The sequence below is a fragment of the Acinonyx jubatus genome, chromosome D1, assembly GCF_027475565.1.
Source record: "Acinonyx jubatus isolate Ajub_Pintada_27869175 chromosome D1, VMU_Ajub_asm_v1.0, whole genome shotgun sequence".
NCBI lineage: Eukaryota > Metazoa > Chordata > Mammalia > Carnivora > Felidae > Acinonyx > Acinonyx jubatus.
Window position 1 is genome coordinate 73,680,174 of NC_069390.1, and position 143,006 is coordinate 73,823,179.

A 143,006-nucleotide genomic window follows, 5' to 3' on the forward strand; every position below is an offset into this window, starting at 1 on the left:
GCTTCTTTCACTTAGCATAACGCCTGTCTGATTTTGAACTGTATATAAGCAGAATCGTAATAGATGTTATGATTCTTTTGAGTCTTGCTTTTTTGTTTAACATTACATTTATGAAACCCATGCATAAATTTGCATCTACCTATAATTCATTCATTTTAATTGCTGTATATAAACCATTGTAGAACTACAGCATAATTTATTTATCCTTTCAATTATTAGCAGGCAGTTGGGATATTCTATAGTTCCACTGCTGACATGTACTGATTCTGTAAATTGATTTTACATCCAGCTAGCTTGCTAGCCTTCTTATTAAAAATAACAACTCTATAGGTTCTTTTGGAGTTTCAGTGCACATATATATTCATATTATAGGTGAATAATGACAACTTCATCCATAAAATCTCTATTTTGTTTTCATTTTTCTTGTTTGTGTGGCTGCTCTCACAAGGACCTGCAATACAAAGTTAGATAGAAGTGCTGATAGCATATTCTTGTGTTGTTCCTGATCTCCAAGGAAAAGGTTTTCATTTTTTTTTATTTTAATGCCAGTATAGCTATCATACAGTGTTATATTAGTTTCAGGTATATAGTATAGTAATTTAACACTTCCATATATCACCTAGTGCTCATCACAAATGCGCTCCTTCACCCATTCCCCTACCCACCTCCCTCTGGTAACCAGCAGTTTGTTCTCTGTAGTTAAGAGTGTTTCTTGGAGCAGCAGAAGGAGAAATCAAGGAATTTATCCCATTTACAGTTGCATCAAAAGCCATAAAATACCTGGGAATAAACCTAACCAAAGAGGTAAAAAATCTATACACTGAAAACTATAGAAATCTTATGAAATTGAAGAAGACACAAAAAAATGAAAAAACTTTCCACACTCATGAATTGGAAGAACAAATATTGTTAAAATGTCGATACTACCCAAAGCAATCTCTATCAAAATAACACCAGTATTCTTCACAGAACTAGAACAAACAATCCTAAAATTTGCATGGAACCAGAAAGGACCCCAAATAGCCAAAGCAATCCTGAAAAAGAAAACCAAAGCTGGAGGCATCACGATTCTGGACTTCCAAGCTGTATTACAAAGCTGTAATCATTAAAACAGTATGGTAATGGCACAAAAACAGACTCACAGATCAATGGAACAGAATTGAGAACCCAGAAATGGACCCACAAATGTATGGCCAACTAATCTTTGACAAAGCAGGAAAGAATATCCAATGGAATAAAGACAGTCTCTTCAGCAAGTGGTGCTGGGAAAACTGGACAGCGACATGCTGAAGAATGAACCTGGACCACTTTCTACACCATACACAAAAATAAACTCAAAATGGATGAAAGACCCAAATGTAAGACAGGAAGCCATCAAAATCCTCAAGGAGAAAGCAGGCAAAAACCTCTTTGATCTTGGCCGAAGCAACTTCTTACTCAACACGTTGCCAGAAGCAAGAGAAACAAAAGCAAAAATGAACTATTAGGACCTCATCAAAATAAAAAACTTCTGCATGGCAAAGGAAACAATCAGCAAAACTAAAAGGCAATCAATAGAATGGAAGACAATATTTGCGAATGACATAGCAGATAAAGGGTTAGTATTCAAAATACATAAGGAATTTACCAAACTCGACATCCAAAAAACAAATAATCCAGTGAAGAAATTGGCAGAAGACATGATTAGATACTTTTCCAAAGAAGACATCCAGATGGCTAACGGACGCATGAAAAGATGCTCAACATCACTCATCATCCAGGAAATACAAATCAAAACCACAATGAGACACCACCTCACACTTGTTAGAATGGCTAACATTAACAGCTCAGGAAACAACAGATGTTGGCAAGGATGCAGACAAAGAGGAACTCTTCTGCACTGCTGGTGGGAGTGCAAACTGGTGCAGCCACTCTGGAAAACAGTGTGGAGGTTCCTCAAAAAATTAAAAATAGAACTACCAGACGACCCAGCAATTGCACTACTAGGTATTTGTTCAAAGGATGAAGGAGTGCTGATTCAATGGGGCACACGCACCCCAATGTTTATAGCAGCACTATCAACAATAGCCAAAGTATGGAAGGAGCCCAAATGTCCATCAACTGATGAATAGATAAAGGATGTGTGGTATATATATAAAATGGAATGTTACTCAGCGATCAAAAAGAATGAAATCTTGGGGCACCTGGGTGGCTCAGTCGGTTAAGTGTCTGACTTCGGCCCAGGTCATGATATTTCATGGTTTCTGAATTCGAGCCCTGTGTGCGGGCTCTGTGCTGTTCTGACAGCTCAAATCCTGGAGCCTGCTTCAGATTCTGTGTCTCCCTCTCTCTCTGCCTGCTTGCACTCTGTCTCTCTCTCTCTCTCAAAAATAAATAAACATTAAAAAAATGTTTTAAAGAATGCAATCTTGCCATTTGCAATAACGTTGATGAACTACGTTATTATGCTAAGTGAAATAAGTCAGTCAGAGAAAGACAAATATATGACTTCACTCATATGTGGAATTTAAGATCCAAAATAGATGAACATAAGGGAAGAAAAAATAATATAAAACCAGAGAGGGAAACAAACCATAAGAGACTCTTAAATGCAGAGAACAAACTGAGGGTTGCTGGTGGGGTGTTTGGTGGGGGGTGGGCTAAATGGGTGAGGGGCATTAAGGAGGGCACTTGTTAGGATGATCACTGGGTGTTTTATGTAAGTAATGAATCGCTATATTTTATTCCTGAAAAATAAAATAAAATAAAATATTATAAAATAAAATAAAACAAAATAAAATAAAATAAAATAAAATAAAATAAAATAAAATAAAATAAGAGTCTATTTCTTGTTTAGCCCCCCTCTCTCCTTTTTACTTTTGCTCAATCATTTTGTTTCTTAAATTCCACATATGAGTGAGATCATATGCTATTTGTCTTTCCCTGACTGTCTTATTTCACTTAGAGTAATACTCTTTAGATTCATCCATGTTGTTGCAAATGGCCAAGATTTCATTCCCTTCTATGGTTAAGTATATATCATATCTTCTTTATCTATTCATCTATCAATGGACACTTGGGCTTCTTCCATATCTTGGGTACTATAAATAATGCTACTAAATGCACTAACTATAAGCATAGGGGTTTATATACCTTCGAATTAGTGTTTTCATCTTCTTTGGGGAAATACCTGTAGCCTACTGCCTCATAGGGTAGTTCTATTTTTAATCTTTTGAGGAACCTCCATACTGTTTTCCTCAGTGGCTGCACCAGTTTGCATTCCCACCAACAGTGCATGTGGTTTCTTTTTTCTCCACATCCTTGCCAACGTTTGTTGTTTTCTTGAGTCAAAAGAAAGGTTTTTTTAAAATTATATTAGGTATGACTATTAGGCCCAATGTTTACTGGAGATTGGGGGGGGGATATTATTTATCAGAATATTCTCTGCCAGAATGAAATTCTCTTTTAATCGCAGAAGTTTGGGGGATAAAATTCACAAATGATATAAACTTACTAATAGTTTAGACATAATTAGAAAATATGCTTTTCTGCAACTATTGAACAGATGATCATATGAACTGATATTCTATTATTAAATTGGTATTCTATAAACCAGTCTTCTATCCCTAACATAAACCAATTTGGTAATAGTGTATTATCCATTATATGATTTCTTTATTTTTGTTTATGTCCAACTTCATGAGTAAATTGGCTTGTAATTTTCTTTTCTCATACTCTCCTTGTCAGGTTTTGGTTTCAAAGCTTTGCTAAGCTCATGAAAGCATAGGAGAGTGTAGTTTTTCAAAAATTTCAACCTCGGGTGAGATTGGATTTATTTTTTCTTTGAATGTTTGGTAGAATTCACCAATGAAGCCATCCAGGTCAGCAACTTCCTTTGGGGAAAATGTTTGATCTGACATTGAAATTCAGGTTTTTTACATTATTCCTTTTTGAGTAGGTTTGGTAACATAATTTTTCTAGGAATTGCTTTTTTTTTCTAAATTTTTAAATTTATAGGTATGAAGTTCTTCATATAAATATCTGCATGATCATTTATTATCCACAGCATTTTTCGGTGTCCTATACAATTTGATTAAACCTAGTTTGCTCATTGTATTCTACAAATACTCTGGACTCTTGCTTTTTCCATTTGTTGGTTTATTTGCTTATTTACTGAGACAAGTGAATTAAACTTGTCTACTATGATTGTAGTTTTGTGTATTTCTCTTTGCAATGCTCCAATTTTAGCTTGCTTGTTTGCTTTTTTGGATGTGTTGATCAGTGTACATAAATTTATAATTTCTATTATGATTGAAAGTGAATACTTTTATCAATATGAAATCATCCTCTATCTTCAGTAGATGTTTTGCCATAATTTTTTTTTTCTGATGTTAACCTGGCTGTACTAGCTTCCTTTGGTAGGTAATCTACAAAGAGTATATTTTCAAAACCTTTTATCTTCAGATGTTCTGTACCCATAAGTTTTAGATGTATCCCCTTAAAACAACATATAAAAAAACTCACCTGAATATTTTGCCTTGTAACTGAATCCTTTTGTCCATTTATAGTTAATACAATGACTGATACACTTGAGTTTTAAATATATTTTAAAATTTTTTTAGAGAGAGTGTGAGCAGGGAAGAGAGGCAGAGGGAGAGGGAGAGCAAGAATCTTAAGCAGGTTCCACATTCAGCATGGAGCCCAACAAGAGGATTGATCCCACCACCCTGGGATCATGACTGAGCCAAAATCAAGACCTGAAATCAAGAGCCAGAGGCTCAACCAACTGAGCCGCATAGGTGTCCCTGGATTTTAAAATATTCTTTTTCATTTCATGTACATTCTTTATTAATTTTTTTCTCTCCTTTCTTTCTTACTTTTTGTTCATTGACAGAATATTTTTATTATTTCATTTTTCTCCTAGGAATTTTCAGCTTACACAGTTTGTTTTATTCTGTTCATGGTTAGCCTACAACTGTGTCCTCTAATCCAGTAATCTAATACTTCAAGTGTGCCTGTTTATATTTTAATGAATTAAAATTAAATAAAACAAAAAACTCAGTTCCTTAGTTACACAAGCTACATTCCTAGTACTCTAAAACTCTATGCATCTAGTGCCTACTATGTTGGACCGCATAATGGAACACTTTCATTATCTCAGAAAGTTCTTTAGGATGGAACTACCTTACAGACTGTAGCATATGTACTTATCAAGGGCTAAAGTAAATTGCTACCCTTATTTACGTCCTAGATAGTCCAAGGACTTTAGAACACCATATCTCAACACCCCAATTTGTTTATTATCGTTGCAGCATGTGTTAGTTCATTACAAAATTCTCACTAGGCAGTATTATTATAGTTTTATGCAGTCAGTATTCTTTACATATGCCCATTTTTTCGCTGTATCTAGTCTTCATTCTTTCTTATGCTGGTGGCCAACTCTATGTTTTTGTTTGCAAATATTCTTATTTTACCCTCATTCTTAAAAGATTGTTCTCCTAGATAACAGTGTTCTAGGTTTTCAGGTTATTAATCGCGAAACATATTTTGCTAACTTTCTATCATCCTGCTGGCATAGTTGCTCAAAATTTGCTGTTTTAAAATATTGAATGTTGAGATGCATAAAACGTAAAAGTCACAAGAAACATGTGAATCTGTGTGCATGCATCCCTAGTGTTTGGGTACTGCTAGAGCTTTAGGCTGCATCAACAACATGGCCCTCAAGGCCTCAACACAAGAGGAGATTTGACGGAAGAGGAGTAGGGCTGAGCCAGCAATCTTTTCTGCTCATAGTTAATATATCTTACTTTTGCAAATTTTACAAAAACATGTGATCACTTTATCAAAGGACGAAACCACCATTCAATATTTGAAAGAAGGGGCACGTGTGCACGCACGCACACACATGCACACACACACACACACACAGCTAAATGCCTTATTTACTATAGTCAGGCACAGCCTCTCTGAGTGGAGCGAACTGCTGATTTACATAGGGTTTGGGTAAGGGTAGGGTTCTAGTATTGATGATTCTCAGGGGACAAATGAATTGATGGCATCTGTAGAAGCTGTGACTGGGTGAGACTCTTGTTGACTGGTTAACATTCAGAGGCTGTTCATTGGAGTGAATCTCTAACTGATTTTCAGGAGTAACTGGCTGACTTTCAAAAGGGTATTCACTGAGGGCACCCGAGGGCTCAATTGGTTAAGCGACCGACTCTTGATGGACTCAGGTCATGATCTCAGGGTCCTGAGATTGAGCCCTCTGTGCTCTGCACTGGGCATGGAACCTGCTTAAGATTCTCTCTCTCTCTCTCTCTCTCTCTCTCTGTGTGTGTGTGTGTCTCTCCCTCTGCCCCCCCCCCCCCCCCCGCTCTCTCTCCTTCTCTGTCTCTAAAAAACTAAAGTTGTCCTTGATGTACTAAACAGGGGCTTAAAACCAGTTTGATGGCTAAGGCTACAGAACAACCTGTGGGGTTTTTTTGTTTTTGTTTTTTAGTGTTGGTTTTTAGGAATGTAGGAACCTTACTTTATTTTCAACCTGAAACATTTCTACATTTCTAAGGCCTTTCCTGGGCCTTAGAAAAGGTTGATATCAATGAGAGGCCTTAAAGCTTAAGTTTCACTAACTTCATAGTAAATCTACCTCTGAGGCCAGAATCATAACTATTTCACCTTTGCCCCAAGGGTGGGAATGTAAACTGGTGCAAGCTACTCTGGAAAACAGTACAAAGTTTCTCAAAAAGTCAAAACCAGAACTACCCTATGAGCCAGTAATTGCCCTGCTAGATATTTATCCAAAGAATATAAAGACTAATTCAAAGGGATACTTGCACCTCATGTTTATAGCAGCATTATCTACAATAGCCAAACTGTGGAAGCAGCCCAAGTGTCTGTGGACTGATGAATGGATAAAGAAGAAGGGGTACACACACACACACACACACACACACACACACACACTGGATACTATTCAGCCATAAAAAAAAAGAGTGAAGTCTTGCCATTTGCAATGGCACGGATGGAGCTGGAGAGTATAACACTAGGTGAAATAAGTCTGTCAGAGAAGAGGAGGAGCTGAGATGGAGAAGGACCCTAGGCTTGCCTAGACCCTTGAACACAACTTAAGAGACACCCCACCAAAGACCATATACAAATGGCAAATAGGCGTATGAAAAGATGCTCCCCATATGTCATCAAGGAAATGCAAATTAAAACAGTGAGAGGGGCACCTGAGTGGCTCAGTTGGTTAAGCATCTGACTTCGGCTCAGGTCATGATCTCACGGTTCATGAGTTCGAGCCCCGCATCCGGCTCTGTACTGACGGCTCAGAGCCTGGAGCCTGAATCCAGAACACTGACAACACTAAATGCTGACAAGGATGTGGGGCAACAGGATCTCGTATTCTTTGCTGGTGGGAATGCCATGCCAATTTGGAAGATTATTTGGAGATTTCTTACAAAACTAAACATACAATACAGCAATCATGTTCCATGGGTATTTACCCGAAGTATTGAAAACTTCTATCTGCACAAAAATGTGCAACGGATGTTTATGGCGACATTATTCATAATTGCTGACACTCGGAATGTCCTTCGGCAGATGAATGGCTAACCTGGTAATTCCAGGTATTGGGATATTATTCAGTACTAAAAAGAAATGATCTGTCAAGCCATAAAAAGACAAGGAGGAACGGTAATTGCATATTTCTTAGTGAAATTTAGTGAATTTCATATTTCTTAGTGAATTTAGGAAGGCCACATACTGTACGATTTCAACTGCATGCTATTCCAGAAAAGGTAAAATTATGGAGACAGTAAAAAGATCAGTGGTTGCCAGGGATGGGGAAGTAGAGATATATAGGCAGAGCACAGAGGATTTTTAGGATGCTGAAAATACTCTGTATGATATAATGATGAAATATGTCCTTATACATTTGTCCAAACCCATAGAGTATACAACACAAGCATGAACCCCAAAGTAAACTATGGACTTTGGGTGATTATGATGTGTCAATGTAGATTCATCCTTAGCAAAAAACGTACCAGTCTGGTTAGTGATGTTGATGATGGGAGAGACTATGTATGTGTGTGAACAGGATTTATGAGAAAGCTCTGTACCTTCCTATCAATGTTATTGCAAACCTCAAACTGCTCTAAAATGTAAAATCTTAAAATTAAAAGAAAGAGAGTTCTGGAAATGGATGGTGGTGATGATTGCAAAATAGTGTGAATGTACTTAATACCACTGAACTGTACACTTAAAAATGGGTAAGGGGCACCTGGGTGGTTCAGTTGGTTGAGCATCTGACCCTTGATTTCAGCTCAGGTCATGATCCCAGGGTTGTGGGATCGAGCCCCTCATTTGGCTGCACAGTGAGCATGGAGCCTGCTTAAGATTCTCTTTCCCTCTAAAAAAAAAAAGAAAGAAAAAAGATTCTCCCTCCCTCTCCTTCTGCCCCTCTCCCCCACGTTCAATCTCTCCCTTTCTAACATTAAAAAAATGGGTAAGGTGGTATATTTTATATGTATTTTACCACATTAAAAAAAAATTCTAGAGAGCACCTGTGTAGCTCAGTCAGTTAAGAGTCCGACTTCTGCTCAGGTCATGATCTCACAGTTCGCGAGTCTGAACATCAGGCTCTGTGCTGACAGCTCGGAACCTGAAGCCTGCTTCATGATATCTTTCTCTCTCTCTCTCTCTCTTTCTCTCTGTCTCTCAAAATTAAATAAGGAGGGTTGGTTCAAATAACCTAGTTACCTAGTTGACTATTACTACAAATGGAAGCTGGAAACTCACATTTCTATTGAATAACTACTCTGCCAAGGGTGATGCCATGTGCTTAACCTTATTACTTCATATAATTAGTAATCGTTTAAGTAAGAGTTACTTGTTCCTTTGGCAAGCAGCCAGTGCACAGTTACATACTTAGGGTGTAGGCAGGCCTTGTGCTAGGTGCCAGACATCAGCACCAATCAGGTGAACTGATTCAACAGTAAACATCAGCAGCTCAGTTCATGCCTGAGAAAGGCTAACACTCAATGTTCTAGCGCAGAATGCAGATGCCATTACAGAACCACGTGGTAAGAACAGAAGAGGAGGACTTCCCCCTGGCTCCTACGTTCTAGGCTTCCTGCTCAACATTTACATTCCTTATCTCATTTCATTCACCCAACAACTCTGAGTTAGGAATTACAGTCTCCATTTTACAAAAGATGACCTTAAATCTCAGATTGAATTTGCCTGTGATCGTACAACTGCCGAGAGTCGAGTCGTAGAGCTAAAACGCAAAGACCAAACCCCAAGTCCTCTCCACACGTGGGTTCCCAGAGCAGTTCTGGGAACCAAGCTGTTGCAAGGCAGCGTTTCACCATGAATACAGAAACAAAAGCAGTGAAGACAATACGGTGAGTTTTCTGTTTAAAAAAAAACAAACGCTATATTCCATTAATAGACTGTCCAATATACTACAACTTGCCCCCTTTCATAGTTTGGTACTAAATGTTTTCTTTCTGGGGCACCTGGATGGCTCAGTCTTAATCATCTGACTTGAACTCAGGTCGTGATCTCACAGTTCATGAGTTTGGGTCCCACATCCAGTGAGCTCAAGGTGAGCCGAAGCCCTGCTTTGGGTGAGCCCCGCTTCTCTCTCCCCCTCTCTCTTTCTCTCTGCCCCTCATGAGATTCTCTCCTCCGCTCTGCCCTGTCTCTCTCTACCCCTCACTCACTTGCACCTTCTCTCTCTCAAAAAAAAAAATGCTTTTTTTCTCTATTCAGAACTGATCCCCATCATAATAGATAGTAGTTGTCGCTCTTTTTCAGGATCCCAGTATCTAAACTCTCTTCTTATGTTTGGGAAATTCTGCACTTCATAAATCTTTATGGGAAGCACAGACTTCCTCCAAACCTAGAAGCTCACTTTCCCACCTACCTTGCAGGGAGGACATGAGCCCCTGAGCTAGGCTCCACTGATGATAAATTCACCCCAGAATTTGACTTTGAAACCAGTGTTAGGAAGAGGCAAGGACTGCCCAGGCAAGGAAATTCCTTCCCAAATTTCCCCAGGATCCACTCTGGGGATGAATGGCGGCAGTGGTAACGTATACCTGGTTCCAAGGGCCGTGTGTCAGTGGAGACATCCAGCGGCCCCATTGCTGATATGAGCAGTTAACCTACAGCATCTACTGTTTAAAGGCACTGGCAGTGGTGTGTTTATTGTATCAGAGGTCTGGGCAGTGTTCTTGTTGGCTTGGCCCAAAGCCTTCAGCCCTGCTGGCCGTTCTGTGAGCCACACAAAATCCTCACCATAAATTCTTTCTTCTTGAAAGCAGCAGGATTAGTTTCTGTGGCTTGCAGCTAAGAAACCCTGTGAGAATAGTTGGGTGTTTGTTTTAATATTCATTCTTGACAATCTAAAAGGTGTCAGTATTATTAAGCAGTTCCCACCATTTTGGAAAAAAATATTGTTTGATGAAATTAAAAAATATTTGGGAACCACTGCTGTGTATTATAATACTCTAGGTTGTGCACTCAAAGCTCTACCTAATGAACAATTAAACTGACCTAAATAGAATTGATTTTCTCTTAGACTGGTGCGGTGACTAAACATAACTCTGGATAACCATGTAGTCTGTTTTATTTAGTTGTTAATGTGGCCGGACAGGCAACAAGTCTGTCTTCTTAGCAAACAAACCAGATTGACTATGTGTCTTTCTAATTGCTTTCTCAGCTGCTGTGAAATGTTTGATCTGGTTAACAATACAGATCAGCTCCTCTTTTTAAAAGATTAAAACGGCCTGTAATTAATTAACTAATTACTGTATTGATTCATTATATTTACTTACTGAGCAAGATGCCCGGCATGCACAAGAGACACAAAGCTTATGATCTCAATTACAAGCCATTCTTTCCATCTCCCCTGAAACCACCAGTAGTGGGCCGACCACAGTGACTTCTGGTCTGGGCTTTTGTAATTGTTCCCTAGCTGGTTTCTTTTCTTCTACCCTTGCTCTTCTGCAATCCATTTTCCATTGAGGAACTAGGGCATTCTTTTAAAACATTAATTGGGTCATAGTACTGCTGTGCTATAAATCCTTCCAAAATCTTCCAATATCCTTACCTTTAAACCCAAAGTTGTTAATCCAACCTGTTAGGCCCCATGCAATCTGCCTATATTTCTAACCGTGTCTCACCTGCCCCCTGCCACATGTCCCAAACATACCGTCCTCTCAGTTGCTGAAAGGCTTTGATCTCTTTCCTGACTCCAGGCCTTTAAACATATGATCCCTTCTGCCTGCAATGTTTTTCTTCCCACTGTTCACCTGGCTCACCCCTACTTTACTTCCTGTTTTAGTTTTTACTTGCTCAGAAGCACCTTCTCCGACCACCCCATTTAAGATAGACCCCTGACTTACTCTTTCAACACATCTGATATTTTATAGCTGACATTTTCTCTCACGGCTCTTATTGCAATCTGTGATTCTATATTCACATGTTTGCTTCTGTTTACTGTTTGTCTCCTCCATCCTCGTCTGTAAGCTTTAGAAAGACAGGGACAACTGTCTTGTTTACCACCTGGCACCCAGCATACCTCCTTGTACGGACTCCTTAGACATTGGTTGAATGGATGAAGGAAGAAATTAGCAAACAAAGCCAACGCTTATACAGTTCCATGGAAAAATAGCGTTCTGGACAGGAAATGCTAGAGATTGCAGAGAAGAGGGAACTCGGAGGAAAGCTACAGAAAGGCTCCTTGGGGAGGCAGCACTGGAGGGAGGCCCCAAAGTTTGAGTAAGATATGAACAGGCTCTGGTGAGGGCGAGACCTCTGGGAGAAGCTTCATTGCTTAAAGAAAGGGGAGGTGGCCGGGGGGGAAATGGCCGCTTAGCAGGAGACAGAGGGATCTCACTCCTGGGAGATAACTGAGTAGTTGGATTTCAATGTTTGGTGAGGCCATGAATCGATTTTTTATGAATCCTATCTCTGGAATAAACACATTTATGGAGTGAATCTACTCAGGATATAAGCTGCCAGGTGTGTGGTGTAGGGACGGTGGCAGACATTGGGCGCTGGCTTGCTCGATTCCACGCCAACTCCTGAAAGGATGGTGCCTGCTACATGCTTGAGCCTGGGGAGCTGAGACTACACACCCAGACCCCATAGATTCCATCAGGCAGACGGCCCCAGGCCAGATTCAGGAGGAAGCTGAACTTCACGCACAAGAGTGCACATTTGGCAAGCACAGTTGCCAAAGCATGTGTGTTTTTGTCGTCGTTGTTTTGGGTTGGTTTTTTGTTTTTTGTTTTTTTGGTCTTCGTTTCTTTTGTTGTTGTTGTTTTGTTTGGGGTTTTTTTGTTTTGTTTTGTTTTTGTTGTTTGAGTCAGCCGTAGCACAGCTCCCAGCGTCTGGTTACTTACTCGCGCCCTGGTTATTGAAAGACAAGGCACGGTATACTCCTTGCGCTCATGCAGATCATGGCCAAGTTTCCAGGATGAATACTCCTGGAGAGCCCATGATTTGGGGGTCTCTCTTAACTATTACAAAGTTCAAATGTCACTTTAGAAGGCAAACACAGTGTGAATTCAACATTTTAAATGCTCTCTAAACTTGACTGCTGAAGTCTCATCGTCCCTTCAATGTCCCTAACAGTAAAGATCGAAAAACAGTTCCCCCACTGACTCAAGTTCACACTTAGGGCCCACATCCCTGCCACGGGAAACATTCACAGGCCCTTAGGACGGGGTGCTCAAGATTCACAGCACACCAGCATCTTTCTTCCAAATCCTTCCCACCAAACCCTCTCTTAATCTCCACCCTCTACCATTTTAAGTCCTCGGTAGGAGTGATTCACCTCATCAGTTCCCGGACATCACTGCCACCTACTTTGACATTTCTACAGATTTATCTGTTTTACATCTCGCTGATCACTTCAGCGGACACATGCATTTCAACATCTTTTTGCACCAGCATTTATGCCTCCCCACCTCTAACTTCTGCCTTCCTCAGAAAACCTTCTTTTGAATGATATCCATCCCATTTTTAGCTCCTTGTGTGGATTCCAACCAGCCCTAAGCCAACTAGAAAAATATTCTCCTGGTCTATTAGTGCTTCAGCATGAATATATATACTGAATTAGTCCCCTGTTACATCACAGGGCAAGATGCTTTCATCTCTATTTCACCTGGGAAGGGTGTCATCCTAGTGGTTGCTGGCAGCCTTCTTGTGGTCATGAGAAAAACATCCTAAGAACAATACCCAGCCATTGAGGAAGCAAAGCTGAGACCTGGAGCCCTTAGAGTGCATGGCTTGGATTGCTCTACCTTTAAACTTCTTGCTGTAAGAGACAATAAGGGTCCTTATTATTTTAGCTGATTGGAGTCAGAGTTTCTGTTATTAGCAAGCAAAAGATAGTGATCATCTATAAATTCCCTACGTCAGGTTATAAGTCTTGAACCACTCACTGTGGAAATATTTGATAATGGAAAACATTTGATAGTTGAAAACATTTGGAGATGGAAAACAAATGGAAACATGGGGGTGATGGGGAACATTAACTGGCATAGTACAGTCATTTGTTTCTTCCTTAGAACGAGGGGTAGAAGTCATTTTCCGGGAACCAAAGGGCTCCTCTAAATTTGGGGAGAAGGGGAAAAGGTAAAGGAATTCCAAAGAGGCAAAACATCCCACTGAGGAGTGCCTGGGTGGCTCAGTGGGTTAAGCATCTGACTTTGGCTCAGGTCATGAATTCACAACTCATGAGTTCAAGCCCCACATCAGGCTCTGTGCTGACAGCTCAGAGCCTGGAACCTGCTTCAGATTCTGTGTCTCCCTCTCTCTCTGCCCCTCCCCTGCTCGTGCTCTGTCTCTCTCTCTCTCAAAAATAAATAAATATTAAAAATTTTTTAATTTAAAAATAAAACACCCCACTGAGACTATAGGCAAAGCTTTTTTAAAAAAATTTTTTTTAACATTTATTTATTTTTGAGACAGAGGGAGAGCATGAACAGGGGAGGGTCAGAGAAAGAGGGAGACACAGAATCTGAAACAGGCTCCAGGCTCTGAGCTGTCAGCACAGAGTCCCACGCGGGGCTTGAACCCATGGACCACGAGATCATGACCTGAGCCGAAGTCGGATGCTTAACCGACTGAGCCACCACCCAGGCACCCCTTATAAGCAAAGCTTTTTAAAGTAATTTTTGAAACCATTCTCTTTGTGACTGCATTTTTAAAAAATGTTTATTCATTTTTGAGAGACAGAGTGTGAGCAGGGGAGGGGCAGAGAGGGAGGGAGACACAGAATCTGAAGCAGGCTCCAGACTCCAAGCTGTCAGCCCAGAGCCAATGCGGGGCTCGAACTCACGAACCGTGAGATCATGACCTGAGCTGAAATCGGACGCTTAACCAACTGGGCCACCCAGGTGCCCCATGACTGCAGTTTTAATGTTGCAGTTACCTGGGCACTTTTAGCAGCATCTGGGCAATTACTATTAATTCAAGATAATTGCTTCACATACATTGAAAAAGTCCAGTATGCTTATTTCCTTTTCAATGAAATTTTTTAACTTATTACCTTATGAGACTAATGGGTATTTTGGAAAAAAATGCAATCTATTTTATAGAAAGATACCAAATCAACACATGAACTTACGAACTTCATTCTTAATTAAATAAGTGTCTTTAAGGGAAGTAGCTGTTTCCAGCCAATAAAGGCTCTTTAGTTAACTGTTTTGTTTTTATTCTATTCGAGCATTTAATTCTATCAGTTTGGTAAATCTCCTATGCATGCTGTGTATTTCTGGGAAGCTCAGGATCTCTGTGTGAGTATTTTGATGTGTTCTGTGTGAAGAAGTATGATGATGCTATAATCAAGGCCACTTTGCTTCTAGCTACCTATAACATCAATGATAAAAATAGACAGGAATGAGATACTTAGGTTGGCATCGTCTGTATTGTGGTTGGAGAAATGATCAATATCCTCTGAATGTCTCTGGCATCTTCCCTTCCACGACTTTCGTTCAGACTTTCATTATCTTGCTGGATTACTGCAAAGCCCCTGAAGTGGTATCTTTTTAATCTCCTGTCTTTCCTTTCTTCAGCCCAGACCTCACGCTATTTCCAGATAAATCTTACAGGCACACAACTCCCATAGCATCGCTGTCTCACTCAAGAGCCTTCAGGGACCCCCCATTGTCAACCAAAATTAATAGCATTCGGGGCCCAGGTGTTCAAGAGCCTTCTAAATGTGACCCAAACACACTTTTCAAACTTTTCTCTCAATCTTTGCCTGGATGTATTGTATGATTTCAATCAACCGGACTGTTCGCTGTTCCTTGGGGATCCCTCATGCTCCCACTTCTCCAAGCCATGGCTGTGATCTTTTTTCTATGATGACTATTGTCTTAGTCTGTTCTATGGTGACCATTGTCTGCTGTAACAAAAATGCCATAGGTGGGTGGCTTAAACCACAAACATTTATTTCTCACAGTACTGAAGTCTAAGAAGTCCAAGATCGGGGCACGGGAAGATTTGGTGTCTGGTAAGAGCCTGCTGCCTGGTTCACAGACAGTATCTTCTTGCTGTGTCCTCACATGGACAGTGCTTGGACAGGGCTGCACAAGAAGAGAAGTCCCTCACTGCAAGAGAACGTCCGGAGGTTACAGTGGGGAGGCAACCATCCAGAAGGGGAGGAGGGCAAGGGGACTCCCAGGGAAGGAGAGGATTGGAGAGGGGCCTTATGTGACCAGGTGATATGTCTTTGGGTCAGAGACCTCTGAAGGGCCATAGCAACTTACAACCAGAAGGTTCTACCTTATCAATGGCCAGCAGATGTGGGGGTCAGATTTCACCAGGTATGCAAAGCAGTTAAGGCTCTAAATGGTTAAAAATCTGCTTGTCTGGACTATTTTTTTAAATAACTGGATGTGTAAAATTTTGATGGGATGCAAGTAAGTTTTTGAACTGATAGATCTCAATCTACAGAGAAGTAATAAACAACCTAGGGGTCAATACCCACAGACCATCTTTGGCTCATTTATATAACATTTTGGGCAATAAGTAGCAGTCAGTGCCAAAGCAACCGTTTACAAATTAAGTATTAAACACTTAAAATTTAGGAGGTGCTCCAGCAAAGGACTTGACATATCCTTTGGAATTATAAACTGGGAAGAATGAAACCGATTTGATTGGTGATGGCAGTACTTACCATCACTCACTCTCCCCACTCTTTCCCAAATAAATCCATGGGAACTCCAATCAGAGTTCAACTTAAGGTGCCCAAACCACAGTATTACCCAATATGATAGAAAACAGAGACCCCTCCCAGTGCTATGATCGCACTAATGGTGCCCCCTAGTGGTTACTGTGTAGCTTAGTTTCATGAAGCGACTTCCTTCCAAATGGAGATGAAAATGTTGGGTAAAATGTATTATTCTTCCATGAAGTGGTACACCATTAGACTTGTTTATGTAATCACAATTTAAAACGACACACAATTTTTTCCGTCCAACATAAAATGTCCCACAATTTATATTATTCCCCCACAGAGTCCATCTTCTTTGTTTTAATACTGAAGCTCCTACAATTTGGACTCATTTTCTACTGTCCAGGGTTGATAAATACCTCAATTATTTGTCTGCATATAAGTCCAGAAACACAAGCAGAGATTCTTTTTTAAAAAAATGAAACTTAGCATTTTAGAAATTCACAAGTCCCTTAAGAAGTTTCTGGGACATGGGGCGTAATAAAATACAAGATTTTGATTACTGCTTAATAGTCCTGGGGATGTTTTCTAAGTTAATTTGAAGAGGTAGTTTTAAGTATGTGACTCTTGATATTTATTTTTTGTCCAACAAATATTTACTGAGAACCCTTTCTATGTGCAGGCACTGGACCAGAAAATGGGGACATGGCCCTAAGCAAGTTCGATGTGATTGCTGCCCTAATGATACCGGGAATGTCGCAGTGGTCATGAAGCTGCCCCAAACCTTTGCTTCCAAATTGAAGATTCTGACAAGGTAAGGCAAAAATAAGTCATTTTACTATTTTATTTTCTTCTGGTCTGGGCTTCCCTGAGGCTGGAACTGATTGACTTCAGTTGCAAATCCTGCCAGAGAGAAAGTGCTTTTTTTTTTTTTTTCTTTTTTTGGGAAGGCAATTGATAGCTGTGTAAGATATCACTGGTCTGAGGACTCGAGTTTAAGCTCCAATTTGCTTCACCCAAGTCCTTGATCAGCCTCGAGGAGGCTGGTTCGTGGAATCCCACAGTCTGACTTATCAAAATATCCATTTGACCTTGAAAACATTCTTGCTGATGCCATGCAGCTAGAACACAAATGAGGTATTTGAACAAAGTGTTTGCATCAGTGACTCTAAATTGACACAAACTCTGTAGGTTGCCTAGGATGAGAAACGTCTCTAAGGCTCATTTTATTTGGTGCCTGCAGGGTTTTGTTATTCTCTGGGCTAGAAGATGACAAACAGCATGTTAATTAAAGAACTGACATCCTTCAATTTACTCTTTTCTCACGACTCAGAATATTCCTCCTCCCCCAGCTCTCATCCCCACTCCTACTATTCCCAAAGAAATGTAAATGAAATGTTTCGTAGTTTTTACATGAATAATTTTGGGACAGATCCTGTTCTTCTCATCAACCACTTTACAGCAAAGTCCAATTGGGTGCCCTGTTATGTTAAATTTTGATCTTTTTAACATAAGAAAAATCATTGTGATAAAGGTTAATGCCTCCTTAATATTTATACACTTGAGTCATATTGAAAGTGTATTTTGAAACTCTGAAATCTTGAATTAATATGACAACGTGCGCAGACTGTGTGACACCATTTGTAATTCATTAGCACATACTTTACAATATATTAGCATCAAATGTGGAATGCTCCGTCGTGATCCTGGCAAGCCTGTGAGTTTCAACCTCGTGGATCCTCTAGCACTTTAAGGTTTTGACATAGATGTCCAGAGACAATTCCAAATGATTCTTGCAGATCAGGAATACGTTAATTTACCCAGCAACCTGCTAGGTATAATATATTACCCTGAGAAACACGCTTACCTAGCAGTCATCCAGCATATGTTTGTCTAGGTTCGAGCAGATTTTGAACACCAGACTGCCATAATGTAAATGAATTGTGACATGATCCTGGTAAATTGGGAACTGCATCTGCTGTACTGCACCTGGCGTGTGTCCCCCTTGCACAGTGAGTCCGCAGATGATTAACAGTCACTACAACTCACATCATTTTGAAATAGTGCCTGGATAGCCCCACATGTATCGTCAGGGGCTCCTGCAACAGATGGAAATCTAACAGTGTCATAGATTTCATAAGTTTGTTCTTTGCTGATGCTAAAACCCCCTGGAATATTTATTTTAATGACCTGTTCTCCTGGGCATCTGAAAACCAGTCTCTGACTGACAGATCCACACACCATGTCCAAAACAGTGATTTAATGGCTATACTTAGCTTGACTATCACCTCAAAACACTTAAATCTTAGCTCTTAAAAATTCCCAAATCTCCAAACATCCTTTGGCATCATAGAATATTCAGAGTTCCCCTGAGCTTAAAAACTTTTGTGGGAGCATAGCTCAGGAGTTCATGTTTAAAAATATTTATAAGGAGGAGCGCCTGGAGGGCCTCAGTCGGTTAAGCATCCAACTCTTGATTTTTGCCCAGGTCACGATGTCACATATTTGTGGGTTTGAGCCCCACACAGGGCTCCTTGCGGAGCCTGCTTCGGATTCTCTCTCTCTCTCTCTCTCTCTGTCTCTCCCCCCCCACCCCTCTCCCCCCACCCCACCCCCGTGCTCAGTCTCTCTTTCCCAAAATAAATTAACAAACTTAAAAAAATAAAAATAAAATAAAAATATTTATAAGGATGTTTCTGGTTTTATAATTATTAAAGAGAAAGCTGAGTCATCTGAATTTTAGAACTGACAGGGCTGCTTCATATTTATTATTATTGATCTCTGTGACCTAACTCTTTAGAACTGTAGTACAGTATTTATGATCCATTGTGCGGTGTGTGTGCATAAGCGTATGTGTGTGCATGTGCACATCTGTATATGCACACAGGTCTTCATGCAACACAGAAAATACGCCATTGGATGCGTGAGTGTGGTCTTGTCTTTGTGATTGTTGTTGCCTGTACATGTCAAGTTGTTCTCGCTTCCTCCCTTTGAGCAATGACAGACAGCTTTGTCCTCAGCTCATCCCTGCCCTGCTGCTTCGTCTCTCCAGCAGTGCGTCCAGGACTGCTAATTTCTTCTCAATATCCAGTTTATCTCCTCTTTGGTAATATAATGCTGGGTTCTAGCTAGACAGATTACACATTGCTGCCCACCAAAATACACAGTTTCCAATCTTCCTTGCAGCTAGGTGTGAACAAATGACTGCATTTTTGACAACAAGACATAAAAGAACCCTCCTTAGACTCCTTCCATCAACCTGCTGCCTGGAACACCAACTCAATGGTTTGAGCTCCACAGCCATCTTGTGCAAATATCAATGAGATCTATATAGTGAGTGACCTGGAAGGAGACTTGTGCTCCGAAAGCCAGGGATCCTCACCAGTCTCTGGCTGCCTATCTTCAGGGTATGTTATGTAAGAGAGAAGTAAACCGCGATCTTGTTCAAGGCATTGGTTTTTCTGCTGTCGTGTGTGCAGGCAAATTGAATACCAACTGATGGCACTTTCTTCCATTTCTTCCACACCTGCCCTTCATGCCATCTGTCTTCCGCTCTGTGCCCAACCATCCACATTACTGTTGTGCTCCTGGGAGCCATTTCTTACCTGTCTAGTACCCTTGACTGGTCACATGAAGCCTGCCAAGATCTGATGATGGCCTCTATATCCCATCCTTATCCCTACCTCTGTGTCTCTGGAAGTTTCTCTTCATACAGCTATTATGGTGGACATCAACAGACCCAAACTTGTATTGTGCCATTAGCAACCCAAACAGCAAGGGAGCATCTGCCCTACATCTCTGGAGGTGAAATCTCAGACAATTGTCTGATTGGCTGCTTTGGGTCATCTGCTTATCCCTGAAGTTGCTATTGATTAGGGAGAAGGGTAATGTGGTTAGCCAGGTTCAAGTTATACCCAGCCATGTGGATAGGACAGAATGCGTTCAGCCTCTACATGAACTAACCACATGGAATGAGGGTCCCTACAAAAAAGAGGAGTTCCAAAAGAAGGTGAAAAACTGCTAAGAAGGCAAAAGAAGGGAAGACTTCTATCACTGCATGATCTCTTCTCACAGATGAGGAAACTGAGCACAGAGAATTTTATTTTCCCAAGGACACACAGGAAGTAGGTCATGGAGCTGGGATTCAAATCCAGTTCTGTCTGACTCTAGAGTCTTTGTGCCCTAACCATTCTGCTGAATTATGTTCTTTTATACAGTACTAAAAAGTAATCATTAAGACTCCAAAATTTAATTGATGGGGGCACCTGTGTTTCTCAGTCGGTTGAGCAACCAACTCTTAATTTCAGCTCAGGTCATGATCCCAGGGTTGTGGAACCGAGCCCCATGATGGGTTCCATGCTCAGTCCGTGGAGCCTGCCTGGGATTCTTTCTCTCTCTCCCCCTGCCTCTCTCTCCAGGTTATGCTTCCTCTCTCTCTCTCTCTCCAAAATAAAAAACAAAAAGCAAAACAAGAAACAAAACAAAACAAAATTTAACCGATGAACCAAAAAAAAAAAAGAAAAAGAAAAAGAATTAATTTGTCTAAATTTGTGACATGGGCCTAAGACTATGATGTGAATTGCCACCTATATCCAACCTAAACAAGATAAGTCTCCTTACCACAGAAGTATATTATTCCTTTTTATACATTGTCCATAAACAAACAAATAAAAACATACATAGGTCACTTTGTGCCTTCAGGGGTTTTACTGTTTCCTTTTGGGGGGGAACTTTATTCATTACACAGGTAGTCCACACAGAGCTATTTTCTGAATGATGCTCAGCTTTTTAATACCTTTTCCCAATTAAACATAATCATACCAACCTTAAACTACCCAAATGAATCCCTATGTACCTACACTATACTTGTCTTCGTGTTCTTTTTCATTTATTTTGTTTTAATTTAGTATCTTTTCTTTTTTTTTTTTACTTTTTAAATTTATTTATTTATTTGTAGAGAGAGACAAAGCACACGAGCAGGGGAGGGACAGAGAGAGAGGGAAAGAGAGAATCCCAAGCAGGCTCCACATTGCCAGCACAGAACCTGATATGGGGCTCAAACCCGCACACTGTGAGATCATGACCCAAGCCGAAGTCAAAAGCTGGATGCTTAACCGACTAAGCCACCTCGGTGCCCCTAGTAACTTTTTTTTTTTCTAATTTGAGCACAGTTGACACACAATGTTACACTAGTTTCAGGTGTATAACTTAATGATTCAAAACCATAATGAGATATCATCATAAGTCAGAATGGCTAAAATCAAAATGACAAGAAATAACAAGTGTTGGTGAGGATGTGGAGAAAAAGGAACCCTCATGCATCGTTGGTGGGAACGTAAATTGGTAAAGCCACTACAGAAAACAGTATGGAGGTTCCTCAAAAAATTAAAAATAGAAATACCATATGATTCAGTAAATAATTCTACTACTGGGTATTTACCCAGAGACATACAAAAACACTAATTCAAAAAGATATATGCATCCCTGTTTATGGCTGTTTATTGCAGCATTATTTACAATAGTCTAGACATGGAAGCAACCTAAGCATCCAGCAATAGATGAATGGATGAGGAAAATATGGTGTGTGTGTGTGTGTGTGTGTGTGTGTGTGTGTGTGTAATATTACACAGCCATAAAAAAGATAAGATTGTGTTATTTGAGACAACATAGATTGACCTATAGGGTACTGTGCTAAGTGAAATAAGTCAGTCTTAGCATTGTTCTTAATACTGGTCATGCTTTTTTGTTTCCCTAAGACAATACAGACTACCCTACCTACATAACTACATAAACATTGAAAGCTATGTTTAAATGCTCATCCACAGGAATCCTAAAGATGTAAACCATGGATGTCATCACTAAGGGATTTGTGTGCAGGGAATCACCCTAGAGATCATTAAACCCAATCATTGCATTTCACAGATGAGAGAAATAAGATTCAGAAGTTAAGTGCCTTGCCCAAAATCACTCCACTGGTTTGACAGATTCTGGGGACTAGGTAACATTAAACCATTATGCATATTATTCCATATCTCATTTACCATGTACCGTTAGGTCTTCCTCTTCAGAGATACAACCTTCTCTGAGACTTTGTTGGCCACAGAATTCAAGTTTGCCCTGGCATACTAGCCATGTGATTAATATAAAGATAAAGCAAATACAGCCAAATTCCAAGTAATATAAAGGTGCCACTGAAAAATGCCTGGAGATTTTTAATGATGGATTTAAGTATGCTTCTTGAATCTTGTACAGAATCTCATTTTCATCATAGGCAAATAATACAACCACTGTAGTAGTAAAAATGAAATTAAAGAAAGAGAGGAAGGAAGGAAGGGAGGGAGGGAGGAAGGAAGGAAATTATGATAAAAGAAGGGAAAAACAAATCCTTGCAAATGACTGTTAAAAATTGTCCAGATAATTCTGGTGTGCTGTTTTTCTACCACAAAACACTTCTTTTCTTTTTCTTTTAATAATCCCCTTTCTAAAGCTGTTCAAAATTCGTTAAATTGTCATGTTGTCACGGTATTCTTATCTCCAAATGTGAATTAACTACATGTTGACTTGAAGAAACATTTTTTTCTTCTATAGTGTTATGCCAGTATTGTTAGTGAGGAGATTTGCACCACCCTGAAAACTCTGAAGTAATAAAATTCTATTAATCATAGTGCTGTAAAGTTTCCAAGTTTATCTTCATGTTCATGGTCAGAAACCTAAATGGGTTTTTTTTTCAACTGTAGCAATTTCACTGGAATAATAGAGTTCTATAGTGGTGACATACATCTCTTAATTAAGGTTATTTGTCAGAATTAGGTATAGTATACCAAGATATACGTTCTGATTTAGTATACCATAAAACATATTCTGGTCTTGTTTTCACTTAAGTTCAGGAATGCAAGTCCTGAGATTGAGTATTTCCTCTTAGGCCAAGAGTGGCAAATAGTTTTCATCCGAAGACCCAGCTTCATTATACCTAGAAATAGATATCGGGAAGGTTTGTGAGTCTGTTTCCAGGCCCTGGAGGGAAATAGAGCTGTTATCAACAAGTAACGTCTCCCACAGACTAACAAGAGAGAGGTAACATTGTGTAGCGCATTTACACTCTCCAAAAGATAGTTCTTATTGTCTGTTTCCTTTCTTGTTGTTTCGATTTTAATGCTTATCAAACTCACCCCTGTACGTGGTTAGAAATTGTAATAGTCATGGTTAGAAAGCCCAACAGGAAAACAAAGGCTTATAATAAAAAACAATAGTCTCCTGGTCCACCTCTTCCCACTCTTGATTTACCACTCCAGAAGGCAACCATTCCAAGTTCTTGGGCTTTTCTTTTCTATTTGCTTCTGCAGTTCCCAGGGTTGTTACTCACAGAGGACAGACGGACTCAGTCAGTTGGGTAGCTCATGGGGGTGCCAAGCTTCTAGGAACAATGGTTAAAGGCATGTGACAGGCTGCCCTAAGAAACGAAAATGTTCAACACTGCTTGCCCCACTGGTGCAGGTGCCGCTCTGAAATACAACCTTGTGGCCGCCCTCCAGAGCTGCATGATTCTGCCATGCCCTCACCAGCCACATGGTTTCCACATGGGGCCCCTTCCTCGAGGTGTCCACTTCCAAGTCAGACTCTCACGGGAGCAAGCCTGGTAATGGAGGCCAGGTCACATAATAGCTGTGCCAGCCGCCAAGGACACTGGAACAGAATTTGGGGTTCATTTTGGGGATACAGGGCTCAAATGACAATAAATTTCCCAAAGATAGTAAGATGTCATTCAAACGGAGCTGGACAGCGCAAGAAATGACAAATATCTACCATAGCTTTCTAATGAACGAGTTGATTATACTGTTTTTCAAATTTGTATTTTATTTTATTAAAGTTTATTCATTTATTTTGAGAGCAACAGAGACAGCACAAGTGGGGAAGGTGCAGAGAGAGAGGGAGACAGAAAATCCCAAGCAGGCTCCGCACTGTCGGCACAGAGCCTGATGTGGGGCTTGAACCCATGAAACTGTGAGATCATGACTTCAGCAGAAGCCAGGTCAGATGCTTAACAGACTGAGCTGCCCAGGAACCCCTAATTTTGTGTTTTACATATTACCTGGGCTATCCTCACTGTTGAAGATGATCATAACTTCCCCAGATACAGACTTCTCTTTCATCCACCCATATATATAAACATATAATATTGTTTTGATAGATCAGTATTTGAGTTTACACGATTTTATCCACATAAACATTTTCCCTGAAATTAATTATTTCTTTTTTTTTCATTTGATAGGTTTCTCTATACCTGTCATGAGGGCATTCTAAATTTTTATTTCAGAATTGTAATTTCTGAATTTCTGGTATAGTATTTTAAAATTTCTAGGTGATCTAGTGTGTGTGTGTGTGTGGGTGGGTGATGTTTTTTCTTATTTCCCTGAAGAGAATTACTGTTTGTTTTTCTTCTGCTTCTTGTTTCTTTTGTCTGTGTTACCTTTTCTATTTATTTTGGTCTCTCTGATGTTAAAAGTTGCCCTCCCTCAAATCTCTCATCATTCTTATTTTGGCTCCTATTTAAGAAAGAGGCCTTAATAGTGTGAGACAGAGTAGGGCTTCTTAAAGACTGGGCTTCGCTGAAGGATAATTGAGAAGAACACAGGGACTCCCAAGTGTCAACATTTAATTTTTTTCCTCATTTTTCTCTTCAGCTGATCACCTTCCTCTGAGAGGACTCCTCTAATATCCTGTCCTTAAATGTGGCTGCCAGCATCCTAAGAGCTGAGCCATGGAAGAGGATGTTTAGAAAAGAGGCTTTCATTCAGTTCTGTGTTTGGTATGGTAGCCTTCATTCTTTCTGCTGAATGCCCTAAGTCCAGGGACCTCTGGTTTGACATCTCCAGAGAATAAACCTTGGATTTTCTGCCAGCTTCATGAAGAGGCAGTTGTCCAGCTGGGGAAAGGACCTGGGTTACCATCTACATCCTGTGTGGATTTTCAACCAACCCTCTTGTTTTCTTCCCTACCTGTTCTCCTATATTCTGAAGTACTTGTGGGAGTCAGTTCCTGAGCATTTTTTTTTTAAATCCTTGGCATGGGTTGATATGCTTCTTAGATTTAGCCCTAGTGGGCTTAGATTTCAGCTTCCTGTGATCTGTGGAGTTGGTCCCCATTTATCCATTAATCATCCAGCTGCTAAAATTATACCGCTGTCTTCTTTCCTATTGTCCCTGTGCTCTCTCTCCTCCTCCTCTCTCTCCAACTCTGTATGTGTCTCCTTCTCCCCTCTTCTTCTCTCTCACCACGTGTGTGTGTGTGTGTGTGTGTGTGTGTGTGTGTGCGCGCGCGCGCGCCTGTAATCCTTTACTGTCATTGTGGAGTTGTAGAAAGGAAGAATAGGTAAAGTATGTTCCAATCTTCCACATTTCTGTGTTAATTAGAAATCCTTTGCTAGGAGCCCCTGGGTGGCCCAGTTGGTTAAGCATCTCATTCTTGATTTCTGCTCAAGTTGGTTAAGCATCTGACTCTTGGTTTCCACTCAGGTCACGATCTCAAGATTCGTGAATTCAAGCCCCACGTCAGACTCTGCGCTGACAGTGAGGAGCCTGCTTTTGATTCTCTGTCTCCTTCTCTCTCTGCCCCTCCTCCTCTCACACACTCTCTCTTTCTCTCTCAAAAATAAATATACATTTAATAAAATTAAAAACAAAGAAATCCTTTGTTACATATTTTTTCTTGAAATCTTGTCAACATTTACCATATAGTACAACAAACAGAATTGAAATTATTTTTTTCACAATTTACAAGTCCGCTTTTATCAACTTTTAACAAATCAGATCTTCAGTAGGAATGAACTGGTTTTCCTCTTGGACATTTAATCATTATGTTGAGACTTGGGTGGGGCCTCAACTCCTTTCTCTTTCAATCTCAATTCAATGTTAAATGTAATTATATAAGCAACAAGTTTCAAAAAACATCAAAAAACACAAAGTAAAAAAAAATTGCTGTTCCTTTTTCAAAGTAATATGTAAAATTCACTTTTTTTCAGTCCCACTAGGCTCATTTGCAAGTATCTACCATATCTTTGTAAGCACTGTCAACATTTTGGTCTGTAGGCTTCTAGGAATTTTTAGGTTTATACTTACATATGCAAGTTTAGATTTGTTTCCCCCAAAGTATAGGATCATGCTATACATACCACTATTAAACTTGCTCTGTTCTTTTTTGTCATAGACTCTGGGTCTGGAGTTCTCTCTTGTCCAGCAAGACAGTGGATGCAGAATTAAACTGCAAGAGAGGCTAATGTCCAGGAGAAGACAAGAGCCCCAAGTAAGGGTTCTTGCTCCGTTTTTATTAGGATCAGAAGACTTATAAGTGTGATAGATGTGCACAAAGAGACAATGAAACCATGAACATCAACTCATGGGCGTGAGGGAAAGGGGGTTTCGAAGATATGTGGTGTTCGGGGTTTGGGTCAATACAAAATAAAATCCTGACACTGGGCAGATGGTTGTTTAAGGCAGACATGAGGTGCCACCTCTGTTTACCTAAACTTGCCCAGGGGACAAGAAAGACAGAACATGCTACCTCAGGGTCAACAAGGCACCTTTCTTTTGCTAATTATCTCTGCTCCTGGAAACTTTGCCCTGCTGTGATCTAAAGTCCTGTTTACCTGTTTACCTGTTTTGGTCATTCCTTCCTGTGAAAGTAGCTTTCTGCTATAGTACTAAGTTGGGGACGTTTCCACCCTGAATACCTAATCTTACTTACCTAATTTTGGATGCTTTCATCCTGAGATTTCCTATTCCTGTAGGCCTTGTTAACCCATGGGTGCAAGCTCAGGGAATTCCTAAGCTTGTTCCCCACACTTTTTTACTTATTGGTATATTGACAACATTTTTCTAAGTTAATATTTTTTATATACCTCATTATTTTGAATGGGTATTGAGGTAGTTTTAAGATACATTCATAAATAAAATAAGTCTACTAATTCTTGATACTCCTCTCCAAAAGGTGTAGCATAATTCCCCTCTTCTGAGTATGGGCTTTGTGACTAACTTCTAATGAACAGAATATGGCCGAAGTGACACTACGTGATGTCTGAGAATAGATCGTAGAAGGCATTGCAGCTTCCCCTTTGCACTCTCTCTCAGACCACTCATTTAAAGAGAAGCCAGTTCTGTGTCACCAGGACACTCAAGCAGCCCTAAAGAAAGGCCCATGTGGCAGGAAACTAAGGCCCTCTGCCAATATCCAATTGAGTGAGCCATCTTGGTAGTGGATCTGCCAGCCCCAGTCAAGCCTTCCAAAGAATGCAGCCCAATGCTCTGGTTTCTCTTCAGATTGCATAAATCTTTCGCCTTTTACCAAAGAATGCAGCCCTGACTGACATCTTGACTGTAATATCAGGAGACACCCTGAACCAAAACCACCCAGTTATCTTGCTTTCTGATTCCTGACCGACAGAAACTATGAGATACTACATGGTTATTATAAGCTTCTATGTTTTGAAGTAACTTGTTACACAGCAGTAGATAACTGATACAGTTTTGGTACCTGGAATTTGGGTGCTGTCATGTTAAAACCTAAATATGTGGAAGTGGCTTTAGAACTGGGCAGCGAGAAAAGGCTGTCAGGGCTTTGAGGAAGAGTGTTAGTAAAAGCCTAATGAAACTATTACTAGAGGCCTGATTGCCATTGGGAGGCTGTGGGTGAAGCTGCAAAGGAAAGTGAACAAAAGCTTTATGGAAACTGGAGAAAAGGGGATCCTTGAGATGTAATGGCAGAAAACTTAGTATACTGTTCCCTGTAGTAATCTGGAAAGTAGAAAATGTACCTAATGAACTGGGTAGTGTAGCTAGAGAGATTTTGAGGTAAAGTGCTGTAGGTGTCACCTGGTTTCTTCTTGCTGTTTACAATAAAATGTGAGAACAAAGAGAGAAACTAAAGAAAGCATTATTACACATGACAAAGCTAGACTGGATGGTTTTGGAGATGCCCAATGCTTCCAAATGGCAAACCAAGCTAAAATTAATAAATGGCTTCCCATCAAAGATCAAATCAAGGCCACTTCCAGGAAAAACATGGTCTAGAGATGAGGCTGAGGGGTAGCTATAGAATACCTTGTTTATGACCACAGAAAGATCGAACTAAGATGGCCCCTCAGAAAACTGTTCAAACAACAGAGCTTTAAAGATGCTTAGGGATGTTGTTCTTCCATAGTTCAGCGGAAGCCCAAGGTAGAGAGAATTTACCTTGAAGAGATTTGTGGGTGTGGCTTTTGTTGAATGAAGGGAACCTCAATACAATTCATAGGAGGCCAACAGTTTTCTAAAAAATAATTATAATTACAGAAATACTACCAGCTCAGACTGAAAGAGACAGAGATAGTACACAATGAAAAGAAGCATTTGGAACTCCAAAATTTTACTGAGAAAATTACACAGCTCCAATACAGCCTACCTTGTAAGGAAAAGGAAGGATTAATCCAAAGAGGTCATCAAGAACCCAGGTTGTGGAGCCAAGAGCCACAGAGGATCATTCCCGGGCAGGAATAAGATTGAATTTGAATCAAGACACTTTTAACATGTGGCTTCGAACAATGATTGCTTTGGGCTTCCCATTTTCCTTCTTTTTGAACAGGAATGTCTACAGTGCTTATCCTTTGTCCATCCTACATAATGTACATTGAGGGTGTATGTGAGCAGATACCTTGTCTCTTTAGTCCACAGTGCCTGAGATCAGAGGAAGTGTACTCAAGGAGCTGCACTTAAGGAATGACACCTGGGAAGCTTCAGCCATACCTGGACCAAATTAACATGATATCTTTCTGAAGCTGATACTGTAATGGGTTGAGACTTGGGGGTGAAGGGGAGTAAATTTGGAAGGGATGAGTATATTTTATTTTATTTTATTTAATCAATCAGTCAATCAATCAATCAATCAATCAATTGTTTGAGAGAGAGCAAGAACAATCAGGGGAGAGGGGCAGAGGAAGGAGAGATCTAGAATCTTAAACAGGTTCCATGCTCAATGATGAACCTGACACAGAGATTGATCCCACATCCCTGGGATCATGACCTGAGCCGAAACCAAGAGTTAGAAACTCAACCGAGTGAGCCACCCAGGTGCCCTGGGATGAGTATGTTTTCTATGTGAAAACAATTTTAATTTGTGGCCAGAGAACAAGTTGGAGTAGTTTTAAAATATGTCCCCAAATCACTCAACACTCTTCCCCCCAAAAAGTGGAGACAAAATCACTTTCTCTTGAGCTTAGACTGGACTTGATGACTTGGAATATTAGAGCATTGGTAGAATATTGATATTGTAGAATACTGCAGAAATGATAGTGTGCAAATTCTAATGCTAGGTCATAGAAGCCAGCTTCATTCTTGCTCTGTCTTAGATCACTCATTCTGGGAGAAGCAAGCCGCCATGTCACTCAGAATGCTCAAGTAGCTCTAGGGAGAGGTTCGTGTAGTCCATGTGGAGAGGGACTGTGGTCCTCTACCAACAGACATGTTGGGGGGCCATATTGGAAGCAGATTCCCCAATCCCAGTCAAGCATTCAAAGACTGCACTCCCGGCAAATATCTTGACTGTACTCTCATGATCGACCCTGAGTTAGAACCATCCAGCTAAGCCACTACCAATTCACCACCCTCAAAAACTCTGAGATAATAAGTATTTGTTGTTTTGAACTGCTAATCTGGGGGGGCGGTAACTTATTACCCAGAAATATGTAAAGAAATATATTGTCCTCCCTCCTTCTTTTTTTGCAAATATAAACAATGCTGCAACAAGCCTCTTTGCATATATATCTTTATGTTCTCAAGGTATTATTTCTGTAAGATAAATTCTTAAAATGGGAATCTCTGGCTATGCCCATTTTAAATTGATATAGATATTGTCAAATTTTCTCCCCCAAATAATTGTAACAATTTACACTCTCCCAAGCAGCAGATGAGAGTGTCTCTGTATCTTTGCTAATTTTAAATGTTATTAGTCTTTCTAATTTTTCTCAATCCTATGAGAGAAAGTATGATATTTTTTTAATTTATATTCCTTAACTTTTGCTGAGGGTGAGCTTCTTTTTGTTTTTATGGCTTGAAAAAACACCTTGCTTATTTCAGATGAAGTTTTCTTTGCACTCTTCTCTTCCTGGATCCTTCTTCTTCCACAGTGCCTTTCACATGGCATAAATGGGCAGTTTCTGAATGGATGAATAATGGAATAATTGAAATTCAGATATGCATAAAGTCTTCATTTAACCCCATGGGATTGACTTTTAATTGGGGAAAAAATACCTTAGCAACCAATTATTTTAATTAGCCTTTCCCTTCCTCTATATCACTATTTGATTATCATTCAAGTATTCTCTGACAAAGCTCTTTATTTTACAACCTGCTCAGGTCAATCTTTTTGTTTTTTTTTTTCTTTTTAAAAAAAATTTTTAAGCTCATTTATTTTGAGATAAAGAGGGTGTAGGCAGGGCAGAGAGAGAAGGAGAGAGACAGAATCCCAAGCAGGCTCTGCACTGTCAGCATGGAGCCCAAGGCAGAGCTCAGACTCACGAACCGCAAGATCATGACCTGAGCCAAAAGAGACACTTAACCAACTGAGCCACCCAGGCACTCCAGGCTAACCTGTTTCTAAAAGTGGCCATATACTTTTCCTTTCTAAATGTTTTAAATACAGCAGAATAGCTATATAACAAATACTAACACTAGTTAACAACAATAATGGTGCTAACTGCAGCTATTATTAAGCACCTACAATGTGACAAGTTCATTATATACATAACTGATCTAATTTAACATTTCTACATCCCTCTATTATTATTTCCTACTGTAGGAATGAGGAAACTAATACAGGATGAGGGCAAATAAATTAAGTGGTAGAGCTGAGATGCAGACTCTTACCCATATGAATTCAAAGCCCACATTCTCTCTATAATGCTCAGCTGACTTTCTTGGAAATAAACATTTATATAGTTGTTTTCACATATCATATGTTCAGAGAAAAAGGAGGGTTCAAGAAGAGAAAAATATTGCACAATTTTAAGTAATGAACACTGAAATTATATTTTTCTTGCCCAGAGGGCAACTGCTTACTGCTGTTGATTCCCCGCTCAGAAGAATGAACATTTTTTTTTCCTTCATGGTTTGCAAACTTAATTCAGCCATCAATGGGTAAGTGACTTACACCCAGTTAAAGCGAGGAAATGCAATTGAAACACTTAACTATGAAAAGAGAAAAAAAGAAAATGTGGCTTCCTTTCAGTGATCATCAGTCACTACCATCCAAGGATTTATGTCAAGCTGAGAAAATTCCCCCAGTCTGTTCAGAAATAAGACTGCATAATGAATTTCAACACAGCACTATGATAATGAGATTGATGCCTTCTTTACAAAGCAATTTACAAACTTTCAGAGGTAATTTGGGTTTCTGGATGTTGAGGTCACCGCAGACGGAAGGGGAGTATACTGTTCAGGTACACTCCAAAATGTTCCATCACAATAATGTGAATTTAATTTTTAGAAAAGATAACTCCCCTAAATTGTCAAAAGTTGTTTCTAACAAGCCTCGTATGGAATTACAGTGCCGTAGAATGAAACCATGGGGAAAGGAAATGGCACTGTATGTGAGAGTAATATGAACTAGATTCACGCTACATACTTCTCGGATTCTTTTTCTGGACATATCTAAGAGGCTTCATAATTTTAGTCTGGGGAAAAAAGGGAGAGGGAAATGTTTGGGTTTTTTTTTTCTTCCTGATTGAAAATGGCAAACTCACGTTCCCTCAATGCTGAACTCAGATACTTCCTAGAATGATGTTTTATTATGGGCATAACCACTCGTATTCAGTAGCAACAGCAACCGGGCTAACGCGTTTTCTACCTGCAACAAAAAGAGGCATAATGATGGCAACGCGATGAGGAGTCTCGAGACACAAAGTACCTAAGCAACGAGGGTTCTGGGAGTCATTTTTCTTCAACCTGTGTGTTGTTCCACGTGATCATTGAAGGGTGACACTAAAATGGATAAAACACTGGTATCTCTCTAATACAGGGGCTGCATACCCTCACAGTGATGACAGAAGGTTTATTCATTAATATTTGTTTGAAGTACTTTTTCATGTATCTCTAACTCAATTTTATTCAGCCAGCTGCGCGTTAACAATTGTTTATAGGATAACCAGAACACATGACACTCAGAGATACACAGAAAGTAATTCTCAATTCATAGAAGTCATTTCGGTAAAATTAAATAACAGCACAATAACAATAATTGAGTTTCCTAATATGAATTTCTGTGTTCTGAGTATATTTTAAAGCCCTATTGTCTTATTTTATAAATGGCTGTATTGTGTTCTTTGGTTTATATAGTGGGGACTCATGTTTAGCCTAATAAAGATATGAATGGTTACATATAGAAATAGTGATAGATATTTATATATACATGGGTTAGTATAGACATAAATATGTCCTTGCTTTGTCAGCTTAGAATCAATGACACTCGAGTAGCAATGAACATATCCATTGCTTGTATCTCGGTTTCTAATTGCACTTTAAATAAAAGGCAACATAGATCCTTGGAGAAATAGCAGATTCTAGCACAGAAGCAGAAAATATACATATACAGAATGAGCCTGGAGCATCGTGTAATGCCAGAAAGCAATGAGGTGCTCTCAAAATACAAAACTAAACTAAACCCCACACTACTGAAGGTATGTGTCAAAGGAACATAGAAATTAGCTGAAAGAACTCCCAATGGCCAAATCTAGAACAATTTGAGAAACAAAATAAAGTCGTTTTGGATTATAAGTCAAAATATACAATAAATATCCACAAGTTCATGCTGATATAAATAAATGGAAGAGATGAGACAAATCTGTGCAAAAGAATTTCAAATAATTTTTATACATATTCTACCCTTAAGGAGGTGATGGAGTAGATTCCCTATTCCTTAAGTGTCAGCCGCACATAATGACTTTCTTCTAAAGAGTACAGGATGTAGGGGTGCCTGGGTGGCTCAGTCGGTTAAGCGGCCGACTTCGGCTCAGGTCATGATCTTGCGGTCCGTGAGTTCGAGCTCCAGGTCATGATCTCGCGGTCCATGAGTTCGAGCCCCAGGTCATGATCTCGTGGTCCGTGAGTTCAGCCCCGCGTCTGGCTCCGTTCTGACAGCTCGGAGCCTGGAGCCTGTTTCAGATTCTGTGTCTCCCTTTCTCTGACCCTCCCCCGTTCACGCTCTGTCTCTCTCTGTCTCAAAAATAAATAAACGTTAAAAAAAAAAAAAAGTACAGGATGCAAAGGGTGGGGGGAGTAACTTTACAGTGGCGAGAACTAACGAACACCAGGGGACCAAGATCAACATCAACATAAATCATGTTGATAGCAGGTACTCTCAATACAGTGTGCTGAAAATAACGGTTTGTTTCTTTGATCTTCCTCCACCAAACCAAAACCCCAGTCTAATCAGTAGGAAAACACTAGACAAATTTCATTCAAGGGACATTCCACAAAATACCTAACCAGCACTTCTCAAAACTGTCAAGATCATTGAAAACAAGGAAATTCTTAGAAACCGTCACAGCCAAGAGATGCTCAAGGAGACATGATAACTAAATGTGTTATCCCGGATGGGGCCCTGCAACAGAAAAAATTAGGTAAAAACTAAGGAAATATGAGTAAAATATGGACTTTATTTAATAGTATTATATCTGTATTGGCTTATTAATTGTAACAAATGGACCATACTAATGTACGATGTTAATAATAAGGTCTACTGGATGTGGGGTATGTGGAAACTATATTATCTTCACTATTATCTTCACAATTTCTCTGTAAATCTAAAACTCCTAAAATAAAAGGCTTATTTTTGTACATATTTTTTTATTTTAGAGAAATAGAGAAAGAAAGAACAAAAGAAAGAAAGAACAAAAGAAAGAAAGAAAGAAAGCAAGCAAGCAAGCAAAGTAAGAAAAGAAAGAATCTTAGGCAGGCTCCATACTCAGTGCAGAGCCTGACAGGGGGCTTGATCCCATGACCCTGGGATCATGACCAGAGCCAAAATCAAGAGTTGGATGTTCATCCAACTGAGCCACCCAGGTGTCCCAAGGTTTATTTTTTTTTTAAGTCACAAAAATGGAACAGCAGAAAACATACCCATCTTGACTTTGGCCTGGGTGAAAGGAAATTCTTTCTCTGGAAATTTGTATCATAAGTTGTCCCTACACTTATTTTTCATTCATTCATATTACCCGTGTTGTGTGAAAAGTCTCCTGTGAAGAATTTAATGTAGAGTGGTTCGGGATTGAGTATGCCCCAAGGAACCTCCAAAAGCAGATGTAAATCCTCTCTGGAAGAATTTAACCTCAATGTGGTTTCAAAGATGTCTCAGAAATAAATTCCTCCCCCCAAATTATCTCATAGTCAAAAGTCATAAAACACACACACAAAACTAAGACAACGTGGTAAGAACTAGCAGTAATCTTGAAAATTTTGAGATTGGAATCATAAAACACAAAATAAAAAATGACTATGATTAATATGTTTAAAAATTAAGAGAACCTTGAACATTTGACACAGAAAAGGTAATTATAAAAATTATGAAAAGTGGCAAAGATGATTTGCAAATTAACCAAATTAAATTTATTTTATTTCAAATTAAACAAATACTTGTTGAGTACCCACTCTATGCTAGGGCATGTACTAGATGTGTTCATGTACATAATCTATCTTATTTTCAACAACAAGTAATTATATTAAAGTGCTAAACTTGTAAACTTTCATCTTAAAATATTTTTCATTATTTTGTTTTCTCTCTACTATCTGAAAACTCTTCTGATCTATTGTCTAGTTCACAAATTCTCTTTGTTGCTGTGTCAAACTACTATTACACACATCTGTTATGTTCTTAATTTTGGTTGTTAGTAATTTTTTTTTTTAATTTCTATTTGGTTCCTTTTCACATATGTCAAGTCAGTTTTTATACTTACTTCTCCCTAAAGATTTCTTCAATTTTGTCATTTGTTTCTTTAAACATGCTATTCATAGTTTTATAATTTTTGTCTGATTCCAGTATCTAAGGCTTCTGTGGTTCTGTTTCTGTGGTCTGTAGTTTCTCTTGTTTTTCCCTGATGGTATCTTGTTTACTGGCCCTGGATTACATTTAGGTATGTTCTGGTCATTTGATTTGAGAAATTATTCTTGGGAATAATTTGAGGCCTAGAATGATTTTAATCTTAACCAAAGAAAATTTTTGCTTGCTTCCTCCATGTGTCTTTTTTTTTTTTTTAACATTTATTTACTTTTGAGAGACAGAGAGGGAGACAGAGCACAAGCAGGGGAGGGGTAGAGAGAGAGGGACACAGAAACTGAAGGAGGCTCCAGGCTTTGAGCTGTCAGCACAGAGACCATCACAGGGCTCGAACCCATGAACCGTGAGATCATGACCTGAGCCACCCAGGTGTTCCCTCAATGTCTCTTGATCTACCAGTCCAATAATGCCTCATCCATACTCAGAGACTGAAGGTGCCCCGAATTACCCAGGTGATCCAAAGCTGGGCTGCAAGTCAGTGAGGGTACTCATTTATTTCCACTTGACCGTTTTCCTGAGGGCAAAGCCTGTGGGGTTCCATTTTAAGGTAGAACTCCCTACCTGGAGAGCGCCCAGGTTTTGTCTTTTGTCCCCTGTGCTTCCTTAGACCAATAAAACTGCTGCTCAGTTTTGTAGTTCCTCCTTCCAGAGCATCAGATGCCTTTCAGGCAAAAGCAGCATTGAGTGCCTGGCCGACTTCTCTAAGTTCTTGCCCTTTCCTAGACTTTGACCCAATAATTTCTCACTATCATATTAGCTCGGGACTTGAAAAGCTTCAACAGAGATGAGCTTCTGGAAAGAGTTGACCCCTGGCTGCAAATTTGTTCTCCCCACTGGGGACCCTTCACTTCAACATTGCCCCTGCCATGCCTGAGCCCAGGGAATAAGCTGTCTCCTCTATAAAACTTTAGCTCAAAACTGCACAAAATCTTCAGTTCCCCTTAACTTTTTGAAACCATAGTGCCAAAACACTAAGGGTCTACTATAAGAAAGCAAAGTACAAGAAAAAAATATGATTGGCATTTTCCAAAAAAAATTGGTTTTGCGTTCTACAGTGAGACCTGCTGTTTAGAACTCCCATCAGGATCAGGAAGACACATTCCTTTGGCACCTGGGCCCCCAAGAGCTGAAACTAAGAGGTAAGGCCCTCCCATTTAGTCTGAATTCTCTTCGGGGGAGCAGCCCTCACTAGGGCTAGAGAATGGATAGCACTGTGAACTGTAACGCGTTGAAAGGCCTCTCCCTGCCTGGCTAAGTGTCTGAGCTACACGCTTCCCTTGAGACGTCCGATCCCTCTTCGAACCCAGAGAAAATCAATGAGGATTTTGATAGGAGGAGACTTCCATAGTCCCTCTCAAATCACATGCGAATAATTTAGACTCTCTCACACTGCATGACCCTTTACACTCAATGAAGGGCTTTGGCACACTGACCAGTCACCTGTATTTTGGGACTGTGCTGTCCAGTATGGGAGCCACCAGTCATGTGTGGCAATCGAACACTCGAGTACAGCTCTACAAACTGGTTGGGCTGTAAGCATAAACACCAAGTTTTCAACACTTCATATGGTAAAAAAGAATGTACAACATCTCAGTAATTTTTTTAGTAACTAAATGTTGAAATGGTACTCTGGATATATTGAGTTAAATAAATATATGATTAAAATTAACTTCACCTGCTTTTTTAATTTGGCTACTACAATATTTAAAATTACATAAGTGGTTTGCATTATATTTCCACTGGATGGTGTTGTCCCGAGGGTGATCTTGGTTCTAAAGACTGAATTTCCTCTTCCTGAATAGTTATTTTCTCAACTAGGATATTTTTTTAAGTATCTCTAGAAAATTCCTTAGCTCCTTTCTGTTTTTGGAAGTAGAATGATATAATAAGAAAAAACACTTGGGTTCTAATCTCTATTTTTGTCATTAACTAGTAATGAAAGCAGTCAAATCATTTTATAGCTTTGGGTCTGAGTTTCTTTATGTAAAATAAAAGGGTTGGACGGGGGGGACCTATACGGTTTCTTCCAGTTGTATGATTATTTGATTTGATTATAAAATTTCTTCTAAAATATTTTCCAAGGATAATATAGACTTAGGTTTGATTATAAACTTTCTTCTAAAATATTTTCCTGGATAATATAAACTTAGCTTTTTATTACAAAAATATGTAATTTTTGAACCTTCTTTTAAAAATTTTTTTTAATGTTGATTTATTTTTGAGAAAGAGAGAGAGAGAGAGAGAAACAGAGTGTGAGCAGGGGCAGGGGCAGAGAGAGAGGGAGATACAGAATCCGAAGCAGGCTCCAGGCTCTGAGCTGTCACCATAGAGCCTAACACAAGGCTCAAACTCATGAACTGCAATATCAGGACCAGAGTGAAGACGGATGCTCAACTGACTGAGTCATCCAGGTGCCCCGAACCTTCTTTTGAAGAAGATAAAAAAAATAAATACTTCCCTTGTTAAAAGGACAGACATTAGGCTAATTTATACAACCTTGCATACGCTAAAGTGCGTGTTTATTTTCTGTGCTGCCATTTTAAGTTTTGCCATGAAAACTATTTTGTTAATTACAGTTTTTCCATTTTTCAGGTTCAATCTATGGCTATGATTATTGTCTATTGTATATAATTGATCCATTAGCTTCTCCTCCATCGGTCATTCTCATTCCTCAGACATACATGTCTTCTATATTCTCTTTTGACCATTTCTGGTTATATTTTATATCTTACTCTGACCTTGCTGTGTCCTCTAATTCTCTTTCAGGGTTGAGCTCTCTTGCCATCTCATACCAGCACTCTGGTCACACTCTTCCACTCCTTTAGACTCAGGAACTTCTCCTCCTTTAGACTCAGGATGCTCTCCTCATCCTTTCCAAAACAATTTCATCTGGAAAGATATAATAATAGGTACATTTCAGGTAAATTGCAATCTGCAGTTACTTCTGCAGAGTGTTGGGGGTGAGGTGGTGGGAAGGTAGGTCTTTGTATTTTAAGCCTTAATTTGCACCCTGAAATGAAAACCTTTATTCCTATTAAATTGAATGGACTGGGTTTTTTTTTTTAATGTTTATTTATTTTTGAGAGAGAGAGAGAGAGAGCACAAGCAGAGGAGGGGCAGAGAGACAGGGAAACAGAGAATCTCAAGTAGGCCCCGTGCTGTCAGTGCAGTGCAAAGGGGATTGAACCCACAAATCCCGAGATCATAACCTGAGTCGCAACCAAGAGTCAAACGCCTAACCAACTGAGCCACCCAGCCGCCCTTCAGAGTGTTTCTGTTCTATATTTAAATTGTCTTAAACTCCATCACAGTATGTGAATTCTCACACATTTATGCTTTGCAAGCCCTGCCCACACCTATTCTTTCTTGTGAAAATGTGGCTTTAGACGTATCTACAGTTACCTATGCAAGATTCCGACCGCTCAAGAAACCTACTCAACCTTAACTTTTGGACAGAGTTTGAGAAGCACTGAATTTGGCATAAGACAATCTAGGTTCATTATCTTAACCACACTTGAACTGGATGTATCACCTTGGACATATCCATGATTCTAAGGTAATCTGCTAAAAGGAGCCCTAATAACACCTGTTACACACATGTCACATGGTACTTCTGAGCATCTAAAGGAAATAACCAACATGAAAGCACTTACCAATGGTAAAGCACTACTCAGTGTGAGTGATATTGGGCATCCTGAAACTTCATGAAATTTTGTTCCTAGTTCCATTTTCCCTTCTTTGGGTCAGAATAAATACACTGACCCATTGAGTTTCAACAAGAACTAAGAATATGACTGAAGGTTTTCAGAATAATGGAAAGTTTCAAGTTAAGACGAAACGGTCACTGTCTTCAATCATAATGACAGCTATGAAACACATATTAGAACTAATAACCTAAGTTATTTTACACAATTCATCTGTGAAACTCAATTTGTCAAGAAATAGTAAATGTTTTTTTTGAAATTCAAATGGAACCTGGGTGGAGGGATTAGGGTCAACGTTAAATTGCTAGTCATTTTAAGTAACAAATTCATGTTAATGTTATGAAAGTGGAGTGTAAAGAAAAGACTTTAGAATTAGATGTTAATCAACTGGATTTTTGAAAAAGGCTCCTACTCCTAAAATTGATGCAAAAATATTTTCCAAATAAATTCAAGTGCTGAAAAATATTATTCAAAGCATCTATAGAATATACACATGTGTGTACATGTATGTATGCATATATTATTTCCTGTTATTTCTTTGAAATCAGAGCTACGAGACAGAGTTCTATCATCAATTATTCTTGGAATTTAGTGAAAAAAGAAAAGAATTTGGAATCAGTCACTCGGTTCCGTCCACCTTCCCTGGCTTAGGAGCTATTTCCTCCTCCCTAAAAAGGGAGGCAATCCTGTCTGCTCCGCCTAACTCGCAGAGCTGTGCTAAGAACCCAGTGCGCCTTATGGGAAAGGCAGGTACGGTTGCTGATAGGACGATTAGAGGAGCCGGGCACTCAGCAATGCAGTTTTAAAAACCCCAGCTTTTCGCAGCTGGCGAAGAGAAAGGCAGTTCTCTTTACCCCAAATCTATTCCATTTTTTATACCATTTCAAATGTAGGTAAGAGGAAGGAGGGCCAGGGGCATTTAAGAAACCCGGACGCAGAAATTTCCTCTCCCCTCAGCTGTGTATATATACTCTTTCCCTTCGTCCGTCCGTTCAACAATATTTCTCAGACCCCTGTCGGGTTTGGGACCCTGGGCTAGGCAGCGACAGCCCCGAAGGGGAAAGGACCCAGAATGCGGTCCTGAGGAGCCTTCGGTCTAGGGAGCACACACTGGACCGGTAACTGCGGGCCAGCGAGGACTCGGGCCCCACCGCCCCACCCCCCCACCCCCGGCCCCACCGCTGCCGAGCCCATCCCCCTACCCCTCCGCGGCGGCGGCTTGTTCCGGCCGCGTCCCCATGGCAACCAGTGGCGGCGCGGAGGGCCGGCTGCTGGCGGGGAGGGAGAGGCCCTAACGGCCTCGGCGGCCGCGGGGCGAGCGGACCCGGACGGCGGGAGCGCGGCGGCGGGTGGCGAGCGGCGGGCGGCGGGCGGCGGGGCCCCTCGGGGCGGGCCCGGTGGGCGGTGACCCCGGCGTTCCCGCTCCAGGGGCCTCAGACCTCGCGGGAGAGCGCGGCGTAGCGCAGGTAACTCGCTCCGGCCTCCAGGACCCGGTGTCCACCCCGACCCTCGCCCTCGCCGCTCTGCCGGGCCGGCCCCAGGGGCACCGGGGACCCCTACTGGCCGGCTGCTTCGCGGGGGGCTGGGCGTGAACCGTGCTCGGTCTGGCGGGGGCGCGCGCGGGCGGGGAGAGTCTGGGCTGTCGGGACGGTCTTGCAGAACCCAAAGCTGAACCTCCCTGAACAGGCAGGTGTAGATTCTAGCTGTGTGGTCTTGGGCAAGTCGCCTAGCTTGTCTGTGCCTCAGTTTCCCTGACGCTAAAGGGAGTGATTGGAAGAACCTGCACAATCAGTTTATCTGTCCGTTCTTGTTCAGTTTTCCTTCCCCATCCCTGCCCCTGGCCCCTCTGCTCCACACAATCCCAGAGCCTCTCTTCAATTCCTTTAATTTGGAAGTGACCTGAGCCCCGGGGTCTTCCTCGTCTTTCTACCATCTCAATGCTACTTAATTGACTTTAATTCAGTGATTCAGAGGAGTTGAAGTTCTTTTCAACACTTTGTCCAATTCTCCGCATATCTTATTTTTTAAATAAAACTTTGTTGCTGGGGGAAATTTTTTTTTTTTTAAATTTAGGCAAGTACTAACAGGGTAAGCAGGTGCCCACAAAGCCATTGAGGAATTATAAGATTTATATTTTTAGGCAACTCTTAGCCTTTTTGTCCTAAATCTCCTGGTATATTCATTCTAACAAAACCCAGAAAGGGCCAAAGAAAGAATTTACTCGAAGGCAAACTTTTAGGAGACAAGAAAGGAAAATTTGAGAACATTTAGCTGTAACACCTCCACAATGGGTATTGTTGACTCCTCTCCTCTTAAAGTGATAAGCACTTTGCACAGTAGCTGGTGCCAAGATGTTGCTCAGTAAATAGTGAATGAATGCTCCTTACAGTCAATGCCACATATTTCAACTCATCACTTAGGCAATGTCATAAATGCATGGGGGGATTTAAAAAGGGGGCAAATTTCCACATTTTGTAGAACCAAGACCTACTACACTGCGAAAAGTTCACAATGCATGGTTTGCCAACAGCAGAGTCTTCTTGTTTTATAGGTTAATAAATGTAAGCATTTTAGAAAGCTAGGTCATTTTTTTCCCCCTAACAGATTAAAAACCAAGAAACATAAGCCAGAAGCAGCAGTTTCTTGACATGGAGAACCAAGCCAATAATACAATGGGGTAAGTGCTGAAAATTATCTGTTTGTTAAGTTGGTACTTAACTATGCCCCAAACTCCCTGATGGTACATGAATTTTGAAATTTGGTATTAATAGAAGGATGTACCAATTACTTTTGGTGAGGAGGATGGAGGGAAACTCAAGTGATTCTAATTAAGAACCTATGGTATGAATCTTTCCAATTTTGACTATGGATCTGGACTCAAAAATCACCATTTCCCCACATTTAGTGAGTTTTTACAGTGTTTTGGGATGATGAGTGCCCACGCAGGCCTCTTGTGCTCTTGGGTTTCCATAGGGCAGTGGCTCCCACCCATACTGCCCCTATCTTGCTGCATTGAGTGTCCCAGGCTTCCCTCCACACTTGCCCTTAAGGCCGAACTCAACCCTTAGCCTCAAAACAGATCTGGCTCCTACAGACTCTTTTTTTTTTAAAACGTTTATTTATTATTGAGAGAGAGAGCATGAGCATGGGAAGGGCAGGCACAGAATCTGAAGCAAGCTCCAGGTTCTGAGCTGTCAGCACAGAGCCCGACGCGGGGCTCGAACTCACAAACTGTGAGATCGTGACCTGAACCGAAGTCGGACGCTTAACTGACTGAGCCACCCAGGTGCCCCATGGCTCCTACAGACCCTTAAGTCTAGAGAACAAACTGGTGGTTACCAGAGGGCACGTGGGTGGGGAGATGGCGAAATAGGTAAAGGGGATTGAGCGTCCACTAATCATTGTGAGCACTGAATAATGTGTAGAATTGTTGAATCACCACATTGTACACCTGAAACTATTATATCACTGTAAAGTGTACTGGGATTAAAATTAATTAATCAAAAATTAATAACGTTTTAAAAAACCGGATTTATCTCCTCAAACAACAGTAAGAACTGGATATTTTACCAAAGTCTCATAAAGCGATCAAGAATAGAATTTGTACAGCACTCACCATTGTAAATAATTAAATTCCCTTTCACAAATATCTGTCCCCACCCCTTCTGTGCCACCTGCACCACAAAGGTATCTCTTCCTATTGTTTCATTAGTCACCCGGCCACTGGCTGACTCCAGAGCTGGGGGACAGGGGAGGGGCCAGTGAAGGGGAGTGGTACTGGAGTGCCTAATCTGGACTGTGACTGACTTGCACTAGTCACACCACCCAGGTGGCTATTCTGCGCTGACCATGACTTTGACATCAGGCTAAAGGAGGGCTGCACAAGTCCAAGTAGTTACAGCTGTCAGTTTTGTAAATCCTACTCTATACTTCTTACAACAGCCCCGTTAGGCATTGTTCTCATTTTACATCTAAGAAAATTGAGTGTATTAGAGTATAGGCCGAGGTCTTGCAATGAAGAGGCCCCAAAATGCAGTGGTTGAAATAAGGCTGAAGTTTATTTCTGTCTCATGAATAGGTTTAGGGATAAGCAGACCAGGACTGGTGGGGCAGCTCTGCCATCCTCACTAGGTGATTTTTCATCTCTGGACCCAAAATGATTGCTTCAACTCCCACCACTGTGCTCCTGCCAGAGGGGAGGGGGAAGGGCAAGGGGAGAATTTGGTTCCTTTTCGGAATGTGCCCCCGAAAGAGCAGGCCTCACTTCTCATCATTTCCCACTGGCCAGAGCTACAGCTAGCTAAAAGGAAGGTTGGGAAGTGTGATCTCTAACTGAGCAGCTCTATGGCCAGCTAAAGCTTAGGTGAGAAAAGGAAGAAGAGTGGATATTGGTGGACAGTTAGCAGCTGCGGCCACATTTCTGAGCTCAGAAGGGTAAAAAGAAAGAGAAATAAAGCAGCAGCTTGCCCCAGAATATGCAGCTGGTTAGTGGAGAAGGCAGGATTTGAATTCAGATATGTCTGGTTCTAATCCCGGCATCCTTTGCTACATTGGAAATGGGGGCAGTGAGAATATCTGTAAGCAGAGCCAGGTTAGGATTCTGGATTGAGCAGGTGTTAGGTCCCTGATGTGATGATGGCACTGAGGGCCTAGGTGCAGATTGAAGGTCTCAGACCTAAGGTTGGGTGCCAGATCGGAGGCCATGGAGACTGCTATTTCTCTTCATTCATTCTTTTGGGGGAAAAGTGTGGAATATTGAATGTGTGGCAAGCACAACACTAAGTTTTCTGGTTCATACAAAGATCATTAAGAAACAGACCTTAAACAACTTAGAATTTAGTAGGGAGCTATAGCACTTGTACAATGTGATTGCAAGTGTATTAGAGTGTAGGCTAGAGTATAGACCAAATTCTCCCCTCGCCCCCCGCCCCAGAAGTGAATGAGAATTACTAGAAGTTTCCATGAGCAAGTACCCTACTGATCCCCGCAGACATGGGACCAGACATTGTCTACCATGGCCTACAAAGCATGAAGCGTCAGGTTGACTTTGCTTCTGTCCCTCATGCTGTTGAGAAATATGTAAAAATCTAGATCATAAAGACGGTAAAACTTCATCAGGGGCATGTTACAGAGCTTATCAAAGCATGTCACCTACATACGGTAATGTTTTGTGGTGCAACGTTCATTTAACAATACGTATCTAGAGTCTCCTATGAGCCATTGATTGTTGTAAGCACCAGGAAAAGAGCAGTGAACAAAACAGAGACCACTCCTCCAAGGGTCAGTGGGAGTCATTAACATGTTTTCTATGGTGATGTGAAGAAAAATAAAGCTGGCCAAGGATGAGAAGATGAACGGGATGGTCAAACCAGCATTCCCTGCTAAGGTGACATTTGAGCAAAGATGATATTAGGCAAAGAGAGTTCCAGACAGCAGGAACCGAAAGCGTGAAGGCGTAAGGTGGGCGTTTTTACACAGAATATTTGTTAGGTGAATTATTCTCCAACAGCTGGGTTGCAGCAGGGTTTGGTTTTCGTTTTAAATCCATGATTTCCCCCCAGTTATAGGTGTTTGTATTTGTGCCATCATAATCAACCTAAACTCCTTCTAATCAAAACAGCCATGTTTGAGTTTGTCCTTTTTATTTGTTTTTAGAGTGTGTGCCCAGAACATAATTATAAATGAGCAAATGATCTGTCTTGGCCTGCTTAAGAGAACCATGTCTACAGTTTGCTTTGTTTCAGCTTCCTTATTAATTTCTACTCTTATTAACTTGTCCTTCTTGGATTTATTTTACTTCTTTTGTTCTCTGGATTTTTTTAGTTAAAAAAATGTGGTTCGCTTATTTTTATGATTTCTGAATTTTATGATTTCTTTAAGTAATAAAAGCCTTTCAAGCTCAAGTTTCTCCTGAGCGCAGTTCTGCTGTGGGGCCATCCTATTAATGTTTCCACTCTAATTTTCTAAATAAATTGCCTGCGATTTCAGCTTTGATTTCTGTTTGACTAATTTGAGATACTGAAGACATGAAAGTTGTGAGGGAGGGATTAATTATATTTTTATTACTATTCCTTTCTAATCTCCCTGCCACCATGGTCACAGACTGTGGCCTATGTGACATTTCAGTCTCATTAAGAGTCTTCTTATAGTCCCTTGCATGATCAGCTACTATAAATGTCCTTTGGACATTTGAAAACAAATGTATATTCTGTATTGGTTAAGTAAAAAGGTTTACAAAGTTCTACATAAGTCATCAGACCTCTAATAAGATCTAATAATATTTAAATTATGTTTTTCAAATCCATTTTTACCTTGCTTTTTGTTTATTTGATCTATCAAATTTTATGGAAGATCTTCACCATAATTGTGGTTTTGTCCAATTCTTATAGTTCAAACAGTTTTTGTTTTACATATTTCAGTGTTCTGCTGCTTAATGTATTGAGGTTCATGGATGTTATATCTTGATATATTATATGATTTAGCTTTATAAAATATCTCACAAATATAAGTGAACGTGTTTTGTTGTTTTAAATTCTACTTTGCCTGATATTGATATTGCCATCTCTGTTCTGTTTTTAATTTATTTTGGTCTGTAATATCCTTGTTCATCCCCTTTGTAATAGAAGAAACTCCGTCTTTTCCTTTCTGTGTGGGAGAAACCCAGTTCTTGCCTACTACGTTTTTCTTCCCTGTGTGCCTCCTTTACCTTCACAGAGAACCCTTCACTTCTGATGCCCTTGTCACCAAATGCATGGAGGTTTTCCCTGCACCAAGCAATCGTCTGTAACACCAGCTGGGTGTCCTACAATTTAGCTCAATTCTGACACTATCTACCTGGAGATAGCATGCCATCACACAGGTTGAAGGCTCAGTACCACATGACTGCTCCTCCTGCCAGTAACAAGCCCAGGTTGTCACCTGTGCTTCTGACCAGATACTCCTATGGGGGGTTCCAACGCCCTCCACCTTGGGCGCAATGCATTTGCTGGAGCAGCTCGCAGAACTCAAGGGAACACGTTTACCAGGATAAAGGATAAACACGTTTGTCAGATGAACAGCCAAATGGAAGAGAGGCATAGGGCAAGCTACGTGGGAAGGGGTGCTGGGCTTCCATGCCCAGGTGTGCTGCCCTCCCAGCACTTCCTGTGTTACCAACCCAGACGATCTCTGGATCCCATACTTTTGGAATTTGTATGGCGCTTCGTCATGGAAGCATAATGGATCATTACGTCCATTTGCAGCCCTTCTCCCTTCTCAAGATCATGGAAGGTGGGCTGAAAATTCCAGGCTTCCAACCATGGCTGAGTCCTTCCGGTGACCAGCTCTCATTCTGGGAGCCCACACAAAATTTCCTCGTTAGAACGAAAGGTACTCCTATCACGCAAGAAATTACAAAGGTTTCGGAATCCCTGTCTCAGAAACCAGGGTCGAAGATTAAATATCAGAACAAAACATGCTCCTAGCACTCTTACCACTTAGGAAATGAAAGGGCTTTAGGAGCTGTGTGCCAGAAATCAGAAATAGACACCGATATATATTTTCTATTATCTCATTTCCTTGTTTTCATTTTTTTAATATTGTGTCTCTTGTAAATAGCATACGGTTAGATTTAAAAAATACCTCAGTTGGAGAGTCTTTGCCATTAAAAAGAGGATTTTATGATCACTAATATGCTAACGTTTGACCCATTTTGATTTCCCCACATGTGCTACTCTGAGCTAGTTTTCTTTTTCCTCATTTTCTGTTAAAAGTTTTACATCCTATTTTATAAGTTTTCAATGAACACTTTCTACAAACATTGTAAATTTGGGTTTCTCTTTTGGCATCTTGAATTTTAACTGTTATCTTTGACTTCCCCCATCCTTTTTTCTCTTTTAAGACTTAACTTTTAGGGGCGCCTGGGTGGCTCAGTCGGTTAAGCGTCCGACTTCAGCCAGGTCACGATCGCGCGGTCCGGTCCGGGAGTTCGAGCCCCGCGTCAGGCTCTGGGCTGATGGCTCGGAGCCTGGAGCCTGTTTCCGATTCTGTGTCTCCCTCTCTCTCTGCCCCTCCCCCGTTCATGCTCTGTCTCTCTCTGTCCCAAAAATAAGGAAACGTTGAAAGAAAAAAAAAAAAGACTTAACTTTTAGTAGCGCCTGTGCTTCCCCATTCCTTTATCTCACCTCCAAAAAGTTATCTGGATTTCTAGTTCCTGGTCGCTATTAATTTATATATAAATTATTACATATAGGATAATGTTAATTATTATTTTATTCCACTTATTTTAGAATCCTTTATTAATGGCTGTAAGTTTGCATTGCTTATTACTGTTGTTTGTATGCAAAATCATCCCTGTTCTTAATTTTTAAAACTATTTTTAATGTTTATTTTTGAGAGAAAGAGAGAGAGTGCAAGCGGGGAAGGGGCAGAGACAGAGGGAGACACAGAATCTGAAGCAGGCTCCAGGCTCTGAGCTGTCAGCATAGAGCCCGGCACAGATGCTTAACCATCTGAGCCACCCAGGCACCCATCCCTGTTCTTAATTTTTAAAAAATTTTGAATTCATTTTAATTTGACTTAAGTACTTCCTTAGGTAATCTTTTCATAAAAATGAACATGGGTGACATACTTCTTAACTTGTTACATGTTCAGATGTCTTACTCATACTCTTATACAGGAACTCTGTAACATTGCTCTTTGGAAGCACTGAGTATTGCAGAGGGAAAATCCAATACCAGTCTTTCAGGTCTGTCCTTTCTTCCTTTCCCCCCTCCCCCCCCCCATGTTGTGTGTGTCTGAAAGTCTATAGAATTCCTTTTTTTATATAGTATTTTTTTAAGTTTTTTTAAAATTTATTTTGAGAGAGAGAGAGTAAGTGGGGGAGAGGTAGAGAGAGACACACTCCCAAACGGGCTCCACACTGTCAGTGCAGAGCCTGATGCAGGGCTCAAACTCACTAACCCTGACATCATGACCTGAGCAGAAATCAAGAGTCAGACACTTAACCAACTGAGCCACCCACGTGCCCCTATAGGATTTCTTTTTATCCTTGGAATTTACAAATTTACTGGATTAACTTTCTATGTATGGAATCTTCTGCAATAACCCTTCACTGTATTTGGTGAACATTTTTACACTAAAGATTCAAATCTTTTGAACTCAGTGACATTTTCTTCTATTTCTTTGATTAGTAATTCTCCACTCTCTTGTTTCATTCTCATCTCCTAGAAGGATTATATCTTTCTTTGCTCTCATAATTTCCATTGTTGTCCATTGTGCTCTATGTCCTGGAGGAATTTCTTGACTTTTCTCTTTTCTTTCAGCACCGATTACATTATTTTTATTGCCTCTATTGAGATCTTTGGTACTGGCAACCATGTTTTATTTCCAAGAACTTCTTTTTTGCATGCCTCTTTCATTGTTCCTTTTACAGTTTTATCAATGCAATCTACCCTTGACTTTCATCAAAAATATGAATAAGTGGTGTCTGAAATGATCTCTTATATCAACTCCTTTATAATCAGTCATTCTGAGGGTGTGGCTCTGGTATAGTTCTCCACATCCTTCAATTCATGCCTCACCCCAGGCCCTAATAACTGCTCCACAGCCCCCCTTTCTCCTGGCCCCTGCTCCTCTACAAGAGAAACTAATTCAGTTTTTTTACAAAATCTGGACACCAACTACAGTGCAGCTGCAACTCCCTGAGGGCTCAGCACAGCTGCCAGCCAAGGTGTTCTACAGTCTAGTAGAACTGAAGACTACTAAAACTTATGCTTAGTAACCTTTGACGGGCATTTCTAAATAGGAATTACACAAATGCACTGAGCAAGCCTAAGGTCAACATAATACATATATAGAGTCCCTAAATGTATGAATTCTGCAACGTTGCTTTTACAAATGTTTCTTTCCTTGTATAAGTGGATTCACATATAATGGATTACTTCTTTAACATATCTTTTCTAGGGGCACCTGGGCGGCTCAGGTGGTTAAGTGTCTGACTCTTGACTTTGGCTCAGGTCATGCATGGTCTCTTCGTTCATGAAATCAAGGACCCTCATGGGGCTCTGCACTGACAGCCCTGGAGCCTGCTTACGATTCTCTGTCTCCCTCTCGCTCTCTGCCCCTCCTCCACTCTCGCTCTCAAAATAAGTAAATAAACTTAAAAAAATAAAAGAACATATCTTTAACTAAAAAAAGAACATTTATCCGGATCTTTCTTTACTTAGTCACACATGTATGTAATTTAAGAAGTCACTTGGTTCCTTATCGCTGTAATCAAAAAACAACAATCTCCTGTTCCCTCCTGAGGCAGTTCTTTTGGCTGAATCTTTTGGCATTTATCTCTATATCTCTAAATAGCATGGTTTTCTTGCTACTTCTTGATTTTTTTTCAGTTTTAGGCGTTATCTATTGACATCCACAGTGGTTATTTTTCCTGCCTCACTACCTCATCACCACCACACACATGGTCGCATACACGTATATGCCCACGGTCTCTCTCTCTCTCTCTTTCTCTCTTTCTCACACACACACACACTTCTCTTTCTTCCATCATCCTCTCAATGCACCATAATTTTGGTTGGATCAATATTCTGTTTGCCTAGTTATGTCTTTGTAAATGCTCTTCGCCTTTGAGCCATAGCATACTGGGATGATGATGCTTCCTTCCCTGTATAACATTTTGTTTTCTTCCGGAGTTAATAACTCTGGCGTCTTAACTATTACTTTTTGAAGTTTTCTTCTTTTCTGCCAAATTTTCTTCAAAAAATCACCTTCTGTTTGTATTTGAGCAAGTTGGTTGAAGTGCTTTTCTCAAACGTCCGTGATCCCTGACTGCTCGCTCCTGTGTAAGATGGCGGAGTGGAAGCTGATCGGAAGTTCCGCTGGACGTGGGCGGGGCTTGTTGACGGGGCTTCTCTACTTGTCATCGGGCTTGTCTCTTTCAGTGCCTGTCTCAGACTGATCAGATTCTAGAGAACACTCTTTTAAATTCTCCTACTTAGAGGGTGTAAGTTGGGCCACCAGCATTTACCCTCTACCTAGCTGGGTTGCTTCCTGGCTTTTTCTCTACTGCTAGCTCCCATTATTTTTGTGCTCGTAGCTTAAAAATATGCCTTTGCTTTATTTTAGTAGAATTTGGGAAGGGAGCAAAATGTTTATGTTCATCCGTCTTCAACCGAAAGCCTCATTTTTCTCTACTAAATCATTTACTCTACTTTTTATTCTGTGACTTATATCTTAGCCATTCATCTCGTTCATGGAATCTTATCAAATCCTTCCTAAAAATCTGCTGCATGATCTGCCGATTTTTTAAATCTGCCATGAAAGTCGTATTTTCAAAGAACCAAGACAGATGGATATTAAAGTATAGCTTCTCACGTCTAATTCAGAAAAACCCTTTAAAGCAGTACTCTATGTGTGCATCTTTTTTAACCTTTAAAGTGTTCTTTCCCTCTGAGATATATTAATTCCTAAACACAACCGTACTTCCCAGTTTCTTAGTTTAATACAGTTTTAATTACAATTTGTAAGAAAAAATTCTACTATAAGTCAATATTTTGGTAGTTTAATAAATTGTAGTAAAGTAGTCTTTTTGCGCACTGAAAATTCTTTTTAATTTGATTGATTCTCTTGCCTTCTGAATGGCCCAGACTCTACCCCCATTATTCTCCCTCCACCCTTTATCCCCAGCCACACATAATCTTTTCCAGAGTAATCAAATTTGACAATTTCTAGTTTCTAGTTTGTCTGCAGAAGAAGCAAAGTGAAGTAGACCTGGGGTAAATCCCAATATTATTTCATATTAACACACAGAACCATGGCATCATTCATAATAAGCTACATATGCACTAGTTTGGATTCTGTAAGCCAATCTCTAGGACAATTAAAATTCCCTCTTGCTAAAAGGTCTATCTGGGGAAAGACTGCAGTGTTAGTATGTGTGAGGATAGTCATTTAATCCTTTTCTATTTAAAACTAGAATAGAATAGTCATTATACAAAAAGTTTCAAGAAAAAATTTATCTGTAATACAGGTAATACAATAGTCATTGAAACTAGAATAAATAGTCATTATACAAAAAGTTTCAAGAAAAAATTTATCTGTAATACATGTGTTTAGAAGATCCTCCACTCTTTTTAGAATGTAAAAATATGAGACTTAAAGTTTGTATATACCTCGAATTCTGATGAAACATTGATAGGGAGTTGGAAGCTATCAACATTGCACATTTTATTTCTCTGAATGTCTTTGATGAGTATGATGGAGGCCTTTAAAAGTACTTCTAAGCATGCTTTTTAGGAATAGTGGGATTTATACCTCCTCTACATATCAACATTAAGCTTATTGCAGATGAGGGAGAAGAATGGACCGAATATGAGCCACCATCTCAAATGTGCAGTAAAAATAGGCATTGTAACACTGCTAAGTCAGCACACGCTAAGGATGACGGTAAATAGCATTTTTTGGACAACAAGAAAAGTGCTTGAGAAGAGCTATTTTTAGCTATAATTTAGTAACTAATTTTGAACAAGGGCAACTGTGAAATTCTGATCTAGGGGTCATAAAGTAGAAGCCTTTCACTTTACTGTTTTAGGAGGAACAATCGAGTGAAGAGCAGGCAGACATCTCAGACATGTCTATGGAAGTGGATTCTGGGACTTCTGGGAGCTCTCCCATTCCATACTATTTAAGTTTCTGGTGTGGTGCGGTATTTGACGTGCGGAATAAGAATAGGTCTGTGAGCCACCACAGAAAAGTTAAATTATACTGGTATCACCAAATATATAGCAATATAAGTAAGACAAATAATACATTACTACATTTTAGAATGTGTTTCATTACAATATTTTGGAAAAGTTAAGACCCAGTATGATTGCTCATATTGCTCGTCAACCTTTTGAAAACGCATTTCCTTAGACTATTCCATAGTCTCCTTTTTCTCTTCTGTCTATGCTTCCCTTCCTCATTCCCTCCCCTTCTTCCATGATGACTTCCATATTTATTTTTTAAGCCTGCCCTTCTCTCTTTCAAGCTGAAGATCCATTTCTATTCTGCTATCTATGTCCCAAAATGCCCTTCTCTCTCTCAAGCTGAAGATCCATTTCTATTCTGCTATCTATGTCCCAAAATGAACTCACTTTTTTTTTTAATGTTTATTTACTATTGAGAGAAAGAGAGAGAGAGACAGAGTACAAGTAGGGGAGGGAAAGAGAGAGGGAGACACAGAATCTGAAGCAGGCTCCAGGCTCTGAGCTGTCAGCACAGAGCCCGATGCGGGGCTCGAACTCACGAGCTGTGAGATCATGACCTGAGCCGAAGTCAGACATTTAACCAACCAAGCCACCCAGGTGCCCGAACTCACTTTTTTTTTGTGGACTTGTTTATCCATTTTTATTTTCCAGTTTGATGATGGGTAGGCTGACGCCGCATCCCAGTTTGCCCAGAATAATCACTGCTTTATACCTATTGTCCTGGCATAATTATCATTAGTGCCCCTTTCACTTTCAGAATTGTCCTAGTTTGCATAATTGATCATATGGTCACCGTGTAGCAGGATTCTCACACAGAGAGTCATGACACCGAGGCTTTTCTTTCCAGGAAGCAACTTTATTCCTGCTGGCACCCCTCCATTGGGTTCGTACCCAAAGAACTGAGCCCTGAATGCCACATGACCAAATTTTTTATATACTTTTTACTTCTTCGTCTCCCATATATGGTAACACACAAACATGCAGTCTGATTAAGTGGTCCCATGTTACAAGGTCATAGGGATGTTGTCACGTATGTGTATAGCCAGGTTGCCTTGAGTTGTTTTTTTTTTTCTTTCCTTAGGGTGGGGACCCTACCACAACCACAGCCATCTGATAAAGGTCTGCTCTTGTAAGAACCAGCATGTAAGCCTATATGTGAAAGGACTTTGGAGTAACATACATGTCCATGGAGACTGGGTGAATTGTATCTGATGGACATGTATGTTACTCCAGCTCTTTTTACTCTGCATGCCTCTCCACGTTCCCTTCCCCTGTCCCCTCCAACACACCGGCCACTACTACCTCCATTTATATCATCAGCTTTCTATTTTGCTTTCTTCATCTTTAAATTTGACATCCTGATATTTTGACTCTAGGCTCCTCAGACTGTTTTGTCACCCTGCAAGTCTCAGTGTGCCCCCTTCCTACTGGCTTAAGACTTCTGTCCTCTGGGCACCTAGGTGGCTCAGTCGGGTAAGCATCTGACCTCAGCTCAGGTCATGATTTCACAGTTCATGAGTTTGAGCCCGGCATCGGGGCTCTCCACTCTCAGTGCAGAGCCCGCTTCGAATCCTCTGTCTCCCTCTCTCTGCCCCTCCCCCACTCTCTCCTTTTCTCTCTCTCTCTCTCAGAAATAAATGAACATTAAAAACAACAACAACAAAAAGACTTCTGTTCTGACCCCAGAATCCTTCTCTCGTGAATTGCTCCCAAGGATAAACCCAACAGTAAGGCTCAGGGTTTGTATGTCTCAAGTAGTGTATCAGTTACAATCCACCCAGTCTCCAAAGCTAGAAGACTTGGAGTACTTTTTTTCTTTTTTAGTGCCTCATTCAACTTTTCTAAAATAGGAATAATAAGTCCTACTTTATGGGATGTTGTAAGGATCCGTGAGAGCAAGAACAGGAAAGCAATTAGCATAGCATCAGTCAGCATTTGACTAAAGGAAGAAATGAAAATATAAATAATGTTAGTGCTGAGCTCTGTGAAGAAGGCTAAACTAAGCCTTTTGTATTTTATTTTAAAGTTCTCTAGATTTAGGAGCAAATATTGATGCTGCTGAGACAGCTCAACTGCTCTTAATTATCTCTGAAAAACTGAAGAAAGGAAGACATCCTGGAAGATGAGACAATTGAATTTCAAAAGAGAATATTAAATTTGACAGAAAGCTGGGTTTAGCGTAAGCCTGAATGTGACTGGATCTTCGGTAGTACTCTGGAAGGAGTCGTGGGTGGCCTGCGAGCATCCGGAAGAAGCGGGGGTCACCAGGACTCCGCACGGACACGCCCTGACCGCTGCAGACTAGGTCAGCCTTGGCTCACAGGGCTCATATGCTGGTGCGTCTGCAAGCATATTGATAGAATTTTATTTGGACTTTGCCATGATATTTTACAGGGCTTTTCATGACATTTTTATGGGGAGAGGGAGAAAAAAATTGTAAGGTTAATTAAGTGGGTTAGAAACTGATTATAAGAAAAGAAATAATCAACGGATCCCTGTCACCCTGAAGGACTTCAGAATGTAGTAGAATGCCATAGAGCTCTGTCCTCCATCCTGTCTTTCATGATATTTTACAGTCACTTGTATGAAAAAAACATTTATATGTAAAACAAGTAATGCTTCTCAAATCCGCAGCTGACACAAAACAGGGAGGTAAAGTGAATATATTTTCTGTCAGAAACAGGATCCCATAAGCCCTTTTACGAAGGCTTCTGTGGTAACCCATCCTGGCCAAATCTGTATTCAGTACCCCTCCTTTCTAGTCCCAGAAGAGCTCCATGTATTCATCAGTCTCTTATTGTGCCTGTCTTGTAAGTATCTCTGCACAGGCAGTTGGTCTCGTGTCTCTGTCTTCCCAGCTCCTCGCACAGTGGGCAGCAGTCGCTGAATGAATGTTTGCTTCATTAAACAACCAGGGCTAGGGGTGCCTGGGTGGCTTAGTGAGTTGAGCAATTCTTGATTTCAGCTCAGGTCATGATCCCAGCCAGGGTTGTGGGATCGAGCCCCGTGCCAGTCTCTGCACTGAGCATGTACCCTGCTTAAGATTTTCTCTCTCCCTCAGCCCCTCTCCTCTGCTCGCATGCATGTGCGCTTTCTCTCTACCCCCCTCTCTCTCTTTCAGTTAAAAAAAAAAAAAAAAGGACCAGTGATAGCAATCTACATTGAGAGGCTGAAATTCTCACACTGAAATTTAATAAGGATACATATAAAGCCCTGCTCTTGGAGCACCCCCCAAAAATGAAACAAGCACAAGATAGTGGCTTTATTTTTAGCATGCATGAAAAAAGATGTTTGGGCAAAAACAAAAACAAACAAACAAGCTCACCTTGACATGGTATAATATCACTGCTTTGCCCTTCCCCCTCCCAGATTCAAAGCTAAGGTGATCCTCATCTGCTTGAATAAAAGTATAGATAGCACCTAAAACAAAGGATGTGAGAGTCCCCCTCTAAACTGATTAGACCATACCTGGGGGATTAAGTTAATGTTCTGAACGGTGTATTTCAAGGAGGAAATCAACACAGGAACTTGTTCAGTGGAGAGCCATCAGGCTTGTGAAGGAGAGCCACCAAATTATGAAAATCTTACCATAGTCATTCACTTTTTCATTCGTTCAACAAATGTATGTTAAGTGTCTAGTATTTGCTAGGCAGTACACTAGGTAGTGAGTGGTGGAAAAAAAAAGAAATCTCTATGAGAAATTGAAGGAAATAAAGATACTTGTGGAAATAAACAAAGACACCCAAATGAGAACAAATGAAGCCTACTTATTGAAAGCTTGATATAGCAGAGGCGTCAGCAGCCATCACTTGCATCTGGCAGTCTCGAAGGCGAGGTGGGAAAGCTTCACAGTGAACAAAAGAGAAGGCTTCACGTATGCTGTCTTGGATGGGGGCTGTTGGCACAGGGAAACTGGAGGCAGGATTAGTAGAAGCGGGGCATCCTATGTGATTGATTTGAGGAGCGTGTTTGGTTTTCTCTCATTGGTCCTGAGTTGGAAGTAGGGGAAAAAATTAAGGCAGCTCTCAGTCATTGACCACATCCTGACAATTCTAGGAGTACTGCTGTAGAGGTTGTGGGTGAGAGTCTGTTAACGTAGGTTCCAGCCATTCTCTGTCTGAATGTTCAATATCTACTCTTGAACGCTGAGAAAACTTGGCAGAAGCCAGAGGTACACTGATAGCTGTATTTGACATATTGATAACTGTATTAAGTACTCTTAGTCTACTGGGTTGAAAAGGCATTTGTTGTGCATGGTCCCAGTGGATCAAATTAGATAAGTGGATGAAAAAGCTCTTCAGTATAAGAAAGAACTTTAAGAAACTCATCGCTGTCTAGATGCAATCTCAGACAGTGGTTTCCTGGTAAAGGAAGCATTCAGACCTAGGCTGGATGGCCTGTTGGCAGTGATATTGTGAAACAGATCACAAACCCTGGTGTGCGCCAGAATCACTTGATATCTTTGTTAGTGATGCAGAATCTTGGACTCTGTTCTAAACCTCCTGAATCTGACCAGTAGGGCATCATAGATGATGCTATTAAGACTGTGAAAGGTATACAAACACTGGTTGGACAAGATGACTTGTAAAACTCCCTTCACCTTGAGTCTAATATCCTCATTTTTGCACAGCGTAGTCATAATCAGGAAAGAAACCATTCACTCATTTATTTAATAATACTGATGTCTCTACTTTCGGCCTGTATTTCAATTCCGTCCACGTGGTGCAGTCCTGCCTGTCAAGGAGATAGTGAAGAGAAGAGCTCACTTGTTCATTTTTCAAAAATTTATTGAGTATCTGCTATATGCTGGAGTGCTGTGCTGAGCTCCAGGAAGATGGTGATGAGAAGGGCTGATACAGTCCTTTTGCGTTCAGAGCTCACGATAGCAGAAAAAAACAATGTGTTTACAATAAAGGGTGATACATGTTGTTATGAAAAGAAAACGGTGTGAAAACTATTCTTTTCATTCTGTTGTTTTTCCCCCACATCATAACTCCAATTAAAATTCCATCAACTTATTTATAGAGGAATTAGTACTTCCTTTCCTCAGGTTTGTTTTAGGTTTTAAGTAAAAATGGGAAAGGCTTTGGGCTTTCGTCCAGGAATGCCAGAAGACTGTAGAATTGCACTTTGTACTTAAAAGCTCTCTGATGACAGAACTGGTGAGTCTGCTGTTGAATAAACCAATCACAGGAATATCCCATGTTCAGGCTGACTGGGCATTTTAGAAAGTGACTCTGGAAATTCTGAGTTCTTTGGGTTCTAATACCTGTTTCTGACCCTAATGCAATGGAACTAATTTATGCTGTATGTTTCAAGCAAGTTCTTATTCAGTGCATCATGTCTTTTGCTGTGTGGTGCGCAGAAGGGAGCTTACGATGGGAGACAGCTGCCTAGGAGCTAGATCTGGCTCCTCTACTAATTGATGTGTGACCTTGACCTCTCCGGGCCTGAGGTTTTTCAAAATGCTAAATGATCCTTAATCACCTCTGAAATTCTGACCTGGTGAAACCGAATGGAGAAAATATTATTCTTCACCTGGCTTTCCCTCCTGCCTTCCTCACGCCTACACAAATGTAGTAGAGGCCCCATCACCACCATTGAATGGATCCTGAAATAACTTGCTTTCTAATCTGGACATTTGTGTGTTCCTTAGGCTGAAACCTGAGGCTTGTCCAGTCTGACTAACTGGACTTATGCCAGGTCCCTGTGGAATGCGTCAGCTTCTTTGAAGGAGAACCCTACCCTAGAAACACAATAGGCATCTCCATAAATCTAGCTCTCACCAACAGTTTTGTTTCAAATATAAATAGACCCTCTAAGACCCAAGATATTGCCCCGCATCTGACTAATAATATCACCATTATCTAAAGACTTACATTACTCTGCCCACACCTGCCTGATCAGATTCCTTCCCAAGGGATACCAGCCAGATCACGCCAAGTTCCCCTCCTGGAGGAGTAACTCTGTAGCTCAGTTAGTATCCTTGAATCTGGTCCTACCTAGCCTGGGGTTGCCCTTCTAATCCTTGATAGGCACGACTGAAGTCCCACTTTGCCTGCATCAAATTTACTCAAGTTATGATAGACATAGGTACATGTGTATTTACATGTAAGAGCACTGAGCCATTTTTCATAATTAGAATTTGCCATCGAATCAGCCCACTCTAAAAATTTTATTTAATTTTATTTTTTTAGCTAACTTTCTTTATTGCGACCTTGTTTCTGACATAATCCGCATGATGTGTTTCCACTTTAGGACTCCCTTGTCTATGTCAAAACTTTTGGCTCTGGGAGACCCATACACTACCACCTACACTAAGAAGAAAATACAAGCAGTCACTTTAGCAATGTATTGCATTATATTATGACAGCACCTATACTTTAGAAAATGTCATTTTAAAAAATGTACTGTATATTCACTGAAATTAGCTTTCAGTTTTAATATAAAATTTATCCCCAGCTTTCAGACTTCTTCTTGTTTAAATAATTGAACAATTTGAAGAAATAATTGATCAAGCTGTTCAGAGCAATGGAATAATTTTTCCCGTCCTCACATTTCACTCTTTTAAAATGTGCTTTACTTTTTGACAATTGCCAGAGCTTCTCCTTGTGAGGCCGAACTTCAGGAATTAATGGAACAAATTGACATCATGGTAAGCAACAAAAAATTGGACTGGGAAAGGAAAATGCGGGCTTTGGAGACACGTTTAGATCTTCGGGATCAAGAGTTGGCAAATGCACAAACTTGTTTGGATCAGAAAGGTCAAGAGGTACTGAATATATGTGTTAATAACATGTTAATTCCTCAGACTGTTATAAGTAATATTTATTCCCTCAGAATATGTTTTTCATTATGTATCCTTTTTATCAGGCATCAGCAGTAGCATTTATTGCTAACAATTCTGTCATAGCATGCTGAATGTGTTCTATCAAATAAGTGACAATCAGAACCTAAACCCATCCAAATTTGCTGATGCAGACAAACATAAAATGTCAGTGCCGTCTAGAAAAGTAAATAGACATTCAGTATATATGTGAAATAAATATCGTTTGCGAGCAAAGATGTCAGTGCTTTTGCAGCTGTAGAAACAAAGTAGTTGTCCAAACTGTGTCTTTGGACATGGCCGAGTTCAAGAGCCTTTTCTAATCTACTAGAAGAATATTTCCTGAGAGAAGTGAAATGCCAAGACACAATTGCAGGACAAGGGAGAAAAGTGTTTGGTGAAGGGGGTGTATGTGTATATCTGGGCACCCTCTTAAGAGGGGTGCTTCCCAGCCCCTGTAAGGCTGCTTACAGTCCTGTTGGTGGTTGTAGAGTATCTGAGTGCTCTGGGGCCTCTGGAGGAGTTCAGGAAAACCATACACTTTACCTAATGTGGACTTTTGTGTCTGTGAATTTTTCTTTTGGGTGAGGCATAAGAGAAGGTGTTTACATTAATCCTATACTAAAACATCATCAGTCAACTTGTTCATCAGGCATTTCTCTACCTTTATTGGCCTCTCAATAGAACTTAGTTTTTAGGGGCGCCTGGGTGGCTCAGACGGTTAGGCATCCGACTTCAGCTCAGGTGACAATCTCACGGTTTTGGGTTTGAGCCCTGCATCCGGCTCTGTGCTGACAGCTCAGAGCCTGGAGCCTGCTTCGGATTCTGTCTCCCTCTCTCTCTGCCCCTCCCCCACTCACGCTCTGTCTCCCTCCATCTCTCAAAAATGAATAAACGTTAAAAAAAAAAGAAGAAAAAAGAACTTAGTTTTTCACATAGTTAACGGAGTTCTTGTTTGGTACAGTTAACTTAGTTATTGACACCTGGTTTCCCTCCGTAGTAAAGGCCGGCCATCAGACCTGGAATATGCAAGGGACTGTTTTCTTACTTTCATATCTGTGATGACACCAACGTGTCATCACAGCAGGTGCCTCTCCTGCTTTTTAAGCAGACAATTTCTGTCAGCCAAACCTCTAAGGACTCCTCTTAGATATTATTCCTTTCTTTCTTATAAAAATGTGATCATTGCTCCATGGTCCCACCAAAGCAGAGCTCACTGAAGGCAGTGGAGACAAAAATAAAAGCTGAGGTGTATCCGTAGAGGTTCTGCCTGGGTATGATGACATAGCCTCCTGAAAAGATAATGCAAAGTAAATTCTAAACCTTAATTTAAAGTGTGATGGTGATAAGGATCTTTTGTCAAACATCCATACTGTACTGTCCGAATGTGTGCCCAACGGAATAGTGCTAGCAATGTTTGGTTTTGTGACTTTAATTATTAATAGCTATTTTAAGAACTGTAGTACAAATATTTACTCTGGTTTTGGCACAGCAGTTTTATTTAAATTGTACTCCTTTTTTGCACATTTTCTGATTTTTGTCAGGCAAAATTTAGAAGAATCAAAATTAAATGTTTTTCTTGATGCAGGTGGGGTTACTTAGACAGAAATTGGACAGTCTGGAAAAATGTAACTTAGCAATGACTCAGAATTATGAAGGACAACTACAAACCCTGAAAGCTCAAGTAAGGAAAACTATTGTAATTTAATATCATATAATAATTTAACACATTTTGATATATGTTTTAACATATAAAATTATATTAGTTACTTTTTTATAAGTTGTAATAATTTTATTTAAATGGACTATTTTTAATACAAGTATAATTCTTATATTTTAACTACAGGTTATATGTTTGACCCTGTCTTTCATTGTGTTATTAGATTGCCTTTTTTATTGGACTCTCAGCCCTTTATCCCTTTAACTGTTAGTAGCATAGTGCAAGACTGATACCTTTCTATGATATGATAATAATTGGCTATGTGAACAAAAGAATAATTTTGCTATTATTAAATAGATAATTGAAAGGATAAAACTGGTCTTTATAACTTGCTAGTGGTGGAACTGTTGCATAAATGATAGGTCTTCTGCATTGGGATGCTAATTTCTTTCTTATTTATCCCTGTGTCACCTCACTGTGAAGGCAAGCAAAAAGTCTTCTCTCCCTTAGCACAGAAAACATAGGGCAGTAATCACCTGTCATCTCAGGTCTGGTAGATGCCATGTCTTGCTTTAAATGAATCAGTGGGAAATACTGTTTGATTAAGAAATTTTTGAAGTGCAAAGATTTCATAAGTGATAATATAATCAAATGAGCCTAAAGTAGTTAATTCTTTATTACATAGCTTCTTATGGAGGTCATCAGCCATTAAGACTGGAATATGAAACATGATGCCATTTAATAAGTACACTATAATCTTAGACTAGCTCCAAAGTCTAGACATTTTGCCTGCAATTTACATAGCGGCCACTAGATGGTAGCTTGAATTATGAAACTAAATGGTTTTTCCTTGCTAAGACTCTAAGCAATCAACCAACCTTCTTTTTTGTATAAAGATAAAGCTTTAAAATAGCAATATATATATTAAATCACTATAGTTCAATATAAATGGAGAGTCCACGATCTAAAATAAGTTTGAAAAAAATACAGTAATTGAGATACAAGTGAAGATATCTCTAAATTATATTTAGTTGGTTCAGTCACTGCTTACCAAATCTTTAATGTCTGAGTTTTTTCACATCTGTTATTAAAAAGTTTTGAGACTTGCTTACAGGTGCTGAGCAGTTATTTAACATATGACTCCTTCCTATTTGATGCTTTGCAGTTTTATTCTATGACTTGGCTGCTGGCTAACCAACAAATATCCCTATGGCGGTTTCACAAAAATTTGTTCTGTGGAATGCTAGTATGAGAGTTTAGGAAATGCTGTTTACTTCCTCTCTGCTCTTGGACATTCACAGTGCATATTCAACAAACCAATTTAGACTTTTTCATCCATCATTTTTCAAAACATATTTGACCACAGAATGCTTTTTATTTTTCAAGCTAAAACCTACTTTACTATAGTACAGTCTTACAGTGTAAACACCGAAAACAGGTGTCTCAGAGAATACATTTTGGAAACACTACATTGTTGTTGAGAGAGCAGCCATCTGCTCCACTGCAGTTTAATGCTTCTCTTTTCTTCTCGTGTTAAAAGAAAGTTAAGAAGAGCATTAGGGAAGAAGAGCAAAAGAGAAGGAAAGAGGGAAGGGAAAAAGAGAGAAAAAGGAAAGTACTATGTACTTAAATTGGTTTGCATAATGGCTAGTAATATGTCATGTTTTTAACCAGAAAACGGTATCTCGTGGCAAACATGATGTGGTTGCTGCTAGCTCACTCTACTGATTTCTTCTTTGATATTCCTGGTTTATTTACAATTGCATTTTACTAAAATATTTTAAAGATATACTTTACCACACTGTTCCTTGAATAAGTCAACTCTGCCAAAACTTTCTCATAGAAATTGCTTCCTTTGTAAAAAGAGGTTATTTTCTTTTCCTTCTAACCATAATGAAACTATGATTAAATTGCGTATATATTTGAGATTTTCACTTCTGGAAAGCTGGAGTTGATTCTTTTAGACCCTGCTAAATAAAACTAGAAAGTCTGGACATTATTTATAAAATCACATAAGATTCTGAGAAGTGGAGAAAAGAGGCAGGCCAACTAGGACGTCGGTACCCAAAGAGCAACATAGTGGTGAGTTCCCTGGGATTTCTTTTTGCCCCTTGTATCCCAGTCTGGGTGACAGAGACGCTGACAACCCAGACACTACAAGGGGCACAAACAGATAGAAAGAATCCCAAGGAATATCTGCTCTCTACAGCAGACCTGGGAAAGGCAGCCTACCAAGATTACACACTTTTAGAAAATAACTGCTCTACTCCAGCCCAACACCACAGAAAAAGACTTCAGCTCCAAACCACCCCACTAGCACAGACTGAGTAGACAGCCTTGGATTCTACCCTCACCAGCCTTTAAGGAGGTATCCCCGGCTCCCCAGCCTGGGTGGTGTTAGAGAAGACTTGAGTGGAGAGCCAGGACTTTTGTCACCACTAGGTGTTAACAAGGCCCTCCCCAACCCATGGTGTTAGTGGAGGCCATGTGGAGAGTCTGGACTAGTATGCCCATTTGATGGTGATGAGGAACTCCCCCCTGGGGATATGAAGGAAAGCCTAATTAGGAGTCAGGATATTCACTGCCTCTCAGTGGTAATGAGGCTGCTCACCCTCACTACAGTTTCAGTGAAGGCCATGTGAGAAGCAGTAACAAGGCACCTGTGCCCCTCTAGTCAGGGTGGTACAGTGAAGACTAGTGGGGATCCTCAACTCCCACTCTCACTCCGCAGTGGTAAGGAATGCCTCCCTCAGGTTACCAGCTGAGGCCAAGATCTAGACTCCCACCACCCAAGGCAGTGACGAGGCAGTGTCCCACTTTCCCTGCCAGAATGCCGTCAGAAAAGGATGGCTGAAATACAGTCCCTAAAGAACATCTAGTGTCTCATAACACAATACCCAAAATGTCCAAGTTTCAATAAAAAAAAAAATCACTCATCACACCTAGAACCAAAAAGATCTCAACTTGAATGAAAAAAGACAACCAAGAGAAGCCAACACTGAGTTAATACAGATGTTAGAATTATCTGACAAGGATTTTAAAGAAGCCGTTATAAAAGTTCATCAGAGGGCAATTACAAACATACTTGAAACAAATGAAAGTTTTAGCAAAGAAAAACTGTAAAGAATAACCAGTTAGAAATTTTGTCTCTGAAAAATACAATAACCAAACTAAAAAATGTCAATGGATGGGCTCAAAAGTAGAATGGAGAGGATGGAGGAAATAGTCAGTGCACTTGAAGATAGCAAAATAGAAATTACTGGATCTGAAAAACAGAGAGAAAATAGACTAAAAAAAAAAGAAACTTAGGGACATGTAGTACTATAACAAAAGATTGGAAATTTGTGCCATCAGAGTCCCAGAAGGAGAAGAGGGCAGGATTGAAAAAGTATTCAAAGAAGTAATGGCTGAAAACTTGGCAAAATATGTAAACCTACAGATTCAAGAATCTGGATGAAACTCAAACAGGATGAACACAAAGAAATCTACACCAAGACACATCATAGGCAAAGTTCTGAAAACTAAAAGACAAAGAAAAAAATCTCGGAAGCAGCAAGAGAGAAATAACACCTTACCTACAGGGACGAATCAAGTCAGATAACAGACTTCTCATCAGAAACTATGGAGGCCAGAGGAAGGTGGAATATTTTTCAGTTGCTGAAGCAACATAAATGTCAACCCAGAATTTTCTATGTCCAGAGAAAATATCCTTAGGAATGAAAGGAAAATCAAGTCCTTCTTGAATGAAGGACAGCTATGAGAATTTGTCACAGTAAACGTACCTCCAAAGAATGGCGAAAGAAAGTTCATTTAGCAGTAAGGAAATGATGAGGAAAGCATCTTGAGATATTAGGAAAGAAGAAAAACCAATGGGAAGAATTAAGAAATGGGTAAACATACTGCTTTTCTTCTCTTGAGTTTTCTAAATTGTTTGGCAGCTAAAGCCAAAATTATAACAGTGTCTAATGTGGTTCTTAATGTATGTTGAGGAAATACTTAAGAGAATAATGCTCTAAATGGGTCAGGTCAAAGGGACATAAAGAAAAGTAAGACTTCTGCATTTCATTTGGGCTGGTAAAATGTTGACGCCAGTAGACTGTAGTGAGTTATGTAAATATAATACCTAGAGCAACAACTGAGAAAACTATTCAACAGATGCATTCAAAAACACTATAGATAAACCAAAATGGAATTCTAAGTAATTCTCAGATAACCCTGAAGAAGACAGAAAGGCTAAAATAGAGAGACCAAAAAACTGGAAAACAGAAGGAAAAAAACCACCAACAACAAAAAAGTAAGGCTTAAGCTCTGATAGATCATAATTACATTAAATGGAAATTGCCTAAATACATCAGTTAGAAGATGGAGATTGACAGAGTAAATTAAGAAAGTATAACCCAACTATATGTCCTGCTCCAGAAACTGACTTCAGATATACCTATGTAGGTCAGTTGAAAGTAAAATGGTAGAAAAAAATACCATGCAAATATTAATCAAAAGAAAGCAGAAACAGTGCCAAGATAATTCAGTGGAGAAAGAATAGTCTCTTCAACAAACAGTAAAGGGACAACTGAATACCCACATGTAAAAGAACTAAGTAAGACCTAGATATAGACAAAAATTAGCTCAAAATGGATCAAAGACCTAAATGTAAAAACTAAATCAATAAAACTCTTAGAAAAAAAATAGGAGTAGATCTTCATGACTTTGGATTAGGCAATGGTTTCTTAGATTTGGCACCAAGAGTACAAGAAAAGTTAGATGAATTTGACTTCACCAAAATTAAAAAAACCTTTGTCCTTCAAAGGATGCCTTCAAGAAAGTGAAAAGATGACTCACAAAGTGGAAGAAAATATTTACAAATCATATATCTGATAAGGGACTAGTATCCAGAACTAAAAAATAACTCATACTAGTCAATAATAAAAAGTAAATGACATGATTTTAAAATGGGCAAAGATATGTCTATTGATGAATAGACATCTTTCCAAAGAAGGTATACAAGTGCCAATAATCACATGAAAAAATGCTCAATATCATGAGTCATTAAGGAAATGCAGATCAACTCATGAGATACCTATTTGCACTGACGAGAATAGCTATAATCAAAAAGAGGGACAATAACAAATGTCAGCAAGGATATGGAGAAATTAGAACCCCATACATTGCCAGTCGTAATGGAAAATGGCACAGTCACTTTGGAAAAACAGTTTGGCAGTGCCTTAAAAAATTAAACCCAGAGTTTCCATATGATCCAGCAGTTCTACTCCTGGTTGTATACCCAAGAGAAATAAATATATATATGCACACAAAAACTTGTACCCAAATGTTCACAGCAGCATTCTTTGTAATATACAAAAAGTAGAAAGAACCTAAATGTCCTTCAGTAGATGAATGGATAAGTGAAATGTGGCATATCCATGCAATGGAATACTATTCAGCCATAAAATAAATGAAGTATTGGTCCATGTTACAACCTTGATGAACCTTGAAAGCATTATGCTAAGGGAAAGAAGCCAGGCACAAAAGGCCACATAACGTGTGATTCCATTAATATGCAATGATCAGAATAGGCAAATATAAAGAAACAGAAAGTAGGTTAGTAGTTTCCAGGGCCTGGGGACAGGAGGAAATGTGTAATCATTCTAATATTATGGGGTTTCTTTTTGAGGTACTAATTACATTAGTAATATGATGGTTGTACAACTTTGTAAATATACTAAAAACCAATTAATTTTATATTTTAAAGGGTGAACTTTATGGTAGGTGGATGATATCTCAATTTAAAAAATTATGTGAGAAAGAAAAAGAAAGCAAATGTGACTATATTAATATCAGATAAAGTAGACACAATTGTTCCTAGCTTTATTTGTGACATCCCACAACTGGAAACATCCAAAATGTCTCAATATGTAAATGGTCCAGCAAATGCTAGTTCCATCCATAGCATGGAATAACACTGAGCAATAAAAAGGCATGAATTATTGATACACACGTGTATCTCCAAGGCATTATGCTGACTGAAAAAAGCCAATCTCAAAAAGTCATATACTGTTTGATTCCATTTTATAATATTCTCAAATGACAAAATTCTAGAGATAGAAACAAATTAGTGCTTGCCAAAGGGTTAAGAGTGGGAAGACGAGCGCCACTGAAAAGGCAGGAAGGTCTTTGTGCTGATGGAATGGTTCTGTATCTCGATCAAAGTTGTGGTCACACAAATCTACCCGTGTGATAAGATGGCTTAAAACTATACACATATATTGTACCAATGTCAGTTTCCTGGGTTTACTATTGTACCATAGTTCAACAAGATGTCGATATTGGAAGAACCCAGAACCTCTCTTCAAAATCTTTGCAACTTCCTGTGAATCTTTAATTGTTTCAAAATTTAAAGCAAAACCAAAAAACTCTTATAAACAGTTATATAGAAATTTCTTCACTTTATGGACCATGCTGCTTTTAATCTATTATTTGAAGGTATAACAAGAAACAGAAAAAATAGTACAGAGTCTAAGTTTTTCTTCCTTATTGGTACGAAAAAGATGATATCAATTTGATACTTAAATTTATATAAACTGTCATCGATAAGTAGTTTGTGCTGTTTGTATCTTTTAAATTAAGTATTCAATTTTCTTTAATAAAGTATACACTTGTTATCTTATACATGGGGTTACTGAAATTAAAATTGTCAACACAAGATGGCACTAAGTAAAAGAAAAAACTTGGTTTTTAAAATTTGTGAGCTTTACTACACAAATTAAAACAGAACTAAATAAAACATTTATGAAGTGAATCATTTAACTGTGCAGTTCATCAGGTCCCAGATTTACATGAAAACTGAATTGTGTTCAGTTTCAATAATTAGTTTTAATAACTGGTTCTGTCTTCACTAATCAGAACATTCAAGCATTACCGCATTTTCTAATCATGACTTAAATTTTCAAAGACATGCCCAAGAAAGAACTCCAGTGAAATCAAGTTAGAAGCACCAGTAATGGTAAAACGTGAGCATTTTCTATTATATACAGTTTTCCAAACTGACGAATAGCTTTGAGAAACTGAGACTACACCAGATGAAACAAAGTAAAGTTCGGAGAAAAGAATTACTGCACCCCAGAGAAGAAATACCCTTTGAACTGAGCAATCTGAACCAGAAATTAGAGGTGAGCTGTATGTATTTCCTTAGTTTCCTCACGCATCGGAAGGATTGATTGCTGTTGTTGTGGGCTGTTTGTCTCTGGTGTACACAATGGCATGTACGGCCGTGGTAACAAACACCATTACAAATCAGCTTCTCATTGAATATATTTTCTTAGCGCACCTTCCCTCTAGGCACTTAGCGAATTAAAACATCACTTTGATTTATGCATCTTTTATACAGATCAGCATTTTTGGAGAGCCAAAAAAAAAAAAAAAAAAAGAGTTCAAAGAAACTGCAGATGTTGAGTGAAATTGAAGGACATCCCTGGGGTCAGTTAAATGGAATAGCTAATAAATCTTTTAATGGCTATTTAACTATTAGGTACTTAAATCCCAATGAAGCCTCCTAACAGTTTTCAGAACAGTGCTCGAAGCTTCAGGGGTATTTTTCTTAAAAGAGGTGGCGCCACTCCAAAATAGCCCTCCGTCCCTAAAATGGCTTACTGTGTCATGAATGCACTTATTTTTATCCCCTTAACTTCCCAACTTTGGAAAAAAACAAACCAGCTATTTTTCTTCCCTAATGCTCTTGAGGGTTTCTGCTAGAGGTCATGTAACAGACAGGTTCTACCATAAATTCCTCTTCTCTAACCTTAGCCTAGTTCCCAGTGCTCCTCCATTATTGTGTGTTAATTGGCCTCAAGTTGACCCTTATCAAGTTAGCCCACTCTGTTTCTTCCTTTATTCTCAAGCCCTAAACCCCAGCACCACCACCCTGATCTCCAGCCAATGATCTCCCTTTCTTCCACTTCACTGGTAGATAATGGTTGGTACCCCCCAGTCACCCAGGTGAATACCCAAGAATCTTTGATCTGTTCCTTTCTCTTACTCCCCATATTTGAGCCCAGCTTTGCCCCTTTCCCTGGTCTAATGCTTCTTATCTCCTTCCTCTTTGTCTAATTATCATTGTCCTTTTCATTTGCATCATTTTATTCTGCAATTAACAATCCTTCTCAAACTTTCCCTTCAAAATGTCTTTAAAAGAAAAAAAAATCTAAAATCACAGCCCTAAAACCAGCCTATTGCAACAACTTTGCTGGAAGGCTTGCGTTTTAGCTTTTAAATTACTGTAGATTTTACATTCTGCTGAATAATGTACCGGGTTTTTTTTTTAAGAACAAAATTACTACCATCATGATGTAAAATTGATTCTACAGGAAGTTGCGCCATGTGTAACCACCTGCTGACGGTGGTGTGACCAGACTGTCTTCAGAAAGATCCTGGTTTCATAAAAGATGCCCAAAGATGTGCCCTGTAATATATATGCTTTCCCTAAAAATGCAGAGATCAAGTCACTGGTTAGCCTTCTGGTTGACTTTTTATGGGATTTTATGGGAGAACCACATTCATATAAATTGTTCATACAAAAAAAAAAGCCTGAAATTAATATGAAGTACTTTGTGTGAACACTTTTACATTTAGGGAACTAAATTTTTACATAAAATATATTTCATGAATTTATAGATGAAATTAGTAGCAAAATATGACCTGATATGTTTGTACTCTGTAGGTAGTTTAATCTGTGTAATTATGGAAACATTTCATGTACCTGTTTTTACTTGGAGTCGTATGAAAAATTAATATGTAAGAGATGGACTGTTCCAGTTTTAGTCTACATCCAAGCATGTTTTTCCTTTGGGACAAATATTATTCACTGGTCTAGTAAGAGAAATAGCATGTTGTTGTGGAAGAATATGACAGTTTAAAACACTTCTTGACTTCTTGACTGATTGATTCCCAAAGCCATATCCTTTGTGTTAAATTGTGAACATTCATGTTCCATGAATATACTACTTGAGCAAAAACTTGAAGAAATGAGCATGTTGTGTCAAGCTAGTTTCATGTCTTCCTCAGGTTAGCTCAGTTGGCACTGGCATTTATTTGCCCTGTGACCTTTAGGCAAGTTGTTAGCCTCACAGGGATTTCATTTTTTTCACCAATAAATAGGGTTAAAAATACCTTATAGGTGACATTATGGTTATGGGAGAAACACACACACACACACACACACACACACACACGTATACATATGTGTGTGTGTGTGTGTGTGTGTGTGTGTGTGTATTTAAATGCACACTGAAGCATTTAGGGGTGAAAATACATGAGGTCTGGAAGTTGGCTTAAAATACTCAACAAAAAAGTGTGGAGAGAGAGAGGCAAAATAAAGATGGTCAGGTTGATGGTAGTCAAACTGGGTGAAGGGTGCATGGGAGTTTTTTTTTAATCTTTACTTTTATGCAAGTATGAAAATTTTCATACTAAAAAGCTAAAGTCATCTTACAAGTGAAGGTTTGTAGAGTCCCTGACATATAACAATCACTAACGAAATGTTAGTTCCATCTTCCAGTATTTAGTAAAGGATTAAAAACACATATATAATAATGTAGCTTCCCCTAGAAACTCTAATTTTAATGATCTTGACTTACTCGCAACCTTGAAGACCCAGAAAAGTTTTTTCAGCATGGAGAACTTACTCTGGAGGTTTAGGCAAGTTCTACAGACCCTCTGGAACCTGGTAGGACACCTCCAATCTCTACAAAAATCCTCATAAAGCTCTCTAGGTCTCTCTGTGGTCCCATAACTACTGGATATATCGTGCCAGCTTGCTAGTCTTGAAACCAATACATCTAGAAGATCAAGAAAGCCAGGACTGTTATGAGCACATGCTGATATGTCTGTGACACATATTTCTAGCTTATTTGGCCTTATTCTTGAGCTCATTTCTACCTGTTGTAGAACTTGTAAAGAACTAAGATTAATGCTCCTGCCTCCTCTTAAAGCATGCTGGGAAATACTTATTTTCAAGATTGAGGTTGTTGGGTGGGTAATGCTGAATATTAGCATATCTGAAAGGTAAGAACAGTGTAAGTCAACCTTGCCCACATTTTGACAAAGTCACTAAATCAGTCTAAGCCCCACCCCATAAAAACAAACAACCAACCAAAACCGAGGATACAGGTTTGGTGACAAGAATTAGAAGCTATGTCTAGTAATAAATCCAAGATGAGTGATTTAATACTTTTTTGTTTCTTTGTTTTCCTAATGGGGAAAAAGAATGGGTATAGTTTTTTAGAATGAAAATGTACAAATGAAAGAAGCCTTGCTCATTGTGCTTTTAAGTGAATAATTCTCCTCAATTTATGTTTGTACCTCCACTTTTTTAAAAGGAATTTAGAGCAAAGTCAAGAGAATGGGACAAGCAAGAGATACTGTATCAGACTCATCTGGTTTCTTTAGATGCTCAACAAAAATTATTATCTGAGAAGTGTAATCAATTTCAGGTACATTATCTAATACTATCCTCTAACTTAGAAAAAAATTAGAGGTTAACTATTGCTATCTTCATAATCTTACTACAGAGAGAAATGCCAACCACAGGAAAATAACCAGAACAGGTCTAATACTGGGTAAAGTCACAAGTGCATGAACATTTTTAATGGTGAATTTAGTCCACGTGTCTCAAAGGATGGTACTTTTTAAAGTGTCCATTGTCATCATGTCATTAAATAACATATGTTTTTGCATGTCTATGGGCAAGTCGCTTAGAAAGTCTGAGATTGCTTGGTCTCTGACCTCAAGAATCTTACAACTTAGAGGTAGAACACACATACATATTTACAGCAAGTGAATGGGAAACCCTTTTAGAGTTCAGAGGAGAAAGGGGGATATTGGGGCTGAGATAGTGAGCAAATATCCTACAGCAGGGGTTAGACTGGGGCTGGACCTTGAAGAAGATGTACAGTATTTTGAGAATATGTTTGGGGTGGTGGAAATAACAGCAAAATCACCGAAGCAAGAGAGCAAAAGGCAAATTCTGGGTACAGAAAATGAGCCAACTGGTTGGGAGTCTGTATGGAAGGTGGGGAAGGTAGGAGATGGTAAGGCTGGTGAGTTGGATGCAGGTTATAATAAGCCTTAAAGTCTCATCTAAGGAATTTGGAATTTTTTATCAAAGCCAGTGAGAAACTATGGTTTTTGTTTGATTTGGGTTTTGTTTCTTATTTTTCATTCTTTAAGTTACTTGAATTATATGTTTATTATGTTCTCTGAGTTTAACAATACAAAATAATGTAAAATTAATAGCTTCATCTTCTACCCCGTTCTTATCCGTTTAATACAAACACTTAATAGGTGTTTTTCTTTCCATACTTTTTCTTTTGTTTGTACAAACATGTAAAATGTGGATTTGGGAGAAATTATATATTTTTCCTTTTTAAAATTTTGTGGTTTTACTTAATAATAATTATCTTTCCGTATGGATACTCTCTCAAGTCATTACTTAGTTCTGCATAATATTTGATAGTATATGGTTTACATTACCATATATATATCATAGTATATAGTAGATATACCATAATTCTTTCAATCATCTCCTTACTGATGAACATTCAGGTTGTTTCTAGTTTTTTGCTATTATAATATTATAACAAACATCCTCTGATAGACATCTTTAAATGCTAGTACTTTTCTTTTGTTAGATTAAAAATCCTAGAAATTATTCTTGAGCCACAGAGTATTATGTTCATTCAGATTTTTAAATGAATACTAGCATATTACCTCCCAAAAGATTATAGTAATGTACAATTCATGAGCAGTCTATGGGAGTACCCATACTTTCACCAACATGGAATGTTAGCAGTCTTTTTGTTTTTTCCCAACTCGGACTGATAGTAGTATTGGCTTGATTTGTTTTGCATTTCTCTGACTACTTACAAGGTTGAGCACCTCTTCATATCCTTCTGAGCCTTTTTCATTTCCTTTTCTGCATATTGCCTATTTACAAACTTTGCCAATTTTCCTTTTGTGTTATTTCGCTTTTTCATATCGATGTATAGAAGTTTCTGTACCTTAAGAGTTATTAACGCTTGTTACTTGTGTTGACTGCTTTTTCCTACAATCCAACTGCTTTTGTTTAATTGTTTATTTTTCATCATATAGATACTTTCAACTACTGTATAATGACATCCACAATTTTCCTCTTGTAAATATTCTTTCTTGCGTAGTAAGACTTCCCTACCCCAGGCTTCCTACCCTACTCTGCATCTTGGATCTGAGGTTATACAAATGTATTTTCTCTTTATGTCATCCAAAACTGAAGTTTTAGAAAAAACCCAAGACTGAATTACAAAGAGTGAAACTTTATTATAAACATATTTAAAGATTTTTCCTAAATATTTTCTATCATTCTTGAATTTTATTCATGTAAGCTTAAATATGATATTCTCCATTTAATCTACACAGTCTTCGCTTTCTCAGAAACAGGCACAAAGTTACCAAACTCAACTAAATGGTAAAAAACAGTGCATAGAAGACGGCAGCTCAGAAGTTCCTCAGTTGATATGCGAACCGGATCACAGTTGTGAAGCCAGTGAAAGAGATGAGTTCATTATTGAAAAACTAAAATCAGCTGTGAGTGAAATAGCATTAAGCAGGAATAAGTTACAGGATGAAAATCAGAAGCTTTTGCAAGAACTGAAAATGTACCAAAGACAGTGCCAGGTGATTATTTATTTCTCAATTGATCTTGCCCACGAGTTGTATAAATGATGAGTCAACAGGTGTGTGGATTACATAATTTTCTATTACATGTGTAACTTCAATTCATATTTCCTCTAAGTAATTCTCACTTGATGAGTAAATTCAGTAATCCCTTAAATACCCTACCCCACCAGAATGAACTTTGGTTCTGCCGCAGTATAATAATAATGCATTACCAGTACAGTATAACAGTGCTCACTTACAGACCTCTATGCCTAACTAACACTCATGGCCCTTTAGCCTCACGCCACCCTGTGTTCCCACTACTCTCTCTGACCCTGTGCCCCTTTGACTTGCAGGAATCCTGGGTTGGAGACCCAGGAAATTAGTAAGGTTTCAACAATCTAATTACTCCAATAAGAGGCATGGAGGCCCTCCCTGTGATCTATCACTGTTCACTTTACCATAATCATTTACCAAAGAGTAGCCTGGAGTTTTGTTTTGTTTTGTTTTGTTTTGTTTTGTTTTGTTTTGTTTTGTTTTGTTTTGTTTTTTAGGTAACCTCCACATTGGCAGATGGGATTGCTGATTTTTCCAAGAATTAATTTTCTTCTTAACCCAACAATCTTGTCTTTCGTTCTCTTTCTTTCCTTCCTTCCTTCCTTCCTTCCTTCCTTCTTTCTTTCTTTCTTTCTTTCTTTCTTTCTTTCTTTCTTTCTTTCTTTCTTTCTTTCTTTCTTTCTCTCTTTTGCTCTTCTGCATCACTAAGGTTATCCAGCATTCATAAATTGGTCATTACCAATTTCTTTACTAAATGTATATTTCTTATTCATGGATATCCCAGTTACTTGACACATTCTATGGTTTTATCTACCACCTACAAGCATTCAGCCTTTTCTACCAATTCTCCCAAGTCAGCTGGCCCATTGTAGTCCCACTTTGTTCCTTTCTCATGCTAAGATATACTTTGGAGGTCACTGTCTGGGCAGACTTCCACTTCTGATCTTCTGCCACTTAAACTCCCAGGGGTTATTTTTTAGTCTTGGGGAAACTCCTCATTCCCCCATCCTGCCACATTGTACATGGGATTAATTCTTTTATTTTAATATGATATTTATTTATTTACCAACTGCTATGAGAGAATTTGCCAAAATTATTTTTACAGATTTTGGTTCACAAAAAAAAAAAAAAAAAGATTTAATTATCCTTGGATCTAGGATCATTATTAAATTTAAACTAATAATCTCCATTTTATATTTTATACAAGAACCACATTTATTAAAAAAAAAAACTACTTGGCAATCAAAAAGAATGAAATCTTGCCATTTGCAACTACGTGGATGGAACTAGAGGGTATTACATTAAGCGAAATTAGTCAGAGAAAGACAAATATATGACTTCACTCATATGAGGACTTTTAAGACACAGAACAGATGAACATAAGGGAAGGGAAGCAAAAATAACATAAAAACAGGGAGGGGGACAAAACATGAGACTTAAATATGGAGAACAAACAGAGGGTTACTGGAGGGGTTGTAGGAGAGGGGATGGGCTTAATGGGTAAGAGGCTTTAAGGAATCTACTCCTGAAATTATTGTCGCGCTATTTGCTAACTAATTTGGATGTAAATTAAAAAAATAAAAATAAAAAATATATATAGGGGAAAAAATAAAATTTAAATAAATAACGAAATGAGAACAAACAAGAATGTATTAAAATGTATCAAATTGTATTTAAGTAATCAAGTTGTTTTGTAATATATAATATGTCTTGTATATGCGTACATAAAACATAAAAAACATAAACATAAAAAAACCCATAAAACATAAAAAAAAAACTAACCGAATTATCCTGGAATATTTTTTACACAAAAAATATGTTACAGCTTTAATGAAAAGATCTTTGAGAAGTAGTTTGTTTCAAAAACTTCAAGATAGCTAACATAAGCTTTCTACTCCCAAAAAAACACTACTTATTTTTGATGCATTTGGGGGAAAAATGCTGAAAATAATGCTTTTATTTAGATTTTTCCCTGTTTTATTTCCAAATTTGACCTGTGTTTCATTCTCTTTAAAGCAACACTAAATAAGAGGAGATCAATTAATTACTATTTGGTAGCTGATTTGAAGGTTTAAAAATCACTGCTTCTCTCAGACCATTCGGCAAAGTTCTAACTAAACAGATGGGCCTTAAACTTGTTTTGCAAAATTTATATTTTACCAAATGGGAATAATTGGAGGTAACTAATCACTTAACCAATGCATATATTTAGAATGAAGTTTCTCTTCTCTTTTTGCAAAACTGTCATATGACAATGCTCCACATCTTGCACATGAATTTAAAAAGGCAACCATTTCAGTTTGAATTATTGTCACTTATTGTATATAAAATTCTGTTTAGTTTACAGCATATTTTAATGCCAGATGCATCTGAATTTTTTTCTCACTTGTCTTGCCACAACTTTGAAATGTGTCAGTATACATACTAATTCCGTTGCATAGAATTATTTACTAGGCTGTACTACACTCACATTTTAAAAATGAACAACATTTCCTATTGGAGGTTAATGACAAAAAGAAATTGTCCTGCATTTTTCTAATATCTGTGCCAAAAAAATTGACCTTTTTTTATTTGTCAGTGTGTCATTATGGGACTAGAGCAGCAATGGCCAGTGGAAATAGAATGCAAGCCACAAATAGAATTTAAGTTTTTCTAGTAACCACATTAAAAGAAGTCATAAGAAATGGGTGAAATTAAAACATAATAATAATTCATTTATATTCATTCAACATATATTCAAAGCATTATCATTGCAACATATAATCAGTGTAAAATTATTGAGCTAATGAGATATTTTACATTTCTTTTCATACTAAGTCTTCAAAATCCGGTGTGTATTTTACACTTACAACATATCTCAACTTGGAAGCCAAGTAGTCACTGGAAATACTTGATCTGTGTTTAGATTTCATAAAATTTACAATTAAAAAAGTAGATTTACAGGGGCACCTGGCTGCCTCAGTCGGTAGAGCATGTGACTCTTGATCTTGAGGTCATTAGCTTGAGCCTTACGTGGAGGATTGAGTTTACTTTTTAAAAAAGCAGATTTACACACCTCAGCTGTTCCAAACAAACTTGAGAGTGTTCTAGTATGTGAATCAAGTACCAAAGAATCATTTTCCTAATTATTTGCATACACATTGACAAATAAATAATTTGACTTTTATGCAAAAGCATGCCAACCACATCTAAGTTAAATAAATTCACTAATTTTGTGTCAACTTGGTATTATTAATGTTGAATTCAAAGGGATATTGCATAAATCAAAGAACAACTCTCAATTTACCAATATCAACAAAACCTCTTTTCTTGTACTTTCCTAGTCAATTTACATAATGCTGTCAATTATAATTAAAATCTTTTGCATATTCATTCATGTTAGAAAAATGTGTCAAATCATTATTATTGATTTGTATTATGAAGAGTTTCAATTTTGACATAAATTCTCTCACCTGTGTAGCGAGATCACAAAGTTTTTTTTTTCCTTAGGGATAGGGAGCCCTTTCCCTAGGGGGGTTAGGGAGTATCTTCAAATATCACTCTTCTAGGTATTATTTTCTAATTAGAGTAAACATTTTACAGACTTTTAGCTAACTCCAGCCCATGGTGACTTTGCATTTCATTGGCCTGGAGTTACAGCCCTTTTATGCTCCCCTGCCCCAAGTGAAGGAAGACCGAGCTGTCTACCCACAGCTCCAAGTTAGATTGCTCCGGAGGCAAATTTGCAAGACAGGGAGCACAGATGGTGCCTACTTCAATTGGGCAAAGTCATGGATGACATTCACGTCAAGTTAATTTGTTTTTCTACTTGCTAATCTATTGTTTCACATTTCTTTTGTTTGTTCCTTTTTGAAATTTTAGCCTCATCTGAAAAATCCACACTGTTTGAAACAGTGACTTTATGCAAACAAGTTTATTAAAGCATCCATTTGAATACATTTTTACTCTTATTTCCAGGTCAGCCAGGAACTTCTGGGGCCAAAGTATTGCAATTAGGTCTTTCACTGAACCCGGGTCTCAAGGTCTCCCAGAAAATAATACAAATTTAAGGCTTAGGTTAAAAAAAAAAGTTTAGCTGGGAACTCATATATCCTATGCTGCCTGTGTAATGATATTTCTAGGCTCTGTGAATTTGGGGGTAAGAATGAATAAGAAAACATATGTCCACACAAAAGCTTGTACATGAAATTTTATAGCATATTATTCATAATAGCCAAAAAGAAGAAATATCAAATGTCTATCAACTGGTGAATTAATAAACAAAATGCAGTATATTCGTGCAATTAAATATTATTTATCAACAAAAAGGAATGAAATACTGATACATGCCATAACATGGATAAACCATAAAAGCATTATGCTGAGTGAGAGAAGCCAGTCACAAAGGCCACGTATTGTATAACCCCATTTGTGTGAAATGTCCAGAAAAGGTAATTCCATAGAGACAGAACATACCATAGCGGTTGCCAGGGGTGATGGGGAGCAAAAATAGAAAGTGACTACTAAAGGGTATTGGGTTTATTTTGGTTGTGATGAAAATGTTCTGGAATTAGCGGTGATGCTTACCCAGCTTTGTGAATATACTAAAACCCACTGAATTGTACATTTTAAATGGGTGAATTTTATGGGATGTGGATTATATTCAAATAAATCTATTAATGATATATACAAAAAATTATTAATAAATGATTTTTTAAAAATATCTGTAGTGTTCTCTGCAGCCTTTATTAGCAGAGGAACCTCCTGCCCTCATAATACCCAACCCTGTCTTTACCAGCAAGCTACAGGTCTATGTCACTTATTTTGCTTGAAACGAATTATTTTTGCATCTTGAATGTTCCAACTGGACTAGTAGACAAAAGACCTGGATTTTTCTTTTCCAAAATCTGCCGCTTGTAAGCTATGTAACTTTGGACCAAGTATGGCCCTCAATTTCCTCATCTACTAAAGTGGCGATGGACTTGATGACCTAGGTCAGGTACACTTAATAAATAATAGTTTCTCTGTAGAAGCAAGTAAAAGAAATCCAGTGATATGGAAGCACTCTGCCATTCCTCGCCCCCAGAGAACAGCCAAGTACTGCTGGAGAAAATCACTCTCAACAGGCCAGGGTCACAGATCTCAAATGAATACGCAACATGGCAGGAATCCCACTCTGTGGCTCCACCCAGCTAATTCTCCCATTCCCATTGCAGGCCATTTCAAACCTTCTCCACTCTTAAAAATCACTCCCATGCCCCCACCTCCCCTTCTCCTTCCAGTGACATTGCCTTTTTTACCTCCCAAGGGAAATAGAAGCCAACAGAGAGCCACTGTCTTCTCTCTCCATATCCAGATGCATATGCTGGTCTGCATTCCATTTTCCTGCCTTCTTTCCTTTTGCTTGACACAACTCTTCCCCTGGTGCTTTGGGACCTACCCTACCTACTTCTCAAGAACCCACACCATTACTGTTAATCCTCCTCTCTTCTGATTGGACCCTTCCCAACAGGTTTTAAATTTGCTCAAGCCTCTTGTCAACAAAATAAGACAGTGGGCTCACAGGATTGCTGGTGTCTCTAGTTGCCAGATAAAGTAGGACTATACTGGGCAATAGGGGAACCATAGACCATGGTTTACAACTCACTCTGTTGGTTATTGTCTTGTTTAAGTTGGTAATTATTTGCATTAATCCGAATTTTACACATTAATCATTTATTCCTACTTTTATGCTTCTCTCAAATTTACATACAATGTGACCATATTTGTGTGATTATTTGATTATTCTTTGTCTTTTCTTTATCACTAGACTGTGAGCTCACTGAGAACAGTCTTGGTATCCTCAGTGTTGAGCACATAATAAGGGCACAGCAAATATTTGTTGAATAAATGAACGAAGGAATGAAATTCTGTAAGACAGAGCCAGCAAATGACTAAAAAAGGACTAAATACCAGTTTATTTGAAATTAAGCTGGTTCATAGATGTTAAATATTTTTAGATATACTATACATCATGGTATCCAGATATGAACATTGAACATTTTTTTTGATGTTTTTATTTAGGCCATGGAAGCAGGACTCTCGGAAGTGAAAAGTGAGTTACAGTCACGTGATGATCTCTTGAGAATTATAGAAATGGAACGATTACAGCTGCACAGGGAATTATTAAAAATAGGAGAGTGCCAAAGTGCTCATGAAAATAAGAAAAGGTATATTCTTTATATTCAGAAGCCTGAGAGAAACTGTTTAAGACATGATGTTTGAAGATTTTAAGAGCTTTAGATTTAAAACTAGAATGAAAAGTCTCTTTGTTTTGTATTTACATGCTGTTATTTGTTGGATAATATTAGATATTAAAAATAAAATCAGTGATTATTTCACCCTCAAAATTAATGTATTTACTTTCCTAGAAAAATGTATTGTATTCTGGTGTATGGATACTTCTGTATCGCAGAACATCAGAAATTTTCTCAGAACTTGTATTTTTCAGGAGACTGTAAAAGCAGTAGTATAGAGCTGATATTTGTATATATTGTTAAATAAGAGTTATTCCATATTTTCAGATGTTTTTATCTTGATTGCCTATAAACCTGTTATTAACTTTTTCACTTGTAAATGCTGTATTTATTTTGGTCTCCATACGCACTCTCCCTTGTCAGTTGCATTAAGAGTTTGTTAGAACAGATTTTTTTTCCTCTTTTAAAATCAGGCAGATATTGTGTATTCCATAACCACAAAGGAAATGGGATTGCTAAGGATTATTAAATATTTACACTTGTGAGTAGAAAGTTTGACTGTTCTATTCGTTGATGTTCTCATTCTCCTTGGAACTTGAATCCTTCTCAAATCTGAAGGCTCATGCAAGACCAGTGATAGGACTTTAAAAATTGACTAACCAAATGGTAAGGGATATTTTCTTGAAAGATGATAACGTTGTTTCAAAGGCAGTAATTATTTCGTTAAAGTTGTGGGACCTGCTCAAATTTTTTTGAGCCCTATGCTATGGCAAATGGCAAATGGCAAATTAAGGTTCCTAAAAATGACCTATTGTGTGTCTCACCAAAGATGGTAGGATGCCTATTCACCAGTCAACATTATAGCATGTTCCACATGCAAGTTATATATTATTATCACCGGTCATTAGGAAATCTATTGGAAAAATATAATATGCAAGGCACTGTTCCAGTGTGGTGAGTTGGTGAGAAATGTCTTTGCACAAAGAATGCATATGCCTAAAAACATAAGAGGTGTCCTAGAAAAGCAAACCTTGCACCCCCTGCCTAGCTCTGGTTTTATGTAAGAGCATGGTAGGTCCTTTCTGTGGGGCTGTCTCACAAGGCCAATGCTGAATTCCAGACATTGCCAACTTTCCTTCAATATAGGATTTAATCTAAGATCTTGCACTTATTTGCATATTTGGCCAATACAAATCTTTTGTCATGCCTAATGCCATTCTCTATTGAAGTTGGTATTTATTTTGATCTTTCATCTTTCTCATTTGGAGGGTATTCCTCAGTTCTAGTATTCTGAGATTTGATGAAAAGATAGATATTTAACTTTTCACAGCTTCCCTTGTATCTTAGACTTTGGGCTGTCTTCTTAGCCTTCCTCTTTCCCATTGAAAATTTCTAATCCTTTGGTTTGTTCTCATATGAATGTGATTCCAGCCTCTTTATTGTTTTGGTTTCTTTTATTTGGACTCTGTTTCCTCTTTACAGTTGTATTAAGGTGAAGCAGCCCAGACTTCTGAGTGCAGATGCACAATAGTTTTATAGAAGTAGCATAGGAATGCTTTTATTCATTTTCAGATCCTTTCTCAATAATGCCAAGATTTTGTTAGCTTTTTCTTTTTTTGAGCTACAGAAGCACCTTGGGCTGATATGTTCTGAGAGTTATTAAAAATAATTCCAACGTTCCTTTTCTACATGACAACTGATAATTCCTTTATCTATTTATATTAGCATTTTATATTAGCATGATTACTGTTTTCTTCTTTGAACTTGTCCACGTTGAAGTTTGATGTTTGTTCCGATCACTCAGTGAAATTTACACAACCATAATGAGGTGTTTCCCCCCGCCCCCCCCCATTCAGATCATCATTCCACTCCCTGAAATTGCTTAGGAAGAATTGAAAAATAGGAAATTTCATTTTTCACCCCTTTCAAATAATAGCAAATGAGAAGAATTTAAGACTGATTCTGAAATAACGTTTAAAGAAAATATTGGATAGAATGCTCACAATAGATGACTGAGTAGGAAACAGAAGGGACTGAAAAATGTGTGCAGTACATTCTAATTGTACGGAAATAGTATCTATATGCCTATGCAGATATGCAGATGTATATATTTATATATTTATAGGTATATTTATAGATATGTATATATTTATACACACATGCCTAGAAAAAAGACCCTCAGTATACACAAAAACGCCAACAATGCTTTTTCCCTAATGATAACGTAATAGCAGTATATACTCTGATATACTCTGTTTTCTACAGTTAACATATGTATTTGATTATCAGAAGAAAAGCAATCCAGTCTAGATACAAGTACCTCAGGGATGTCACTATTAATTTATACCTTTTAAAGATACCTTTATTTTCAATATTTACATTCATTATTTCTCTGTCATTCCTCAGATTTTGTTTTGTTTGTGTGGCTTAAGTTTTTGATTGATGAAACCTTTTAAGAAGTTCTTTGGAAATCTGAAATTGTACTCACTCACACGTGGGTACATTCCTCAGAACACCAGACTTTCCCAGATTAGTCAAGCCATTGAAAGCATGCCACTTTCCGTGCCTGGCTAGTGCAAGTGATTTTTAGTGATTTTTCACTTACCAGCTTCCGAGATGTAGAAGGGAACCTGTTTCTACTTCTCCAGACTTCCTGTGGAAATTGTATCTTCTGTACCAGTTTCTGCTTCTCCCCTCTGGTAGCCACATGTGCTAGCAATTCCATTTTATAAATGAAGCAGCCAAAGAAGAGATGTATTTGAACTTTCTCTGGGCAGGCTGTCAGATTTAGTCACATTGGATCCCTTTTATGGAGTCCCTGCTCCCTTCGGATTCCCCCCGACATAGTTCCTTTCCACAATGTAGAAGCAAGTTAGATGTGTTTCCTTTTCTTAAGGGGTTCCAAAGCCATTTTATTACAGAAAACACTCTTCTTATATAAAAATCTTATCTACATATGCAAAGCCAGTATTCTGCCCATTTTCAACGTATAATTGAAATTCCATATTAATTGCTACCTTTTATTTTTTGTCACTAAAACCATTTGCACTCAGTTAAATATGTGAATACTTATGGGATCTGAATGTATTAGCATTTGCAATTTCTGCAGCTTGAAAATTTTCCAATAAACTAATAATCTCTTTCTGCAACCTACAATCGTCTAAATTAACAATATAATCACCACAGTTTACTCAGCGAAGTTTAATTTTTATTCACTTTAATATGTAGACATGAATCATCTTACTCACCTTCGACTAAAGAACCAGAAAGGAAAAGGAAAGAGTTGTTTTCAGTGATCCTAGATCAGCCAAATCATGAAAAAGAGTTGAACAAGGTATGGAAAATAAGGGGCTTCTGAAGCCTCTGAATGCAGAGGGGGGAAACACTTCCTTCTCATTCCCTTCTTTTTTCCTTCTATAGTTCCCCCAAAGATAATAACCTACCAGCCTGCTAATTCTGACATTCTTCTGTGCGATGCTGTGAAAAATGCAAACCTTCAGTCACCGTCGTGCCTAAAACGTGAAGGGCCTTGTGGCCCCGTGACAGGTAGCTTATGGCGAGAAGAATGAGAGCACAGACTCAGGCATGCAACCATATATTTAGGTGCATGAGCTTGGGGAAGTTGCCTGTGCAAGCTGCTCAGGGTCCGCATTTCTAGCTTGGGGATGGGATAATTAGCACCTCCCTCATAAAATCGCGATAAGGATTAACTGAGCTAATAAGAGCCTCTACTTGGCACTGACCTGTGCCGGGAGCTGTTCTGAGGGCTTAACAAATCTCAATTCATGTATTCCTCACAACCATTTTATAAGGTAGGTGCTAATATTATCTTCCTTTCTCATTTGAGGACCCTAAGGCACAGAGAAGTTAGGTGATTTCCCCCGATGTTACACAGCTGTTAGGCAGCAGAGGTCAGATTGGAACTCAGGCAGTCTGACACCAGAGTCCACGCTCTTCCCTTAAGGTAAAATCCGTTTAAAACTCGCAAGTAAAGTGCTTAGAACAGGGCTCGCCTAGCTCAGAGGGAGCGTCTAGTAAGCGAAGGCTGCTCTTGGTATTGGTTACACCCGCCCTTTGTCACCGAGCACCTAACGTGCCAAGTAGACTGCCAGGAGCTGGGAATACAAGGGTGAATGAGGCCCGGGCGCTGTCCTTGAACACCTTGTGGTTCCCAGCTGCCTACAGAAAGCATATTCTCTTCTCTCCCTAGCAAAATCCAATGGTGGTTTCCTTTCCACGAAGCTTATCATGGCTGCTACCCACGTCTCTGGTCTTTAGGTTTGAGGATCACACCTAATATTCAATATTATATGATCTAAACAATTGGAAAAACCTGAGCGTGGCTTTGAATTATCATCTATCCCAGCACACGAAAGTGAAAATAAGTATTTGGAGAATGAATGAAGGTGAAGGTCTCCCATAATTGTGTAGGTTCATGAATTCAGTGGCTGTTTGTATAAAGTCAACAATCATTTACTGAGCATCTAGCAGGACTCTCGCTATTCTGCTCATTTCTGTAGGAACTACAATGATGTGAAAGGCAAATCCTGTCTCCCAAAGAGTTGACCGTCAGGTAGCTATTAAGTGTAGAAAAGGTGTTATGAATTAACGGTCATTTTCCTTATATTTTTCACATACTCCCATGAAACTGATTTCACTGCTATTTAAAAGTATAACTTTGAAAAACTGTTCTTTACTCGTGTCCCCAGTGAATGCATTATGATACAAAGGTTGATTAAAGCCACCTAAAGTATAGTTACACCATTCTGAACCTCCCACACTCAATAAAACCCTTAGTAATAAGGAATCTACTGACATTGCACAGTTTTGACATGGAAGGAGAGAATGCTAGGCACAAATTCTCTTCATGGGCTCTTGGAGACCTCTAGATAATGCACTGCTGTGCAGAAAAGGTAACAAATGAATTGGGTATAAATAGCTGTAGCTCCCAGGAAGTGTTTGTGGAGAGCATTTTCATTCTCTTGTAATAAAAGCAACAAGAGCCATGTATTATGAATCCTGCAAGTGTCTTATTTCTTTCTCTGTTTTTCAGTGTAGAACTATTTTTGTTTTGTGATAAAATTGACATTTTTAATAAAGCCAAAAGTCATTTAGAGCTCGGTAAATTAATCTCATTTAGCAGGAAGCTTTGCAGTATAGCATGTTGTTTTAGTATCTAAACGCTGTGAAAATAATAAAAATAGTTTATTCCTTTCTCATAATGGGATATTCATGTTTGCACATTTTAAAAGTTCCATTTTAAGAGAACATGTTAACTACACAACAGGGATGTAATCAGCAAAATCCAAACGGGGACAAACCCCAGAACAGCCCTGTTGTTTCATCAAATAAATTGTAAGGAAAAAAAAAAAAAAACAGAGAGAGAAGATTGGAGACAAAATGAGACCTGTAACATTGTCCTCAGGGTGAGGACATTTGTACCCTCTGTCTCCTGGTCCCTTCTTTTGCTCTTCGGAGTTGGGTGACTCAAGCCCAGTTAGTTCCCTTCCTGGTGAGTCCTTTTTGTTTTTCCCCCTCATCTATTCAATGATGGAGTTGGACCATGTGATTCCTAAGGTCATGTCAAACTCTGAAATTCTAAAAATGTTAGTACTGAGAACAAAATCACAGGGGGGTTGGTGGTATAAAGCTAAAGACAAGCCAAGTTTGCCTTCTGGACACGTGTCCTTTCCATGTTAGGTCATCCCATGCTAGCTTTTTCCAATGTGTGAACCACCTTCTAGGACCCTGCGCCCATGGGTTACATGGCACAATGGGTAGTAAGGTCCTAGAATCAGACTGCCTGTCACCAGGAATGTAACTGTGAAAAGTTACATACTTAACTCCTTCATTCTGCAAAACAGAGAACTCTTGCATGGCTTAGATGATGTATACAGACTACTTAGAACACACACAAAAAGAAAGATATGATCCAGTCCACAAATTTAGATCACAATTCAAATAAACAAACAGGAAAACATACATTGAGCTTCTGAAACATTTGTAAATTTGAATACTGCCTGGATATTTGATGATATGGAGGAGTTGTTAATATTTTTAAGATATTACATTGGTATTCTGGCTATTTTTTAAAAAGAGAAAGAGAGTGCCCTTATTCTTTTACAGATATATCCTGAAATGTCTAAAGATGAAATGAAAATAAAATCAATTTTAGAAGTAAGTGCCCTGGAGAAATTCATATAAATCTCTTTGTGGATGGACTCCACCAACCTCTCCAGCCTCATGTCTCACAACACGCCAAGTCCCGGCCATTCCAGACTCCTCTTGCTTCGCTGTGTCTGCATTCTCTCTCACCCCTACTCTTCACTCTTTGCCTGGGAGCCCTTCTCCACCCCTGCCTTCCGTCTGGCTTCTATTCATCCTTCAGTATTTGTCTGACGTCCCATCCTCCGAGAAGCCCATCCTGACATCCCAGGTTGGGTTAAGCATCCCTCCACTACATACCCCTGACGTTGATTGTTTATTTTTGTCTCCCCCAACGGACCACGATCTTCTTGAGACTGGCGATTGGGTACTTTATCTCCAGATCTCAAGAATTAGACACAGTTAATGATTTCTAGAAAGGTGGTAAGAGGCTGGACTAAGACAGTGATAGTAGAAATGCAGAGCAGAAGAGAGATTTAGAAGTGCAAGGGACAGAATTTGCTGCCTGACTGTATTTGGTGGGACAGGGTGGGGAGGAGCCCAAGGTGAACCAGAGGTTGCTGACAGGGAAGGCCTAACTATGGTTAAGGATAGGAGACTCCACAGGCTTAAGGGCAGGAGGTGATGCATTTTCATGGATACAAGAAGTTTGAAATTTATTATAACATGATTCTGAAAAACATAGCATTCAGTCACAAACAGTACCCACAATGTAGTAAAAAAAGAAAAAAAAAAGCCCTGAATTTAAAACCAAGAGTCCTAGGTTCTAGTCCTGGCTCTGCCAGTTAATAGCTTTATGACCTTGAACAAGGCACCTAACCGTTCTAAGCCAGTTTTTTTCTCCCTAAAAAACATGCCTGGTCCATCCACCTCTGGGTAGTGAGTCCAGACCTCTTCCGTCACACATTCTGCAGTGGTTGTGTGATGGGTGTAGAGTGAAGTTATAGAGCAGGGCCTATAGCTGACAGTAAGATATTATGCACTTACAATTTTAAAGGAGTAGATCTCACGTTAAGCGTTCTTACCACGAAAAAAAATTTTTTAAAGGAACACAAGGAATCTTTTGGAGGTAATGGGCATGATTATTACATCTGTTGTGGTGATAGTAGCATGCATGTATGTCCAAATTCACCAAATCGTATATAAGTACATGCAGTTTTTGAATACTAATTATATCTCAATGAAGCCGGGAGGTTCAGTGCTTGATGTTTTCTCCACCTTCCTGTCAAAGTGGTTGTCAAAGTAGGATCAGTGGTAAGTGGTGATGTGCATATAATAGAAAATAGAAGTGAGAAATGGAATTTTGAATTTGAAAGGAGACAAGTAAATCAGTCATTTATTGTGAGTATCTGTTTTTCGTTCAGCCTTGATTGGAAAAAGAGGGTAAAGTGGGGCCTGCCAAAGGTTTAAGGGAGGACGGGAAGGCTGAGCATGGCTAACAAAAGCTTCAAGCCACTTTCTAGAGAAAAAGATCTGTTGATATTTGCTGGAATGTATCTGCTGCAGATAAGAAGCCAACTGTATCAGGAGGAAGAGTGCCATGGTTCTGAGCAGGAAAGAATGAGGAATGAAATCTCGGACCTAACAGAGGAACTTCATCAGAAGGAGATCACTATAGCAACTATCATGAAGAAAGCTGCCTTTCTGGAAAGACAGTTAAAAATGGAGTTAGAAATAAAAGAAAAAATGTTATCAAAACAGCAGGTATGCAAGCGGGCAGGACAGCACTTGTCCAGGTCACTGTCTTGCTCGGCTCTGATAGTAAGTCTTCATCATTGATTCATAAGCCGTTGCATTTCTTGCTATTGTTTCTGAGGCTAGCATCATTTGCGAAATAATGCGAAGTGTCATCAAAAAAGAACCGGGGAAAAAGTGACAGCACAAGATAATTGCATTAAATTCCGTCCTAACATTTTCTCGTGACCTGTATTTTGATCGCCTCCCACAGGATGCTCTAGTCAAAGATTTTTTCTTGAATTTGTTTTCTATATCCCATTAGACTTTTTGTCTTAAAAAAAGGCCTCTATTCCAGCCTTTCATGGATACTTCCCACCCCCATGTACATATACGTGTATATGAGATATATATTTTTTAAGTTTATTTATTTATTTTGAGAGCGTGCATGAGCGGGGGAGGGACAGAGAGAGAAGGAGACAGAGAATCCCAAGCAGGCTCTGTGCTGTCAGTGCAGGGGCCAATGCGGGGCTCAGTCTCACAGTCCATAAGGTCGTGACCTGAGCCGAAATCAAGAGTTGGACGCTAAACCAACTGAGCCACCCAGGCACACCCCCCCCCATTTTATATATTTATTTTGGGGTTTTTTAAAAATAGATGTTGAAACATGAAAATTAGTCCATGTTTACTGAACATTGACTCAACGCACAGCATGGTTCATGGTAAAAAAAACTGCAATTATCATGTTCTACTGTTAAAATACTGCAAGAACTTCAAAGTCTTCCCTCCTTCCGTTTCTTTCCTTCCTTCCTTCCTTCCTAACTTCCTTCCTTCCTAACTTCCTTCCTTCCTTCCTTCCTTCCATTTTGTTTGAAATTCCTTCAACACTTTATTCATCATCAAATTGGTGATTAAAAAGTGTAAGGTTTACCTGCTTTTTTAAATCCCAAATCAGGAGGCTTTGCGTGCACCATTCAATAACTTTCTGGGCATTTAAGGGTCACTTCATAAATAAGATGGTTATTTAAATCCTGTGTATTATAAAAACAAGAAGAGATTTGGCCTTTGTCCAATTATAAACCTTCAACTGATCAACTTGTACAATACACAGGAAAACAGCATAGATGGGATAGTGGCAGTGGTTGTACCTGATAGGAAAAGATATTTTACAGGTGTGAACAGGTGTGAATAATCCAGGTAACTGGATTATGGATGATTTTTTTTTGAAATGAAATTTTTAAAATTTAATCCAACTTAGTTAACATGTAGTGTAATAATGATTTCAGGAATAGAATTTAGTGATTCATCACTTACATATAACACCCAGTGTTCATCCCAGCAAGTGCCCTCCTTAATGCCCATCGCCCATTTAGCCCACCGCCCCAACACCCCACCAGCACCCCTTAGTTTGTTCTCTGTATTTAAGAGTCTCTTCATGGTTCATCTCCCTGTTTTTATCTTGTTTTTGCTTCCCTTCCCCTATGTCCATCTGTTTTGTTTCTTAAATTCCACATATGAGTGAAATCATATGACTCTGACTGACTTATTTTGCATAACACACTCTAGTTCCATCCACATTATTGCAAGTGGCAAGATTTCATTCTTTTTGATGGCCAAATAATATTCCATTGTATATATTTTTGTCCATTCGTCAATGGACATTTAGGCTCTTTCCGTAATTTGGCTATTAGCAATAGAGCTGCTATAAACATTGGGTTACATGTGCCCTTTCGAATCAGCACTCCTGTATCCTTTAGATAAATACCTAGTAGTGCAATCGCTGGGTCATAGGGTAGTTCTATTTTTAAGTTTTTGAGGAACCACACACTGTTTTCCATAGTGGCTGCACCAGTTTGCATTCCCACCAGCAGTGCAGACGGGTCCCTCTTTCTCCACATCCTCACCAACATCTGTCGCCTAAGTTGTTAATTTTAACCATTTTGACGGGTGTGAGGTGGTATCTCATTGTGGTTTTGGTTTGTATTTCCCTGATGATGAATGATGTTGAGCATCTTTTCATGTGTCTGTAGCCATCTGGATATCTTCTTTGGAAAAGTTTCTATTCCTGTCTTTTGCCCATTTCTTCAAGGGAATATTTGTTTTTTGGATGTTGAGTTTGATAAGTTCTTTATAGATTTTGGATACTAACCCTTTATCTGATGTGTCATTGCAAATATCTTCTCCCATTCCATCGGTTGCCTTTTAGTTTTGCTGATTGTTTCCTTTGTCGTACAGAAGCTTTTTATCTTGATGAGGTCCCAATAGTTCATTTTTGCTTTTGTTTCCCTTGCCTCCAGAGACATGTCAAGTAAGAAGCTGCTGAGGCCAAGGTCAAAGAGGTTGTTGCCTGTTTTCTCCTTTAGGATTTTGATGGCTTCCTTTCTTACGTTTTAGGTCTTTCATCCATTTTGAGTTTATTTTTGTATTTGGTGTAAGAAAGTGGTCCAGGTTCATTTTCTTGCATGTTGCCGTCCAATTTTCCCAGCACCATTTGCTGAAGAGACTGTCTTTTGGTTGTGGATGATTTTTATTTTCACCTTTATGTTTTTTGATATTTTTAGGTTTTTGTTAAGGAAACTATAGTTTGTAATCTACAAAAGTAAGTCTTTTCAAGGGAAGTGTTTTATATAGAAATGAGGCCTATGTAAATAAAAGAGCAGATACTATTTCTGAGTACTGCTAAGTAGAAAAAATCAGGGAAAAATAAATAAATTAGACAAAATGAAGCAGCCACACAAAAAGAGAGCCGTTTGGCAGAAATATTAGAACAAAATTAAACATCAAAGTCATATTTGCATATTGTTAAAAATGAGGTAGTGAAGAATTCAATGGGCAGTGTTATTCGAACATGTTTTAAATAGTGGTTTTTCTGGTAGTAATTGGCATACAATAGAAAATAGAAGTGATACGGAATTTTGGTATGGGAAAGAACATCATTATTGTCAGTATCTGTTTTTAATTTAGCACTGGTCAGGAAAGGAGGGTAAAGTGGGGCTGCCAAAGAGAGACCTGAATGCAAATACCTGATTTGGAATGATAGTGCCTAAGAAGCGTTTCTCTTCACTGCCCTTAGAAAATGTTTATGTGAATACAATTAATTTTAATACAATTGTGAGCTTTTATTATGAATTTTACACTCGCTTTTTCCTACTGATCCCCTTCCAGGTCTCAGACATGAGATACAAAGCTGTCAGAACTGAAAACACACACCTGAAAGGGATGATGGGAGATTTGGACCCCGGACAGTACATGGTAATTAATAATGCTGAAACTATCCAGTAACTTGAACCGAGATACTACGTACTTGGTCAAGACTTGCCCAGACATTATTTGCTAAGCACGTCCCATGCGTCAGGCAGGCAGCAGTGGGGGCAGCAAATTATCTTGTACTTGGACTAAACTTACTTTTATCCTCAGGCTAGAACATTTGAATTTCTAGTTTTCTCCTCTGTTCTTTTCTTGGATTGGGCTACAGGCTGATCATTTCCTCAAACATGCCACTTCCTTGCTTTTTTTTGCTCTCACGGTTGCCTCTGAAATCCTCGTGGCCTGACTCATGTGTCAACCGTACCCTTGATGAAGCTGCCCCTAAAACTCCAGTGAGAATGAGTTGTGCCATCCACACTGGGTTTATATTTTGGTGTCGCTTGTTTTGTAGCCTGACACTTCCCCACTGGGTGGTGAACAGGGGCCACATTTTACTGAAGTGTGTACCACCAGCACCTCACAATGTCAGGGGTATAGTAGGGTTCAGTGAATGTTGGTTGAATGAAAGGAAGGATGAAGAAATGAATGATTGAGGATTGACCTTGTGATTTTAACCAACGGCTCTACATTGCTTAATATAGCAGTTGAAGGTTGGTTTTTATATGTAAATATAAGAACTTTTCTTTATTGAACTAATGAAATACTGTCGTTACTTGTTTAACATTTATTTGCTCTGAGAGAAAATTTTGAAATAAAATAATTTTTCCACCACTGGGGGAATAGAGAGGATAAAAGATGACTATGGTGATTGCTTCACCTGGCTTCAGTCTCCTCAGCTATGACACAAGGAAGTTAGACTAGGAGTTCTCCATGATTCTAGATTTCTGTGATAGTAGGTACTTGTTCTCATAATAGTAAGTATCCTAACATCAAAGAGTTAGAGGCATTCCGCAAGCATTCTGCCTTCTTTGGCCCTGCTTACAGATTGTGTAATCAAAGGATAGACGGATAAAAAGTGAAGTGTACATGGTTTCCCAGTCTGTTACATAACGTCTGTGTGACGTCTGGCGTTTGTTCCTATAAACGCTCAACACGCAAAAATTTGAACTGAGTCCTGCCCTCGTGAAAATCTTTTTTTTTCCCCCTCTCACAAAATGGTCTTTGTGGTGGTTTTGTCGTTTTTTTTTAAAAAACTAAATGTTTTCAGGTATAAATTCTGCCTTATCACAGCTCACACTGAGCCTGCTTCACCCTGGTTTGTATAGGCGTTTGGTTTTGTTCACTTATTTGTTTTTGGCTTTTTCGAGAGATAAAACACATAAAGATCTGTAAAGAAGAAGCTAATTATTCCACTGCTTTCCCCAATCCCAATTTGGAATCCAGAGATATCCAGTGCTAACAAACTAGTATGTAGCATTCTATCACTTTTTCTTGCTCACACACACATATAGAAGGGAGGAGTTAAATGTCCCTTTACAGAAATAAGTGTATAATATACACATTATTCTAAATTGCTTTTTGACTCTGTATCACCAACATCTGTATAAGACAGAAGAAAAACATCTTTTTTTTTGTAATTTCTTAGGAAAATCAATATATACTCACGTAAAATATATATAATTTTTAGTAAATTGAATCATAACTTACATACTAGTGATTTTAGTGCAGTCTTTTGTTCTTGCTTCTCCCCTTTGCTCTGTTTCCCTACCCACCTCATAACCTCCTCCACCAGATAACACATGGTAACTGTTCAGTATGTATTGTTTTGTAGTTTTCATGTATATTAATTCATATATATGTGTATGCGTGCGTGTGAATATGTATACATACATGTGTATAGTCATATAACTAATATCTATACATACATGTATATAGTCATATATTAACTTTTATTATAAATTGGATTACATTATGCATACTTTTCTCCATCTTGTTTTTGTCCACTTAGCAATATCTTTTGCGAATCGTTATAAATCAACTAGTTTAGGTCTATTTCATTTTGTATAATGGCTTCATAATATCCCATGACGTGAATGTATCAAAATTTATTCAACTATTTTTCGGGATCAATTCATTCGTCATTAATTCAACTCTGTTTCTAGATTTGTGCACAAATAAACAATACTGTAAAAAAAATCTTCATACATACATTTTTGAACAGCTTCCTAAGAAAAGAATTGCTGATTGAAAGAATATGTATGTTTTAGGGGTGTCTGGGTGGCCCAGTTGGTTAAGCGTCCGACTCTTGATTTTGGCTCAGGTCATGATCTCATGGCTTGTGGGATGGAGCCCCGTGTCTGGCTGCACTCTGAAAGCACAGCGGAACCTGTTTGGGATTCTCTCTTCCTCTCTCTCTGCCCCCCCCCCACCCTGCAAACACCCTCTGTCTTTCTCTCTCTCCCTCAAAATAAATTTTAAAAACTTTAAAAAAAGGATATGTATGTTTTAATTTTAAAACATTTGTTGTCAAATCATATTTCTACTATCTCTGTATGTGCATACCTTTTATGTTCCTCCTTACCAGCAATAGGTGTTACTGCTTTTTAAAATTTTTGGCAGTCTGATGGGTGTAAAGTGATTTCTCAGTAGTACTTGAATTTCTATTTCTCTGGATACTGTGAGTATATTTTTGTATGTTATTGGCAATGTACTATGAATTCTATTCTTTGCTCATTTTTCTGTTGGGATGTCTTTTTCTTGTCAATTTATAACAGCAATTTCCTTAATTTGTTGTTTGTGATTTTATTTATGATATCTTTTTGCCATACACAAAGTTTTAATGTTTGTTTATTTTTGAGAAAGATGAGAAGGAGACTCAGAATCCAAAGTAGGTTCCAGGCTCTGAGCTGTCAGCACAGAGCCCGACGCGGGGCTCGAACCCACAAGCCATGAGATCATGACCTGAGCCGAAGGCAGACGCTTAAGTGACTGAGCCACCCAGGCACCCCTACCATACACAAAGTTTTAAACCTTCATTTGTCAAAAACGTGTATCTTTTTGTTTGCAGCTTCTGAATTTTCTTCCTAGAATAACAAGGTTTTTCCAACTTCTAGACAGTATACATTGTTAGAATGTCTTCAAAGATTTGTGTCTTTTTCCATCTAAGCTTTTAATCCATTTGAATTACAATTTTACATATGATATAAAACAAGAACCCAATTTAAATTTTTATATGAAGGTTAAGGTCAATTTATCCCGTTTCTCCAGATAATTTCCTGTTGGGTTTTATTTGGAATCAAAATAAGTTTACATATTACTTTGAAAGAACTGGCACTTTCATGATAGTAAATTTTCTCATCCAAGGATATGACATCGTTTTCCATTTCTTCATATCTCAGTTTATGCTCTTCAATAAGACCTTACAATTTTCTTTCTTTAGGTTCTGTGCCTTTCTTTTAAAATTATGCTCAGGTATTTTATAATTCTTGTCACAGTTGTAAGTGAAGTATTTTCCTTTGTCCATATCTAAGAACTTATTTCCAATAGAGTAAAAAAAAGCAAATTGTCTTTAAATTCTAGTAGGCATTTACTAGAGATTCTTAGGGATATTTGAGATATACTCTCATTTCAACAAAAATAGATAGTTTTAGCTCTTTTTTTCTACTGTTCATATCAGTTATTTTTGTCATACTGCATTTGCTAAACCCTCAAGGGAATATTAAATAATAAGAGTGATTGCTGAGAAAACTGTCTAATTTCTGATTCTAGATGAAATTGTTTTAGAGTTTCACTGTTTAGAATAATTATTGTTCTTGGGCTATGGTCTTATATCTTTTTATTCCTAGTTTACTTAGCGTTTTTAAGATTTGCTGCCAGCTTTTATCAAATAGCTTTTCAGCATTTATGACATCATGTGGTTTTGTCTATAATTTGTTGATGTATGATAGAGTATGGTTGACAGATTTCCTGATATTGACCCATCTTTGAGTTTGCGGAATGAACCTTCTTGGTCGTTGTATTCATTTGCTGGGCCTTCCATAACAAAGTACCACAAACTGGGTGACTTAAAACAATAGAAACTTATTGTCATATAGTTCTGGAAGTAGAAGTCCAAGATCAAGGTGTTACCAGGGCCATACTCCCTCTGAAACCTGTGGAGGAGGATTCTTCCTTATCTCTTTATAGCTTCCAGTGATTTGCCAGCAATCTGTGGCAATCCTTGGATTATACATGCATCGTCCTATCTTCACATGGTGCCCTTCCTGTGTCTCTGTCTTCACGGCCAACTTTCAGTTTCTTCGTGTGGTCTTCCCTCCATGGGTGTCTGTCTCTGTATCCAAATTTCCCCTTTTTGTAGAATACCTGTCATGTTGGATTAGGTCCTACCCTAGTGACCTCATCTTTACTTTATTACCTATGTAAAGATCCTTTTTCCAAGTAAGGCCACATCCTGAGATATAGGAGTTAGGATTTCAGCATACCTTTTGTGGGGGGAGGGGAAGAGAAAATTCAACCCATAACAGTCATACTCTAACAATTTCAACATATTCCTGGGTTCTATGTGACAATATTTTATTTAGGAAATTATGACCTGCGGGGGTGCCTGGGTGGCTCAGTCAACTGGTTAAGTGTCTGACTCTTGGTTTTGGCGCAGGTCATGATCTCACGGTTTACAGAATCGAGCCCCACGTCGGGCTCTGTGCTGACAGTGCAAAGCCTGCTTGTGATTCTCTCTCTCCCTCTGTCTCTGCCCTTCCCTTCTCTCATGCTCTCGCTGTCTCTCAAAATAAATAAATAAACATTTAAAAACAGAAATTATGACCTGTGTATATAAATGAGATTTATACACAGTTTTTTCTACTTGTTTTAAAGTTATGCTGGCTTTATAACAAAAATTGGGAGTATTCATCTTTAGGAGTTATCTAGAATAGTTTAAATAATATTGGAATTATCCATTCTTTAAAGGTTAAAAAGAGCTTAGCTGTGAAACCATCTGGACATTGAAGTTTCAGTGAAGTATATTTACAATTACCTTTCCATTCTCTTTTAGCATACTTGGTATTTTCAGATTTCACTTCTTCTTAGGTTGCTTTGATTGTATTTTTCTGGGAAATTTTTACACATTCCAACTTGTTTCCTTGTTACCAAAGGTAGTAATATCCTATAATTCTTTTTGTCTTTTCTATAGTCTATGTTCATGTTTCCTTTCTTATTCCTAAACTTGTATAGTTTAGCTCTCTGTCCTTTTTTAAAGCCTGGCACACAAGGGGATTATGTATTTTTTTAGTATTTAAAAGTGTTGGCTTTTGGATTTATTATTTCATCTATTCATTCTAATTTCATAATGTTTAGCTTGTATCAATTTCCTCCTCCCAATTTGTTTTATTTTGTTGCTCTTTGTATTTCTTAATATAAACACTGAATTTCTTAATTTTATATGTTTTTGATTGTGAAGCCTTTTAAAGCTGTATGTGTTCCTTTGGCTATAACTTTGCTGCATCCCATCAATTGCCATGAAATATTCTCTTACCGTTCTTCCCAAACGTACTCTCACAGTCACAGAGTAGAGTGGGTTTGGTCTCTGAGATCAGGGAGAGCAGGCAAAATTGTCAGCCAAGACCTGCCCAGGATAAGTGGCCCTGCTTGGCTCTGGGGAGGGAAAGATTCCTCACCAGCTCTCCCTGACAGGAGTCCCACACACCTGGCTCAGGAGTGAAGGGTTAGAAATAAATATGGGGGAAAAAATAGTTACAGAGAGGGAGGGAGGCAAACCGGAAGAGACTCTTAAATACAGAGAACAAACTGAGGGTGGATGGGGGGTGGGAGGGAGGGGAAAGTGGGTGATGGGCATTGAGGGGCACCTGTTGGGATGAGCACTGGGTGTTGTATGGAAGCCAACTTGACAATAAATTATATTAAAAAAATAAATAAATATGGGACAGGGAGATGCAACAGGATGCCAACAACTTCCAAGGCTCCCTCGCTCCTCATGAGAATATTAGAAAATGTTTGTCCCACAGGGAAACTAGCACTCATGTTTCAAGTCAATGAGCCAGTTTCAACTTCGTTTCTTAAAACTTAACCTTTTTCCCAGGTTTATCAAGGTGTAATTGACAAATAAAATCGTATATACTTAAATTGTACAATGTGATTGCATGTGTATATACATTGTGAGATGATTACGACAATCAAGTTAATTAACACATCCATCTTCATCTAGTTATAACGTGTGTGTGTGTGTGTGTGTGTGTGTGTGTGTACGTGTGGTGACAATGCTTAATATCTATCCTTTTAGCAAATTCCAGGTGTATAGTACAGTATTATTAGCTATAGTCATCATGCTGAATAGTAGATCCCCAGAACCTAGTCATCTTATAAATGAACCTAGTCATCTTTGACTCAACATCTGGCCTTTTCCCCTACCCCTCAGCCCCTGGCAACTGTCATCCTCCTGTCTACTTCTATGAATTTGGCTTTTTTTTAATTGAAGTATAGGTGACATCCAATGTTGTATTAGTTTCCGGTGTGCAACATAGTGACTTGGCAATTCTGTACACTATGCAGTGCTCACCATGATAAGTATAGTTACTACCTGTCACCATACAAAGTTATTACAATATCATTTTGTTTTTTTAATTCCACGTATAAGTGAGATAATGCAGTATTTGTCTTTCTCTGGTTTATGTCACTTAGCATAATGTCATCCAGTTTCATCCATGTTGATGCAGATGGCAGGATTTCCTTCTTTTTTATGGCTGAATAATATTCCATTGTGTATGTATATAAGTATATATACACAAATAACACATTTTCTCTATCCACTCATCCATACCTTGGCTATTGTGAATAATGCTGCAATAACATGGGAATGCAGATGGTTATTCTAAATACTGATTTCATTTCCATTAGATATATACCCAGAAGTGGGATTGGTGATCATATGGTAGTTCTATCTTTGTTTTTTTGAGGAACTTCCATACTGTTTTCCATAATGATGGTGCAAGATTACATTCCCACCAACAGTGTACAAGAGTTCCCTTTCCTCCACATCTTCACCAACACTTGTTATATTTTGCCTTTTTGTTAATAGCTATCCTACCAGGTATGAGGTGATGCCTCATTGTGGTTTTGACTTGCGTTTCCATGATGATTAGTGATGTTGATCACCTTTTCACATAACTTCTTATTCTTGGCCCTTTATGGGTCTTCTTTGGAAAACTGTATATTCAGATCCTTTGTACATTTTTTAATTGCATTATTTGTTTGTGGGTTTTATTTTGTTTGTTTTGCTACTGAGTTGTGTGAGTTTCTTATATATTTTGGAAATTAAACCCTTATCAGATATACGGTTTACAAATATTTTCTCCCATGAAGTTGCCTCTTCACTCTATGATTGTTTCCTTTGCTGTGCAATAAGCTTTTTTTTAGTTTTATATAGTGCCACTTGTCTATTCTTGCTTTTATTGCCTGTGCTTTTGGTGTCAAATACAACAAATCATTTCCGGAGCCAATATCAAATATCTGTCTCCCCTCTGTTTTCTTCTAGGAGTTTTACAGTTGCAGGTCTTATATTTAAGTATTTAATCCACTTCCAGTTATTTTTTTTTGTGAGTGGTATAAAATAGAGGTCCAGTGTCATTCTTTTGCATGTGAATATCCAGTTTTCCCAATATTTATTGAAGACACTATCCTTTCCCCACTGTGTGTCCTTGGTGCTTTTATTAAAGATCAGTTGACTGTATGTGTGTGGGTTACTTTCTGAGCTCTTTGTTCTGTTCCCTATCTATACCATGCCACAATCACTACGGAATGTTTCCATTCATTCCATACATATTTACTGAATACCTACTATGTATCTGACAGTATGCCAAGATTGTGAATAAGTCAGACTAGATCCTTGAACTTAGGAAACTTAATATTAGTACAAGGAGACCGATTATTAGTAGATATGGACAATTAACTGGACACTTATGCTGAAGAGTAATAGGAAAGCTCAGAATTCAGGGGCACTGATAGGGATTACTTAACCCTGTCGTGGGATAATAAAAGGCATCTGGGGAGCAGTCAGCCATACAGATTGGTGGGAAGGAGTCATGCTGAAAGAATAGAATATACAAAGACCAGAGATGAGGGAGAGTCAGGGAAACTTGGAGAACTGTATAATAACAAAGATCTGCAATGTATTGGGTATTTACTCCATGCCTTATAATCTGCTGGACGCTTTACATACATAGTGTCTCTATCCTTATAACAAGTATGTGGTGGTTGGGTATGACGATATCATTTCACAGAAAAAGGAATGGAATCTTTATGTTTTTAAGTAACTTGCCTAAGATCATGTAGCTTGTAAGTTGGTTTGGATAACTCCAAATGCATAATACTGCTATAATATCCTATGGTTCTCTCTGTTTCTTCTGTTTTATTCATTGGCTCCTCCCACTACTGTTCCTGCCTCTCCTCATTCCCCCAGTTTTGCTGTTGGCTCTTGCGCCTCTGGCTCCATGCTTTCCCTTAAAGGATAGATCCGTCAAGTTACCTCCCAGTTACCTCCTCTGGATTACCTCGTGGCTTCTAAGCTCTCCCCTTCTTATCCCAGACACAACCTTTCCTTGTGTTCTTCTTCCTATCAAGAACATGTGCTCAATTTCCAATAGGAGGTTAGAACTCTTTATATTCCATGGCTTCCTTAATCTGGCTCTCCCACTTTGTGTCCCTTATGGTGACCTACAACAAACCCTCTGCTAGAGCTAGACCTGTCTCAGTCTCATCTGCATATGTGATGGTCACTTCTCATGCTCTTTCTTGCTTCCAGGCTTTCGCACATGCTTTCCTTCTACCTAAAAATTCCCTTTTCCCACTTCACATAGTTATGCCCTGTTAATGTTTTAGATAACTCAGCATAAATTTTACATGCTATACAAAATCTTCTTTGATTTTCCTCTGCTCTGCTAAGTGTCCCTCCTAGAAACCACCATAACATCCTTTATTTAACACCCATCATAGTACAGGGTTAAAATTACCTGTTTCTTGTCAGCTACCCATCCCCTTACCAGTAGGCCCATTGAGGGCAGTTACGGTCCTAGTTTACCATTATATCCAAGCACTTAGTACAGTGCCTGAACATAGGAGGCAGTGAAAAAATATTTTGTTAGATGAGTGAATGAACAAATGAATGAGTGAGTGAGTGAACAAATGAATGAATGAATGAATCCTTTATATATCCTCCACCTGAATGCTTTTCCTTAGCACTGAGTTTTGGATTGTCATCCTTTATTTTTTTAACTGCTTAGTGTATGTATGTTTTGTCTCATCAGTCGTAGACTTCTTGATGGGAGAAGTGGACTATATTTTATACTTCTTCATAGAGGGTTTGGTATAGGATAGGGCTCGATGAATACTTGTGGATTTGTGGGTCTCACCTGTAGTGTAAGAGGCATGAGTAAACTTTCATGGGAATTATTGCTCACATCATGAGAGATTGCCAGAGTGTTGTTTTATCTCACCTTCTGCATGATCTCAGTTGCCATTCATTGATTCAGAAACATTTGAGTTTATACTTGGTGCAGCATAATTTAATATATAATTATACTTTATCTATATTATTCACTGTTTTTTCATACATGTTAATTTAGTCTACTCGGTTTTATTGTATTTTCCATGAGAGCAGGGTCCCTTTTTTGTACTTGATTACCTCTGTGGCACTTAGCACATATATATACAACATGTGTTTGTTTAAAGAGTGGTTAATTGGATGGATATCATAAAATGGAGTGCCATTGATGTGTGGCCTTCAGTGTGATGCCTTATTAATATAGTATTTAATCATATATGCTTTATGTTGAATTGTAATTCATATAGAAAGTTAACTTTATCATTGCTCTCTCTTTTTTTGTATGTGAAGATTTATAATTGACTTTGATAACTGAAATAGTCAAGCCACTCCCCAAAGAGAAAAATCTCAAGTGCCTATTGAATTTAAAAAAAAAAAAAGAGCAAATATAATTCTTTGTTCTTTAAGAGTGTATGATCTGGGGCGCCTGGGTGGCTCAGTCAGTTAAGCTTCTGACTTCGGCTCAGGTCATGATCTCGTAGTTTGTGAGTTCAAGCCCTGCGTCGGGCTTTGTGCTGACAGCTCAGGGTCTGGAGCCTGCTTCAGATTCTGTGTCTCCCCCTCCCTCTGCCCACCCCTGCTCACTCTCTGTCTCTCTTTCTCTCTCTCTCAAAAATAAATAAACATTAAAAAGAATTTTTTAAAAAGTATACAATCTATTTTGTTACTTTATGTAGCACTCATTAGTTTAAAGATTTCATACTAAAGAAAACTCCTATCTGTTATGTGTTCAAATCCCACAATTAGATAGTTAATTCTTTCTGAAATAATTGTAATGGATAAATAAACATGGAATTAAAGGATTGGTGCTGAATTTTTACCCCAGGCAGTAAGAAACAAAATATTTACATCATTATTTTAGGGCTTCTAAAATATGTGGTATTTGGATAATATTCGAATAACAATTCTTTTTCCTTTCCAGACAAATGAAATCACTGACATTAAGGTAGGTCATTTCTAAATAACTAGAACTTTGGGAATTTTTCCACTTGACTAACTGTAAAGCACCCTGTTTATCACACTTAGGGAAAGAAAGTTTAAACAAGGCCCTCACCCAGTGGTAGGGACCTGCCCTCAGTCATTAGCTGTCCCCTGCTCCCAGCTATGGCAGCTCCCCTTTCCCTCCATTGAGTATGTGAAGGAACTGCCCGCCTGGTTGGTAACTCTTCCTCGGGTCTCAGAGAGATGCTTTTAAAACTGTAACAGAAGTGGCTCTGAGAAAGACGTTCCCCTTGGATTTGTGCAAAAACAGTTACTCAGAGAAAAGTATGAGGTGTTTGCCTGTATTTCCCTGGGTAGCTAATGAGAAATCAAGTTTTTCATGATAGTTTTTTTTGTGATTCCATATTTACTTAGGCCCGTGAGTATATTTATTAAATTTTCCTGCATCTAAGAAACGTGCCGTAAAATCAGATTTCATCAGAATTCAGAATTGGTGGTAATTTTTAAGACTCATTTGCTCATCTGCCCTTCACCATCCGTGAAGTTTGCCAAATAAAATAATAGCATAAAAAATTACTACCCTCACAACAATCTAAAACATCCATTGATGTATTAAAAATTAATATACTAACCATAAAACAAAAACATGGTTAAAGCCTGTCCTTCTGTAGAAGTACTTTGTTAGCCTATTATTGTTGAACATACGTGAATTTAAAAGAAAAAGTGTAACATAAAATACTGTTCTTCAGACACTGCAGTAATTTAACTGGCCTCATGCTGGCATGCCAGAGTAAGTAAGTACTAGGAAGTTTTGCCATTTCGAGAATGAAGCAATGGATTAAAACTACAAAACCCTAAAATTTGAGGGAAGAAAATTTTAGCTAACAGGCCTATCAAATAACCCATCAGAAATACAGAGGTAGAATTTAATCAGTACCTATTTTCATACGATAACCCATCTAGTGAAGGATACAGTCCTGACATTACTAGAAAAGCCTTTAAGAAAAACATGAAATGAGAGAGCCCAAAAATGTTGTCGTCAAGGAAAATGGAATATGCTTTGAAATATAAATTATGCAAATACATTACCTATGTAATTTTTTCAGGTCATGCTCACAACACTTATTTAATTATGGTGCATTTAGAAAATTATACAGTCTTTTAAAAAATTATTACTATCGGGGCGCCTGGGTGGCGCAGTCGGTTGAGCGTCCGACTTCAGCCAGGTCACGATCTTGCGGTCCGTGAGTTCGAGCCCCGCGTCAGGCTCTGGGCTGATGGCTCAGAGCCTGGAGCCTGTTTCCGATTCTGTGTCTCCCTCTCTCTCTGCCCCTCCCCCGTTCATGCTCTGTCTCTCTCTGTCCCAAAAATAAATAAAAAAACGTTGAAAAAAAAATTAAAAAAAAAATTATTACTATCATTCTTAATTACTTTAAACCAACATTGGGCCAAAAAGAATCACAGACGAAATCCAAATTTATAGAAAAGGCTTGAATAAAATTATAACCGAGCAGCAGACCATCAAGAATTACATATTTTGATGAATAGATTTTTTTAGAGTAAAATTTTCAATCCTTCATGAACTTTCTCTACCAGATCTGTTCATATGAATACTTATCTTAGGAAGGGCAAAATTTTATGAGATGGCCTCCTTTATATTTATTATAAATCGACTCTAATTTTAAAGATTTTTAACTTATTTATTTATTTATTTATTTTTGAAGGAGAGAGAGAGACAGAGCATGAGCAGGGGAGGAACAGAGAGAGAGGGAGACACAGAATTCGAAACAGGCTCTAGGCTCTAAGCTGTCAGCACAGAGCCCAACGCGGGGCTCAGACCCACAAAGTGTGAGATCATGACCTGAGCCAAAGTCAAACGTTTAACCGACCAAGCCACCCAGGTGCCCCAATCTACTCTAATTTTAGAATAAACAATCCTTTCTCTTGGAAAGCATGCTACAGATTACTCTTTTATCTGCACTGATGTATCTCAATGAGCAAACGTGAAGACCTACAAAAGGCAAGGGCCTAACAAGCAGAGACATACCTTTAATGATCCTTCTATTCCAAAGGGCACCTTGGTCAATAGCTGTATAAACACATAACCCTTTCTGTGTTGTTCTGGGGCAATTTGGCCTCCTGAAGAATTTTCTTTCAAAAGTGGGACCTTTCTAACGATTCATGAACTTCTGTAACACATTAGGCAGTAAACAGAAAATGTAGTAAGCAGGCTTGGCCTTTGAAAGCAAAAATTAAAACAAATAGGTAAACCTTTTTAATACTTAATTTGTACACATTTCTACACTTATCAATCCTGATACTAATATGATATATAATATTATGTGAATAATATAAGACATGCAGTTAGTAAAAATAAAAATAATGACTTTATGGGATGCCTAGGCCATGAAGTGGCCTACATGCCAAAACCTTACATTTAGAAACTTCAAAATAAAATTTCTAAGACATATTCATCTATAGTCTTATGGGCTTATAACCATAGAAATTTGGAGCTTCAAAGATGATACTTTATCCATGTCATACTTTTTGTGCTAAAATGTTACCCTCTGACAACAAAAAACTCTTGTTGAATCAGCAACTACATGACCCACAGATATCTAAATCACAGGACTAGAAAGGACCATGTAGTCATTGAAAGCATTTTCATGAGTTTTTGTGTGAGACTATGTCCTGTTTTTTTAAACTCTGTGAGAAGAAAAGTGTAGACTCTCCATAAAATTTCTTACAGCATTTAATTCAAAACTCATCAGAAATCTTTGTTCTTGCTTTGTAAACCGCTCATTTTGTGATCTGAACATGTTTCATATCCCCTTCTTAGGACACATTAAGATTAGGTGGTGCATACCAGATAGTAAAACTACATCATGAAGCCGCATGCCTGAAGACTAGTACTGCCACAATTTCAACTGTTAGATCTTTGCTCTCAAATGGTCCAGAATCAGACTCCAGTCTGTATGGATTTAGTAGATAATTGTTCATCACCCAACAGTGGGGAATCGATATGTGATTTTCTATAATGACATATATTACTGTAATCAGAGCAAAAAAATCTTCCAAAATTGAAATGTGTGTTCATTCTGGTTCTATTATTAATGCTGGAAGGCATACCCTGTAGACACGAAAACCCTTAAATCCAGCCAGTCTGTTCTAGAGAGAGAGAACGCTAGTGCAGAAGTGAACACGGACAGTGGTGGATGCATTGCTCTCGTTGTGAAGCGTTCGGTGGCAGCTGTCACTGAGTGTCCGTGTTGTGAGGAGGTGAGGGCAGGAGAGGGCTTCAGGAGGCACACAAAGGTAGAGCCATGTCCCTGGACTCAGATGAAAGGGGCTTACGACAGCCATGTCTAAGTGCACAGAAAATACGCATTCCCTTATAAGGAGCAGTTTTTTCAGTGATGGTTTTTTCATTCTCTAGAGTTTGGACTTCACTAACAGGGAACATTCGAGGCATACGTCTATTAACAAACTGGAACACGAGAATGAAAGGCTCCGAAATGATCTTGCAAAACTTCGCTCCAATGGCAAATCAGCATGGGCCAATCAAAATACCTATGAAGAAATGGGACGGTACACCTATCAAAACCAAATGAAAATGGAAAAAAATGAAGATAGGTATGTTAGCTCCATTGTATAAGGACACAACTGTATAAACATTTAATAGAAACATTTATTTTTAAACAACTCAACGGAGAACTTTTATATACTTTCTCTTCAATTGTTAGCATTTTATTCTGTAGTGATAATACAGTAGTATAGATATATTGTTTTATATTAAATTCTGTGCTGTCAATAGCTTTCAAAATACAACAGTGAAATGGTAGCGTTACAGTGAATTCTACTTACTTCAAACCCTTCTTAGAAGCTGATGTGGCACACAAAGTATACAAAGAAGTAATCTTATTTTTTTATGTCATAAGAATAGAAAAGCTAGATTTTAATATGTTACGTATATTGTTCAAACAGAATAGAAAATAGGTCACTTCTGACTTTCAAAATATACGCTTTATATTGACAACTCCAGCAGTAGCGACAAACTGTTGGTCCCTTCGTAGGAAAGGAATTGGAGGGTGGGTAAGAGGTTTTCTCTGAGCGAAGAGAAGCATGTGGAAAATTAGTATCTGCTATCCACAGGATCCCCTTTTAAAGTGCCTTAGTTCAAAATTTAAGTACATACGTCAACCATAAAATTAGACTAATTTATTCCACTTTAATAAAATACTTACAGAATCAAAACTGCCCTTGGCGGCTTTCCACTGTTTTTCCAAACCTGGGAAATTCTCAGCAAAATAAACAAGTTTCTTTTCTCCAGGATATCTTAGAGTCATTACTATGCTCTTGTGCATTGTGAGTTTCAGGAAGGGGTGTGGCATGCAACATTCCCCGAACTTCTTTAACATCAGATTTGTTAACATTTCATGGTGCCAAGAAACGGTGAATTGATAGGACCTAACTTCGATCCAACTTTTGCTCAAAAACTCATCACACTTAGCATGAAAACCTTACCTACTGTTTGCATATAACATAATATTTACAACCTTGGGAAACGTACTTAAACTTTGTAAGCCTCAATTTCCCATCTGATAAATACAGATAATAAGTATAAGGGGTTTTTGTGTGTGTGAGAATTATAGAAGAAAATACAGTTCCATATAAAACATATATTTCCATAAATTTTAGCCATTATTGATATTATTATTACTAATAAAATTGTTAGCATTTATAACAATATGAATACTTCAGCAACAACTCACAGTGCCAAAAAGTAGCTTTGGGTGGCCAAACAAATGGCTGAATCTGACATTCCCTCAGCCACAGTCCTGTGAGAAGGGGCGATGCCGGCCTATCTTTGTAACTAAGCACGCCCCATCTAAAGGTGGATAAATCCATAAATCCATGGGACATAGCAAAAAATATGTCTGTCAACATTCTTGTAGACGTAGTGCAGCTCTCTTACAGGCTGTATCCTAATCCGATGCAAGAAATAGCAACCATTCAAAAGTGCTCAATTAATAACCTTTTTTCAAGACGTTCAGGAAGGAAATGAGGGCAGACTGGCTGCTATCCTAGAAACTAAGCACTGGGGGTGGGTTGCTGGTAGGGGGCGGCGGGGGGAGGGGATGCAGGGAGGTGGGGGAGAGGCAGGGGGCAGGTGGTGCCGTCTGGGTGCAGGTGGCAGAGTACAAACAGGGTGTGGGGGCGGATGTAACAGTCCGCTGAGGCCTAGTCACGGGCGGGTTCTGTGGTGCCCGTGCCAGGGTGTTCCGGCCTCTATAACTGAAAACCTGTCTCCAGAAGAGGTCTCATCTTGATTGTGGTATAGAAATATTTTTTCTGATATAGAACATACCCTTTTCAAAATGCTTCCCTACTCCACAGATTCATGTCTCCGTGGGTCAAATCACGACCCCACGCATTTGGTTCTTTTATTGTAAGAGAAAAGCAGGCCCCTAAAGCTGTTAGGGCCTTTCTGTGCACGTTAGTACTGGTCTGTATCGAGCACCCATTAGGCGCAGAACGTTGTTTCCTATTCTTGCTTGTTGGGAACAACTTTGAAAGCCTTGGATGAAGGTACCAGGTGCCGTCATTTAGAAGACAGTTATTCCGCCTTTTATTATTTTTAAAAAGTAATTTTATTGTTTGGGGTGCCCCCTTATTTCTTTGCTGGGCAGTACAGAATGTGTTAAAAGTGCCTAACAAAAACAAGACAGTAGGGGACGCAGAAAGCAACACAAGAGGTAAAATGCTCAGCAGGAGATGATCTTAATAAGCAGTCAGGACTACTCTTCCTGCCGCAGAGCCTCGTGTCCTGCCAGCCTCATCTGTTGAGAGTTTCATTAAATTTGTTTTAATGCCTTGCCTGATTTCAGTGTTCTCCAGTGACCTGATTTTTAAGAGAAACAGCATTTCAAATATTCTGAATAAATTATTATCATGTAGAACCCAGTATGGGGAAAGCGTTGTTGAGTTGCAAAGACCCTGAACCCAGCAGTAGAGAGCTGTAAAATACATGTCTATTAATTTTAGCAAATGAAAATGAAATGTTCCTTCTTTCCCTCACAGCACAGCTCAGTGAAGCCTAGATATATTTGTTAGGCATAAACATCATCGGAAAATACGGAGTCATATTTACATAGTACTGGCTAATGTCACAAGGTCTTATCAAACTATTTTAGAAAGGAAAAAGCTTTTAGGCAAACGTATATGAAGATGATGTTCCACAAAATGTTTAAGCCAAATTTTTAGGCACTTCCTCCTTTTAGCTGAGGAAGATTTGCATAATACATCTTTAATCTTTTGTCCGCTTGGAAGTAACCCAATTTTTGTTGTTGTTTTTCATTCCTATTAGAAGTAATAGGAAGTTCTTCATGCTCATCCACTTGAAAATGTGAAGCATTTTGGGATATTCTAACAGATTTGCTTTCCGATAAGAAAGTTATTCAGCACTTAAAGAAATTATGAATAAGATGCAATTTAATTTGGTGAGGATGTATTGAATTTTTAACATTTTTTAAAAAATTTATTTATTTGGGGGCACCTGAGTGGCTCAGTCAGTTGAGTGTCTGACTTCGGCTCAGGTCATGATCTCACAGTTCGTGGGTTCGAGCCCCACACCGGGCTCTGTGCTGACAGCTTGGAGACTGGAGCCTCCTTTGGACTCTGCGTCTCCCTCTCTCTCTGCCCCTCCCCTGCTCATGCTCTGTCTCTCTCTGTCTCAAAAATAAATAAACATTAAAAAAATTTTATTTATTTTGAGAGAGAGCACTCGAGCAGGGGAGGGGCAGAGAGAGAGGGAAACAGAGAATCCCAAGCAGGCTCCGCTGACACAGGCTTGATCTCACAAACTGAGCGACCATGACCTGAGCCGAAATCAAGAGCCGGATGCTTAGCCAACTGAGCCACCCAGGTGCCCCTGTACTGAATATTTTAAAAGTTTTTAAAAGTCAGAGTTTTGAAGTTTAAGGATGAAAGCTAATTTGAAATAGTGGTACCCAGAGCAATTAATATGTGACTAATTTTAATGACAACTCAATTTTGTAATAAATGGAGTTTCTTCTCTATATATGATACATACTTAAAGGTTACATCATGTACAGGAAAGAGTTTAGTAATCCTCACATTAATCATTAAAATTGCTTCAAATGTGGTTCATAAATAAAAAGTTTCTAATACTAAGAAAATCACAAAGTCGGTAGGTTTGTCATAACCACTCTCACAGGATCCCTTGTCAAAGAATGAACAGTCATCTAGAAGCAAAAAAGCAAGTTGAGAAAATTTACTGCCAAGGTGTTACTCAAGAAGAAACAAAACATAGCAGGCTGAGCAGTTGTGGGCCGGGAAATAATGAGTTGTTCAAAGAACTGGGAGCATCATGTGGAGCGTTAGAAGGTGAGGCTGAAGCAGGCAAATTAGCGGTTTGTGAAGGGATCCTATTCCATGCTGAGGACGTTATCCCATAGCCCGGGGAAAATTAACTGAAGGCCAGGAAGGGATGGACAGTTAGACACGTCTGAAAATTGCAGACAGTGGACCCAGGTCTCAAGTGGGCAGAGTTCTGTTCCCAACAACTGAGGACTGCTTTCCTGGCAGAACTAAGGCCTGTGGAAAAGCTGACTGGGCAGACCAACTCGTGAGAGGCTACTAAAAGCCGTCCGAAATAATTCTGAGGAGGTTTTAAAATGATATACTGAGTACTTCTTGCAAGGTGGTTTAGGAAGTATTTGAGTCGCTGCATTCTAGAAGAACTTTTCAGCTATAAAGACGATTTAAAGCAAAAGTACTTTACTCCCTCATGTAGTCTTTCCTTTCAATCTCTGCATTTTATTGATCGTACAATAAAAGAATGTTCATATGTAAGTTTTAGTAATTAACACTATAAAACGGTATCGATACGTCCAAAGCCAAGTGGATAATTGAGAGAATTCTTTAGATAATTTAGGACAAATAACACTTTCCCTGAAATCTTTGTATAATTGAGATTACAACGAGATATATCTTTCTTGAGTCACTTCCATAATTATCTTATTTTGTCCCACTGTGCTTTAAAGTATAGATGGGAGCCTCCCTCAAATTAAAAGTTTCAGCGGAAGATTCTATGCAGATGTACTATGCAATTGTTATAATTCTATCTGAATTGCGGATGTTTCATCTTAACATGCACATCATAAACCATGTTATTTCAGTTTAATTTGCTGTTCTGTTTCCATGGTAATTATGGTTTGGGAGAATGGATTTTAAAAAAGATATATTTCAAGATAAGTAAAAACGGAAAGCACGTTGTGTTTGTTTTCTATGTCCTAATTTACAGATGTCTCACTTAACTTTTATTGCTATTTGTATGCATCGCTTTGAAATGTTTACATAATAAGAAACCAGTCTGTGGAGACAGATAGTCTTTGGATAAGAACAGAGAACAATGATGTAAATTTGTTTGAACCGTGCAAAATTCAAATGTGAAGGCTTTGAAAATGGTAAATCATTACCTATGGAGAATTTGAATAATCAGTAAAAATGAATAAATAAGTTTAGGGTGAAGGGATTCTGATGTTTTCATGGGCTTTGATGATTTTGATTAAATTTCAACCCCAATTTCATGAATTAATGTGCAGAAAGATACTTATTCCGTTCTGAACAGCTCATACCATAGGATCTTTTTATGTAAAATTTTAAGGCAAGTTCATTTGGTTTTTTGTTTTATTATTCATTTGTTTAGTCAGCATACAAAAATTTTAAATCTCACTGGTCTTTTATTCAGTTTCATCTTCTACTTTATATGTTAGCACAAACAACCGATTCTGTACTGTACCTTCCACCTAAACTGTGGAGTGCAAGTCCCCTAACAACTCATTTTTTATCATTGAAAAAACTAAAGTCACAGAAAGATCTAGTTACCTGCTTAAGGTCAAGGTCATACAACTAAGTGTGGAAGAGCTAAGGAGAAGATATTAATTGAAAAATACGTTACAAATTATTAAGCCCTATAGGAATTAGAATTATTGTACAAGGACTTGTTCTGGCATCAAACAAACAAAACAAAACAAAAGAAGTATAATTCTGTTAAGAAAGCCAGCAAGGTTAAGTGAACTACAGAATACAAAAAGAGGATTATTTAGACTTCTCGAGGGCAGCATTGTTAGCTGTTCTGAGAGTTTTCTGAAACGGGTATCATGTTTTTTAATTAAATGGCAAAGAGATTTGAAAGTAACATAGAAAAGGATGCAACAGAGGCAATAAGGATAGAAGAATATTTTTAACAATTACAAAGTTTTCTGTCCATTATTAACCATTAGAAATGATTTACCAGGAAAATTATTTTCAAAGAGACCCTGAGATAAGCCCAAACATTTTGTGATGCTCTCCCCTCTGTGAGACATCAGAGAAATGTAAGTGCTTAGCTACATGAACCAGCAGTATCCTTGGTGGTGGTGATGACGACCATCCTCCTCTTTTAGACTTAGCCAAGACCGGGAGCCCAACAGAAGTGTGACACCTCCTCTGCCGCCTTTGCCATTTCAAACCAGAGAAATGACAAGTCCCCTGGTTAGCGATGACGAAGTGTTCCCACTGGTGAGTTGCTGGTTGTGGTTATTTTTTTCCTTGAAGGACTGATGACTTTTACAGTGATACCTGTATACTGGTATATATACACACAGTTGTTGGGGAAAAAAAAAAAATTGTTACTTCTTGACTAAGACTCCAAGGTGGGCCTGTGCATCATTTTGGCCTTGCCTTTCTATAGAAGGAAAAGAGATCCGTAATGTTTCATGAAGTATTTCAATCTCTGGTTACTCACCTCTAGTGCAGGCCAGAATTATGGGGGATGCTTTTGAAAATTTTGAGTGCTTGGGACTTATCCCTAAACATCCCACGAGCCCTCCACGATCTGAATATTTTAAAGAGCTACAAGTGATCTTTTATGCCTGTTTAAAAAAATCTTTTCTATTGACTCTGACATACATACAGAAGCTTGCACAAATCAGAATTGGACAGCTTGATGAATTAGCACAAAGGGCACATCAGTGCAACTACTACCCAGGTAGAACAGAACATTGATAGCACTCCAGAGGCACCCTTCACGTCCCCTTCCAGTCACTCCTTCGACTTGCCCCCAAGGTAACCACTGTCCTGACTTCTAACGTCATATATCTGTTGTGGCCATTTGTCGATTTTACATAAGTAGAATCCTATTACCTGTGTCCTTTGTGTCTGGCTTCTTTTGCTCAGCATTATTTCTGAGACTCGTCACCCATATTGTTTTATATGGCTGTACTTGATCCATTTTTGTTTCTCTGTAGTATTCCATTGTATATAAATGCTACGTAGAACGACACCACAATCTACCCATTCTACTGTCAACAGATGTTTGAGTTATGTCCTGCTTGGGAATAGCTCTGCTAAAAGCATTCTTGCATATGTCTCTGGGTACACATGGGTACACGTTTCTATTGCGTTTACTCCTAAGAGTGGAGCTGCTAGGTCATAGGATAAGCTGCATAAGGTCAGCTTTTGGAGGTAGTGCCGAGCAGTTTTCCTAACTGCTGGAGCCAGTTAATGCCCCAATAAGTAGTCTATGAGTGTCCTTGTTACATATTCTTTCCAACACTTGGCATTATTTGGTCTTTTTCATTTTAGCTTTCCTGGTCAGTGTGTAGTAACTTCCTATTGTGGTTTTAATTATTTGTCTGGTGACTAATGGAGTTGAGGACTTTTTCATGTATTTATTGGCCATTTTGATATTCTCCTTCGCGAAGTGCCTGTTCAGTTTCCTTGCCTAATTTTCTGTTGGATTGTCTTTCTTCTCATCGATTTGTATGAGTTCTTTACATGTTCTGAAGATAAGTCCTTTGTTGATTATATATATCGCAGATATCTTCTCCCGTTCTTAACTTGACTCTTCACTTAAGGGTATCTTTTGGTAACCAGAAGTTCCTAGTATTAATACATCCAAACTTACGAATCTTTTCCTTTATGGTTAACATTTTTTGGTATGCTATTTAAAACTTTCCTCGTCCCAAGTTATAAAAATATTATTCTACGTTACCTCCTAGAACCTTTGGCTCTTTACCTTTTGTGTTTACATCTACGCCTGGAATTGCCTTTTACCTATGGTGCAAGGTAATATTCTCAATCCCTTCCCCCGTGGAAATAGCCGGTTGAACTTGCACATGTCTTTCAGTCCTGTAGATTCTATTTTTTTGTTTAGTTTTCTTGATCTATTGTACTAAGACCTCCAGGAAATGTTGAGTAGCGGCAGTGGTAGAGCCCACATCTTTCTCTCCTCAGTTACTGCAGAGGGAAAGCTTTACGATATTTGCTAGAGGTGTTTTGTAGATTTCTTTTAAAGATTAAGGAAATTCCCTCTTATTTCTAGATTGCTAACTCTGTTCATGAATTGATATGGAATTTTATCAAATACTTTTTCTGCCTCTTTTGACATTACCAAAAAGAAAAAAGAAAAAAAAAAAAGAAATGACCATGTGATTTTTCTCTTTTGCTTGCCTAATATGACGTATTTCTCAATTTTCGGTTGTTAACCCACCTCTGAATTCTCGGAATAAACTCCACTCGATAGCTGGATTTGGTTTGCTCACGTTGGCTTAGAATTTTTGCTTCGTGTTCACTAGAAGAATTAGCCTGTAGTGTTCCTTTGCTGTCCTTGTCAAGCGCTGATATCAGATGACGCTGACCTCATAAGACAGGGAAAGCGTTCTTCATCTCATATTCCTCTGTTTCCTCATTTTCCTTGGCAATCTGTGTTGGTTTCTATGCAGAAGGTGAAAGAGCCAGCTCTCCCTGTCTTGAGAGAGTGGCCTCGTGCAGGTTAATTTCAGATTTACATTTTTTGGTTCTTGACTTTTCATTTGATCCTCTTAGTTTCTAGTTCTGTGCTGAAATTTTCTACTTTATGATTTAATTTCTTGAACATAATAATCACAGGGTTTTTTAAAGTAGCTATTTGCCTCCAAAAGTTAGTCGTACTGGTGGCAATTACTTTCACTTGTATTCAAAGTACATTTGTGTAATTTTCACTGCCTCTCCCTGATATGCTAATGGATACAAATTATAAACAATGACAACAGAAAATGTCTAAACTGGATGGGGTGTCCCATGAGTACTTTACTGCTTTTCTGGAATCCATCACCTTCTTTTGGGAGAGACTGGAAGTCAGAGTCAAGCTATTTCGGAAGGAGATGACTTCAAACCATTAACTTTTGAAGTGTCAGAGACCTCTAAAGCCTTGAAATGCTCTTTTGTGTTCATCTCAACATAAAATGCCAAAGTTATCTGAAAAGAATAAAATTCTATGCCAACAAAGTAAACGAAATCAACTTCCTCATTTTAGCTGTAGGAACTAAGGGGACTTAGCCAATTCTGTATCGCAAATTTTTGATCTTGAAGGACTCCAAAGCAAGCATGTACTCCAGTGAGGCAAAAGGAAAACAAAACATGATGAATTGCTAAATGCCCCATGGTTCTAATATCAGATGATTTTAGCATTTTAGGATCGTTAGTCTCTGCTCAGATATCGCCTCATCCGAGATGTCTGAGCAGCCAACCTGTGGCGGCCCCTCCCTCTTCGATCCCTTGTCCTGTGTTTGTTTGTTTGTTTTCATAGCACTTCACCGTAAGACATTTTATGTCTGCTTGTTTGTTTGCCTCCCTCCCCTAGAATTTAAGCTCCATGAAAGCAGAGATTTTTTTTTTCTGTCTTTGTTTTACCGTTGTAACCCCAGCACCTAAAATAGTGTGTGGTACTCGTAGGCACGGAAAAAGCATACAAGAGTATCCGTCGTATTGACTTAATAGACACTGGGCTTCCTTCTGTCTCTAAAATTCCACGTTACTCCTTTGAGGACGTTCATGAGCCCCAGAGTCACTAGGAAAGAAAATTCTCTACTGTTTTAGGTCTGGGCGTGGGGAATTTAATCTGTGACAGGGCCCCAGAGTCTGAAAGACATAGCCCAGTCCACCGTTCTGAGTCCAGTGGTTTCTGTCAACTTCTGCATTTTAACTTCTATATCAGTACTGTCCCTACCGAGAGCACCAGCGACCTTCTAGTTGTTAATTCAATATGCTTTTAAGAACTCATCTTCCTTCATCATTTTTTCTTGAAACTCATATTCTCTGGCTTCTATCTGAAGCCAATGACACTATTTTCCACTGATTTTTCCTGCTGCCTGTTTCCTTTTTCCCAGTCTGCTTCCAAGTTTCTCTCTCCTATGCCTGTCCTTAGATGTCATCGTTCGTTCGTAAAACCAACCTGTATTACAAGCACCCAGGATATGGAAGGTTCTGTTTTAAACACATCTTTGATGAGACAGACAAGTCTACAGTCTAGTGAAAAAAAAGAGAGGAAGCCCATCGATGGATGAATGAATAAACAAATAGTGTTATAGACACACACGATGGAATACTATGTAGCCATAAAAAGGAGTGAAGTATTGATATATGCTATATTGTGGCAGGTGAACCTCCAAAATATTATGCTAAGTGAAAGCAATTAGCCACAGGAGGTCATATATCATATTATTCCACCTATGAGAAGCGCTCAGAACAGGGAAATCACAGAAACAGGGTGCAGACTGATGGTTCCACGAGCAGTGCAGGGAGCAGGGAATGAGGATCAGTGGCTTGATGGGTTCAGGTTCCTTTCAGGATGATGAAAATATTTTGTAACTAGAGAGAGATGGTGGTTGCACAACATTGCGAATGTACTAAGTCAGAACCAAATGAACCAAATTGTTCATTTTTAAATGGTCTTATTTTATGTGCCCTGTACCTCCAAAAAGGGAAGGAACAACTAATGACTAGAAACAAATGAATATTTAAGAAAATATCAAAGAGTGATAAATTCTACGAGGAAAGAAAAGCCAGTGATATGATAGGAAGTGATGGCAGTGTGGGGAATTACTGTCAGCTGAGTGGCCAGGAGAATGAGGAGGGGACGCTGAGGGGGGACCTAAATTAACAGAAAAAGATCTAAAGACCTGGAGGAAGAGGGCTTCCGGCCGAGAGAACCACTAGTGCAAATCTGCAAGGCAGAAACAAGAGTAGTAAAGTTTGAGAACCAAAAGGGGCATGGGTGGGGTCTGGAGCCTAGAAGGGGAGAGAGAGAATGGAATGAAAGGGGGGCCAGAGAAGCAGTCAGAGGAAGGCCATATGTGGAGAGACTGTAGGCCATAGGAAGGAATTTGACTTTCATTTCAAAAATACCTTTGAAAAGACCCTTTGAGTGCCAAATAAGTAATAAATTCTAGAGGGCCAAAAGAGAAGCGGGGAGAACCATCTCCGGGCTCTCTTCAGTAGTCCGGGCAAGAGATGATGATGCTGGCTTGGCAGCGTGGACACAGAGTAGCACAGCGGATCGAGGAAACGCTAAAAGTAAAATATGGGGATCATCAGCATAGGGCTGGTATTTCAATCTATAGGACTGGATGAGTATAAATAGGGAAACTCCCAAGACCACGCCTTAGACCACAATACTTAGTGGTCTGGTGGGGATCTTCAAGGAGAGGAGCAAAGTTTGATGGTGAAGAGGGGGGACCCATGAGTGACGAGATTCATCTGCAGAAGCAGCCACTGAGAAGACAAGAAGGAATAGAATCCACAGTACAGATAGGAGTAAGAGTCCCTGAAACAGAGTATGGCCTGAAACATGGCTATGGTGCAAATGGGTGTAGAGAGGAAGGGGCTCCCTCCCGAGAAAGAGGCGAGGCCACCCGGTAATGAATGAGAAAATGAATATACTAGTAGAATGGGAAGATGGTGTTAACTAACCTTTTGACACATGAGGTCCTGAACTGTAAGTAAAAGCAGTCCCTGCAGTAATAGAATTCCTCCTCCATCCACCCACCCCAGCATTCAGCTGCTCAGGTGCAGGCATGCGTCAGCACTTTATTCAGGCTTGGGTTTTACCAAGTACCTAGAACAGAGGAATGGTTACAACGATGGATCTGGAATATAAGCAGAGTCAGAAGGGAATGGATGCTGTGAGAAAGTAGGAATATGAGACGAAATAAGCTGGAAGGGTAATGGGTGGGTTGCTGAAAATCTTGATTAGTAAATAATGAAGTTATCGTTGATGACAGTGTCAAGAACACAGCCATGGGAGTGGGTGCCTGAAATGAAGCACTCTCCTAGATTCCCTTTTTTTTTTTTTTTTTTTTTGAGAAACAGAGTGAGACAAAGCGTGAGCGGGGGAGGGGCAGAGAGAGAAGGAGACAGAATCTGAAGCAGGCTCCAGGCTCTGAGCAAGCGGTCAGCACAGAGCCTGATGAGGGGCTGGAACCCACAAACTGTGAGATCATGACCTGAGCCGAAGTCGGACGCTTAACCGACTGCGCCACCCAGGCGCCCCCAAGATTCCATTTTTGAACTGCTGTTTTTATTTGCATGTTTTGGATGATTTCAGTCAGACTCACAGCTTTAATTATCTATAACTTTGAAATATCTCTAATCCAAACCAACCTTTTGGGATCTGGATTGATATATCTCATTGTCTACATGACAATCTGTTTGAGCCCCAAGTCACCTCTAACTCAGCATTATTTAAGATCAAATGCATTTTCTTCATTCATATATTAATTCAAAATTTTGTTTGAAATATACTCTGTGCTAGAAACTGCTAGAACCTGGAGAATCCAAAATAAATAAGACCTTACCCTTAATGGGCTCCTTCTACTGTTTTTCGTTTATCAATAAATGGCGTTGATGTCACGCAATCACCACTCAATCCAGAAGTTGGGAAGTCATCTGAGATCAGGTTTCCTAGAATCTGAGATGAAGATTCCTATGAAAGTGATTTATTGAGGGTACTATTCTTGGCAAGAGGAGAGTCAGGGAAGCAGTCTAGGGGAAGGGAGAAAAGCTAAACAAGGATAAGATCTCAGCTAGAGAGGAGATTGGCGTGGTCTCACCAGGAACTTGGGGCACAAATTGCACAACAGAGTTGGTTCCCCCAGAGACAAGAAGTCTGGCATTTTGTACCCCCTGTCAGTCAGTCATTGCCTCTTAGAGGAGAAGGGAATGGGCTGAGGGGGGTATTACAACTTCCCAGATGAGGCAGAAGGCTCCGGTTCAGCTGAGGGCAGGTCTCCAGAGAACCAACAACCACAGCAGCTGGAGGACAGATGCACCAGCCTGGTGAAGGAAATTCCAGTAGGGCACCAACAGCATCCACTATAGTCCACCTCTTGAACCACTCAGATCCGTGTTCAACTCCTGTTGTTCATTCCACTCAGACCTGTCTTCTCCAAGATTCTGACTGGTCATAATTTCTGGGAAAACCTATAAGAGGGTTGCTACAACTTGATGCTACAACCGGTCTCAAGGACTTGATAGACACCATCCCCTCACCCATTCTAGATTCCCCTCCCTCTCAGCTGGCCAGGTAGCTTGCCTTGTGGGGTGAGCCCCTGGTTCCCATGGCTTATCCAGATGTGGTTTGCCATTTACAGTTAAAACTGGGCATGAGAGTATTCAAAGAAACCTCAGTGGCTCGACTAAACATAAAATATATTCTTCACTGCCCCCATTATACAGTAGTAGCCTTTGTAATGATTAGGGCCAGGTACCCCTGCTAGTATAGCACCTCTTTTCTGTGCCTCTGAACTGCCAGCATGAGGAGCCCAAAGTGGCTAGGTGCCAGCTAGTGCTTTAAGTGTAGTGAGACTCTTACAGGTCTCTTGGTGGAGGCATTTCTCCCTCTGAGACCCGGGACCTGTAGATCAACAGAGCCTAAAGATACAAAGACAGAAGGTACTAATTCTCCAAGTGGGTCAACAGAAATGATAGAGTGGAGCCATTCCTACATCCTCCGTTTCATTCCCAGATTCGTGTATTCTACCTGTTGGAAATACAGTAGCATATAAGGGCCATTGGTTTAAAGTCTATACCATATCCTGAAGAATAGTACCCCATCCTCACAAGTTAAAATTTGCAAGCTGATGCCTCAGTTCTGCCTTCAAGAAGCCTATCAGGGTTAGCATCCTCTAGATGGTGCTATATGTGGTAAGACCAATGAATACCATGGTCATGCCCCCACTGCCATACTCCTCTGCTTTAAGGTAGGTTCCTTTACTACTAATCAGGATCCCACGTCAGTAAATCAGTCTCTCTGCGAGCTTTCAGGTAGTGGTCAAGGCCAAGGCCCTTCAGGCAGGAAAGGCAAACCCATACAATATATGTCAGTGCTGCTGGTAAGGATGAAACATTGCCCTTTCCAAGGTGTCAGGGACCTGGTGTAAACAAATTGCCAACAAGAGGCTGGTTGGTCTCTTTGAGGGATGGTGCCATGTCAGGAACTCAGCTTTAGTCTCTATTGCAAGCAGATCATTCAACAAGCAACAGTTCACTAAATTAACCTTGGTGAAAGGGAGACCATGCTGTTGGGCCCGTCCATAATTTCCACCAGAGTGGCCAAGGACAGAGGCTAGATCAAGTCATCATACCCGCTTCTTAGATGCTCTGTCTCAACTCAGTAGCATTAGAGGAACTGTTTTGTCAACAGTAGACGGTTTTCTGCCCCAGATGGCATGGCCTTGGCTTCAAAATCTTAAGGGTCTTCAATGCAACTTGACTCGTGAAACTTTGCAGAGGCGCACAAAGCAATTTTTTTTCTGTATCAGAGATTCTTCTAGTATGGAATCTTCCAAGTCATTTTGCCCAGGTAGTGGGACTGCTCGTACCCCATTCCCAACCTACTGCAGTGTCCTTTCTTGCTCTGGGCTCTACCGCAAACACAAAATGAAACAGAAACAGCCTTCTGTGTCACCCAGTAAATGAGTCAGATTATTCCCCCCAAGAGTGGAAGATGCTGCTTCCAAAACCTGAAGAGACCTACCAAGCTTTGTGCTTCTTTAGTGATAAGAAATGCAAGGTGCATTAACTTGTGCTTAAGAGATATCCTACCATGCTCCATATAACTGGACACCTAAAAACGTGTCAAGCCCAGGGCTCCTGGGTGGCTCAGTCGGTTAAGCATCCAATTTTGGCTCAGGTCATGACCTCACAGTTTGTGGGTTCGAGCTCCATGTTGGGCTCTGTGCTGACAGCTCAGAACCTGGAGCCTGCTTCAGATTCTGTGTCTCCCTCTCTCTGCCCCTCTCCCGCTCTCTCTCGCTCTCAAAACAATAAATGGATATTAAAAAAAAATTTTTTTAAGTGTCAAGCCTGTGAACCATTTATGGGGTTTATCTTTCACTCTCTGGAGTGTGTCCTTCCAAGCCTTCGACATACTTGCCACTTCCTGCTCATCAGATCTTAGCGTGATGTTAATGTTACTACATTATGCCCTATAATTTATAGCCCTTGGAATATCCAGACGGCCCAGGCTTCTTCAGAATTTATTGTGACAGCATTCTTACATAACACATAACACTGGGGCAAGAACATGAATGTGTACTGTTGTCTGTCCCACGTGGACACCAGCTACTTACTTCTGATCCTCCTCCTCATTGGGTATTAAAAAGAGTGCATTTGTCAACTCAACAGCAGCATATCGTGTACCTAAGTCTATAGTAAAGATACTCTATTCGGCACCACAGCTGGCGCTACTACTTGGATGAGTTTCTACGGCACTCCATTATCATCCGCCATGATCCATACACTTTGTCAGAGGCCAGACTTACGAACTCAATTCCCCTAGAGCAGGGTTCACCGGCATCCAGATCGTCAACTCTTGAAACACCATATAAAGCTCCATTCTTCCAATAAAACAAAAGTTGAAGAAGAGTTCAGGGACCCCAGAACTAGAAAATTAAAGTACAGATGTCCTCAACTTATTTTTTAAATTAACTTAAAACAGTAGTTTGAATGAAGCATGCGCACACGTGTGTGTGTGTGTGTGTGTGCATGTGCACACGCGTGCATTAGTAAGAACTTAGGTCACAGGCAGTTAAGTGAGCACTTCCATATTGCCATGAAGTGTGGAACTGGGCGCTTACCATGACGCTTTCTCAGTGGACAAACGAAATACTTTCCCGTGTCATGGCGTTGCCCAGGAGGAAGCCACTCTTACCCAGGATGCATCGTGCTGCCAGCCCTCCTCACCCGGCCAACTCCAAACAGCGATTAGCTCCCATTTTCAGCCAGTCCTTAATTTTTCCCCCTATACAAGCTTTCTTTGCCCCCGTCCTACTGTAATCTTAACATTAGCTTTTTGGAGTTGCTTGTTTTCAGATGAAAACCCTTGGCTTTACAAATTAGTTGAGTGTGTTTGAGGCAAGTTCCATGGGAATTTTGTGGGCCCTGCATTTGCAGCTGGACACGGTAATATTCATTTCTGGAGCTTTTTAATATAAGGGTGCTGTGATGTTGTCATTTGTGGAGGATTGCACGAGCAGTCACTGCGTTATACCAGTAGGGACGGTTCAGCCTGGATTGTTTCATTAAGAGCTGTACCGTCTGACAGCATGCCAGGGATGAGGCATGCCTGGAAACAGGAAGGTTTAAAAGGCTTTGTGTTCCTCACCTAATGTTTCTTTCTCTCTTTAGTCTCCCCCAGATATAGTCTTCCCAGCCTCTTTGGCTGCACAGCATTTCCTTCTGGAGGAAGAGAAGCGAGCAAAAGAATTTGAAAAACTTCTAAATACACATATTGATGAACTGCAAAAACATACAGAATTCACTCTTAATAAATACACCAAGCTAAAACAAAATAGACACATTTGAGCTTTTAAACGCTTTTATTTGCTTCCCCCACCCCAAGAAAAAAAAAAAAAGCTCTGGCAAAATATTTACAAAGCTGGATAATGAAACTGAGAAATTTTGTTCTGTTTTCTTGAGTAAATCATTTCTGTTAGGCAGCTAGAAAATAGGTATTTTGGTCGAGAAAGCTGTTTGTATTTCTGCATTAACATAATAAATTCTTTGGCTATAGAGTTACTATTAAAAAAACATGACTACTCCAAAAGAGATTTTTTTTCCAGTCTAAAGAATATTTTGGAATTAAATATGGAGTTTTTTCCCCCACTTGAATCATGTATACTGAAAACCCATTTCCTCCGTAACAACACAAAACGAGGGAAAGGGGAAAATGCTGCATTTCAAATATCCAGAGCAGCTCAGTTGTACTAGGTTTGAAAACTCAAAAATTTTTCCAAATGAAAAAACCTTACTTTGAGCTCTGTAAACATCCTAAATTTCTGTTCGAAATTTCTTGTAGAAATAGCTTTACCAGTTCTACAATCATCCTTGTAATGTCTCTCTGTTTTAACACAATTAAGACATGGAACGTGCTGTTTACACATTTGAAATGTATGTACCAGCCAGAGATTAATGCTTTCCTGTTAGTACTACTTACTTCACGGAAATGAACAAGACAAAGAAGATCTAAAACATTGCTGCTGTTACAATCTTCCTTGTAACACCTCTGTTTTTAATATAATAAAGCGATATGAAATTCTGTGAATGAAAACTTAAATGCCTAATCTCGATGCAACAGTAATAACACGGTAGTGGGCAATAAAATTCAAGTTACAAATACATACGCATGATAATCCATTCTTCTTTCTCGAAAAATGACATTTACATAAAGATTATGAGAAATCCCAATGAAGTTACGCAAGGTAAGTCCTACAACTTTTATAGTTTTCGTTTCCTCTTCTAAGAGACTGAATCTCAGCGTACCCAAAGAGGAAGTCAAGTTGTCTTTAGATAACAGGTGTCATGTGAAAGAATGCAGAGCCCCATTCACTTGAGGGGACGGGACCGTGTAGTTTTGGAGAGCTCTTGATATTTGCCAAAAGCCTTCACGTAGCAATGTTCATTTCAACTCAAAACATGCCTGTGAAATCAGCAAAGCTAGTATCCTTGTTCCTGGGACTTAAGCTGTTAAGAAACTTACTAGAATCAGGGTCATCAAGAAAATCAGAAATACCCAGCTTCCAATGACTGGCTCCAACTCTTCCTACTTCCCAGTGTCACCTTTCGTAAGCAAACAGCGAACAATGCTGTATCCACAGACGCCATGTTTCATGACAAACCATCAGAGGGGTGCAAAGCTTTTAGTGTACCCAAAAAGACCCACATGAGGAAAATAATAAAAGTTATGATGATTTAACATTACTTAGTAATTTCTAGCCTGGACACAAAGAAAATAGAATATTTTTCAGTATTCTCTTTAGAAGATGGGAAGAAAAAGTATGTTCAGGAAAAGGGCCTTCCATAAACAATTCTAAAACCTTTGTATCTGTAATGCAAATGCAAACAGCGCAAAAGCTTAAACACACATATCTTTATAATCCCTCAAATCTGAATGCCACTTCATTCCCTTCAGGGTTGAGACATGATTACAAATTGCAGGCTGAAAATAAAGATCTAGGCTACAGTGTTCTTAGAACTTAGCAGAGTCAAGAGAGCATGAACTTGGAGTATGTCCAGGACTAACAGTGAATTTGCTCTTCTGGATTATAATTTCAAGTCCCTAAGCAAACTTCCTTTAAATCACTAGTTCAGCATTGCACTTAATACCAGCTTTCTTAAATCAGTAGTTTTCAGTATTTTTTGCTTAACAGCAGGATTCATTGTTCAAAAGGAATCAAACACTAAAGCCTAACATATATATAATCAAGATAAAAAGCAAGCAAGCCGCTCAGTTTGCATGCTGAGAGGAGGGAAGGAGTGCAGCTCCCTGCTGCTCACCCTCCCTCCTCAGTCTCTCCCACCCTCCAGGGACCAAAGGGATTTCATGGAGCAGTTGTCCGAGGCAGGATGGGAGGGATTGGAGGAGAGGCAGGTATGCTCTGTATTAGCACACAATACATTTTCCCACAGAAACCATGTTGTGGATTATAGCCTCCTCCCTACGACAGGAGCCATTTTGGCCCATGATTCAGCTAAAATAGGATGGAAGGAGCAGGAAAGAAACAGGTGAAAGACCGATGGTGCCATCCAACACAGGAAGCTGGCTCAAAGAGGAAGTGTGACTTGAGTTGACTTTTGCTTAAATATATACTCCTATTTCTGTTATTCAGGAGCATATTAAATGGTCTGCGAATGAAGCAAATCTGGGGTAGGGAGGGGCGGGCTGCTGGAAAGTCGGAGATAACCCCAAATTTTCAGTTAAGAAGATGGACAGCTCTTGATTATCTGTCAGGGGAGCACCTCTGTTGGAGTGGAGCTTGCGGTCACTCCAATACCAGCATCCTGAGGTGCAGCCCCACCTAGGCCTTGACTCTCTCCTCCCACTCTGGGAGAGCAACCAGAGCCAAGCGTCTCAGATCACCTAATACAGAGGCCTTCCCTGGAGGTGAGTTTCTCTAGCTAGGTCCCTGCTATGCCTCAACTATGGTCAATCTGACCCAAGCAATCTAGAAGCAACTGTAGTTTCAACAGTGATATGTGGTTGGTTATCTCTTCCCCATCCCATTATCTCAGTGCATATCAATTTCCTCTTTGTATACGTGCCTCCCGTCTCCAATTGGCCCTAGAAGGTTCTAAAAGATCCCAAAAGAGAGGATTAGTATTAGGCTTCCTAGCCTCCCTTGTGCTCCTAGCACAGGTCCTGATCATGGGAGAGATTGGGTAAGCAGTGATTGATAGGCGGTTGAATCCAGACATGGTGGCTACATGTAGCAAAGGCAATGAGTAGAGCAAATTTGAGGCAGTTTATGGAACGATGACAAAACACTACGGGTATCAAATTGTCGGCTGCGCAAGAGTATGTAGACTGTGAGTTTGAACACTGGTGGATGTGAGGGGGATTTTCACTCCTACTTGACCTCACATAGGACCATCTGAGTATCTACACCTTTTGTGTTTCAACTAATATCTAATAGGAATCCAATATAGAACATTAGCCATGGTGCTTAATAGTCAGAGCCAATGAAACCCTAAGAATCCTAGGACGTGAGCAATATGGTAGAAAGTGTGAGAAGGCCCAAGGATTTAAAACACAATTAGCAACTGAACTGAAACTCTGCCCAACCCTTCCAACCCTGTAGCCTAGAGCATCGCCAGGTGCTAAATTCTAAAGGATAAAATATTCCAAACTGATAGGAGGTTCTTCCCTCCTAAAGTGAGGCTATATACTGTGGCCCAGGGATGACAATGAATGGGCCATGGGCCTACTGAGGGAAAAGCCTGGGGAAAAGTTTTCATGACCTCCAGGGAACTCTGAGGGCAGAGGTGAGCCAAAATATCCGCACGAGTCAGAGAAGTCAACCAGGCAGTGTTCAGAAACTGCCCTTCGTCACCATCCTCCAACGTGGGTCAGGAGGGGTCACAGTCTTAAAATTTTTTTAATGTTTATTCATTTTTGAGAGACAGAGCGTGAGTGGGGGAGGGGGAGAAAGAGAGAGAGAGAGGAAAAGAGACACAGAATCCGAAGCAGGCTCCAGGCTCTGAGCTGCCAGCACAGAGCCCCACGTGGGGCTCGAACTCACGGACTGTGAGATCATGACCTGAGCCAAAGTCAGCCGCTTAACAGACGGAGCACCCCACGCACCCCAGTAGGGGTCAACAATCTTATAACAAAGATAAACATGAGTCAGAGGCAGGCAGGCAATTAGTGTTATGGTGGCCGACAATCTCCTCACATCGAAGACTGCCAGGTAATCTAGAATAGCAAGGTTTCAAACAGGGAAGGCTTAGAATGAAGGAGGTGCTCAGAGCCACCAAGCTGGCCCCATAACCGGACTAGAAATTCTTACGTCTTAAAGGTTCTCAATACATCAGGACAGCTTAGATCTATTGGAGACAGATGACTCTTCACGCTTTGGCCCCGTGACCTCAGCAAAGCTTCCGTTTCCCTAACTGTGAATAGTCGTAACATTACCGTGTCCAAGGATTGTTGTGAGAGCTGAAGGAGATCATATAATGAAAACCGTTAGAGTCTGGAACATAGCAAGGACTCCAGAAACACTAGCCGTTAGCACTTGTTGCCATCCTCGCCCTCTGAGGCAACAGGTCTGAGCTCGGAAGACAAAATACAGCCTCCAAAAGAACAATCTGAGCATTTATCGAGGACCATGTGCTGGGCGCTACAATGTAAATTAAACTTATTTAATCGTTAGCAGTTTTATTAAGCAATAATTTACATACCGTAAAACTCATTCATTTCCAAGAGTATAATTCAGTGATATTTTACTGGGTTTACAAAGTTGTGCAATCACTACCACGACCCAATTTCAGGAAATTTCCATCACCCCAAAAAGATCCCCACGCCCATTTGCAGTCACTCTGACATTTACCTGAACGTTGCGTATAAATGGATTCATATAACGTGGGGTTTTTTGCACCTGGCTTCTTTCAGTTAGTATGTTTTTGTGGTTCATGTTTTAGCAGCCACCAGTATTTTGTTCTTTTTTTATTGCTGCCTCGTATTTGGTTGTATGGATAAACCATATTTTGTTTATCCATTTCACCCGTTGATGGACATTTGTTGTTTCCAGTTTGGGGCTATTCTAAATAAAGCTGTTATGAACATTCACATACAAGTCTGTGTGTGGACATGTTTTCATTTCTGTTGAGTAGATTCCCGGGAGTAGAATTTCTGAGTCATATGGTATATTCATTTTTAACTTTCAAAAGAAACCGTGAAAAGGTTTTCTTCTGTAGCTGTACCATTTTCCGTTTCCACTGGCAATGTGTAAGGATTCTAGTTCTCCATATCCCCTCCCATACATGTTCTTATCTGTCTCTTTCATTACAGTTCTTCCAGTGTGTGAAGTGCTATTTCATGCTAGTTTTAAGTTTTATTTCCCTAATGACAATCATGTCGAGTCATCGCTTTGTGTGCTTGTTGACCATGTCTTTTGGTGAAATGTCTATTCAAACCTTTTGTCCATTTTATAATTATATGAAATTTTATATATACATAAAATATGTTTTAGCCAAAAGTCCTTTATCAGATACATGATTTGGATATATTTCCCCCAGGCTGTGGCTTATCTTTTCATTTTCTTCACGGTATCTTTTAAAGCACGTAAGTTTTTTTATTTTGAGGTAGTACAATTCATCGATTTTTTTCTTTTATGGATTGTGTTCTCGTCTTCATATCTGAGAAACATTTGCCCAACCCAAGATAACAAATATTTTCTCCTACATTTTCTTCTGAAAGTTTTTTAATTTTAAGTTTTACATCAGGTTTATGATCCACTTTGAGTTTTTTTTTTTTTTAAGTTTTAATCTCTACCCTCATCATGGGGCTCGAACCCACGGCCCCGAGACAAGACTCATACACCCCTCCTACTGAGCCAGCCAGGCACCCCTGAGTTAATGTTTTTGTCTGATGCAAGGGTCTAGATTCATCTTTTCACGTGTGGATATGCCATTGTCCCAGCATCATTTGTTGAAAAAATTATTCTTCCCCCCATCAAATTGTCTTGGTACTTTTGTTGAAAACTCAACTGACGATAAAGATGATGGATAAAGATAAAGGTTTATTTATGGACTCTTAATCCTGGTCCGTTGATCTGTGTGTGTCTGTCCTTAGGCCAGTACTATATAGTCTTAATTATTGTGGCTTTGTAGTAAGTTTTGACATTGAAAAGTGTAAATCCTCCAACTTACAAGGTTGCTTTGGCTATTTTGGGCCCTTTGTACTTTTGCGTAAGTTTAAGGATTAGCTTGTCAGCCTCTCAATTGCCAAAAGAGGGCTGCTGGGATTTTGATATGGATTAAGATGGCAACTCTCTCCAAACTGATGGATACTGAATCTCAGTTTGGTGAGAATTACCATCGTCATAATACTGAGTCTTCCAGTCAATCCGTAAAAATGAACTATCTTCCCATTTATTTGGATATTTTAAAATTTCTTTTAGAAATGTGGTAGATTTTTCAATGTAGAAGTCTTATAGATTTTTGCTAAATTTATTCCTATTTTATTTTATTTGATACTATTATGAATGAGGTTGTTTTCTTAATTTCACTATATAGTATTCATAACTAATTACAGAAATAAGATCAACTTTTATTCTGTGAACTTGCTGAGCTCATTTATTCTCCATATAAGAATTTTTTAAATTTGTTAAAGATGTCTACATACAAGATCATATTATCTTTAGATAAAGATAGTTTTTACTTCTTCCTTTCCACTCTGGGTGCAGTTTATTTCTTCTTCTTACCTGATTGAGCTAGCTAGAAACTCTAATACAATGTTAAATTGAAATAGCGAAAGCAATCATTTTTGCCTTGTTCCTGATCTTAAAGGAAAGCTTTCAGTCTTTCACCATTAAGTATGATGTCAGCTATAGGGTTTTTGTAGATGCTTTGTTATCAGACTAAGGATGTTCCCACCTATTCCTAGTTAGTTGAGAGCTTTTATGACTGGGTGTTAGATTTTGTCAAATGCTTTTTCTGCACCTATTGAAATGACCATGTAGTTTCTGTCCTTTATTACTATAGTATATTACATTAATTTATATTCTGGGATAAACTGATATTGCATTCTTGAGAAAAATCCTACTATAATCCTTTCTATATGTTGCTGGATTCAATTCCCTAATATTTTATTGAGGATTTTTGTGTCTATATGCATGAAGGATAATGTTCTGTAGTTTTCTTGTCACATCTATGTCTGGCCTTGGTATCACAGAAATTCTTGCCTCCTTGATTGAACGGGGAACTTTCCCCTACTCCATTTTCTGGAAGAGTTCATAAAGGATTAGCATTATTTCTTCAAATGTCTGGTGGAATTCGGCAGTGAAGCTATCCCAACCTGGGCTTTTCTTTGTGGGAAAATTTTAATTATCAATTTAGTGTCTTTCCTTGCTATAGGTCTATTCAGATTTTCTATTTCTTCTTGAGTCAGTGTGGGTGATTTGTGACTTTTAAATTCAATTTCACTTTTTTTTTTAATTTTTTTTTTAACGTTTATTTATTTTTGAGACAGAGAGAGACAGAGCATGAACGGGGGAGGGTCAGAGAGAGGGAGACACAGAATCTGAAACAGGCTTCAGGCTCTGAGCTGTCAGCACAGAGCCCAACGCGGGGCTCGAACTCACGGACCGTGAGATCATGACCTGAGCCGAAGTCGGCCGCTTAACCGACTGAGCCACCCAGGTGCCCCTCAATTTCACTTTTATAAGAACCCCTCAAAGTAAGAATCAGGCCCATTTTATTTGGAGACTTAAAAGATCAAATGATTTATCTCAAGGTCGGATATCTGGAAAATGGCCAGTCTGTGGGGTTCCAAAGCCCACACTGCTTCCGCCAGGCCACACTGCCTCTAATCAGACATGACCTTCTTAAAGTGAGCCCCACCTCAACGGATGCCACTAAAAACAGCCCTCTTTTGGGAATGCCCTAATCCCTCTCTTTCTTTTCTCAAAAACCTGTGCCTCCCTGGAGTCCGAGTTGCTGGCAACATGGACGCTGCCCGCAGACCATGGTTCTCCTCCCTTTAAAGCCCCACTGAGAATTACTGCCTTATGATCCCAGCATGATGCTCACAGGGGGTTTCCCGGTGGGAAGGCACCCAGTGATAGAAGCAGCACTGAACAATTTAAACAGAACATTTTCCTCCCTTGCCTGCCAAGGAGGGAAAAAACAAAATGCCCAAGGACCTAAGTGATTAGAAGAAACCACATTTGTTTTGACACTGACAGCTGACAACTGATAATCAAGACCTCTGCAAGGTCGCAAGAACCTTCTGTGTGACCTCCTAAACCCCGGTCCCTCACACAGAAATGATGCGGAAGAACCCATCAGAGACAAAATGTATTTGGCTCTATGTGTTTTACACAAAATAAAGAGTTAAGCTTTTCATTTATCTTGTCAATATGTCTTTTATGGTGAACTGCTTAAAGATTATTCTACAAGATAAAGCCAAAAGAGCCCATACTAACATTCTCCCCATTTGGGTATGATTTGTTTTGGGTTTGTTTATTTCTGAAAACAAGAACATTACAGCTTTGAAATTCCTCATTTTCATCAGCTTGAGGAAAATCTTCCAAAAGTCAGTACTGTTTGAGCTCAAACTATTTACAATTCTAGACATATCTCTTAACGGAGATCAATTATTTGATGAGTCATTCTCAAATGATTTTGATGGATAAAATTATGAGTAACCGAACTAAAACAGCTCTTTGGCTTCAAATACAAAGTTTGCTACATACAAAGTTTAATCTATAACCAAAGGTTTTTATATGAATAAGAGCTGAACCCAAGAATTTTGGGAGTATATACATGTACGTGGGTGGATGTATATGTATATGTATACTGTGTATACACATATACATACACATGAAGCTCTGAAAATAATCACCAACAAAAATAACGTGGGAGGAATCCTTTGAAGACAAAGAATATGTTCATGACAGATTGTGGTGATGGTTTCCTGGATGCATACTTTCTCCAAATTTGTCAAATTATATACATTAAATATGTACAGCGCTCTGTATGTCAACCATATCTTAACACAGTTGTTTAAAAAAACAAACATGAATCAAGAATATCTCAGAGCTTGGAAAACATACACATAGTTATGTCACTATTTTGAATATGAAAAATATGAGTACTGAAGAAATGGCCAAACATAATTGCTTCATTTTGGAGAACGTGCATTTATTTCATTGAAGATACTATCCTTGATGGATAAGGCACCCCAAATTTGGGGTATGTTGTTTAAGCCACCCAGTTTGTAGTACGTTGTTATATATATCCTAGCAAACTAATACACTCATATATCCCAAACTTGGAGCTGAGAAAGCCGACAATCTTGAAATGGCAACGGATGCAGATAAAAAGAACCCCAGCAAAGCCTGCTCTCTCTAAATAAAAGAAAAGGGGCAACATAGCAAAGCAGAAAACTTCTACACAATAATAACTCTCATTTAGCCAAACACCCCAGAAAAAACTGTGGCCCACCCTCACCCACACAAGCAAATGTAAACAGCCTAGATTTCCAGCCTTGTCCCAAACCCCCTTCCAGAGTGTCCGAGAAGGCTGAGTAGGGAGGTAGAGACTATGTGGAGAGCCCCCAAGAGGCAGTAACAAGGCAACCATACTACCCCTCTCTGGTAAGTGATATCAATGAAGAATATGGAGAGTCAGTTTGCTCACCGTGGCTCAGTGGTTATGAGGCCACTCTTCCCCTACAGTGTCACTGGAGTCCATGTAAACAGCAGTAATGAGGCTCCCTTGCCCCTCCCAGCCAGGGTAGTATCAGCAAAAGACTACTGGGGGTGAGAAAAGACTCCTGGGGAGCCAGAACCCTCACCCACTCAGCAGTAAAGAGGAAGCCCTCTCCCCAGTTATTAACAGAGGTCGAGTCAACACCTGGATTTCCACTACCATCTGACAAAAATGATACTTTACCCCATTTCCCTGCTCAAAAGTCATTAGAACAGGCCTACCAAGATACAAAATTTAAATAAAATCCAGAGTCTTATACTATAGTGCCCCAATATACAAGTTTAACTCAAAACTCACTTGTCATATCAAGAAGCAGGAAGATCGCAACCTGAATGAGAAAAGACAATCAATAGAGGACACCAAGTTGACACAGATGTTAGAGTTACCTGGAAAAGATTTAAAGTAGCCATCATAAAATGACTCAGCAAGCAATTAGAAACATGCTTGGAAAAATAAAAATATAGGAAGTCTCAGCAAAGAAACAGAAGATCTAAAGTTAAACCAAATGGAAATCTTAGAACTGAAAAATACAATATCACACAAAAACTCGGTGGCTGGGGTCTAAAGTAGAATGGAAGAGACAGAGGAAACAATCAATGAACAATAGAAATCACCCAATCTGAACAACGGAAAGAAAATAGAATGGAAAAAAAAATCACCAGAAAAAAAATCTCAGAAATGTGTAAAACTGTAACAAAAGATCTCACATTTGTGTCACTGAGGTCTTTTTTTAAAGTGTATTTATTTATTTTGAGAGAGACACAGGGGGAGGGGCACAGAGAAAGGGAGAGAGAGAATCTCAAGCAGGCTCCATGCTCAGCACAAAACCTAACATCAGGCTCAATCTCACAACTGTGAGATAATATCCTGAGCCAAAATCAAGAGTCAGATGCTTAAACCACTGGGCCACCCAGATGTACTACTGCAGTCTCGAAAGGAGAAGAAAGGGCAGGGCTGAAAAAGTAGTCCTAGAAATAATGCCCCAAAATTCCCTCCAAAGCTGAGCAAACTCCAAACAGTATAAACCCAAGGAAATCCACATTATAACACAATATAGTGAAATTTCCAAAAACTAAAAACAAAGAAAATTGGAAGCAGAAAGAAACAACATCTTATCTATAAAGAGAAAACAATTTTGATTAAACCAGATATTTAATTAGAAATGTGAAGACCAGAAGTAAATGACATATTATTTTCAAATGCTGAAACAAAAGAACCATAAACCCAGAATATTATACCCAGTGAAAATATCCTTCAGGAATGAAGAGAAAATCAAGACATTCTCAAATGAAGGAAAACTAAGAGAATCTGTCACCATTAGATCTACCCTAGAAGAATTAAGGAATTTCTATTAACTAACTAACCAACTAACTGAATGGATGGATGGATGGATGGATGGAGGGAGGGAGGGATAGATGGATGGATGGATAGATGGATGGATGGGGGATGAATCTTGGAATAATAGGAAAGAAAAAAAAAACGTGAGAGAGAATAAAATATGGTTAAATACAGTAGAGTGTCCTCCTCTTAAGTTTTCTAAATTCTGTTTGATGGTTAAAGAAAATTTATTACACTTTATGATGTAATTCTAAATGTATGTAGAAGATATATTTATGATAATTATTCCATACATAGGGCAGGGTAAAGGGAAATAAAGGAGATAAGATTACTACATATCACTGGAACTGGTAAAATGATAACACTAGAAGATTGTGATAAGTTATTTATTATATAACCTAGAACAACCAATAAAAAAAGCTATACAAGAAGATACAGTCAAAAACACTTTGATAAATCAAAATAGAATTCCTTAGAAATATTCAAGTAACCCAGAGGAAGGCAAGAAAAAGTAAACAGAAAAATTAAAAACAGAGAACAAAATTAAAAATAAAATATTTGACTTAGGCCCTGACACATCAATAACTACATTAAATATAAATGCTCTAAATGCACCAATTAAAAAACAGGAAATGGCAGAGTAGATTAAAAGCATGACCCAACTATATGCTGTTTATAAGAAACGCATTTCAAATAAATGACATAGGCAGGTTGAAAGTAAAAGGACAGAAAAGATATATCATACAAACATTGGTGAAAAGAAAGCAGGAGTGGCTATATCAGTCTCACATAATATAGACCTCAGAGCAAAGCAAATTACCAGAAAAGAGGAGGACATTATATAATTCTAAAAGGTCAATCTACCAAGAAGAGAAAGCGATCCTAAATGTGTGTGTACCAAACCACAGAACTGCAGAATACATAAAAGCAAAAACTGACAGAACAAAAGTTGAAATAAACAAATCCACAATTATAGTTGGAAAATTCAATTGATTGAACTACTAGGCAGAAAATCAACAGGAATACAGAAAAAAAATCAATAATATCACCAATCAGCAAAATTTAGTTAACACATATAGATTTCTCCACACAGCACCAGTGGAATACACATTCTTTTAAACTGCCCTCAGAACACATGCCAAGGTATATACCACACTGTGAGTCATCAAATAAACTTCAACATATTTAAAAGAAACAAAATAATAGACAGTAAATCCTACCACCACAATGGAACCAAACTAGATGTTAATAACAGAAAGAAAGTAGAAAATCAAAAATAGGAAAAGAAAGAAGTAAAAATCAATAACAGGAAAATCTCCAAACAGTCGAAAACTAAACAACATTCTAAATAATCAGTGGGTCAAAGGGGAAGTCTCCAGGGAAATTTAAAAATATACTGAACTGAGTAGAAACAAAGTGTAACATAAAATTTGTGGGAAACAGCTAAAGCAATGACAAGAGGGAATAGTATAGACTAAATGAACACATTAAAAAAGAGAAAAAAAGTCTCAAATCAGTCATCTAAGCTCCTCTCTCGAGCATCTAGAACAAAAAGAACAAAATAAACACAAAATAGGCAGAAGGAAGGAAGTAAAAATGTAACAGCATAAATCAATAAAATTGGAAGCAGAATAAACAATAATCAGTGAAACAAAGAGCTGATTCTTTTTTTAAAAAATCAATAAAATTCACAAATCTCTAGCAAGGCTGACAAAGGGAAAAAAAGTAAGAAGACACAAATTACCAATATCAGGAATGAAACAGGGGATATTACTGCAGACTCTGCAGAAATCAAAAGGATAATAAGGGAATGCTATGAACAACACTGTTATAAATGCTATGAACACAAATATTTATTTTACAACGTAGTTGAAACGGACCAAGTCCTTGAAAAACATAAATTACCACAACCCACCCACTATCAAATTAATCACTTGAATAATTCTATAACTACTGAGGAAACTGAACTCATAATTTTAAAACTATCAAAAAAGAAATCACCAGGCCCACATGTTTTCACTAGAAAACTCTAATAAAAGTTTGATTAAGAAGTAACACAAATTCTACACAACCTTTACCAGAAAATAGAAGACTTCCCAATTTTTTTCATAGGCTAATGTTACCATGATCCCAAAAACTTGACAAAGACCAAAAACAATGCAGACCAATATCTCTCATGAATATGGATGTAAAAATCCTTAACAAAGTATTAGCAAAGAAAATTCAGTAACATATAAGAGGAATTATACACCATGATTAAGTGAGATTTATTCAGGGATTCGAGGCTGTTTCAATATTCGAAAACAAATCAATGTAATCTACCTAAAGACAGATGAAGACTAAAAGAAGAAAAATCACATGTTCATATCAATTAATGAAGAAAAATTTGAGAAAATTAAACACCCTGCCATGATTAAAAAACTCTCAGAAGGAAACATCCTCAACTTGATAAAGAACACTTACCAAAAAACCTATGGATAATATTTTACTTGAAGGTGAAAATGCTTTCTTTCTCCCTAACATTAGAACCACAGGAAGTGGGGCGCCTGGGTGGCTCAGTCGGTTAAGCAGCCAACTTCGGCTCAGGTCATGATCTCACGGTCCGTGAGTTCGAGCCCCGCGTCGGGCTCTGTGCTGACAGCTCAGAGCCTGGAGCCTGTTTCAGATTCTGTGTCTCCCTCTCTCTGATCCTCCCCCGTTCATGCTCTGTCTCTCTCTGTCTCAAAAATAAATAAACGTTTAAAAAAAAAGAACCACGGGAAGTATGTCCATTCTCACCACTTTACAAATACAGTGCTCTAAGTTCTAGCCAGTGTGATAAGTGAAGGAAAAGAAAAAAAAAAAAAAAGAAAGGAACCCAGATCAGAAACGAAGAATAAAACTTTCCCTATTTGCAGATGACATGACTGTCTAGTAGAAAGTCCCAAGAAATCTACAAAAGAAGTCGTATGATAAGAGGTGAGGTCAGTAAGCTTGCAGCAGACAATATAAACATCCAGAAATCAATTGTATTTCTATATACCAGCAGTGAACACATGGACACTGAAGTTAAAAATATAATACCATTCACAATCATTCTAATTAATGAAATTAGTAGGTGTAAATCTAGCAAAACTCATGCGGGACTTGGAACACTGAGAAAAAAAATGAAAAAAAGACTTAAATAAATGAGTTATAATGATGGATCGGAAGACTCATAGGAAGGATCTCAGTTTTCCCAAAATCAATACGCAGGTTTAACCTAATTCCTTTTTTTTTTTTTTTTTTTTAGTTTATTTGTTTATTTTGAGAGACAGAGTGAGAGAGAGCTGGGGAGAGGAGTAGAGAGAAAGAGGGAGAGAGAGAATCCCACACAGCCTCCATGTTCAGCACAGAGCTCGACACAGGGCTCAATCCCATGAACTGTGAGATCATGACCCTGGAGCCAAAATCAAGAGGCAGATATTTAACTGACTGAGCCGCCCAGGCACCCCTAACCCAGTCTCTATAAAAATTTCAGCAAGATTTTTTTGGTAGACATAGACAGGATTATTCTAAAATTTATATGGAAAGGCAAAGGAACCAGAATAACTAAAGTAATTTTGAAAAAGAATAAAGAAGATTCGGTCTACCCAATCTGAAGACTTAATGTATAGGGAAAGCAAGCAAGACATGAGATAGGTAAGTCTCATAATTTGTACAAAAATTAACTTTTTGTAGTAATTAGAAAATTATAAAATTATACAAAAATAGATGACGGACTTGAATGTAAATCTATAAAATTTTTAGGACAAAAACATAGTTTCTACACTATGGGAGCTACCGAGTTGTTACACATGAAGGAAAAGCACAGTCCATAAGAGGAAAAATTGATAAATTGGAAGTCACCAAAATTAAAAACATTTGCTCTGTTAAGGCTCTGTTAAGAGAATGAAAAAAAAAAAAAAAGCTACTGGGAGAAAATATTTGCAAACCACATATCTAAAAAGGAACCAGATGGGGCTCCTGGGTGGCGCAGTCGGTTAAGCGTCCGACTTCAGCCAGGTCACGATCTCGGGGTCCGTGAGTTCGAGCCCCGCGTCGGGCTCTGGGCTGATGGCTCGGAGCCTGGAGCCTGTTTCCGATTCTGTGTCTCCCTCTCGTTCTGCCCCTCCCCCGTTCATGCTCTCTCTCTGTCCCCAAAATAAATAAACGTTGAAAAAAAATAAATAAAAATAAAAAAATAAAAAGGACCCAGCATCTAGAATGTCTGAAAGTTTCTCCAAACTCACCAGCAAAAAACAATCCAATTAGAATATGGCTAAAAGACATGAAGACACCTTTCATCGAAGGGAATACACAGATTGCAAAAAAAAAAGCACATAAAACGATGTTCAACATTATTGGCCATTAAGGGAATTCAGATTAAAACCACAATACGATATCACTGCACCTCTATCAGAATAGCTAAAAGTTAAAAACTAGTGACGTGAAACGCTGGCAAGAACACAGAGAAATCGGATTGCACTGCTGGTGGGAATGTAAAGTGGTATTGCTACTTTGGAAAACAGTTTGGCAGCTACCATATGATGTAGCAATTGCACTCCTTGGCATTGATCCCAGAGAAGTGACGACTTCTGTTCACACACACACAAACCTCTCCGTGACTGTTCGTAGTAGCTTTATTCATAATAGCCCCAAACTGGAAACAACACAGATGTCCTTCCGCCGGTGAATGATTAAAAAAAAATAGGTACAAAACAAAGGTCAGTGAGAGAAATGACCACAGAAGAAGGTGATCAGAGAGATGCGGCGATGCTGGCTGGGAAGGCGGAACAGGGGACCACAAGCCGAGGAACGCAGGCAGCTTCTGGAAGCTGGAAAAGATTTTCAAAGCAAAAATAGAGTTGGAATCTTGGCAGAACTGGACAGAGAGAGAAGAAAATTACCAGCGAATCTTGGCAGAACTGGACGAAGAGAAAAGAAAATGACTAATGCAGGGCCCATCTTCAGCAAATCATCCTGGAGCTGGTCACACCCCAAGACCGGCTGTTCATAAGGACTTCCGGGACAGTGCTGAGCCGGGCACCCTGGAGCCCAACTAAAGGCAGCATGCACACGCACCTTTATCTGGATACCTCATAACTCAAGACACCGTTGGGGAGTCTTAGTCTTCCCGTTTTACCTCCCCTTGACCCAGAATGGAGAACATATTTTCCTGAAAGTGACTTTGTAATATCAAATGCCAAAGCTACTGTCACCCAGTGCTGTACCAACTGTGACTTTCAGAATTTTGGTGAGCTTCCTTGAAAGAATGGTCCGTTGCAAGTGAAAGCCAACCAGGAGGAGAACCAGGATGATGAGAGCTTTGGGAATTGTGTTATCTGAGGAACCAAGGATGCTGCCCAGGACTGTCACTTTTGGGTCACGCAGTTTGATTTTTAACTCTAAATGAGACTCTGCATTGGATGGTCACATCAGCTCACTCCCAAGCCCCCAGCTAGTTGGACTGAGTGTATCATGTCCACAGTGGACTCTCAAGAACCATTTACAGTACTCAACTTGAAAACAAATGAGGGTGCTTTTTCAGAATGTGAACTAATAAGCTTAAAAAAGTTACACTCACATTTGCTGTTTATAGAATTGGTATCAGTGTAGCTTTTGAGTGTATACCCAACATGTCATCCTGAAATATTCTTTAACTCATAACTAGTTCTATTCTCAATTTTAAAAGAAAATCCAAGATAAGACTAAGTTGTTAGCCAGTCTTAAACATCTTCTACAAACCTGGGCCACTATGAATAATGTGAGTAAATGCTATTAAAAACAGCTGTAAGTAGGGGCACCTGGGTCGCTCAGTTGGCTAAGCGTCCGACTTTGGCTCAGGTCATGATCTCACAGTTCGTGGGTTTGAGCCCCTTGTCGGGCTGTGTGCTGACAGCTCAGAACCTGGACCCTGCTTTGGATTCTGTGTCTCCCTCTTGCTCTGCTCCTCCCCCACTCACACTCTGTCTGTCTCTCTCAAAAATAAATAAACGTTAAAAAAATTTTTTTTAAAAACAGCTCTAAGAAAATAGTGGTATATCCAAGCCACAGAATAGCACTCAGCAATAAAAAAAAAAACCAACTGATGCATAAAAAAACCCTAGAGGCCTCTCGAGAATTATGCAGAGTGAAAAAAAAGTCAATCCAAAATGGTTGTATTTTGTTAGACAGCAAAACATTCTTGAAATGAGAAAATGATAGAAGTGGAGACCAGATCAGTGGCTGCCCTGGGACAAGGAGGGAGCACGGGTAAAAGGGAAGTGGGTGTGGCTATAAAAGAACGTGAGCATCCTCGTGATGATCTGTATCTTCACTGCGCCAATGTCAATATCCTGGTGTACTAAGATATTGCACTACAATAATATTGGGGCAACGCTAAAGTGCACATAAAGAACTCTCTGTACTATTTCTCACAACTGCATTTGAATCTACAATTATAATAGAAAGTTTAATTTAAAAAAAAAAGTAGCTATTCTTAGCTCTCCATCTGTTCAAAAACAGATGGCAGGCTGGATTTGACCCACAGGCTGTAGTAGTTTATGGAGTTGAATGCAAACACCAGGAAATGCTATATGTTCATTTAATGGTGTTTTACATGCTAAAATGTATAGAGCTCCAAGGACAATCAGAGGTCTTAAAATGCGTTTTCAAGCATCAGTTCTTATAACTACTGTAGTGGTTTTCTAGAGGGACGTGTCTGTTCCCAGTCCTAATGTGAAAGGGTTACAAGCAGTGAGTCCATGGCCTCCTCTGGATGTGGAATCTTCAAAAGCCTCTGTTCTTGCTTTCATATCAGCATCACGAGCTCCTCATCTCCTTATACACTGCTCCGATTTCCCCACATCCTGGTTTTCACTATATCACGGGAGCTCGGTTTAACTTTCTCGGTATTTCCATTTACAATCACAGTCTTGTCTGCTGTGCAGCCCACAGAAAAATTTTAAACCATATTTAAAATACCCATATTCACATTCATATTAGGAAATCTACTTTGATCCAATGCAAATGTCATTATTTGATCATTCGGTATGATTTGTTTCCCTTGCATTGCTTTTTAACTGTTTCTTTGTTTGGCCTGTTATAATAAAATATATGGTGATCCTTAGCTATCTGACTTTAAGGGTGGGGCACTAAGAAGCTCTGAGGCTTGGCGGAGTTTACTAATCCCAGACTTTGCAGAGCCTAATCCAAACAGATCATTTCTTTGGGTAGTCCACACTGTTAGGGCCCAGGTATTTTTTCCTGGGCCTAATAGATTACCTGGAGGAGATGCTTTACCTTTCTGCCTGAAGGTTAATAATCCTCCTTGCTGCATTCTGCAGTTGTAGAAAAAAGGCTGGGATCTCAGCATTTGACATGTATCTCACTTAAGCCCCATATTTGTAGCACAAGACCTGCAACAATACCTGGTGCATGCAGCCAAGACATCATGTGTTTTGCCTTCTAAGAATCACCTGCCTTCCACCAGGGCTGGGGAAGGAACCTGGGGTCCTAATGAGTTTAGACTCACTTTCAACCAGTGTCCTTTCTAGCTCCACTTTCACAATTACTTCCAGAAGAGCCTAGTTACATCAATTCCTGAGCTTTTGGGGGACCTGCAGTGCAAACTGGGTTGATTCTTAGGTGTTCCCACTGCTAGCTTATAATTCAGCCTTCTCAGTTCTGCTAAGCCAGTTACACGTGTCCATTTGCTCTCCATCCTCCCAGATGTTGCTGCTCTTAGCTCACTTTCTGTTCATCCTGGGAATTCTGTTTTCCTTTACCATTTTACCATCAGGATGGAGCAGGTGCTCAGCTCACCATCATCAACCAGAGGTCTTTATTCCAATAATCATAGTCTGAGCCAATGAATCAGGGACTTGTGTGGCAGTAAGGGGGTTTAGCATGACATCTGGGCCTGTCATCATTCTAAGACAGTCAAGAGCTGGGATGTGGGCATATGCCCCAACCCGTGGTTACTTCGTGTACATGGGCTCCAATTATCATGCTGGATATAGCTGAGATGAGTGCTTCCCATTAGAGCAGGTGGTTAGACTAAAAGGCAAGGGGTCAAATCTCAAGCCTAACTTGAAAGAGTAAGATATCCTTATTTCTACATGGAATATGCTTCAAAATCCTTTTTCTCCTGCTTTTTGTTTTGTTTTATTAATACCCACACTTGGGGCCCATCTTCTCCAGTTGCAGGCTCTCCTAATCTTAGGTACTTAGTCAGAATCTATGAGGGTGCTGCAGGAAGAGATAGGAGATTGAACCAGTAACCTCTGCAGACCTTTCTAGAAATATGCACGTTTTGAACTTGGTGAAAATGTGCTCTCTGAGTTCCATGTAGCAAACATACACGTCAGCGGTAAGCTAGAGGTCAGCCTAAGGAGACACTCCCTTGGGAGAGAGCTGCAGAGTCGGACAAAACAGCCAAGCAGAGTCCTGGGGGGCTGTTCAGCAGTGAGTGGCTCAACCTCTGTTGTGGGCCTATAGGATGACATACCTCCTGCCTCGGGCCATGGCACCCACTGAAAGTTAGGATACTACATAACACAAGTAGTTCACTTCCTCAAGGTCATGGCTCACCTTGGATGTTTGCATGAGGGGATTAAGAACTGAGAACTATTTGTGTTATCTATTGCACTTGACATTTTGTAGTGCTGACACATTATCGAGGCATATATTTGGTTTTTTTAATATATGAAATTTATTGTCACATTGGTTTCCATACAACACCCAGTGCTCATCCCAAAAGATCAAGGAATGTATTTGTATATAAAGCAAGGATTTAGGGCATGTTTTAGGTTTTGCCAATTTGACAGGCAAGATGGTATCCTATTATTAAATAGAAATACCTTTGTTTTTAAAGTTGTGCTTTTTTTGCCCCCATGGGCCTTCTGGCAATTTGTATTTTTCTTTTTTTAATTTTTAAAAAATTTTTATTTATTTTTGAGAGAGAGACAAAGCGCAAACAGGGGAGGGGCAGAGAGAAAGGGAGACACAGAATCCAAAGCAGACTCCAGGTTCTGAGCTGTTGTCAGCACAGAGCCCAACGCGGGGTCGAACCCACAAACCATGAGATCATGACCCAAACTGAAGTCAGACACTCAACCAACTGAGCCACCCAGTCACCCCCAATTTGTATTTTTCTTTTGTGAACTATGTCTTCTTTCACTTACCTAATGTTTATTGGTTGGGGCACCTGGGTGGCTCAGTCAGTTAAGCATCCGAATTCGGCTCAGGTCATGATCTCGCAGTTTGTGAGTCCGAGCCCCACATCAGGCTCTGTGCTGACAGCTCAGAGCCTGGAGCCTATTTTGGATTCTGTGTCTCCCTCTCTCTTCTCCTTCCCCGCTTGCTCTCCATTTCTTTCTCTCTCAAAAATAAATACACATTAAAAAAAAAGAGAATTTGCCATCTATGAGTCAGATCTATTTCATTATGTTTGGGTCTTCTAAACCCTTATCTTTTATTCACTTGCCCTGTCATGGGCTAAAAATGGTGGATGAAGTCTCCATTTACTAATATGTTTCTGTCTATTACTCTTTGCAGTTCCTGTCATTCCTGTAAGAAAAACTTGATCATTTTAACTGGTGCAGCCACTGTGGAAGACAGTATGGAGCTTTCTCAAAAAGTTAAAAACAGAGCTACCCTACAACCCAGCAATTGCACTACTAGGTATTTACCCAAAGGACACAAAAATACTGATTCGAAGAGACACATGCACCCCAATGGTTATAGCAGCATTATCAACAACAGTCAAAATATGGAAAAAGCTCAAATATCTGTCACCTGATGAATGAATAAAGAAGATGTGGTTTACACACACACACACCCACACACTCAGCCATCAAGAGAATGAAATCTTGCCATTCGCAGTGATGTGGATGGAGCTAGAGAGTATTATACTAAGCAAAGTAAGTCAGAGAAAGACAAATACCATATGATTTCACTCATATGTGGGATTTAAGAAATAAACAGATGAACATAGGGGGGAAAAAGAGAAGCAAATGAGGAAACAGACTCTTAAGTATAGAGAACAAACTGAGGGTTGCTGGAGGGGAGGTGGGAAGGGGGTGGGTTAAATGGGTGATGACTATTAAGGAGGGCACTTGTGATGAGCACTGGGTGTTGTATGTAAGTGATGAACCACTGAATTCTACACCTGAAGCCAAAAATACACTATGTTAACTGGAATTTAAATAAAAACTTGGAGGAAAAAAAAATAGTAATTGAGTACATACATACATACAATCATAGCGGGGGAAAGAGAGAAGCAAACCAAGAAACAGACTCTTCACTATAGAGAACAAACTCACAGTTACCAGAGAGGAAGGGGTGATGGGTGAAATAAATGATGGTTATTAAGGGGGGCAGTTGTGATGAGCACCGGGTATTATATATAAGTGTTGAATCACTAAATTGTACGCCTGAAACTACTATTACACTATACGTTAACTGGAATCAAAATAAAAACTTAAATATATATATTTAAAATTGTTTATAAAAAGAAAACCTTGATCATTTTGTACATATGCATAATTTTTAGATCTCCATCATGAAGTATATACTCATTCATCCTTTATCTCTTTTGTGCTTTTTGCTCCCATTCAGTTTTAAGTGAGGTTGTGAACATCACTTCCTTCTGGTTTCCCCAACAATTTCATGTTCTTACGTTTACAGATACAAATATTTCATAATGTGAATTCTCCTCCCAGCACTCTGTTAGCCTTTCTGTATGTATCATGATCTATTTTTTTTGCCCATCCTTTTACTTTGAATGGTTTTGAATCACTTTAAGATGCATCCTTTTTATATGATGTATACTTGGGTTTTCTTTGATAATCCCATTTGAGACATTTAAAAAACAATAAGTACATCCAGGCCACTTACGTTTACAGAGAAGACAGCTTTTTGGTTTTGTTTCTGTCATTGTATTTTACACTTTTTATTTCCATCAATGCTTTAAGATAATTTCCAACATATGGCTTACTTCCTTTGCTCATGTATATGTTTGGATCATTTTATTTTTTTATTTATTTTTGAGAGAGAGAGGCAGAGTGTGAGTGGGGGGCAGAGAGAGAGGGACACACAGAATTCAAAGCAGGTTCCAGGCTCTGAGCTGTCAGCACAGACCATGACGTGGGCTCCACCTCACGAGCCATGACATCATGACCTAAGCCGAAGTGGGACACTTGGAGCCACCCAGGTGCCTCTTGGATCATTTTAAAGGTTTTTATTTTGTCTTACCTTTAAATGGTTACCTTCTCGGTAAAACCTTGGTTTGCGAGCATCATTCGTTCTGGAAACATGCTTGTAATCCAACACTCATATATCAAAGCGAATCTCAAGAACCACTGGCTCAGTTGTGATCATATGACATTCAGCGTCAGGCACTACTTGTATCGCAAGACATCGCTCCTTGATCAAGTGAAATTTAAGAAACGTTCTCTCCTCTTGCAGAACACTCACAGAACAGGTCACTCACAATCCAAGGTTTTACTGTATTTATTGATCTCCTTTGAGCTTCTAATGACACAGTATACAAACTACTACGAAATAATAATATGCTTTAACCCCCCTTCCACTAAATTAGCTGATATGATTTCTACTTATTTTTTCAGCCCTCACCCTTATAAAGTGTATTATAAACCTCAAATACTTTTTACTCCTAATAATGAGAGTAAGAAATCAGAATCCCATGCCACTTCTCACCTTCTCCTCCAACCTCCAAGTTCTGTTACAGCATTTCTGTGACCGTAACTTGCACACATGACCCTGTCTTTGTCTTACGGCAAATTCTTCTGCGGTAGTTTCTCCATTTATCTCGATTGCTTGCACTTTATCCTCTTGTGGCTTCTTTACAAAATGCTGATGATATATTCCTTCATTCCTCCATGTTTATGTGTATTACGTTAATACA

The 143,006-nt window shown here is 39.0% G+C and overlaps 1 protein-coding gene and 1 long non-coding RNA gene across 14 annotated transcripts; one reads left to right on the forward strand and one right to left on the reverse strand.

The window, feature by feature from the left end:
• Positions 1-21,665: 21,665 nt before the first annotated feature.
• On the reverse strand, positions 21,666-38,089 carry LOC106984450 (uncharacterized). Of its 2 annotated transcripts, XR_003414144.2 has the most exons (4): positions 37,990-38,089; positions 30,266-30,359; positions 23,737-23,860; positions 21,666-23,627 (listed from the first exon to the last, which is right to left on the reverse strand). It is a non-coding gene; the product is annotated as an uncharacterized LOC106984450 (long non-coding RNA). The 2 variants fall into 2 exon arrangements; XR_003414143.2 differs by lacking the exon at positions 23,737-23,860.
• A 1,465-nt stretch (positions 38,090-39,554) lies between these two features.
• On the forward strand, positions 39,555-121,170 carry DEUP1 (deuterosome assembly protein 1). Of its 12 annotated transcripts, none has more exons than XM_053203781.1 (16): positions 39,555-39,705; positions 41,560-41,632; positions 52,768-52,815; positions 58,287-58,458; positions 60,101-60,196; positions 67,204-67,338; positions 70,543-70,656; positions 72,632-72,874; positions 78,956-79,101; positions 82,357-82,462; positions 86,800-87,054; positions 90,133-90,219; positions 100,647-100,670; positions 104,103-104,299; positions 110,137-110,251; positions 120,179-121,170. In XM_053203781.1, the coding sequence occupies exons 2-16, from the start codon at positions 41,604-41,606 to the stop codon at positions 120,353-120,355; spliced, it is 1,944 nt and encodes a 647-aa protein (XP_053059756.1). In that variant the 5' UTR covers positions 39,555-39,705; positions 41,560-41,603; the 3' UTR covers positions 120,356-121,170. The 12 variants fall into 12 exon arrangements, with proteins under 12 accessions (XP_053059756.1, XP_053059764.1, XP_053059763.1 ...); XM_053203786.1 differs by having other exon boundaries at positions 39,556-39,705; positions 86,800-86,997; XM_053203783.1 differs by lacking the exon at positions 39,555-39,705 and adding an exon at positions 40,316-40,421.
• Positions 121,171-143,006: the final 21,836 nt, after the last annotated feature.

Excerpts from the sequence above, each read along its gene's own strand:
- DEUP1 (XM_053203781.1), top strand. The coding sequence starts at position 41,604 with ATGGAGAACCAAGCCAATAATACAATGGG. Across the intron at positions 52,816-58,286 it reads TCTGATAAAGGTCTGCTCTT|AGCTTCTCCTTGTGAGGCCG; the intron begins GTAAGAACCAGC and ends GACAATTGCCAG. Across the intron at positions 60,197-67,203 it reads TACAAACCCTGAAAGCTCAA|TTTTCCAAACTGACGAATAG; the intron begins GTAAGGAAAACT and ends TATTATATACAG.